Source organism: Arachis hypogaea, chromosome 13, assembly GCF_003086295.3.
Source record: "Arachis hypogaea cultivar Tifrunner chromosome 13, arahy.Tifrunner.gnm2.J5K5, whole genome shotgun sequence".
NCBI lineage: Eukaryota > Viridiplantae > Streptophyta > Magnoliopsida > Fabales > Fabaceae > Arachis > Arachis hypogaea.
In genome coordinates, this window is record NC_092048.1 from 37,515,008 (window position 1) to 37,659,186 (window position 144,179).

General features: G+C 33.7%; 4 protein-coding genes, 1 long non-coding RNA gene and 2 pseudogenes across 7 annotated transcripts; all 7 read left to right on the top strand.

The window, feature by feature from the left end:
• The first annotated feature begins 16,654 nt into the window (after positions 1–16,654).
• LOC112738118 (FRIGIDA-like protein 4a) lies at positions 16,655–19,525 on the top strand (annotated as a pseudogene).
• A 25,336-nt stretch (positions 19,526–44,861) lies between these two features.
• LOC112738119 (aldehyde dehydrogenase family 2 member C4) lies at positions 44,862–59,659 on the top strand. Of its 3 annotated transcripts, none has more exons than XM_025788414.3 (9): positions 44,862–45,103; positions 45,825–45,967; positions 57,180–57,563; positions 58,020–58,109; positions 58,200–58,373; positions 58,632–58,769; positions 58,894–59,031; positions 59,108–59,169; positions 59,264–59,659. In XM_025788414.3, exons 1-9 carry the CDS (start codon positions 45,007–45,009, stop codon positions 59,535–59,537), a joined length of 1,500 nt encoding a protein of 499 aa, XP_025644199.1. In that variant the 5' UTR covers positions 44,862–45,006; the 3' UTR covers positions 59,538–59,659. The 3 variants fall into 3 exon arrangements, with proteins under 3 accessions (XP_025644199.1, XP_072067892.1, XP_025644200.1); XM_072211791.1 differs by having other exon boundaries at positions 44,891–45,103; positions 45,212–45,967; XM_025788415.2 differs by having other exon boundaries at positions 44,891–45,103; positions 45,814–45,967.
• A 7,902-nt stretch (positions 59,660–67,561) lies between these two features.
• On the top strand, positions 67,562–81,815 carry LOC112738120 (aldehyde dehydrogenase family 2 member C4). Its single transcript, XM_072211792.1, has 8 exons — positions 67,562–67,861; positions 78,862–79,004; positions 79,643–80,023; positions 80,436–80,703; positions 80,796–80,929; positions 80,996–81,133; positions 81,217–81,278; positions 81,363–81,815. Coding segments are annotated over exons 1-5 (891 nt in total). The 5' UTR covers positions 67,562–67,764; the 3' UTR covers positions 80,798–80,929; positions 80,996–81,133; positions 81,217–81,278; positions 81,363–81,815.
• A 30,606-nt stretch (positions 81,816–112,421) lies between these two features.
• On the top strand, positions 112,422–113,014 carry LOC112735884 (uncharacterized; annotated as a pseudogene).
• Positions 113,015–115,135: 2,121 nt separating this feature from the next.
• On the top strand, positions 115,136–115,704 carry LOC140178133 (uncharacterized). The gene is made up of 3 exons (XR_011870378.1): positions 115,136–115,266; positions 115,480–115,528; positions 115,663–115,704. It is a non-coding gene; the product is annotated as an uncharacterized lncRNA (long non-coding RNA).
• Positions 115,705–119,731: 4,027 nt separating this feature from the next.
• On the top strand, positions 119,732–124,416 carry LOC112738121 (probable sulfate transporter 3.5). The gene is made up of 11 exons (XM_025788417.2): positions 119,732–119,886; positions 119,993–120,340; positions 120,584–120,791; positions 121,786–121,957; positions 122,316–122,381; positions 122,563–122,920; positions 123,019–123,305; positions 123,412–123,599; positions 123,689–123,762; positions 123,837–123,913; positions 123,995–124,416. The coding sequence occupies exons 2-11, from the start codon at positions 120,007–120,009 to the stop codon at positions 124,199–124,201; spliced, it is 1,971 nt and encodes a 656-aa protein (XP_025644202.1). The 5' UTR covers positions 119,732–119,886; positions 119,993–120,006; the 3' UTR covers positions 124,202–124,416.
• A 4,008-nt stretch (positions 124,417–128,424) lies between these two features.
• Positions 128,425–130,080, top strand: LOC140177564 (uncharacterized). Its single transcript, XM_072210687.1, has 2 exons — positions 128,425–128,895; positions 129,058–130,080. The coding sequence occupies exons 1-2, from the start codon at positions 128,425–128,427 to the stop codon at positions 130,078–130,080; spliced, it is 1,494 nt and encodes a 497-aa protein (XP_072066788.1).
• The last annotated feature ends 14,099 nt before the right edge of the window (positions 130,081–144,179 follow it).

Sequence of the window (144,179 nt, forward strand, 5' to 3'; positions counted from 1 at the left end):
AATTGATTATGCATCAATGGAGGCTGAAAGTGAAGGTGGGGTGAGGGTGGGGTTTGGGGAAGAAGAACGAAAGTGAAATGAGGGGGGTATTCTTTAGATGGTATGTATACAAGCTCTGGACCCACGGGTTGATGCATGTTTGACACGTGGCTGGAGGGTACAAATCGGATGGTCCGATTTGTGTACCTGCCTAGCCTCTAATCGAAGCGTCTGATTACTGTTTTTTAAATCGGACCGTCCGATTTTTTGATCCCAGCCGTCACACTCACATGAAGCACCTTGCATTCCCATATTCCAGTTTTACACCATCTTTCTCCCAATATCAAAAATAAAAATGTGAATTTTTGTATGACAAATTTGAACAAACTAATATATATATGAGGACAGTTGTAACAAAATAATTTAAAATTTAAAATTAAATTAAAATTCCGTAAACTAATATATATTAATAGATTTTCCACTTACGCAATGTTTGTTTCAAGGGAATTTGGGGGGAAGAAAACAAAGGAAAAGAAAATGGGTGAAAAATTAAAATTTCTTCCGTTTGGATCACCAAAGAAAACTAAGAGAAAATGTACAACCAAATATTTTCTCTTCTCCTATGAGATGAAAACAGATAAAAAAAGGAATAAAAAAGATACAATTACATATTTACCCTTTATTAAAAAAATAATTTACATACACTAGTATATTATAATTTATATATAATATAAAAAAGGATATTAATGTAATTTCACTTGGTTATGATTTTCTCTTTTTTTTTTATTTTTTCTTTCATCCAAACAAAAATTTTATTTTCTATTCATTTTCTTTTCATCCAAACAACATAAAAAAATTAACTTTTTCTTCTATTTTTTTCCTCTTATTTTCTTTTTTTCCATTTTCTTTCTTTTAATTTTCTATTTTATATCCAAACAGTCTCTTAGGCTGCGTTTGTTTTTAGAGACAGCACACTGAAACAGAGACAATAGGACGGAGACACTAAAAATTATCTTTTGTGTATTGTGTTTGGATACGATGGACAAGACACTAATGTAATGTCTAGTATTATGTTTGGATACACATGGACAAGACTAAAATATTATATGAAATGACTAAAATAGCCCTGTGATTCCAAATTTTCTACATCAATACAAATTAATTTAATAAAAAATGAGAGTACGTAGGAGTACAGACAGAACTTGAAAAAAATATTTGAAGAGGCAAAAAATTTTAATAAAAAAATATATTAGTATTTATATTAAAATAAAATTTATAAATATAATTATTTTATTTTAAAATTTATTATTAATATGTAGGAATACATATGGTTAAGATTAACAAAAAAAATAAATTTGAGTTTGATTAATAAAAAATTTTGTTTAAGTTAATAAGCCAAATTAATTTTAAATAAAAAATTAATTTTAAAAAAAATCCATTTTTACATGAAAAAACAATTAGTTTTTGCATATAAAAATTTATTTTTATTTAAAAAAAACTATTTTTTTATCTAAAAACTGATTTTTCTTTATAAAAAACTGATTTTTCTTTAAATTATATAAAATCAATTACAATTTATAAATTATTTTTTAACATTTTAAAAGATCAATTTTACTTTTGCTAATATTTATCTTTCAAAAATTTTAAGATTAATTATTTTTGTTATTATTTTTATTACAAATCAAATAATATAATATAAGGTTAAAATGGTATTGAAGTAAAACGATAAAAAAAAAAGAATTATCTACCCGCAATAAAAAGTTCTACAGAAAGGAGAGAGTACCTGGAAAAGAAAGAGATAGAGAAAGAACAGAAAAAAAAAATATCTCTGAACAACGCAATAGAAAAAATAAGAAGGGGTTATAGTGGAAAAAAAGGAAAACAAAATTTATAAAATTGTCTGTGTCCACTTTTTTAAATTCTGTGTCCATCGTTGTCCTTCGTGAAAGAGTGGACACAAAAGTATAAAAAATTGTCTCAAAAATAATATATCCACTGTCTATGTCTCTGCTTCCAAACACTTTTTAAATAAGTATTGTCCATGTCTCCGTGTTCTGTCCCTGAAAACAAACACTACCTTAGTGTTTTCATTTTGGGCTGGACATTTAGATTTTGGTAAGTGCTAGCATGATGAAGGAAACATTTTTTCTCATGTGAGGAAGTGTCGTGGAATGGCGTAGCGTCACGCGCAATCATTGTCTGCAAACACTGTCTAACATTGCAGCGGATGGTTGGTTAATTAGGGTAGTTTGGTATTGTTTTAATGAAGATGAAGTTTTGGGCTTTATGACATATTCTTGGAAGATGTTTTAATTAGGGAAGTTTGGTTAACTATGAAGATGTTTTTATGTTTTATGTTTTATTGACCGCGGAAGTTTGGGTTTTTTCTTTTTTTGGGGTGTTATATCTTTTCTGGATTGTAAGACTTTTATTGGAAGGCAAATAATTGCCAAAGAAAAAGAAAAGAAAAAATAAATAAATAAATATATTTAGGGGTTTAGAAAAGAAAAAAGTATTTAGCCATTTAGGGTTATTTGAACACTTAATTAGAAGAAAAGTTATACAAAATGTATTTATTAGTACTTTATTATATATTATATATATTAGTTAGGATTTAGGATTAAGAAATTAGTGTTTAAAGTTAATAGAATAAAGTGTAGGATTTATGATTTAGGATTTATGAATTAGTATTTATGGTTAAGAATTATTTATTTAATATTTTTTATTTAGGAGTTAGTATTTAGTGTAATGAATATTTGTTATATTTGATTTTAAATTTAACTAAAACCAGTAATATATATTAAGTACGTAAGATGAAAATAAGTGTATTCATATAATGTGCTTATATTGTTAATGCTGTGTATTTCCTTTTTGAAAAAAAATTGCTTTATAATTATTGAATAATAATGAAAAATTAAGAAAAAATTTGTATAAATTAAATAATTTGAGAAAAGTAATGTAAAAGTTTGAATTTGTAATTTAAAAATAAAATAAATTAGATTGTTTTTAGTAAATTAAAAATGTCGTAACTATGATTTAGTTTATGTTTTTCACTTTTTTGAGGGTTTAGGATTTAGCAGAGTTGATGTTAGTTTGCAATTTTTGAAATTAAGAAGATAAAAAAGTAACGGTTGACATAAATTAAAGATGAATAAAAAGTTGGGTGGGTGGGAAAAGGTATATTTGGTGGTGTCAAAAGTTTATTTGAAAAGAATTAGGAAAAATGGTGAGAAAACGTTTGAAATAATAATAATAATAATAATAATAATTATTATTATTATTATTATTATTATTATTGATGGTTTTCTTTTAACAATCTTTTTTTTTCTTTTGGTTAGGCATGGTGGAGTATAGGATGCTCAGTTAGCCCCATACATCCACAAATGAAGAAAAAAAAAAAAATCTTACATAACAAATCTAGTTCATCCTCACTTTGTTTTTCAAAAAATGACATGTGGAAGACCTAAAACCAACCCCCTCCCCCCTCCCCCTTTTTTGTTTTTTTTTTTGAGGAAATGGGAGTCAGGATCCCAAAAGCAAAACAAAGAAACTAAAAGCATCTAAATAGAGGACTTGAAGCTATATATAAGACTAAAATATAAACAATCTCATAAGGGGCAGAATCAAAAGTGTGGCTGCCAAGAGGTAGTTGTTGACCTTTCTTCACTAAAGTATTCGCGAAAAAAATTGCCTCACGAGAAATGTGATTCCATAACACCTTAGGCATACGACTAGCTTGAATCTTAATCTCCTCAATAAGAGGGGAGCAGGGATGGGTACCTGGACAACCGTGAGTTATAAAATTAAGAGTCGTAGTAGAGTCTGACTCCACAATCACATAAGGTGGTCTAAAGATGCAGCAATTTAAAGACAAAAAATTATTTCTCAGAGTTCTGCATGCATAATGGAGCAGCTTCCAAGGTTATAAGAAAAACCTTTAACAAAACTTTCGAGATAATTTTTAATGATCTCACCGTACGCTGCATTATTAGTAGAAGCCATACAAGAATCATTTACATTCAACTTGATAGCATCATCACTCGGAGATTTTCAAGTAATTAATTGATTATAATTAGTATTATGCGCATTAAGATGCACTTTGGTTCTTGAAATACGAAGGATCTTATCAACTCTCACTCTAACTTGAGCTAGTGCAGAAGCTAAGGGAGTAATTTCCCTCAAATATTAGTTTATTACGAAAGAATCAAAGAGAATATGTTATCACTCCAAAAAGGCATTGCCAATTTCTTGAATTAGAAAGATTTGATTTCATCCGGTCCTAAAGATTTGAGTCAAAGAAACTTTGTTTCCACACTGGTGGCAGCAAGGCGTCCCAAACTCTTGACGCAAAATCACAGTCTCTAAGCATATGAAGGATCGTTTCGCTATAACTATTGCATCTAGGGAAAGACGATGAGGCTGAAAGGTGGCGTCGTTCTCTCTGCACATTGGTTAATATAGCATTGTTAGCAACTAACTATAGAAAGGATCGCATACGTTTAGGCCCTCTCCAATACCGAACCAGGTTTAAAATTCTATTAGATGGTGGGAGAGCGTGACAAAGAGCTTGATAAGACTGTTTAAGATTGAATGAGCCATCCAGAGACAACATCCATGCTACATGATCAGGTTTCCTCCATGGAGATTGGAGAGTAATAGCAGCAATCTTTTTGACCACATCTTCTGGTAGCCAACTACAGAGCTTGTTTTGTTGTTCAAGTCCAGTTGCCTGAAACATCAAGAAAGTCCATCAGAGAACTAGACTTATCAATGAGAGAGTTATTTACCTGCTAAGCATATTGCTCCAATTTGTCCAAATTAGAGATCTTATTGTGATTCTAGAACTTAATCTCAAAGCCATTCCAATGCGCCAAATATAATTCTGTTGAACATTTTCCCAAGACTTGCATATACCTTTCCAAAGGTTTGAGCTATTAGGTTTTCGCTCAACATTAGGAATGATGTCCTTCTCGACTCTATATTTAGATCTGAGGATCTTAGTCAATAAAGAGTCTCTTTTTTCAACTTGTACCCAATAAGCTTTCATCATAAAGGCACGGTTCATTTTGCTTACATGTTTAAAACCTAGGCCTCCTGATTTTTTGGGTTCGCAAGCTTTATCCCAGTTGATGAGATGCACCTCTTTTGATTGATCAATATCACCCACTACAAGAAAAATGCTAAATATTATCAGATTTAGCGGCAGATGTTAGCAGCGGATTTACCGGCAGATATGGCAATAAATTCGTCAAATAAAAAGGTTACCGTCGGATTTGATATTTCAACGGTAAATTCTCCAGTAATAATTGGAGAAAAAACAAGAAAAATTGGCGCCGAGATTACCGTAGGATTTACCGTCAAATTTATCCGCTGATGAATCTCAAGTAATGGAACGCTGCAATGTATTATCCGTCGATAAATCCAACGGTAAACCTGATCTAAATTCAAAATGCGCAGCCCTCTCCCCTCACTTTCGAGAACACCATTCTCTCTCCTCTATTCTCCTTTCTCTTCTCTCTCCCCTACAACATCCTCCAGAAGCACCTCCGGCCACCCTCCGCCAGCACTATTGACCTCCATTCTCCTCCGAAGTCTACGTCAAGTTGCTTGGATTGTGTTTCATTGCCTCAAACGGAGTTGCTCCATCTGTCTTCGCCACTGGTGGAAGAGTGTTGCTGCCGCTCCCTCTGGCACCGGAGCTGTGTCTCTCCTCCATCGTCCAGGTAGGTTGCTCTTATCCCTCTCCCTATTCCATTCTGTTTTCATTTTTTTAAATAAAAACCCTAACCCCTTTTTTGCCCTAATACCCATTTTTGCCCTAATAGCATCTCGTCGCTGATTATTCTTTTTCAGCCTCTGTTAGTTATTCTTCTTATTGCTAGGGATAACAACGAGGCAGGGCGGGGCGGGGGATACCTTCTCGTTCCCCGTCCCCGCCCCTAGATTTTGCTCTCTGTCCCCGCCCCAATCCCCGTCGTGGGGGAATATTGTCCCCCATCCCCGTTCTCCGCGGATCCCCATTCTCCGCGGAGCCCTATTTTCTATCTTCCTATATTGATCATTTATATGAAATTTCTAATAAAAAATTAAAAAAATTTAAAAAATAAAAAATATTATTACAACATACAAGGACACAATCACACAGCGGTGAAAAGGAGAAAGGACACCGCGATCAGAGACAATGAGGCGGCCTGGGGGTGATGACACGATGAGCACTGAGTAGGAGTGGCAAGGGGTATGGTTGTGACGCTATGAAAGATTGGGATTTGCGAGTTCTAGCCTTTTGGGGTGACTGGGGAGTGGGACGACGCAATGTTATGGAGAAAAGAGAAGACACTTTTGAAATTAGGGTTAGATTTTTCAATATATTGTGAAATAACTAAAAAATTTATATTAGAAATAAATTATTAAGGGTATTTAAGTAAATTTAATAATTTGGATATTAGCGGAGATGGGGCAGGGATCCCCGCTCGGGTCCCCACGTCTGCCTCGAAAAAATTTTGGCCCCTATCCCCATCCCCACAGAGAAAATTTTTCGTCTTCGGGTCCCCATTTGGGGCGGTCCCTGTGGGAATCCCCACGATTTGGAGAGTTTTGCCATCCCTACTGGTCGCCGATTCTTCTTGTTAATTGTTATTTTGTTATTGCAAAGATGATCATTCTTGTAGTTATTGAATTTATTTGCTGTTATTGTCCTTGATTACTTAAATATTTTGCTAATAATTGTTCAGTTCTTGTAGTTATTGAATTTATTTGCTGTTATTGTCCTTGATTACTTAAATATTTTGCTAATAATTGTTCAGTTCTCGTAGTTATTGCTGTTATGGTTCTTGTTGATTTGTTAGTAATCGTTGCTAGTGCTGTCATTGTTCTTGTTGATTTGTTAAATTTTTTGCTAATAATTGTTCAGTTCTTCAAGATCTCTACTTTGAACCTTGTTTTCTGTGTCTCTGTTATGTTTTGGAACGTGTCGTTAAGGTACCTTCCTGTGTCGTTTAACCAAGCAATTGGTGCCGCAACGCCTTTCTTCACTGCCTTTTTCTCTTCAAGAGGCAAGCTTACAGAGTAGTTCAAGGTTTGATTTCTCTTTTCTTATTTTGTTTTCTTTGTTTATATATGTTTTTGATGCGATAGTCGTTTGAGTTGACGATAAAATAAAGTAAGATTTGTTAGTAGCTGAGAATCTTCTCTCTTAGTAGGTTATGTTGTTGATAAAAAAGAGTAGCTCATATCATTTGGGAAAAGAGGGTGTTGGCCATTTCATAAGTAGCTTGTGTTTCTTGTTAGTTGAAATGCAAGATTTTCATATCATTGATGTGGTTTATTAACTATTATGGTTGTTGTTGGTGTTTACAATGTATGGTTAAGTTATGGTTCTGTTTGTGCACTCTTTTTGTAGGTAAAAATGACATATTTCATAGTTTTCATAGTGTTTTGCGATCCTTTAATTCAAGTTGCAACTCATCCACTTGATTTCCAGCAATTACTGATAGTAGAATGGCGGAAAACGACATCATGAAGGATGATATAATATAAGTCAGGTTTTGTTTTTGTTTTACTTCATTTTTTTCTCTTTTTTCTTTTGCTTTTGTGTTTTTATTCCCTCATGGTGATTTACTTCATTGTCAAATGGTGTTTGATAACATTATGTGATATTGAATTAAGTTAAGTTACTTCACTAAATTTGGTTTACAATTTTGTAACATGTAGAATCTGAGAACAAGGAGAATAACATAGTAATAGTTTCTATTTATGTTATCAGTGTGTGCATATTTTATAAGGAAAGTAATTGATTTTTCTATTTTCATGACATTATTTGATGGTGTACTGCCTGTACAAATGAACAGTTACGCCTTTTTTTAAACTTCGTTATTTTTGGTTCTCAGCTTTCCTATGATTTTGTGATTTGTTTAAGGTGTATGGGTTTATTTAATTTGATGATATTGTGATTTATTGAATTAGAATTGTAAATTATATAGGAATTAATTTTTGGATCTTTAGCTTTCTGATTTGTCATTGTTTAGCTCCCATGTAAGTGGTAGATTCCATTCATGAATGAAGTAGTTTCAAAGTAGAAGAAAAGAGATAAAACAAAAAACTTGTTTAGTTCATCTTCTGTATTCATGATTCTTGTTTGTGAACTTTAAACTAAAAGTTATAGACAAATTATTATAAGAAATTTTAAAATTTTAAATTGTGTTAGTTTAGAAATTATTAAATTTAATATTTAAAACTATATAGTGAATTTTCAAACAAATTTTTTAAAAAAATTAAAATTTAAGTTTACTGTCAGTTAAATTCGCCGATAATTATTAATTTAATTATTAATAATAAATCATATATTACCGTCAGATTACTGGTGGAAAAATTCGACGGTAACAAGCTCCAGAATTTTGCAATTAAAAGTTTATATCTGCCCGTAAATCTGCCGGTATTTAGCGGTGGATAAAAAAATCCGTTGGTAAACAGTTACCGGCGAGGTTTATACCGCCGGATTTATTCCGCCACAAAATCTGACGGTAAACAGATTACCGGAAGATCTTTTGTTAAATCCACTAGTAAATCCGATGATATCCGACGACTTTCTTATAGTGACCCCAAAAAAAGCTCCTTCATTTACGGTCAATAGTATTACAAGTAGAGACAGGTAATAAAGCCATTTGCATAATATAAACACGAATAGACGAAAGGATATATTTCACTAGGGTAGTTCTCCCTGAAAGAGAGAAAGATGATGCTTTCCAAGAGTTGAGTCTAAAATTGAGCTTGCTAATTGTAAGAACCAGATTTTTGGTAAATAGACTTTTCTGGCTGAAAAAAAAATAAAAATTAAAAAGAAAAAGAGAGTTACGAGGTCAAATTTGGCTTTATGAGGGTAATTAATTCCTCTAAGTCAAATTTGACTAGTGAATATTAAATACTATCTTACCATTGGCTTATTTACCACACTAGAAACTTTTGAGCCGCAAAAACGTTTTTAGTGATGATTGTGCGTGCACCGAGAAAAAATTCTAATAACTGAAAACCTCAGAACTAGTGGTAAAAGTAATTTCTACTCAAGTAAACGTGTCTCTAGATTTATATTAGATATCTCTTCATGATTTACTTCTTTAAGAATAGTTATTAGCCATTAATTATTTTACTGTGGTAAAAGTTATCCGAACCGAATTTCTACCTAGTATTCCGCAAATTTCTCCTAAAGGCCCGAATTCTCTTGCTTGCTATCCAAGTAACTCGGCCTCCCTCTCTTAGCCTCTGGGTTGAGATTATCTTAGCCTCTCACCCCTCTCTACTGTGTTTTTAACCAAGAGTAATTAACTGCGGTTAATTGCAAATAAACACGTCATTAAGACGCTGACTGCGTTTTCTCGAAATCACGCCCCTTCTCTCTTGCTATCAGCCCATTTCTCTCTAATTTTTTCAGCCCTCTTTTACCACATTTAATTAGGTTAGACTTCAAATTTTATTTAAGACAATTACCAAGCAAAAATTCAATAACATTTTACAATAAAGAGAGAGATAAGAACCGTGAGAGAGGAGGAATAAAAAAAATTCTGCACATACTACTTACATTTTTAGCCTCTTATCTTACCATTCATACACTATTCTTCAAGTGTTCTTCAAGGACTCAAACCATACAAGCACAAACTCTTGTCCGTTTTCGCCAATCTTTGCGTTTATACCGAATTTCGGCTAGGTAAACTCTTGTTCTTTCCCCTTTTCTTTTTCTTTAAAAAAAAAAGTAGCCATGATGAATTCTTACTCTCCTCCATGTATAGAGAACTCCTCTTGAAGCACCCATGGAGCACGCCTAAGGAGTTAAGGAGTTTCGACCTCACAGTGGTTGAATTTTGACGTTTTGTGACACTTTAGGCCCAAAAAAGAAACTCGCCACCACCAGCTGTGTTTCTGCCATTGTATGCATGTTTTCTAGTGTGAGAAAGGTTTACTAACTTAATTATATAAGAGATAAGGGTTAGGATTAGTTAGAGTATGGTTGTGCTTGTTTTCGGTGCTTATATAAGCCACTTTGTGGTGAATTTGTGCTTGTTTTGAATTTCTAAAAATTTTATGAGTTACCATTATTTTGGCTTGCTAAATATGTGTAACATACTGTTATATTGCCTCTGGATTTTGTGTGAAAATAGCCAGAACATGAAAGCACTTGGAGTTTAAGTTTCAAGCTTTAAACGTTACAAAAAGTGAAGAAAAATATAAAAATTGCACCTCTGAAAATTTTAGTCACTAAGAGCACAAAAATTATGATAGAAAAGAGTTAAAAAAATAGTTACAAAAATAGTTTTAATCCTATGGAACAAAGGTAGAAAGGTAAAAAGAGTGTTATGGTCATTTTTGGGTAAAAAGATAGTTAAAAATATAATTTAAATAAAAAATAAGTGAAATTATGAATTTAGTGTTATTAGGAATAAAATAGTAATTATATAAATTAGTTGGGTCAATATTATAATTATAAAAAAATTTCGGGCCTAAATAAAAGCTTTAGTAAAAGTTAGAAGTAAAATGGTAAAAAGCAATAACTAGAATAAGTAAATAAATTAATAAAGGGTAAATTTGGTTTTAGGTCCCTTAAGGTGAAATTGGCATTTAATAAAAATATTAGGAATAATTTTAATCATAGACAACTATTAGGATTAATCCGGTAAAATTTTGATGTTAAATAAAGTTAAACGGTAAACCTAGAGTACTTAGGAGCATATTAGTAATTTTAGTATAAAGTCAAATAAAAAATGTATAATTTACTTAATCAAGGAGAAAAAGGTATATTAGGAAAAATATGAACATACAATGGTAAACTAATAACATTAGAGGTGAAAGCATCATTAAAAACCTAATGAAAATGGTAAAAAGAAAAGTTAAATAAAAAGGGTAAAATGGTAAAATGTGACAAGGCTGAGACATTTTCAGAAATAGCCGGGAACAAGTTTCTATAAAATAAGGGAGGAGAAGTCCCTTAGAAATAAATTTTGTTGAGATGTGCCGTGGAAGAAGAAATTGTAAATCCCAAGGTGCTAAGAAGTACCTGATAGAGCAGACTTTCATCGCGCCTGGTCAGGGACTATATGAACGTGGGGACGCCCACCATATGGATTGCTACTCACTGGGTGCACCTTGTATTTTTGGGCCATTCTTTATTAGTGTCGCAATTATATTTCGGGCATCGGTGGGTGGCCGACCCAGTGGAGTAGCCATATTCGGACTTGGGCCGGGTAACGTCGGGCTGCGGGTAGCCAACCGATGCATGAGCTCATGACCTGCGTAGGACCAGGCATGCATTATACTTGGTTGTTACATTTTCTTGCTTGTGTCTGCTCACTTGTATATGTGACTGTTATATACTTGTGATTGCATCTGTTTGTATGATTAATTACTATTGTGACCTTATAAACGATTAGACTTAGGATGTGGATCTCCTTAGGTTCTTCATGTAGTACCCTACTGGGAACCTTAGGTTCTCATCCCCTTTTTCCCATGTCCGCAGATGGGGACTGGCGTGATCTTCTTTGAGTACCTAGTGTATGGCAGATATGTGGATCCCGCGACGGGGAGCGCGGTGTTTTAGGGTAGTCCGCGTACACGCACCTACTATCTTTCCGACTGTCCTTTCGCTCACCCTCTGCTTAGCCAGGAGTTTGACCCTGACATGCCTTATGATACACTGCTATCCGAGCTTCACCCCCGCAGAGGCCATTATCGTTTTCTGCCTTACCCTTTGAACATGGCAGAGTCAATACCGGAGCCTCCGATCATTGACATACCCGAGTATCCACCATGGTTTAACCCTGAAGAGGATTAAGTAGTTCCTGATGTACCTATGCCCGACGCACCACCACTATCCCTTGTAGCCGAGCCAGGATTCGACGGGCCAGGGGTTCCTGAAAGCTCTGGTTTTGCATCTTCAACCGAGTTTAGCTCAGAGGCATGGATTGACCAGATGATGGTGGATCTGTACTCTAGCTCTTTTGAGACCGGGGAAGAGGACTCCACAGAGGATGCGAGCAGCAGCAACATCACCAGCGCGTTAGAGTGATTCCCTTGCTTCAGTATATTGTGACAACAGTTTTTGGAGATCTAGTATCAGCAGCAGCAGTAATAGTAGTAGTAGTAATGGTAGTAGTCTTAATAATAGTGGTCCTTGCCCTCGCTCTTGAATAGTCTTTTTAGAGAGCTAGCTCTTTTTATTTATTTAATAATATAGATCGAGTCCCAGTCTAGGGTGGCTCTTGTGAGCCAGGGCCTGTAAGCATTAAAGATGGAGTATGTACATATTATAGTAAGTAATTAAGTATGAACTTGGATTTTGTGATGAATTAAGCCTCTAGGCGTTTCATGTATGATATGAGTATGCTATGCTATGCCTTTTTTTTTTCCGTTTCCTGTATTAACTGCTTAATTTATAATTATTCTAATATGCGCGACTAGATACATGATTCTCGACTAGCGCTACAAGCTCATATGTATACACTTAATATATGGTCTAAAGTATCTACAGTAAGCTAAATCGTAGCACCTGGCTGCTAGCCTTGGTCATGACGGGCTAGAAGTTGGGTCGTTACACTAATGATATCATTGAAGGTGTGTTTTGACACTTTTGAGTGCAGAAGAAGAACACCTAGATATTTTCTAAGGTTGTCTGTTCTTGTAAACCAGAGAGCTTCACTAATTTCAGTTCTGACTTGGTGACCTACACTCTTAGAAAAGAAGACGCGAGTTTTTTCATTGCTAACTTTTTGACCAGAGCTATCGTAGAAGGCTTGAAGACATTTGTTGATGATTTCCACTTGACTTAGATTAGCCTCCGCAAAAAGAATTAAGTCATCCGCAAAACATAAATGGGAGAGCTCAAGACCATCCTTTTCAACTTGATAAGCTTCCAGAATCCATGATCAACTGCTGCACTAATAAGTTGGAAAAGGCGTTTAATGCACAACACAAAGATATATGGAGAAAGGGGATCATCTTGGCGAATACTTTTGGAAGGGGAGAATTCATCTAACTCCTCACCATGCCAAAGAACTCGCATCCCAACCGCGAAGATGCAAGACATGATAAGATTAATAATATGAGCTGAAAACCCAACATCTACAAGAATATCCTTAATAAAACTCCATGGTAATCTGTCATAAAGTTTTTTTCAAGTCAATCTTTATTGTCAACCACCCTTTTGAACCTTTCTTGTTTCTCCTAAAGTAAATGACTTCTTGAGATATGATAATTTTATCTGAGTTGTGTCTATTAGGGACAAAACTACACTGAGTGGGCTTAATTAAAACTCCCATGAGATTTCTGATATGGTTGGCCAAAATCTTTGTGACAACTTTGTAAGAGACGTTGCACAAGTTGATGAGTCTCATCTGTTTAAGGATAGTAACTAGTTCCACCTTGGGGATGAGAATAACGAGGGTTTTATTAATCTCTTAAACTCTTTCTGGCTCTTGGAAGACACGTTGAATAAGGGTGCAAAGATCAGGACCGACTTTATCCCGTTGGTTTTAATGGAAAATAGATTGCAAACCATCTCTCTTAAGCACTTTAAAGCTACTCATACAAAAAAAACAACCTCTTTAATCTCTAAATTAGATATATTCTCCCTAAATTAATACAATCCTCTTGATACTGGTTTGAAAAAGCATAGTGAGGACAAAAGGTCATAAGAAAGGGAATCCATATAGAGGTTTAAGTAAAAGAATAAGCCATACCCTCAAGAACATTTCTATCAGTAATCAAGTTGCCTTCATCGTCATGCAGAGAGTTAATTTTATTTTTTCTTCGCCTAACCATGGTTGAGCTGTGAAAATATTTGGTATTTCTATCACCAAATTCTATCTATTTGTACCTAGATTAATGGTACCAAAGAATCTCTTCATAGGTCAACACTTCCTCATATTCCTTCCAAAGTTACACTTGAAGGTCCTAAAGGAAAGAGTTACCGTTGTAGTTTAGGCTATTAGTAATGTCCTAGAGTCCTCTAAGTATCTTACTTTTCTTCTTCCAAATATCATCAAAGACATTAGAGTTCTAATCTTTTAGAGAAATTTAAAATTAACTAGTCACTCTGTCCAAGAATTTTCTACATGCCAAAATTGATGAACCAAATTCTTGAAGTCAAGATGAGAAATCCGAGCCGCTAGAAATTTAAACGGCTGTCTGTCTCTATTAGAAGAAGGATTCTTAGCTAGGTTGAAACATATAGGAGAATGATCCGATTTGAGAAGGGGGAGATGCTTCAGATAAGCCTTAAGAAAAGTAAGCTATGTGAATTAAGATTACTCAAGCCTCTATCAAGTCTAGCCACTAGATTACCTCTTTTTCCAGTGAACGGCGAGCCAATGAAGCCTAAATCAATAAGGCTACAATCTAATACACAGCTTTGAAACTCAGTACGAATCACCCTACCTTTCATGATCATGTAAAATAGCATTAAAGTCTCCCAAGAGACACCATAGAAAGTTAGTATTATCAGCTAAAGAGCAAATGTTGTTCCATAACAAATACCTAGAGATACGTTGAGGGCTTCCATAACAAGCTGACAGAAGCCAAGGGTTTGAGTTGTGCCCAGAGACTTTGAGATGGACAAATTGATTATTATGTACCAAAACAGCAACATTCCAAATTCTTAAATATCATAAACATCAAATACCCCCAGAATGACCATTTTCCCCCACAATAAAAGACCTATCAAAATTCATTTCATCTCTAATGTTTTTCTGTTTCATACCACTCACATGAGTTTCAAGCAAGATGAAGAAATTCAAACAATACTCTTTACGCATATCTCTAATAAGAGAAGAGAACGACTTACTTTCAATACTACGACAATTCCAATATATAATATTCATCAAAACCAAATGAAAAAATGGTCACTAAAGACCAAAAATCACCGTTGGGGTTGAGCTCCAAGAACCGATGCGATACTACTATGAGAAATCTTTCCATTCTTGTTCTAATTTTTGTTAGTCTTCTCCAAGGGTAACACGAGTGGCTTGTGCATGCTTGAACTCGTACCACTCCCTTGATTCGACAGTCTTGTGGAGGAAGAGAGATTGTAAGTTTAGGTTAAAAAGCTATTTCTCACCACATGGGTTTCAAGAATAGATTGTGATTTTTTTGAGGCTTCGAACGCTTTTCTATACTCATTTTGAAGACGTCTCATATCTATTAACATCCTTCTTCACGGTTTTCGTTTCAAGATTCTTTTCTTTAGGAGGAATAAAAGAGGAATCACCGATCTATACTTCAACTTTAAATGGAAATTGCTCAATCATTTTGGATTTAAGTTTGTTACTCTTTTCGTTGGGTTTAGGCCCACCTGCCAAAAGTTTTGGTTTTTTAATACCCTGAAATTTTTTTCAACACCTTGTTTGAGAACTTTTTTGTATATAGGTTGGGGTATTTTAATATTATTTTGGACCTTAACTACTTGAAGCCCATCTTGGTTATTAGTGGCTTGATTAGTTTCCTCATGCATAGCATGCACGTCCCCATGTTGCGAGATTTTCTCATATAAAATATTGTAGTGTGAACCTCTCCCTTCTTCAAGAATATCAACATTCTCTTCAATAATAGATTTTTCGCCCTTATTATTATCGTAGAAGATCACACCTTTTCCATGAGGATTAGTTATCCTTTTTTTTTATCTGTCTTCTCACTATCATCCAAGGCCAAAAATTTGGTGGTCTTTGATTAGCATTTATATCTTATTGAGTCTTGAATTATGCAGTCTTACTGATTTGGTCACTAGCATTTTCATGATTCTGATTATTTTCCGAATTAGCATCCTGATCGTTTTCCAGATTAGCATGCTCCCTAGCGTTTACTCCCTCTTAGCTGTCCGCCTGATCCACCACAGTCTCACTACATTGGTTTATTTGGTGCCCGTATTTGCCGCAAGTGAAAAAGATCTGATAGAGCCCTTCATATCCAATGTTCAACTCACTACCAAGAACCGAAATTTGTGGCACAAATTTTTATCTCAGGTCGATTTCAACACATATACGAACAAATCTTCCTCTAGAATGGATAGAAGTGGTGTAATCAATTTTAAGCATATGACCAATAGTCGAACCCACATGCTACAAGAAGTGAGGATTGTAGAGCTCGATCAGGAGTTTAGGAATGTGAATCCATGCAGCAATTTTCTTGACTTCATTCAGAAAATTCAAAAAAAATGGCTTTTATCTTTGCACGATGAAGTAGTGTTCAGCAATCATCCAATATCTTTTTATAAGTACGTACGAATAATCTTCTTCATCTGAAAAATAAACAAAAAAATAGTCACAATCCATATTAATTATATTGATACTGTTCTATGAAAGCCAAGTCCATGCATTAGCCTAGAACTTTAACAATCAATGCATTGAACCAAGACTTGTATCATTCATTAAACTCTTCTTTTGACACCGAAATGGTAGGACAAGGATCAAAGGATTTTTCACCAAAATCTTCCTTTTTCGTATCCATATACCAACGATCCCGAGGATTTGGAGCATTTTTTTGATATCGTCCATATTCATCTTATCTCCTTCCGAATTGAGGCCAGGTGCCGTCAACAGGAAGTCCTTAAAAGAGATCTTTGCCAAGTTCTCAACATGTTAGTCTTGCACTACGATGTCCATACTTGTTGGGTTGATTGAGGTCGACATCCTCCCCCATCTTGACTTTTGTTGTGCTTCATTTTTTCAAATCTTCTTTTTGGGTGGAACTCTAGCAGAGCTTTCTTTCATCTTTTCAAAATTAATATCTGAAAAAAAAAAAAACCCTAATAACTTGTCATCGTATTATATGAAAAAGTTAATTTCAATTAATAAACCACAATGTGACTTATATTTCATGTCAGCCGGACCAAAAAAAGTCACACTCCAAGTGTTTCCTTCTCCTGCTTCCAACACATTTCAGCAGATGGGAAGAAAATACCCTTTCTCCCAATAGCATAACCCATAGATTAGATTTTAGCATTGGGCGTATGGCATGAGTTTCTGCTCTTTTTCAGAGTTCAGACCAACTAAAAAATTTCATTATTCATTTCCTAATTTGTTATCAAACAAACATTGGCGGTGAGTGGTTTTTTGAGGGTTTTCGTTGTCGTTTTGCACATCTGAAATCAGGTTTCAACAATGGCGGAAACAAGCTCAGCAAAGGTACAGAAATTCTTCGAGGACCTGGAATCCCACAAGGCTATCCTCACCACCTGCACCAACCTCTTCGCCGCCCTCTCACACCGCTTCACCTCCCTCGACACCTCCCTCCACCAAAAATCCCAATCCCTCGATTCCAAGCTCCAATCTCTCCAATCCCGCTCCCACCAAACCCTCGAAGAACTCCGCCACCGCGACTCCTCCATCCCCGAGCGCGAGTCCGCCGCCGCTGCCCTAATCCGTGACCAGACCGACGCCGCCCTCTCCGACCTCCGCAAGCCCCTCCCCGCCAACCCCGACCTCTCCACCACCCTCAAATGCCTCTCTCGCAAGATGGACTCCTCCGCCCTCCTCCGCTTCATCGTCTCCAAGCGCAAGGAATCCGCATCCCTCAGGGCGGAGATATCCGCCTCCATATCCGAGGCCGTGGACCCCCAAGGCTGGTCCTCGACGCCGTCGAAGAATTCCTGAATTGCAAGCTGGCTAAGTCTGGCGTCACCGATAAGAGATGGGCCTGCGGGATCCTGATTCAGGCTCTCTTTCCGGAATCTGGTGCCGGAGCAAAGCGTCCGGAGTTTTCTCGGCGGATTGTGGAGAGGGCGGTGGGGCTGGTGGAGCTGTGGAAGAGGCAGATGGACGAGGAATCGGAGAATGGAACTGTTGGTGCTGCGGAGGTGGTGATGTTTCTGCAGATGGTGGTGTGTTTTGGACTGAGGTCTATGTTCGATGATGACTATTTGAGGAAGTTCGTTATGGAGTTTGCGTCCAGAAGGGACATGGCTAAGCTTGCTGCCATGTTGGAATTCGGTGACAAGATGATAGGTTCGTGTGCTGTTCTTTCTCTAATTGTGTCTTAGCATTTTGTTTGAGGATTGTTTATTTATTTGTACTTGCTAATGATACATTGTTGCTGCAGTTAGAGTGTGACTGATTTATTTATTTGGTAAGTGTATATACTTCTCATATAATGTTGGATTTGCATGTTATATAGTGGGTTGATGGAATGGAACTTGTAACATGATGACATTGATCATAATTAGATGTGACTATACAGGTCTTTATTATTATTATTATTTACTAACACGATATTTGTTATACTTTTAACCCTATAAGTAATGGAGATAGCAGAGTTTGATTAGATTTGTGAATTTTGATTAGTATATTGAAAACATTTCACAAAAGGATGCATGTTTTGGAGGACTGATGAAAGAAAGAATTATATGCAGATATAATAGATGAACTAGTAAAAAATGGCAAAGAGGTAGAAGCTGTTTATTTTGCTTCAGAATCTGGTTTGACTGAAAGGTTTCCTCCAGTCGACCTGCTCAAGTCCTGTCTTCGGAACTACAAGAAGAATGCTGCTATAACGTCGAAGAAGGGAAATAACAATCAGGCTGCTACGGTCTGGATCTTACCTATTGAATTCTGTTCTATAGGTTGTTTTAAAGTTCTCCTCTGATTATGCCTTCAGCAACTTTCTTAAGCCTGTCTCACTTTTCAGGATGATTCAACCACTTTGGAGTTGAATACAATTAAGGCCATAATCAAATGTGTAGAAGATCACAAGCTGGAATCAGAATTCAACCTCGATAATTTGAGGAAGCGGGTTACACAGTTGGAGAAAACAAAGGCTGAAAGGAAGAAGAGCGCAACAGCTGGTAAACCTAAGAAGCGCAGCATCCGTGCTGGAGGAGCGGGTTCTTCCCGTCCATCCAAATCAGCCAAATTCCATCCGCATCCATCCTCGTCTTCCAGTCGCAGGAACCTGGCACCTTCTCTGCAGCCTAGTCCCAATGCCAGATTTTCAAGCGCATTCAACTATCCCAGTCAGACTGTATATGATGCCTCAGCTACTGCTAATCCTTATGCTGCAACCTATGGAGCTGCCCACACTCAAAGCCCCGCTGGGATGACCCAACAGCATTACTCACTCCCCGTTGACAATTTGGGTCCACCCGGCTACCGATCCAGCACTGCTTATGTAGCACAGTCTAGCTACGGCATGTATGATTATGGAAATGCCACTCTATCCACTTATCAACCTCCATACACAGTGGATCAATCTAGCTACAGGGGATGAGTTTTCTTTGCTTCCTCCTGCTCTTGAATCTTGTCGTCAGTTCCTTAGAAAATGGAGAAAAAAGCAGCTGCCTTTTTTTTTGCCTCTTAATTTTTCCGTTTCCTTTTGGGAATTTAGGTTGTAATTGGTAATCACAGAGCAATTAAGTCAAGGTAGGTTCCTCACCATTCCTGTATCTTTTCTACTATTTTTATACTATCTACTGGTCCTTGCCGTTTTGAATGCATGGCGGAAGTAGCTTCTGAAAACATGAGTAAAAAGATTACTTGTGCTTTTAATCTTTAATCACAATGGCATGCCTTTTTATCTGTGATCTTTACAGCATATAGTAGTGCTAGTGCATTTATTCTTTTGGGTACAACTTACAAGGGTTGAAGGATACAGCAAAGCTCACCCTTTGAAAAAGAACAAAAACCGAGTGCCATAATTCTGTCAATAGAATTCCCATAGAATCAACACGGAACCCGCTGGTGAACCGGTAAGAGCTAGCTTTGGGGTTTTGATAAGAATGAAAAGAGTTTAACAGGTTTTGTTGGTATGTCAACTAATATGTCTGTTGAGCTTTTAGCCTAGCTCTAAGTACTGCATGCTCATGGCTTGGGATCCTAACATTTATAATATCTTACCGCACTTCTGAGTTGTAACTAAAAAGATATGGATGTGCTCTCTGAAAAGGGTCTTCCTAGTTTCTACCTCATCAATGTTGCAATATTGTTTATTCAATCGGAAGTGGTTTGTTAAGGATTGGATAACTAGGTTGGAACATAGTGCATACCTTGCGGGAAGGGAATTCTTCTGTTTACTATCCTGTCTATGATGGCTGCTACTCACTCTTTTGGTGAGTGTGGGGTTTTCCTCCTTTTTGGAATGGAGTTCTTGTCTGTAGTTTTACTTTTTTAGATGTATCCAAAAGAAGATTACGTGAGAAGTTAGCGGTATACTAATAAAAATATTAGGTGAATTGATTTCAATGACCTGAGTTTGAATTGTAGAGAAGTACTAATATTATAAAAACATCACATAACTCTCATACTGTTTGATTCAAACAGAATTGCGAGTTTCATGTGAGAGTCAGATGTACTATAGTCCTTGTTAGATGGTGCATGATTGAGGAAAAGAATTTTGTTATTGTATCATCTTGCGCATTATATGTGGAGTGTCATATATAGAGTGCTCTGCTACTGCACATATGTGTGGCTGCAATTAACCACTAACTAATAAATTCACTAATTAATCTTAATATACAATTGAGCTAAGTGTGAGCTTAACATTCCCCTTCAAATTGGAGCATACAAATTGTAAGTTTCTAACTTGGCCATAAGAAAACAAAACTAGGGTGCAGGGAGGGTCTTGGTGAGAATATCTGTCGTCTGGTACTTACCAGGAACATGCACCAATTTCACAATTCCTGCTTCCACCTTTTCTTTGATGAAGTGGCAGTCGATTTCGACATGCTTCGATCTCTCGTGCAAGGCTGGGATTTTAGCCATGTGAATGGCGGAGATATTGTCACAAAACAGCATAGCTAAAACGGCTTAAATGTTCATGAATCTGAGGAGGGCAATGACTCAGACAATTTCGCACGCAACATTCGCAAGAGTTTAATATTCTGGTTCAGTGGAGCTTCTAGAGACTACATCTTGCTTCTTACTTTTTCAAGAAATCAGTGAATCGCCAAAGAAAGTGCAGTACCCTATAGTGGAGCGTTGTGTGTTTAAACAACTGCCCCAATCTACATCTGTATAGACCGAAATGTTGAATTTAGAGTTAGAGGAGAAGAGAAGTCCTTGACCTGGTGCCCCTTCTAAGTAGCGGAGGACATGGTAGGTTGCATTGAGATAAGGAATGCATGGGTCATACATGAATTGTGCAAGCTTAATTACAGCGAAGGTGATGTTTGGCCTCGAAATCCTCAAATACATCAAGCGACCGAGCAGTCTTCGATAACTAGAAACATCAGACACAGGATCACCTTCGGCTGCACGAAGCTTCAGGTTTGCTTCCATTGGTATGGGAGCTAGTTTGCACTCCAAGAAACTGGTTTGCTTCCATTGGTATGTGAGTGAGAGAGAGAGAGAGAGATGTGTATTCTTGCTGGGTGAGTGAAATTCCTTTCTTTGAACGTGCCAACTCTAAACCCAGGAAAAATTTTGGATCATCTAAGGTCTTTCGATTGAAGATTGACTGAAGTTGTTGCTTGTCTTTGGTTACTAATTGATGAGCGAAAATTAAAGCTTACAGATATCGGCAAGTGCATTGGATCGTTTAAGTAATACCACAGTGAGTGGATATCGTTCCCACGAAAATTAAAGGATTGAGCAAGAAAATATCAGATTAAATGCCTAATTAGATTAATAAAACTTGATTTTGAAGGCGGCAAGATTGTATCTTGCTGGGAGATTGAGAACCTTGAGTGCTTGAATGCTTACAGACAGAGAGCTGGAATGTTGATTTTCAGAGAAGACAATGATGGTGAGAGTCAAGGGCTTTGGAGATGATGCGTGAGCATCTTATACCATTTTTCTAGTTATTTTTATATTGTTTTTAGTTAGATTTTAATTACTTTTACTTGATTTTAGTGCAAAAATCACCTTTGGATACTACTTTGAGTTTTTCTTGTGTTTTTATTGTTTTAGGTGAAATTCAGAGCAGTTTCAAGAATCTTGGAGCAAGAGAGGAAAATGCTAGCAGCACCCTCCTCGGGTGCTGAACGCCCACCTGGCGTTCAACGCCAGCAGGGGGCACAAACCAAGACGCAAGCTTCCCTCCTTGGGCGTTCAACACCTAAACTGGCGCTGAACGCCCGCATGCAGCCCGAATCACAATATTGAGCCTCCAAGTAGACTTAGCACTTATTAGTTTTATCTTATTTTATCTTTGTAATCTTTATTTTAAAATAATATCTTTTAGGTTTAGCATTTATGATTAGGTTAGTATTTTAAAGGAAAAGATCAATTAGGTTTAGGATCTTCTTCCTTTCACACTTTTCAAAACCCTGTTTTTCCTGTAATATATGAGCAACTAAACCTCCTGATTAAGGTTAGGAGCTCTGTTTATTTCTATGGATTAAGATTATTACTCTTCTATTTTAATATATGTCTGATTCAATTCTAAGGTGTGTTTTCGTTCTTAATCTAATGAAACTGGGTGGAACGGGAGTATGACCCTTTTTCTACATGGGTTCTTGTGATCCTCGGGAGAGTTCGCTTGAACCACAGTTTGAGAACACACTAGACAGCTAATCCATAACCTGTTGGGGACAAGCAACATCTGTTCAGCCGGGATCTGGAGTGATTATGACCTTTGTGGTATAAACTAGCTTTTTGAACTTCACCCTCCAATCTGAATTGAATGACCACGGGAGTGGCGTTTGATGAGGATCGGAGAAGATTAAATCACTAAGGAGTTAGGATTTAATCACTTACAGTTTGCTATAGAATGAATCATTCATAATTAAAATAGTTAGTAAGAAGTTTTAATCCGGAAAGATAAACATCTCCGAGACCTTAACTGTTTTCTCATCATTATTTTACACCAAACCTTTTATTGCTTTTCTTGTTTATCTGTTTATGCGTTCTCAACAACAACCCCTTTTATTGTTTGCTTGACTAAGTTCAACAGGATAACTATTGCTTGATCAGTCCGACAATCCTCGTGGGATCGACCCTCACTCACCTAAGGTATTACTTGGATGACCCGGTGCACTTGCCGGTTAAGTTGTGCGAGTTCTAATTTCGCGCAGTAGGAGATGCTTATGCTTTTAGAGAAATCAAACTTTGTTTAGTTATCTTGAAGTTGCAAAGATCTTTCACAACAAATCTTTAGTAACTGATTTTCAATTCCTTGGCTCCTCAGTTTTTTGAGCATTAATTAGTCATCAATTAATTAATCAAGAGATTAAGCACAAAAACTTATTTTAGATTCAAATAAGGTTTTAAGTAGTCTTTAAGTCGAATTATATGTCACGTATTCAAGCTAGTCCTGTCTAGTTAAATCTTAGAAGAAAACATAATTTTTAAAAGTTGTTCTAATCCGAATTATACGTCACTTATTCAAAATTAGAGTGATTGAAAATTATGCATGTCTCGCATACTAATTGAACCACTATTCCTAGCTAAATTCAAAGATTCATGTGAAAAAGTTTTCAAGTTTTAATTCAAATATCAAATTTTTCAATTATAATAAAAGAATTCAAAAAAGATTAGCATACCTCTCAATACTACTAATCCGAATGAAGAACGAATAACTCAATCATAAAATAGATCAAGGCAAAACTTCAAAATAAAATAAACGTAGATTAATAACCCATAGAAAACATAAATAGAGCTCCTAACCCTTTGACAAAGGATTAGTTACCCATAAAAAAGTGAAAGAAAAACAAGAAGAGATTACGGAGGAGCTGGATAGGATTTGGATCCGAAGATCCTCCTTCTGGATATCCCCTCTTGTGAACAAGGTTCACTTATTTTTATCCTAAATTCTAGAATTCAAATTCAAACTAAACTAATCTTATCTTTCAGAGAGGAAGATAAGAACTATCCTAATCTTATCTTTCAAAAAAAAAAGATAAGATAACTAACTACTTACCTCAAATTCAAATCAAAACAATAATTCAAATCTAATTTAGAAACAAATCCTAACAACCAAATCTTTTATGTTTCTAGAAATAATTAATAACTAATCTTCTAGAGTCTTCAATTGATTAAGGCTTCCAATAATATGGATAATTAATCTTGGGCTTTAATTGTCACTTCTTAAGAGTTGTAATTATGTTTAATTTGGTCTTGTATTAGAAAAAATTGGGAAACAAGCCAAAAATTCACCTACTAGGATATCAATCCGTTGGGCGTGGAGTAGGAGCCGTTGGGAGTGCTAAAGGAGTATAGAAGCTGCCGAGCGTGGATCAAGGCCGCTGGACGTGGAAGTCTTCCACTAGGCGCAAGGGCAATCCGCCGGGCGTGCTGCTTTGTGCACTGGCGTGCTTCATTTCCTTTTTTTCGGGTACGCTTTTTGCTTCTTTAAGTCATGCTTTTTTGTTTTTGAGTTTTTCTTTGATTCTTGCTAGTTTTTAAGCCAAAAATTTTTAAAAATATAAAAACACTATCCCAACTCTAAATATTTGATTATTTATTAAATTATATTAGAAAACATAAGAAATTTAATTAAAACCTAAGAAAATGAATAAGAAAAAGGCCTTAAAAATTGCTTCAAAAGACGTGTCATCACTAACTCATGTTGAGGGTCAACAATGATAATATCATCAACGTAGACAATGAGGAGTGTGGTAGCATCACCTTCTCCCAAGAAGAAAATTGAGTAGTCCTGTTTGCATTACTTGAATCCATGTTGAGTGAGAGTTGTGCAAAATTTTGTAAACAACTGACGCGAAGTTTGGCGAAGCCCATAGAGAGATTTAGTGAGATTGCAAACCAACCCCTACTGTCTCTGAGGGTGCCCGAGAGGAAGATCCATGTAAACCTCTTCATTTAACTCGCCATTGAGGAAGGCGTTGCTAATGTCAAGTTGAGGCAAAGGCCATTGTTTTACAACAGCTATGGTGAGTAGAATGCGAATAGTGGTGATTTTAGAAACAGGACTAAAGGTGTTGTTGAAGTCAACCCCTGATTGTTGAGTAAAATCCTTGGCCACAAGGCGAGCTTTGTAGCATTTAAGTGTGCCATCAACCCTTAGTTTCGCTTTATTAACCCATTTATATCCAATGGTATGTTTATCTTTGGGTAGAGGTACTAGCTCCGATATTTTATTTGTCTCAAGTGCCTCTAGTTCCTCATTCACGACCTTGCATCATTCCTCATGTTTGATAGCTTGATGATAGAACTGTGGTTCTGAGACAGCAGTTGCTTGAGTGATGCTGTGATAATAATTGAGGTTAAGTTTGTGGTTACTAATGTGGTGAGAGATGGGGTATGGAGATGTGGTGGTGCAAATGTAATCAATGAGATAAGAAAGAGGGTGAAGATGCCTAAAGGATCTTCGAAGGGGTTGAGGTGTAGGAACAAGGTGCAAATCGGATGCAATGGTGGTCTGAGTAGTCTCAGGGTTGATGCTTTGGGGAAGTAATGGTAAATCGAAAGCTAGTTGGGGAAGGATTGTGTCTTGGAAAAGGGCAGTTTGAGTATGAAGGTGTGGAGAGTTCTTGAAGGGTAGTATCTGCGCATGGAATATGACATCCCGTGAGATAAAGAGTTATTTGGTTTTCAAGTTGTATAGCTTATAACCTTTATAACCCACTGGATTTCCAACAAACACTGAAGGTTCAGCTCTGGGGTAGAATTTTGTCTTTGAAGGTGACGTATTTGCAACATATGCTAAGCATCCAAAGATCGAAGGGCATCACATTTTGGTGTTTTGCTGAAAAAGAGTTCATGTAATGACTTGAGCTTTAAGAGAGGGCTAGGCATTCGGTTGATTAAGAAAGCTGCAGTGTGGACACACTCACCCCAGAAGGAGATTGGCACATGAGACTGAAAGTACAACACCCTTGCAACGTTTAATAGATGCTGGTATTTTCTCTTAATAATAGCATTCTGCTGAGGTCTATAAGGGCAAGAAAATTGATGTAGTGCACCTTTGCGTTGTAGAAACTCTATCATGGCTAATTCTCTAGCATTATCTGATCTGAGACATTTGATTTTGGCACTAAATTGAGTTTTGATCAAGTTGTAAAAATTCTTAATGCAATCTGCAGCTTCAGATTTTGAGGTTAGCAAGTAAATCCAACAAAAATGAGTTGTATCATCAACTAGAGACGAGAAATAGCGTTCGCCGTTATAAGTTGGGATGTGATATGGTCCCCAAATATCACAGTGTACAAGGTAAAAAGCATGAGAGGATAAATTGTTGTGAGATTGAAAAGGTAACTTTCTGAATTTAGCAATCGGACATACTTCACAATGATCACAATCAGAATTATTTGAAAAGTGTGAGCTAAATGTTGTAAAATTTTGGAAGAAACATGACCTAAACGATTGTGCCATAAAGTTGGAGTGCACAAATTTATTTGTTTAGAAAGGAAAACAGACTTAGAGACATTTGATTGAAGGTTTGGTAATAAGATATTGGATGGGAGTTCTGCTCTCAAGATATAGAGTCTTTAATGTAATTTAGCCTTTCCAATCCTTTTCGATAAGTTGCTACAGTAAATTGTGAAGAAGTTAGACCTAATGGTAATGGTGAGTGATGTATTGGACAGAAATGATGAAACAAAAAGTTAATTGACACAAAATTCAAGCACATATAACACATTTTGCAAGGTAATATTAGAGTTGAGAGTGAGTGTTCCAATTAAGTTGGCATGAAAAACGGTACCATTTGGTAGAGAAACTGAAAATCTTTGTGTTGTGTGAATAGATGGAAAAATAGAAAGATCATATAGTATATGTATGGTAGCACCACTATCCAGGATCCAAGAATCTTTGGAGAAATTTGACCTTGAGACTAAGATGTTAAGGATTATACTTGCTAGATTGGAGACATCAGTGGCACCATTTGAGAAAACTTCATGAATTTGCTTATTATTGAGAAAGTTCAATAGGTGTTGAATTTGTGATGATGAGGTCAGGTTGAGAGAGAGAGAGAGATAACTCTTGGTTTGGTTGAGGTGATTGAGTAGTGACCACATGATGTGCTGACTATTTGGATATTCTCCGTCTTTCATAATTGGAAAAAAAATCCATGAATATTATAATACTTGTTAATTGAGTGTCCAAGAATTTCACAGTGTGGACAAAGGGGTCGATCCTTCTTCGGTGTGCCTCTACCACGACCATTAGATGCATAAGGATTCTTATTTTTTGTGAAGAAAGCAACTTGGTTCTAACTTGAGTGTGCACTTGTACCAGTAGATCTATGCTTTTTCTCTTGAGTAATGAGGGATAGTACATTGTTAATGGCTGGTAGGGATTCCATAAGCAAAATTTGGCCACGAGAAATATTTGTCTAATCCCATGAAAAAGCAATGCACATATTCATATTGGAGGAACTCTCGCATTGCCTGAGTATCTCCACAGTTGCACTGAATTGGCCTGTGGGTGTTCAGTTCTTCCCAAAGAACTTTGATTCGAGTGAAATACTGAAAAATGTTCATGGTGCCTTGATGCAGATTCATTAGCTCGTGCTTCAATTCAAATATACGAGGACCATTACCATGCTGGAAGCATTCCTTCAAGTCATTCCATAATTCAACAGTTGAATCGGTGTATACAAGAGAAGTGGCGATCCCTTTAGAGACCGAGTTCAAGATCTAAGTACTGACAACATCGTTCACACATTGCCAGTTCTCAAATTTCTCTGGCTCAGTGGTTGAATTTGGAGGAGGAAACGAACCAGTGATGAACCTAAGCTTGCACTTGGCATTCAAGGCTTTACGCATGGCATGACTCCAGGTATGATAATTGTCCTCAGCGAGTTGTTGAGTGACGAAAATCAATCCTGATTGATCCGCGAGTGAAAGATTGTAAGGATCGATCACCATAGGAGAGTTGGAAGAAATTCTCCAAGATGCAGGAGAAAATGACACGGGTTGAGCCATGGTGAAGCAAGCAAGAAAAAATAAATCTTCTTTTCTCGTTGATCGAAAATGATGCTGCTACCAATAGTAAAATATGTGGAATATATCAAATCTCATCAATCTCTTTTGGATGAGCTTAGAAAAGAGAAGGATAAAGGAGATTCAGAGAGAATAAAGGAGGAAAGAGAGAGGTAGTTGCGGAAGGTTCAAGAAGATAGAGGAAGGTTCAAGAAGATAGAGGAAAAAAAAGAAGAGAGAAATTTGCTCTGATACCATGTTAGATGGTTATATATATATATATATATATATATATATATATATATATATATATATATATATATACTAGCTAATAATTAATTCACTAATTAATCTTAATATACAATTGAGCTAAGTGTAAGCTAACAGTCCTAAAATATAATCCAGGGATAACAACATTTAATAAAATAAAATAAAATAAAAAATCAAGAAAATTTTCAACGGTAGTTTCAATTTCAATTTTGTTTTAGATTCTATAAGATGAAAAAATATTTAAGGGACTATTTTTTATAAACAATGATAGTGATTTAAAATTAAAAGTGAAAGTTGTCCCTCTAATGTTTAATCTTAATTCAATTAGAATTTTATATTATTTTTGTTACGGTCCAACCCAGCTGGCCTCATGACCGACCCGAGTTCATCGGATCGGGCACCCGATCTACGGGGCGCCCCACGCCCAGACCCAGGCCGAGGAATCTATCCTCTTCACAGCCAGCTTACCTGGCGACAGCTGGAGGGGGAGGAAACTTCGAGGAAGGTGGGTGTACCCTTGAGGGGCCCACCTCTGACAAGGTATATATGGAGAGGGTCCTACTCCTCCCCCAAGGTACGTCATCATATCTTTACTCACCGCTACCTGCATACTTCCTGACTTGGACGTCGGAGTGTCATTGCAGGTGGCTCCCCCTATATTACACGAAGAGTTCAGGAGGTCGTCCGCTCACGCATCACTCACACCAGACTCAGGTCCAAGCTCACCCCCACCAATTCCCAGGGATCTATCCCGACCCGTCCAAAACCCCGAGGTACCGAACATTGGCACCGTCTGTGGGACTTGCTGACATGGACTTCATTCTGGGTACTATGGCGGTGGACGACGGAGGCGATCCCCGCGGGTAGGAAGGCAGGGTGGCCACTGGGCTCCCACTCGTGAGCGCATCAGATCCCCCCCGCGGCAACCCGAGAGACGACCCTTTGGAGGAATGGGTAGCGATAGCGCCAGAATAATACAAGACCTGCGCTACAGGGTGCAAAACCTGGAGCGAGAGGTGGCTAGTAGGGAGCGTCATCAGCTTACTCCTAGTCAAGAGCGCTCCCGATCTCCTCAAAGAAGAGAAAGAAGTCTCCAACGAAGTCACTCTAGGCGCACTCCGAGCCCCCGGACAAAGTCAGAAAGCCAGGAAAGTAAGGAAGTGCCCCGGAGACAAACAGATCCTGTGATTTACTCCCGGTCACCGACAAGAGATACCGTAGAACGAGAAAGCAGCAGGGAGCAAAGGAGGAGAAGCTGACCATGTAAGACCCAAGAATTTTGAAAAGTTTTATTTTAAATCAATCTCAAATCATATATTTATTTATAGTTTTAATTTTAGAAATTATTTTTATTAAAGATAATAAGAATTTTATATGATTTGATTTTAGATGATTTATATTTATATCATTTAATACTTTAAGTTAAAGATAAAGAAAATTAATTATATTATATCTAATCCTTTAATTAGAATATTTCATCAAAATTAATTTGTAAATTTATGATTAAATAATATTTTCTTTAAAGATGATTTTGTTGAATTAAAATTGGTTTTCAATTACTCTACTACCCCTAATTTTAGTAAAATGACCAAACTGCCCCTAACCCTAATTCTATCCTCACCGCCTCTCTTTCCTCTTCACATGCGCAGCCCCCAACCCTCCTCTCCTTACTCTTTCTGCCTTCAAACCATTCACACACACAAAACAAAAGCATTCACATACATGGAGGAGAGATCTGGGAGGGGAGATGAGTCGCCGGTAGGGTGTGGGACGCCGTCATGCCGTCGTCGAGTTGGAGGGAGGAGCCGTCGCCGCCGCCGCTGCTGACAGAGGAGAGAGGAGATCTGAGAGAGAAGGAGAGTGTCGCGAGGAAGCCGCCGCATCGCGTTTCCGTTTGCGCCAGCTCCGAGGAGGACCGCGCGAGAAGGATCGCCGTTTTGCGCCGCCACTGTGGCTCTTGTCGCCGCCAGACCTGTCGCCGTCGCCACAAACTTCCACCACCGTCGAGGTTGTCGCGAGTCCCGTCGCCGTCATCATCACAAATGGTGTCGCTGTTGTGATCGAACCCAGCCGCCACCGTTGCAAGCTCCGTCGCCACTGTTGGAGGTGGGTTGCCAAGCCGGTGTCGCCGGAAAATGGCGTTGCCGTAGCTGAGGTCCATTGCCGTTGCCATCGCTGAGCTTCTGGCCGCCGGGAACGGTGCTGGGGCTGCTGGAACCTTGGTTTGAGTCGCTGCCGTTAGTCACCGATAGAGGTATCTCTGCTGCCTCTATTTTGCTTTAGGTCCTTCGCTTCCTTAAACTTGTTCTGCTTTTACTTTTACTCTGCTTTTATCCTATTTTCTGCTACTATTAGGTTGAGTATTGACGCTGGTGTTTTCGCGGGGTTGCTGAAGCTGCTGCTAGTTCTGATTTTGTTATCTTGGTACAAATGGTACTGGTCTGATCTTTCGCTTAGGTTTGGTCAATTCGTATGTCCTGTTTTATCACTGCCATGGTTTCCATGTTCTGGTTTTAATTCTAGTCCTTACTTGGTCTTGATTTCCCATGTTGTAATTGCTTTTAATTCCTATCCAATTTGAATCTTTCATTTTGCTGCAACCATGGCCACTGCCGTTCTAGTTGCAGTGAGAGTCGTAGCTGCTGCAGAATAAGGTGAAAAGAGGGTTTATCGCATTAAAATCGCTGCGAGTTTGATTCTTTGAGGTAAGGGGTTTTTCTTAAAATCTATTTTATATTACAGAGTTGTTATAAATAGATATTGACGCAGAAAGATATATTTTTGTGATTATATTTGTCTTGTGAATGTGATGGTTTGTTAGACTGAATTATTGGTTTCTTGATTGCTTGAGTGAAGTACGGTGGTTGATAAGAAATGGGTTTGAAAAGTTATTTACTTAATTATTATAAAAAGTGGTTTTTCTTGGTTTGGAGTTAAAGCGGTTTGATTTTGAGTCGTTCTGATTTTATAAATGATTTAATACTTGAGCTGGTTGATTTTAAAAAGAGTTTTATTTTGGAATTGGTCTAATTTGAGAATAATTTGATATTGGAATTGGTTCAACTCTGGAAAATGTTTGGAATTTGGAAATGGCTGAGAAAAGGTTTGAGAGATGTTTGGGTGGGACCCGAAAAGGGTGGCAGTGTCCGAGTTTTAGAGGAGATGCTGCCGAAATTTTATAAAATTGAAAGTTTTGCCTGAAATGATGATTTAAAAAGATTTAGTTTTTGAACGTTATATGTTTTAAGATTGATTTATTTAGAAAAGAAAGAATTATGTTTTGAATTGAGATTGTTGATTAACGGAAAGGAGGATGATGAGGGTTGATTTGAAATATGATTTTTGAATGAATTTGGAAATGGGATATGGATTGACGAATGATGATGATATTGAGAATGGCTTAGTTGTTGATGAATGATGAATGAATTATTTATATGGCTTATTAATTTGAAACATCTGAGATACGAGGTTCCCTGGATTAAGTGCCGTGGCTTGCCACCACGTGTACCAGGTTGAAAACTCGATACTCTGTTGACCCTACAACGTAAGTGTGACCGGGCACTATATAAATTCCCGGGAATGATACCCCCATTGAGTAATATTGATTATTTGAGAAAAAGCTATGCATAGACTCTTGGGGATGCACGTCGGGGGACGGTCTAAGGACAATTCAGACTTGTCGGGTTGGCTGGATAACCGACAGATGAGCCTCATCAGCCATAGGCCAGGCATGCATCATATGCATTTATATGCTTTGCTTGGGTTTGAACTTGTTTTGGTTTGCCTAATTGCTAAACTGTTCTTAACTGCTACTTGAACTATTTGCTGTAACTGCTACCTACTTGTGCTTTCCTTGTCTGTCTTGTCTGTGTTTGTTCTGGCATGCTACATTTGAGAGTGAACTTGAATGCTGAATTAATGATTGTGTTGTTTGATTGCGTGGTTGATTTCTGATTGAGATTTTCTTATAAGAAAGGAAAGATTTTGGATTTCTGAAAGATTAAACGTTTCTTTGAAAAGGTTTTGAACGATTACCTTCTGGTTTTTAAAAGATTCATAAGGCAATGATAATCACTGAGCTTGAAAACAGTTTTCTTATTAAATATCTTCTTATGATAACTTTGAAACTGCGTGGTGAGACCGTGTGGTTAGGTTCTCACCCCCTACAGCTTTACCTTTTCAGGAACCGGATGAAGAAGCATTAAGAAGAGATATACTGCGTTTGGTTTATAAGATGTTGTATTAATTAGATTATTTTCTTCCCTCGTCTTTGTTATTACGAGTTTGTAAGAGGGATAGGAATTGTATGTTTTACATGTATATTATATTATGAGTTATTATGTAAGGAGTCTTGTATATGAATCTATGCATGTTTGTATTTTTCTTAAGATAAAGTGTTTAATTTCGGTTTTTCTAAGAAATTAGCGATACAGTGTTGAGTCACAGGCTCCTATTTTAGTATTTAGTATATAAAGTAGTCGTAATACTTCTTGCTATCAGAGTAGCGCAGCCGGAAGCGTGACTTCTAATAGTGAGGGTGTTACAAACCACATCAAGAACACAACAGGGAAAGGTTAAGGAGAAGCCGACCACACAGAGAGGACAGCAGGGAAAGACCGAGGAGAACCCGGCGACCGGTGGTCATGGGGACGACCCCTTTCCACCACTCAATCCTCGGAGTCCGACTACCGAAGCACTTTGACAAGCCAACAGATATGAGGTATGATGGGACTCTAGATCCCCAGGAGCATCTAACGGCCTTTGAAGCCAGGATGAACCTGGAAGGGGTAGGCGATGAAGTAAGGTGTCGCGCTTTCCCCGTAACTTTAGCAGGACCGGCGATTTGTTGGTTCAATGCCCTCCTTTAGGGCTCCATAACCGCCTTTGCCGACATCATTCGTGCCTTCCTAGCTTAGTTCACCACGCGTATCGCTAAAGCGAAACACCTGATCAATCTGCTAGGAGTAACAAAAAGAACCAGCGAGCTGACTCAGAAGTACCTAGACATATTCAACGATGAGTGTTTGGAGATTGACAGCCTAACCGATTCGGTGGCCAGCCTTTGTCTGACCAACGGGTTGTTAAACGAGGATTTCAGGAAACACCTTACCACCAAGCCCGTTTGGACAATGCAGGAAATTCAGAACGTAGCCAGTGAGTACATCAATGATGAAGAAGTAAGCTAGGTCGTGGCAGCCAATAAACGGCAGCCTGCCTACCCCAATACTCGTCCATCCGGTGGTGGGGATAGGCCAAAAGAGCACTCCAAAGACGGAGGATCAGCTAAAACCTTCAAGCTGTTTCTCCGGGTAGGAAAGTTCACCAACTATACCCCCTATCATCTCCAATTGTCGAAGTCTATCAGCAGATCACCGACAAGGGCATCTTGTCGAAGCCCCGACAACTCAAGGACAGGACGGGAGGAAACAAAAACCTCTATTGCGATTACCACAAGGGCTATGGCCATAAGACCCAAGACTGCTTCAACCTCAAAGACGCCCTGGAGCAAGCCATCTGGGAAGGAAAGTTGGCCGAATTCTCCCATCTTATAAGGGAACCGAGGAGGCGGGACCATGACCGATGAAATGAGGACAAAATTCACGCCGTCAGACAAAGACGGGAGCCCGAGGAGGATAACGAGCGTGGACTCATTGTGGTAAATGTGGTGATCGGAAGAGACGTCCCCCTAGATCGAAATCGGCTAGCAAGAAAGACGCTAAGGTCTTAGCTATGTCCTCTGGCTCCACGCCGCCCTCTCGGAGGGTACCCTCGATATCATTCGGCCCCGAAGATCAATGGTTTGACGAGGTCGTAGAGAACCCTCCTATGGTGATCACGGCCAGGGTGGGCACCGGCCTAGTAAAACGGATCCTGTGGACACGGGAGTTGATTCCAACATCATGTTCCGCAATGTATTTGATGCTCTGGGCCTACGGGACACCGACTTGAGGGGCCACCAACACGGCGTGGTAGGCCTAGGCGATAACTTCATCAAGCCTGACGGAGTAGTTTCCCTCCCGGTCTCCATTGGTGGATGTTGGGGGAAGAGGTCACTAATGGCGGAGTTCATTGTCTTAAGGGACTCCACGGCCTACAACCTCATCTTGGAGAGGAAGACCATCAACGAGTTTGGGGCGGTAATTTGCACCAAACTACTGCTAATGAAGTTTGTTGCTGATGATGGATCAGTGGGGACCATCAGGGGAGATCTGGAGACGGCGGCCGCATGCGAAAACGCCAACCTCTCCCTGAGGAAGAAGTCTAAAGAAGCATCCGGTGTCTTCCTTGCCGACCTGGACGCCAGGGTTGATGACAAACCCAGGCCGGAACCAGAGGGGGACCTTGAAAAGTTCAGGGTCGTCGACTCGGATGAGAAGTTTACCTTTGTAAACAGAAACCTACCTCATGACTTGAAAGAATCCCTGATGGAGATGATCAAAGCTAACGGTAACTTGTTTGCCTAGACTCCGGCCAACATGCCGGGTATAGACCCCCAGTTCATGTCACACCAACTAGCTGTGAGACCAGAGGCAAAGCCAGTGGCCCAAAGGAGGAGAAAAATGTCCAAGAAAGGTCGAAAGAGGTGGCCAAGCAAATGGCCAGCCTACTAGAAGCGAGTTTCATTCGAGAACTCGGCTACTCGACTTGGTTGTCGAATGTGGTCTTGGTGAAAAAGCCCAATGGGAAATGGAGAATGAGGGTGGATTATTCTGACCTTAACAAAGCGTGTCCCAAGGATTCCTTCCCCCTTTCCAACATTGATGGTCTTGTTGACGCAGCGGTGGGTTATCGGTATCTGAGTTTCATGGATGCCTATTCTGAGTACAATCAGATACGGATGCACCGGCCAGATGAAGAGAAAACGGCGTTCATAACGCCAGGAGGGACATATTGCTACAAGGTGATGCTGTTCGGACTAAAGAATGCAGGGGCTACGTACCAAAGACTAATGAACAAGATCTTCAAAGACCTCATCGGCAAGACGGTGGAGGTATACGTAGACGACATCTTAGTCAAGACCACCAAAGCTGAGGACCTCATCGGCGACTTGGAAAACATCTTCACCTCTCTTCGACGACACGGTATGAGGCTCAATCTGCTCAAGTGTGCCTTCGCTGTCGAAGCCGGAAAATTTTTGGGATTCATGATAACCCAAAGAGGAGTGGAGGCCAACCCAGAAAAGTGTGAAGCAATCCTACAAATGAAAAGCCCAGAAAGTGTGAAAGACGTCCGATCCAGAGGTTGGCGGGCAGACTCACCGCGCTATTCCGCTTCCTCGGTGCGTCGGTGGCCAAAGCTCTACCCTTCTTTAACCTGATGAAGAAGGGGATCGCATTTGAGTGGACCCCGGCATGTGAGGAGGCTTTCAAACACTTCAAATAGATAATCTCGGCACCACCTGTCCTCGCGAGGCCTAAGAATGGAGAAGCACTGTACTTGTACTTGGCGGTAACCGATGAGGCATTGGCAGTGGTCTTGGTGCGAGAAGAGGGGAAGACCCAGCAACCAATATATTTTGTGAGTAAAGCACTACAAGGAGCAAAGCTAAGGTATAGCAAGTTGGAGAAGGTGGCATATGCACTCTTGACCTCGTCGTGCAGGTTGCGGCAGTACTTTCAAGGACACCAAATAATCGTCAGGACGTATCAGGCAATCCGACAAGTACTCCAGGAACCCGATCTAGTGGGTAGAATGATGACATGGGCTGTCGAACTATCCCAATACGACTTGCAGTATGAACCCAGACATGCGATCAAAGCTCAAGCCATGGCTGACTTCCTGGTAGAGGTTACAAGGGACCCTACCAGGACTCCGAATACATGGTGGAGGCTCCACATGGACGGAGCATCCAACCAAATGTTCAGAGGAGCATGAATCATCTTAGAAAATCCAACTGGAGTTATATACGAGCAGTCAGTCAAGTTTGAATTCTCGATGTCGAACAATCAAGAAGAATACAAGGCCCTGCTAGGCGGCCTAGCTCTGGCAAGGGAGGTCGGAGCTACGAGGCTGTAAATATGTAGTGACTCACAGGTCGTGACGTCGCAGATCAATGGGACCTACCAAGCCAAAGATTCATTATTACAGAAATATCTGGAGAAAGTCAGTGAATTGAGTAAGCAATTCGAGGAAGTCATGGTCTAACATGTCCCGAGGGAGAGGAACACACGGGCAGATCTCCTATCAAAACTGGCTATCACAAAACTAGGGACGGGGAACCGATCTCTCATCCAAGGTTTGATAAAGGAACCGGCAGTAGCTTTGCATCTGACTCAGGCAGAACCCTCTTGGATGAGCCCAATCATTGATTTCTTGGAAAGGGCCAAACTCCCCAGCGACGAGAAAGTGGTAAGGACAATAAGACGAGAAGCGGAAAAGTATGCAATCATACAAGGCCAGTTGTTTAAGAAGGGGCTTAGCCAACCCCCTGTTGAAGTGCCTGCGTCCCGACCAAACGGACTACGTGCTCAGAGAAGTCCATGAAGGATGCTGCGGTCATTACATCGGAGGGAAGGCCCTAGCCAGAAAGCTCGTCAGATCAGGTTATTACTAGCCCTCTATGATGGTGGATTCTAAGGAATTCGTTAGAAGGTGCAAAAAATGTCAAGAGAACGTCAATTTCCACATAGCACCAGCAACCGAACTAAGTCTAATAACAGCTTCCCGATCTTTCTCGCAGTGGGGAATCGATTTGTTGGGACCCTTCCCAGTGGGGCCGGGACAGGTCAAATACCTAATAGTGGCCATCGATTATTACACCAAGTGGATAGAGGCCGAGCCGCTGGCTAGCATAATGGAAGTCGTCATCTCAAATAATGGAACCCAGTTCGCTGACAAGAGATTTGGGGAATTCCTCGCCGGTCTGGGCATACAGCAAAAGTTCTCATCAATCAACGGACAAGTCGAAGCTGCGAACAAAGTCATCTTGCAGGGCCTCAAGAAACAACTTGACCAGAAAAATGGAACATGGGCAGACGAGCTAGCATCGGTCCTCCGGTCTTACCGCACGACCCAGCAGTCGTCTACCGGGGAGATCCCCTTCCGACTCACGTATGGGGTAGACGCAATAATACTCGTAGAGATCGGCGAACAGAGCTCATGGCTACTCCTAGGCGGAGTCGAAGAAGCCATGGAAAAAGACTTGGTGGATGAAGCCAGAGAGATGGCCCACTTGTCGGAAACAGCGTTGAAGCAAAGGATGACCCTGCGCTACAACGCCAAAGTACTCAAGAGAGAGTTCGAGCAGAACGACCTGGTCCTGCGACGTAACGACGTCGGGCTACCGACGCCTGGGCAAGGAAAGCTGGGGGCGAATTAGGAAGGCCCGTACCGGGTGAAGGAGGTGCTCGGCAACGGCGCCTACAGATTGGAACGGCTTGATGGCAAAGAAATACCAAAGACTTAGAACGCGGTTAACCTAAGGAGATTCTATCCCTAGCAGCCGAGGCAGCTAGGCGAGTAGGCACCCCACCGGTTCAACAGGGTGAGTAAGATCTCTATTGTTGTATGTGGGATCATTTGTCCTATGATTATTGTTTATCCTATGTCTTTTTGCACTACATTTATATTACTCGGCATTATCATGCCCACATTATCATGCCCCATTGATTTTATTTGAAACTCATCATATTCTCTTTTCACACTTAAATAATTAAAGCAAAACAAAACGGCATCCCGGGACTGATCACCCCGGGAACCGAAAATGTTAAAAGCCATAAGTTGGCTCCAACGACTACCAAGCAAAATGATTAGATACCAGTAAAACGGTAAGAAATGCAGACGGTAGACAATCAATTAGTTACATATATGCCAAAAACGGCAACCAAGTTTACCAAAACAATACTTGTTACATATACGCCAAAAAACGGCAGTCAAGTTCGCCAAAAGTATATAGAGATCTACATATTACAAAAAGCAAAGTACAAAGGCAAGACCAAATCACTTCTTCTGGATGTCGACAATCTTGTCATCCTTGATAGTCTTGAAGACGCTAACAGCGGAGGTGTTGAAGTCGGAAGCTAGCAGCTTTACTTGAGCCTTGAGGGCCTCCTCAGTCATCAAGATGGCGTTCTTCCCTTACTTCACGGTCTCCTTGTACTTCTTTTTTAATTCGGCCGCCTCATCCTTAGTCGCGGTTGCCGATGCAAGGGCCTCATTGCGCTCTTTTTCGACTTCCTTCACTTGACCTTGAGCGGCGTTGAGCTGGCCTTCCAGAGTCAACTCCCGCTCAGTAAGCCACGCCACAGCAGCATCAGAGGTCTTAACCTTCTCCTCGACACTAGCCAGCTTCTCCCGAAGTAATTGTACTTCAACCTTGTATTTGTTGTTTGCTTGGGTAGAGGACTCAAGCTTATTCTCCAATAAATGCGTTCTCGCCAGGGCAAACTCTGCCTTCCTTGCTATAACGGCTCCCCGGAGCAAGGTACGATACATCCACCTCGCCTGCGCCGGGAGATCTCCACTATGGAAGAAGTCCTCCGTGCCCGGAGAAGTTGGGAATCGATAAAGTTTCCGGCATCGAAGTTCTTCTCCATCACGGTAAGAGCTCCCTCTGGGCTAGAAGACAGTTTCCTCTTTCTCGGGTTGTCCACTATCATCACGTCTGGGTTCTCCACCTCGATCTCCGGCTGAGGTCCCGGGCCACCACTAGTCCTGATCACCTCACCCTGGAAGGGTTGTATTGAGCTCCGGCCTCAAGGGTGTTTTGAGAAGGCTCCTCCTGGTTATCAGTGGCCTTGTTCTCGGTGGCCAGTTCCTCGTCGCTATCGCCAGCAAGGAAGGTGTTAAATAAAGCTTCAAGGCCAATTTGCTCGCCAGCCATTGACGCTGGTGCAGAACACGGAAACTCGTTAGTCGTTGGGCCAGATAATCAAACAAGCATAAAAAAAACACACTACTCATGTATATAATTCCTAGCTACATCCTAATCACCCATAAGAAGATGGGGATTAACATGATTTTTTTCCAAATACAGCCAACAAGACGTCGGCAACCCTTTTATTCTTCGAGGACAATCCCTTATATGTAACTTTGGTAAAGGCGTTGGCTCCCGTCCCGAAACTCCAATAGGTCAGGATGCGGCACTCTCCCTCCAACGTCAACCAAAATGGGTGATGGCCCTCCATTGGATGAACTTTGAAATATTTATCTTTAAACCCATGGTAAGAGTCCTCAAACAGACCAAAAATCCTCAGACCCTAGGCAGACCAGAAAGACATAAAGCCTTTCTTCGCCTTCCCCTCTTTAGAGGGATTTGTCAAAGTAAAAAGAAACAAAAAAACTTCGACGGAAACCGGCAACTCCAAATATTCACAGACCATCTCGAAACAGCGGATCGAAGCCCAACTGTTCGGATACAATTGAGACGGTGCTACGTCACACCGGTTGAGTAGCGCCATCTGGAAGGGAAAAAAGGGGATGCGAACTCCCAGTTGGGTGAACATTGCCTTATAGAACCAGATCCAATCGACAACTCGGGGGGCGTGCAGATTTAGTTGATAGATCCGCTCATTTGGGGCAGGGACGAAGGCCTCGTAACGGGATTCCTCGTCGATCCCACCGCAAAGATACTCGACTTGCCGGAACTTAGTGAGCTCCGCTAGATCCATCTGGTTGGGAGAATCCTTTACGTCTGAAGTTACCCAAGCATACCGGTCGTAAGGTACTCTCGCAACAGGAGCTCGTGCAACGGGAGCCCGTGCAACGGGGCGTGAGGCCATAGGACGCTGGGCCATACCTACAGTGGGGGCACCACTCAGTTAGTCTAAGAGACCAGGAGGTTGGCACTAATACCAGAAAGCTACAGTTTTCCTACCAGAAACTTACGGTCAAGCTAAGCCTAAATCTAGTCAAAACAAGGCCTAAAAATACCAACATTTTGGAATGGTAACCCCCCTAATGCATCTACCTAATACTAACGTCATTTAACATGCAATTCAACCCAAAGAAACACCACGCATACAGAAATGGCACGAAATAGCAAAACGAAGTTATGCAAGTGGAAGAATGAGAAATAGGGCATACCAGGATAGTAGCGTTGATTTGAAGGAGTCGAGAGGATTAGGGAGACCTGAGCAAAGCAACAAGTTACAACAGGAAATTTGGAACGAAGAAGGAGAATATGAAAGGAATGTGGTGATAATAGTAGAAGTTGAAAGATGAATGGAAAACTGAAAAAAAACTGACGCATGAAGAAGCGCGAAACACAGGGGTAGGATAGTCATTACACGCGGGATTTTAAATACCCATTATGAGCATTAAATGATCAGCGCGAAAGACGAGGTGAGAAGCGGCACACAACTACAACGAAGAAGGCCGCGCGCCCAAGATGCGCGTCCCGACCACGGAGCGACCGTTTAAACGACAACGCGAAGAAAGGAAATTGAACGCGCCCACCACGGTGTTCACGACCTCGGCTGGCGCATTAGGGACACTGTTACGGTCCAGCCCAGCTGGCCTCATGGCCGACCCGAGTTCATCGGATCCGGGCACCTGGTCTACGGGGCGCCCCACGCCCAGGCCCAGGCCGAGGAATCTATCCTCTTCACAGCCAACTTACCTGGCGACAGCTGGAGGGGGAGGAAACTCCGAGGAAGGTGGGTTTACCCTCGAGGGGCCCACCTCTGACAAGGTATATATGGGGAGGGTCCTATCCCTCCCCCAAGGTACGTCATCATATCTTTACTCACCGCTACCTGCATACATCCTGACTTGGGCGTCGGAGTGTCATTGCAGGTGGCTCCCCCCATATTACACGAAGGGCTCGGGAAGTCGTCCGCTCACGCATCACTCACACCAAACTCAGGTCCAAGCTCACCCCCACCAATTCCTAGGAATCTATCCCAACCTGTCCGGAACCCCGAGGTACCGAACAATTTTTAATTATTTCATCGACGTAATTATAGGAGTGGCAAAATTTTATTGGTTCTTTATCCAGATAATATCATATCTTTAAAGTGTTACCAGTTTCATTTTATCAATTAACTCCAATGTAAGTCACCAAAATTAAAAAAATTAACTCTAATACAAATTTTAATTTTAAATCAATTTATTTATTAAAGATATTAAAAGTGATAATCTAAGAGAATTTGACCAAATAAATTTTACTCATGAAACTTTTCTAGGTTTTAGTCTTAAACTTCATAAATAGTGGAATTATCAAGTGTTTTACTCTATTTCGTTTAAAACCACCTTTTGCAAAATATATAAATATGAATCGTTATATATATCATATATACTAGGTTTTACATTTAAAAAAAATATAAAAATAACTATTTATATAAAATGTAAGAGAACAGGAATGCCGTCCTTTATTATTTAGGACAATCTAATATTTTTTATTTTTATTTGATTTCTTTAAATAATTTACCCTACTTTTATCATGATAATTCACACGTTCAATGCGTGATGATCCATTCTTCATCTATATAGTATATATTAATAAAAAGGGCCAAAAAAATTGTTGAGTGAACGAATAATAATCTTATCCGATAGGCAGAGTTTGACTAGGAAATCCATAAGAGCTTATTTCACTGATCCTGCGAGATAACCCGATCGAGATAGTTGCTGTATTTTAGTATTGTGATGCTTTGTTTGTCGTGGAATTGCAGTTATTGAGTGTTGAGAAATAGTATAAGAAAATAACCATTGACTTAATAATACAGATTTAATTAAGCAGAAAAAGAAGAAGTTGAATTCTTTACAAGAAGTTAAGCCTTTAATTGATATTTTATTTGTGAATTCAATCAACTGTGTCATTCTCTTTAATTACTATCCATGTGGAAGGATTCAACACCAAAATGTATTATTCTAATCTACCCCTCTGGGAGGTACGTGTACGTAATCCTATCCTAACTAGTTACTCAGATTATATCATTAAAGTAATCTTCTGATCAATCTTATGAAAAAAGAATTTGTGAACAAGTGTACTTTGTTAAAAGAACGTTTTAAATTAGTCGAAATATGCTTAAGAAATATATATTCCATTTTTTATAGGGTTGAATAAAATTTTTGTCAATGTAAATAATGTCCTAAATTTTTATGTTTTGACACCCATATATAATAAAACTTTTGTTTTTATTTACGCCAAATATTTCCTAAAACATATTTATTGAAGTCACATTGTTTTATTTGATTTTAATATTGAAGTATTATGTTTATTTTAAGCCTTTTTTTTAAACAATATGATAATTTAGTTTGAACTAGGGTGGTCTAATTCTAATATAATAGTTAAACGACGAATGCAAGTTCTCCAAATCAGGACTATGTTTTCAGTGTTAGATTAAAATCTTTTAAGGTCAATTATATGGTACAGATGTTATTTGGTATATATAAAATTATAGATTTTTTTTGTTTATAAACTAATTGATATGTATAGAGACCAATGAATTATAATTTAAATGGAATATAATCTTTCCATACTTATCTAAGAAGTCGCGAGTTCGAGTCTTCCTATTTTCAATAAAAAAAAATTGACATGTATAGAGGGATGTAAGATGAAAAGGCTTATCATAGCCAAAGTCAAGAGTAATTAACTAACTCATGTTTGTGACTTTAATAACTCCGTTACCATTTATTAATGGATTAAACTTGAGTATGAGTGCATGACAGCAAAATATCCAATTAAATTGTATTCGATTAAGTGTGGGAAAAATAATGTTAAAGATATTTTTTTGTTTTTTTTAAAGGAGTAATATAGATAAAAAAAAATAAAATAGTTGAAAATTTAGTTGACTAAATTGAAACTGACCATATTTTCATATAGAAATTTAATTAAAAATAAATTAAAATAATACATAAAATTTTATATATGTGTATATGTAGATGACATTGTTGTGCAGAGAGATTTTATTTCCTCATCTAATTGCTTCTTAGTTATTTTGTGATTTATATCATGTTATTAATTAAACGAAATAAATAATGTTATTGTAATATTATAAAATTGAATAATCTTTATTAGAATAATTATTAGATTAAATTTTTATTGTTAATTATATTTATTTTGCATTCAAATAAAATAAAATATGTGACAAAAATTTAGCTATTATATTTTTGTGTATGTTATATACAAAATATTTCATAAAGATAAATAATTAGTTACTATATATTTACGTATAAATACATATGTTATTGTAGTCAATTTTCTAATAAAATTGTTATCACCTGATTTAGTATAGAAAAAGAATCAAATTTGTTATAACTGGATAATTAAACTTTTTTCAGGAATACCAAATATAGTGGTAGATTTTTGTGTTTATGTAATATAATTGAAAATTATTTGACATATTTTTTTATATATATCAAAATTAATATTAGTATAAAAGTTTATAATTTATATGAATTTAAGCCAATATATTATTGTTTTAATTGGAAGTTAAATTTTAACAAAATTTGATAGAAATAAGTTCAATCGCTGTATGTTGATAAGTTTTATGAAAAAACTTTTAAAAAAAAAAGGAGATAATTATGTAGTGTAATTTCATTTTAGGATAACTGAGTAAAATTATTTTAGTATGGTTTTTATTCCTAATGTTTGGGGTAAGTTTCAAAATTGTCCTTAACGTTTGAATCGTTCTATTTAAGTTTTTAACGTTTCAAAATTGACTCATTCTGCCGTTAGAAATCTGTTAACGGAATTGACGGCGGGATAAAATTGAGACAATTTTAAAGCGTTAGGGACTTAAATAGGATGAACACCTTGGGACAAAAACGATACATAAAAATAAATTTAAATTTTATTCTTTAATAATATCAATTTTTTACTGTACATAGTTATTCAATTATTTTTTAATCACATCTAAGTAAATTACACTTAATCACATTAATTTTATTCTAAATAAATTTATTTTTTATAATTTTATTCTTAAAAATTTTTACTCATCATAAAATGTTGGTAGAATGACTAGTTTGTGAAGAAAAAATGATAAATATACAATAAAGTAATGTGATTCTACTCATTTTACAAACATTTTATGATAAGTAAAAATTTTTAAGAGTAAAGTTATAAAAAAAATAAATTTATTTAGAATCAAAATAATGTGATTAAGTATAATTTACTTAAATGTGATTAAAAATAATTAAATAATTATGTACCATAAAAGATTGATATTAGTGAAGGATAAAATTAAAATTTATTTTTATGTATCATTTTCGTCCCAACGTTTTCGTCATATTTAAGTCTCTAACGTTTCAAAATCGTCTCAATTTTGTCCTGCCGTCAATTCCGTTAACAGATTCCTAATAGCAGGACAACATTGAGTCAATTTTGAAACGCTAGGGACTTAAATAGGACGATTCAAAGGTTAGGGACAATTTTAAAACTTATCCCAAACGTTAGGGACAAAAACGATACTTTACTCTTTATTTATGTATATTATTTTTTAGTGTACTATTTTATTTTATTTTTTTGTTTTTGGTAAATATTCTCTAAAAAATGAATAATATTAATAATTTAAAATTATACCAATTTTATTTAAATATTCTCTTAACAATTCAATACTATAATTTATATAAGAAAAATTATTAAATTTAATTTATAAAATTGTATAATTACATATTTTTTATTTTTTATTTAAATAAAAAATTCATTGAAATATAATTTCAATAACACTTTAGAATTTATATATTTTGTAAGCATGAAGTCATAATTCATAAGGACAGAAATAAATAAAGTTAAAAAAATTTGATAAACATTATTATCATATCAATGATTTACTGAAATAAAGACGATGGAACAAAAAGGTGCTTCACAGCTTCACCGTTTTCTAACACTAGCCACACAAAAAAAAAAAAAATCTATATATATCGCTGTCCAACTTGTTTTAATAGTAATATATAGAGTAGAGTATAGTAGCTGGAGCTGGTTCCAATTTCACAAGACACGTCACAAAATATATAGACATAGAATTACAATAGAAGAAGTGTCTTACTCCTCCATACAATCTCACCTGTTTGCTAATCCCACATACAAATTAAGGATGACTGAACTCACTAATAATGGCCGTGACTGCTCTTCCGTCACCGTCAAGTTCACCAAGCTATTCATTAATGGGCAGTTTCTTGATTCAGTTTCAGGTTAATCATTAATTTAATATTATGTATTATATATATTCTTTATATATTTAATTTATATATCTCTTTTTCTATATATTTTCCATTTATTTATTTGCCCTTTCATTGCAGGTTATTCTAGTTTAGTTTCCTAGTCCCTCGTTTCTATCCTCTAGGAGTAATTGTATCAAACGTCTTATCCAACAACTTAGCTCGATTCAAAATTTTACGTTGTCACTATTATTGTTTTTGAATTTAGATCCTTCCTTTCTTGTCGATACATATGTTAACTAACAATGAAAAATAATGAATTTAGATCTTTTAAATTTAAATTTTTTATTTTAAAGGATAAAGTGTAATCTTTTATTTTGAAATTTTTTTATATTTTTTTTTATCCTATCTATGAAATAAATAGTAAAAGATCATATTTTATTCTTTAAAATAAAATTCAAAATTTAAAAAATTTAAATTCATTATTTTTCATCATTATTAGTTAACATATGTATCGACAAGAAAGGAAGGAAGTTCCAAGAGCATAAAATTATTGGTGAATTTGATAGTTCCAAATATTAACAATTTAGTGAAATATATCAAATTATCTCAGATTTTTCATTAACAATTTTATACCAAAGCAATTACATATAAATTTTTACCAAAATTATTAAATCTTGCGTCTGGTTATTACGTTGCGGCTTTTGTTGTTATTATGTTTAATTTGTATCGTTAAAAAATAGAAAATAAACAGGGAAGACATTTGAGACAATAGATCCAAGAACAGGAGAGGTGATAACAAGAATTAGCGAGGGAACCAGAGAAGACATAGATATTGCTGTTAAGGCTGCACGCCACGCATTTGACTTTGGTCCATGGCCTCGCATGCCTCCCTCTGTAAGTTTTTTTTTTTATTTTTATTTTTCGGATATAGAGCGAAAGAATTTGAGAGTTTAACGAATAACGAAAAATGTTTGGGGGAAAAAATTCAGCCAAAAGAGTGTATAAATAAATAAACAATTCAACTAAGAAGTGCTTGTTTGGGCCATTATTTTGATAAAAGAAGATTTTTTTTAATGAAAAAAATTTTATTTTTTAATGTGTTTGGCAAATTTTAGTAGTAAAAGTAAAAGTACTAAAAAAAAGATCTTTTTTTGAGAAGCTGTAATTTACATCTTTTTTTAAAAGATTTTTTTTTTTAAAAAGATGTTTTTCATCTAATAAATAAACAAAAAAGTATTTTTATATCGTCATACACAAACATAATTAATAGATAAAAAGATCTTTTTGCATGAGATACCCAAACATAAAATTACTTTTACTTTTCTATAAGATCTTTTAAAAAAAGATAACTCTAAAAAAAGATCTTTTCTTAGAAGCTCACCCAAACAAACTCGAAGTCAGCAATTATTAGCTAATTTCAATCAATAATAAACATATAAATTTAAGTATCACACCTTTTTTGACGATGATTATTTTACTTTTTATTTCTCACAAAAATTTTGGATATTAAATTAGTTATTTTAATTAATAATTACTGATTTATTAATTTAAAAATTTAACTAAAATAGTTGAATTATAATAGAATAATATATATAAAATTATAAATAAAAACGCAAAAAATATAAGAGAAAATTTAAAGAATCAATTCTATATGTACCTAAGCAATTAACTTTTTTTTTTCATTTTTTTTTCTTTCGCGTCTCCCTCCACGCCCCTGTTCCTCCGATTGCCTCTCCCTCCGCGCATCTCTCCGTGTGACTTCTTCCTCCACTTTTTTTTATTACTTTTGGAAGTTTTTGTATAATAATTTTTAGATTTTTTTTGTTATATTTTAAATTTTTTTTGTTAGATTTTGAATATTCTTTTTATAATAATTTTAAATGTTTCTTTTCATTTAGTTTTAGATATTTCTTTTATTATATTTTAGATGTTTCTTTTTTTTTACATATTTTTTTTTTTAGATTTTAGATATTTTTTTTAATTGATTTTAACTAATTTTTTGTTTGTTTGTTTGCAGCTCAACTAATAATTAGTTGATATTCCAATTAATTACCTAGCATGATTAAAAAAATATAAATATATTTTAGTTTAAATATTAAAAGTACACAAATTTAAAAATCAACAAAGCTAACTAAAGTCTTATAGTTCTATATAAATACAACATAAAAGTCAAATATAAAAAATAGCATATATATAAGATTTTTTGTTTAAACACCTAAAAAATTTTAGCACGAAAAACTGATGCAGAATATTCTTAAAGTAGAATGGATTCTTAAAAATGTAGTAGAAGAAGCAAAAATAAAAAACACAGAAATAACTTAAGAAAAATCATTAGAGAATGTCAAAACAATATATTAAGAATGAATAGATCACAATTTATTAGAATATTAGATTACCGAAATAGAAAAGAAATTACTTCTAGACATTCTGTAAATAATTCTGTTATAGTCAAAGAAGTTATAGGAATAAACGATATTAGATCAAATATAGTAACTTTTGATGGGACAGAAATTAGCTACTCGCTAACTTCCTCTCAAATCTTAGGAGTTATAATAAAAGAAGAACCTTTTGAAATTGATAAGAGTTGGATTAATAAAAATTTTTATGCATAATATAATAAGAAATTAAGAAAATTGTATTTTATTAAATATTTTGGAAAAGCAACCATAAAAATAAGAAAAGAATTTTATGATTATTTAATAAAAATAAAATCAATCTATACTTCTTTAACTGGTTCAATAATTACTTTTAAGATTTTAAAAAAAATTTCGTCATTTAACAAAAATAACTACTATTTAAAAAACTAGCACAGGACAATTAGTAGAATCTCAATATCTACCTAGAGAAATTATAAAACTAAAAGTGGCCCAAGATTTAGAACTAAAAACCGCCCCTTATAAGGACAATGGGAGAAAAAAAATATAGACAAAAGAGACATTAAAAAAATTTATCAGCAGCTTAACTATACTAATATATACAGTCTTAGATGTTTTGAAAAATCAATTAGAAAGGATTGAACATAAACATGAACAAAACAAACCCATAAAAAATCCTATATATATTCCAAAGTCTTGTAATCAAACAAAGAACAAATGTGAAAGTCGACATAGATGAACTAAAAGAAAAACTTAAATCTATAAGCTAAGAAAAGACAATTGTTAATACAATAGAAGTTAACAAGATGACACATAAAAGTCAATACTATTCGAAATTGAGGAATTATTATCCAAGACCAACCTCTACTGATATAAGTCTTGAAGAAAGAATACAGTTAGTACAAAACAGTTTTACGAGATTCGATTTAGTAGAACGGAATCTAAACGGATTAAGTAAGCAAGCTATCTTAGACCTAATGTGGAGTATGACTATGGCAACAATTGCCTATAAGGCAAAACGAGTTAGTGATAGAGAAGTCGCAGTAATGATTACCCAAAGATTTACAGGACAATTAAAAGGATGGTGGGATAACTTTCTCACCATACCAGAGAAAGATTTAATCCTAAATAGTGTAAAACCAGAAGACCAGACACAAGATGCTACGACAACCTTAATTTTGATGATCATAAAATTTTTTTTAGGAGACCCAATAACTTTTAAAGATGGAATAGGAACCCAATTAATAAATTTAAGATGTCCTACTATGTCTCACTACAGATGGTATAAAGATGTCTTCATCTCTAAAGTAATGATGAGAGATGTATTTTTGAAAAGAAAGATTCATAGCAGTTTTACCCAAATTTTTTGCCGAAAAAATTTTACAAAAACTACAATCCTTATTTGGTGCACAAATATCATATGAGGGACTAACCTTTGATCAAATATATAATATAGTAGTGCAAACTAGAGTAGAAATATGTACTGACACTACTAGTAAGCGAGAATTAAAAATTTTTTGTCAATAATATAGTTTTACCTCTCGAAAAGCACTTAGTAACCAAAATAGAATCATTAAAAAAATAAATATAAAGAAATATACAAATAGGTACTAATCTAAAGAATCATATACAATGAAAAATAGATCAAAGAAAAATCACAAAAAAATGTAAAAATGGAGCAATAAAAAGAAAGTTGACAAAAAATACATAGTCTGTTGAAAATGCCTCATCACGTTAACAACTGCAAAACAGAAGAAAAATAAACAAAATTAGTAATAAAGAGGTAAGGCAAACTTTAGTTTCTATATTAATTGATAGTGAATTAGAAGTAGAATAAAAAAAAAAATACTCTTTCGATGATTCAAAAAACTTTATATAACAGTTAGACATAACCTCTTCTTCAAGTTTTTTAGAATTAGAAGAAGACTCATGTTTAGGGCCAGAAATATGTAATTGTGATAGTTGTCTAAAATCTTTAAATATAATTACAAGGACTCAAGAAAAGTCCGTCAATACATTAATCAGAGAAGAAACAATTACTCTAATATCTATAATAAATAAATTAGAAGATTCTCCTTTAAAAGACGAATTTATATTTCAATTAAATGATTTGCTTAGAAAAGAAGAACAAGTTTAAAAAAAAATAAGGGCAGTAGAGATTAAAGAGATATACAATAGATTTAGAACTCCTAAGAAAGAAACCTCTTTAAAGTATCTGCAAGAAGAAATAAAAATGTTAAAATTTAAAATTTTTGAGTTAAAACAGCAGGATATTTTTCTTGACCATAGAATACTAAAATTAGGAGAAAACATAATAAATTTATAAAAAAAAAGAATGATTAGAATTAATAGAAGAAAAAGAGAAAGTCATAACTCCCTATAACTATATTAATGAATTAATATTACTTATTAATCAAAAGTGGTATACTCCTATAATAATAATAGTCGAAGAAAAAAATTTGAATTTATAGCCATAATAGACTCAGGAGCAGATATAAACTGTATATAAGAAAGATTAATACCTACCAAATATTATGAAAAAATAACTAAAACTATTGTCAAAGCAGAAAATAATAAAATGACTATAAATTACAAGATTTTCAGAACAAAGGTTTGTAAAGACAAAGTATGTTTTTCAACTATTTTTTTCTAGCCAAAAGAATATTTCAACAGATTATATTAGATAACCTTTTTACTATATCCTTTTATAGTAGATAAAGATGGAATAATATCAAACTAACCTATTTTATTTGAGTTTATACAAAAATTTAAGAAAAGAGAACTTAACTTACTACAACAAGCTACTATCTCTCAATTTAATATAATAAAAAAACTAATTTCTTAAATCAAGAGATTGAATATAAAAGAATATCACAACAACTAAAAATTCAAAAAATTCAAACTTTAATGAAAGAATTAGAAGAGAGGATTAAAGAAGATCTGTGTAGTCTAAATCTAAAAACTTTCCATTATAAAAAATTATATGAAATATTATTACCATAAGAGGATAATTTTCATGAAAAGGATATCTCTATTAAGGTAAAATCTATTCAAATAAATAAAAAATTTTTAGAATAATATAAGAAAGAAATCCAAAAATACTTAGACAAAGGGTTAATTAGACCATTAAAATCTCCTTGAAGCTATACAAGGTTTTATGTAGTGAAGGCTTCATAAATAGAAAGAATTTTCAGGTTAGTAATTAATTACAAGTCTCTAAATAAAGCCTTAAAATGAATAAGATATCCCCTGCCAAATAAGAATGACTTAATTAAAAGATTAAGTAATGTTACTATTTTTTCTAAATTTGATTTAAAATCTAGATATTATCAGATATCCGCAGAAGAGAAGGATAGATATAAGATGGCCTTTTTTGTACCTTTTGGACATTATGAATGGAATGTAATGCCCCAAAGATTAAAAAATACACCTAGTGAGTTTTAAAAAATTATGAATAATATTTTTTACTCATATGTAGATTTTACTATAATTTACTTAGACGATGTACTTGTGTACTCTAAAAGAATTAACCAACACATCCAGTACTTAGAAAAATTCATCAAAATTATAAAAGAGAACGATCTTGTCTTATCTGAAAAGAAAATAAAAATATTTGTAACAAAAGTAAGATTTTAGGATATGAAATTTTTTAAGGGACGATCACTCCGATTAAAAGATCTGTCGAATTTATAGGTAAGTTCCCAAATGAGATTACCGACAAAAAGCAAATACAAAAATTTTTAGGATGTTTTAATTATGTAGCAGAATTTTTACCAAGAATAAGAACTTTATGCGAACATTTATATAGGAGATTAAGAAAACAACCTCTTTCTTGGACAGGGAACATGTCCAAGATAGTTCAAAAAGTTAAAACTTTAATTAAAAAAATTCCTTGTTTAAGCATACCAGACCCGAAGGCAAGCTTAATAGTTGAGACAAATGTTTCAGAATTAAGGTATGGGGTTAAATAGGTCTCCCAAACTCATCAAAAGAACAAATAATTAAATATCATTCTGGGGTATGAAATTCGGCTTAGAAGAATTATGCAACCATTAAAAAAGAAATATTACCCATTGTCTTTTGTGTTTCAGGATTTCAAAAATTTTTTAATAAGCCTTTTTAATCCTAACTGATTGTAAAGCTACTCCTAGTGTGCTAAAAAATGATGTAAAAAATATAGTTTTCAGACAAATGTTTGCCAGGTAGAAGGCTATATTATCATGTTTTGATTTTACTATTAAACATATTGAAGGTGCGTGAATCAAATGCATTGCCTGATTTCCTAACAAGAGAATTTTTACAAGGTAGAAATGAGCACACAGCAAATAAGTAGTGAAGATCATGATCAACCACTTGACAAATCAATGACGTCATTACCAACTAAACAATTATCCATTAAACCTTTGACGATGTCACAGGTTGTTAAAAACGAAAAATTATCTAGATCAACTAAAAGCTTATATGAAGTATCTACAGTTAATAGATATGCATTATTACAACCATCCGATCTTTTTAAAACCAAACCACTATCCGAAGAGCATCTTTGTCATGAAAAGCCTATGCCTATGAAAATAATGGCCTTAGAAAAAGAATGGTTCAAAATTGATCGAAAAACCCTTTATAAAATAATATTCTCAAATACCTTCCATTATCCATCAGTGAGTATTCAATAAACCTGAACTTTCTATGAGTTCATTCTAGTTGATATAGGATCAATTGAACTAACCCACAATAAAAACCAACCACCAAAGACGTAATATACTCCAAAATCAAAATCATTAAAATAATAATTCTGTCAGAATAGGAAAAATCTCCCTTTTACTGTAAAAGTTTTACCAAAAAATTTGAGTCTCAAAATTATTCTTATTATGATTATATAAATGCCTGGTAGTTTACCCTACACCTATCTTCAAACCCACATTCATGGTTCATATGGTTTAACAAGAATTTTTTTTTACAATTTTTTAAATGGTTCAAGGTATGATTCCAAGAACTCGGACTGATAGAAGCCATTTTTTTAAAGGAGACTAGCCTGACCTACGAATATTTTAAAAATAAAACCTCATTTTTAGACAGCTACAAACTGATTTTCTTCATATCTACTATAGGAATATGCTGGATAATGACATAAGAATATGACTCAACAGGATATGAAGACACTCCTAGTGTGCAATATTTAATTTGAAACGTAAAAGTAAAATGGTAGAATAAATTTGATCTCAATCTAATCAGTAAAAGGGTCATTGATAACTGGATGATCATGTCTCAAAAAAGACCAAATCAACTGAACCATAGTTCAGGATTTGATAAAATATCATACGAAAAAGAGACTCATTTCCTAGCACGCAAAAAACAGATGATGGCTGCCCTTGTAGCGACTAACTTGGAAGAAGAAATTCAAAATTCTTTAAAAGCAATAAAATCAGACCCATCAAAAAAAGATGAAGAAGTTCAGTACAGCCCATGACTGTACATATTAGATACCCAAGACCCATTTGAACGTAAAAAAAAAAAATACCGAATGAAAAAATAATACACATGTTTAACCATAAAAAGAAGAGGTATCAAAGAAATTACAAAATCAAAGAGACATCATATGCAGAAGACAACAACCTCTACAACAAAATACTAGCAGAATATTAACAGGATTATAAGACTAACTACCAAATTTACAAAACTATAGCTGAATTAAAAATAGAAGCTATTAAAATCAGGACAGAGCCCCTGAATTAATCTACATAAAAAATAAGCATATTTGTAAAAATCAAAAATAAAATTGTAAAATAATTATCATAATAAAAGGGATAGTCCCCTATAAATAGGGAGGGAGAGAAGGTGTTGAAGCATCTGTTTTTACACATACAATCTCCTATACTCTGTATTATCTAAAGCTTTTGTTGTTATCATTATATTTTTAACAATCATCTTTGTATTTTTCTCAGGCTTCTATATTATAATATAATAAATCCGTATTTCGTTCATATTGTGAGTATTATTAGATAATAATTATTTTTATTAATTCATTAGATATTACTCTATTGTTGATTATTTTTAGCTTTCTCTTATACTCTTGGTATTTTATAATTATTTAATAAAAATAAAATTAATTTATACTTATACTTCTTTGACTGATTCAATAAGTACTTTTAAGATTTTAGAAAAGAATTTTTTTTAACAAAAACAACCACCGTTTAAAAAATTAGTATAGAATAATTGATAGAATCTCAATATTTGTCAATTTAATTATTTCTTAATTTGTAAGTTCTTTTTTTTTTAAAAAGCAAATATAGTTTATATATTTTATTTTTAATATATATTTAATTTTAAATTTAATTTTTTTAATAAAAATATTTTGCTTTTTTTTTTCGTCATCAAGTTATCCTTTTTTTGGGATAAAATTTTTTAAAATAGTGGTTTAACATCTTTATTTGAATTCACTTATTTTCCTTCTTTCTAATACTACAATTTCACTCACAACAACTAACTGTCACTACCAACAATACTATCCCTCCGTTGCTGTCGCCTTCATCCACTCTAAATTCTAAATCTTAATTAAATTTTAAATATTAAATTTTAAACTTTAAATCATAAATTTTATGCTCGAAATTTTTTTTTTAACAAGCGAATTCAATACAATAAAGTAGAGCGATAGAATCTCAAACAAAGTCCGAAACACCAAATTCAACGAAATAAAATATGAAAACAATCCCTAGCGTTATCTCCGGCATTGCCATCAACAACAAAAGGGATTTATACTACTCCGTTCTCTGTAACTGGTCAAAGATTTGTGAAATACCTCTTCCACTCCGGCCTCCTTGTTATTAAAGATCCGCCCGTTTCTCTCTAACCAAACATTCCAAATAGCTGCAAAGAAACATATGAGTCACTTATCTCGCTCCTCTTTTCTGTTGACGACCTCTGTCTAACTCTCAAAATGCTCAGTGAATCCAGAATAGACCACAGCCTCCCAAAGTCGAATAGCCATTTACATCACACCTACCAAGTAAACTCACAACCAAGAAACAAGTGGAAGATATGTTCAATTTTTTTTTTTTTACACAATACACATATTTTATCACCATGGCTAATAATTCCTAACCTATGCAATCTTTCTTTGGTATTCACTTTTCCTATCAAAACAAACCAGCCAATAACTCCACCCGTGGCGGAACCAAACATTTCCATAATGTTTTGGTGAAACTATAGCTGGTAGTATCCTCTGGAAGTGTTTCTGACTACATCACCTGCAAAAAAGAGTTAGTTGAAAAAATACATTCTTTGTCACCATATAACTCTATCTTGCATATCATATGCTATCTTTATAAGCCTTAAAGTTTCATGTAATTGATCGACTAATTCCAACTCCCATTGAAATAAATCTCGCCTCCACTGGATTTCCAAATCCATTCTAACCCGTCTCAAAACCTACAATTCCCTATTGATAGATCCTCTTTGGTTTGAAATAGAGAAGAACCTCGAAAAATTCATTTTTAGCGAACTACTCTGTAGCCAAATATCTTCCCAAAACCTGGTCCTCCTTCCATCACCCACCTCCATAGACAATGCAGCATTTATCTTATCTCTCACGTTATGATCTTTAAACTACAACTGGCATATATCCTTCTATAGATCCTCTCTACTAAACAATGTCTGAAATGATAGCATAACATTGGGATTCAAGTTATGACGAGAGCATACCACCTTCTTTTATAGTGGACACTTCCAACATTTATTTTATGTTATTTCACCTTCACATTTTTTTTAATTTCAAATGTTTTGTTTTTTTTTAGTTTTAGATATTTTTTATGTTAATTTCTTTCTTTTGTTGGTAAATTTTTAAATTAGTTGACTGAATTAATGGTGATTCTTTAAACTTTTTCATATATAAATGACAACATAAAATTATAAATAAATGCCAACATCTTTTTTATTATCTAGTTATTTCATATTTCTCTTGATCACAACTTTTACTTGCCCGTTAAAAATTAAATTAGTCATACACTAATATACCATTAAATATGGATTGGCAATTAACTCTTATATTGATTTTTATTTTAAATATTTTTAATTCCAGATTTATGAAATTGAACGTAATTTGATTTTGAAAAATCAGCCTCCTTCTCGTAAGCAACTATAACTGATAATAATCATAACTTATGATAATTTTTCTCATTAATTTTTTCATATTTACCTTGAATCATTTTATCTTACTCCAGGTGAGTTTGGATTGATTTTTTTTTTTAAAAATCTTATTAATTTTAATCTTTTATATAAACATCTTTTTTATTAGACACAATAATTTGGTGTTTTAAAAAAGCAACATATTGCATGTTTAAAATGAAAAGAGACACTTAATATGAGACGGATCGAGGGAGTATAACTTTACTTGTCGCATAAACTGAATCATGATGGGTACTGCATGCAGATGCAGTAACATAATTTTCCCTGGATGTGTTATTTTGAAAGGGAGTTTTTTGGTGACCAAGATAATGGTATTTAAAAATGGTCAAAGATTGACTCACAAATTAGAGATTGACATGTAAAATGGTTGAATACAATGAGAATTATCTTAGGAGTATACTTTTGTGAATTATGTTAAAAATGGAAAAAACTAAGTTATAGAAAAAATATATATATAAATACACGAAAGGAAACAAAAAAAATAAAAAATAGCTGTGAAATTAATAAAAATAAAATTTTATATTTAAATCAATTAAATAAATATTTTATTTATTAAAATAAATAATTATAAAAATTATTACAAAAATACGTCTCCCAATCTTATCTCGTTTACATTGTAAACGATATAATTATGAATATATTTCGTTTACACTGTAAACGAGATATATAAAATTTGAAAAAATATACCTATTTCGTTTACAGTATAAACAAGATACATTTATAATTATCTCGTTTACACTAGATATGTGTATTTGTAAATATAAAAATATAATTTTTAAAAATAATAAAAAAATGTTAATAATTTAAATTAGACCAAACTCTTAAAATGAAAATTTTTAAATAATAGAAAAAATAGACAATTTCAAATAATAGAAAAGATAAACCGTTTCAAAATAACAAAGAAGATAGGTGGGTTTGAAAGTTAAAACAGTCTATTTTCCTTCTTATTTAAAAGTTCTATTTTAAGAATTTGGTCTAATTTAAATTATTAATATTTTTAATTATTTTCAAAAATTATATTTTTATATTTATAAATACACATATCTCGTTTACACGATAAACGAGATTATAAATGTATCTTTTTTACATGGTAAACAAGATATGTGTATTTTTTTAAAGTTCATATATCTCGTAACGAAATATATTCATAACTATATCATTTACGGTATAAATAAACGAGATAAGATTGAAAAATGTATTTTTATAATAATTTTTATAATTATTTATTTTAATAATAAAATATTTATTTAATTTATTTAAATAAAAAATCTCATTTTTATTAACTTCACAGTTTTTTATCCCTCTTTTTCCTTCCATATGCATTTATATTTTTTTTTCTATAACTTCGTTTTTTCCATTTTTAATGTAATTCACAAAAGCATATTCTTAAAATGTTTCTCATGATATTCAACCATTCCACGTGTCAACCTCTAATTTATAGGTCAATCTTTCGACATCCTTGGGTACCATTATTTTGTTCACCAGAAAACTCCCCTACTTTGAATCCACATGAATGTTTTCAAGCATATATATATGTATGTGATGATCAGGAGAGAGCAAAGATTATGATGAAATGGGCAGAACTAATTGATGAAAACGTGGAAGAACTTGCGGCACTAGATACTATTGATGCTGGAAAATTGTATCATATGTGCAAGGCTGTGGACATTCCTACAGCATCAAACACTCTACGCTACTATGCTGGTGCTGCTGACAAAATCCATGGGGAGGTGTTAAAGATGTCTGGGAAGTTCCATGCATACACATTGATGGAACCAATTGGTGTTGTTGGACACATCATTCCATGGAATTTCCCAACCACCATGTTCTTCCTTAAAGTTAGCCCTTCCTTGGCTGCAGGCTGCACCATGGTACTCAAGCCTGCAGAGCAGACACCACTCTCTGCTCTGTTTTATGCTCATCTAGCCAAACTGGTACCTACCATTATTATTCTACACATTATTTTAGAGTCCAGGCAGCCAGGCATAATTAGATTTTTGAGGATTTCGACGTTAGACTAATTAGTATCTAAAGGAAAAAAAAAAAAACTAATTAGATCCTCTATGATAGTAAACAGAGAGCAGTTGATAGTATCGTCTCATGCTCATATCGTAGCAACAAGACATATTACGTAAATAACAAAACACATGAGCAACTCTATTTCGTTTTGAATTATCCATAAACAAAAGGACATAACGTGTGCATTGTTTAATATTATGGAGGATCTAATTAGTATTTTTCTTCTTCAAAACTTAAGTAGTATGAGGTCGAATTTCTCATGAATCTAATTGTCATTTTACTCTGTTTTTTTTATTAAAACTACTAGCTAGAGCTAACATCCTTTTTCATATTCATTTGTCTAATTGTTACCAAAATTTCCAATTCTGAAGGCTGGAGTTCCGGATGGAGTGCTTAATGTAGTTCCCGGATTCGGTCCAACTGCTGGTGCTGCAATAAGCTCACACATGGACATTGATAAAGTAATTACTAGTTTAGTTACATGTTACACATTATTTGCAATGTTTTGAGTATGTAACATTTAATGAATAAATAAATATACATATTTTCAGGTTAGCTTCACAGGTTCAACAGAAGTAGGGCGTGAAATAATGCAAGCTGCAGCAAAGAGCAACTTGAAACAAGTGTCACTTGAATTAGGAGGAAAATCACCTCTCATTATCTTTGATGATGCTGATATTGACAAAGCTGCTGACCTTGCTCTCTTGGGCATCCTATTTAACAAGGTCAACAACATACATTTGCTTTCAATTAAAAATTACAAAAATGTTATGCGGATATTAAAAATCAGTTACTATAAATTTGTATATAAATATGTGTAATTTAATTTATTTTTTATATATATTTTATATTTTTAATGTATATTTTATATGATGACTTATTTTAATGGTTGATTTTGATGTACACCTAGCATAGTCATAAGAATTATATCTCTGCCTAATAATTCTTTTATCTGTTTCTTACTGCGTGTCACACACCATCAGGGAGAAGTCTGTGTTGCAAGTTCGCGTGTGTTTGTTCAGGAAGGTATCTACAATGAATTTGAAAAGAAGCTGGTAGAGAAGGCAAAAGCATGGGTTGTTGGGGATCCTTTTGACCCTAAATCTCAGCAAGGACCGCAGGTAATTAATTAGTTGGTTAGTTAGTTAAGACTTACGATCAATATATATATGACACATTGACACACTAACTCATTATGATTCTTAATTCTCTGGTGGCTAATTATTTTCGATATAATTGATGTAGGTTGACAAGAACCAATTTGAAAAAGTCCTTTCCTACATTGAACATGGAAAGAGACAAGGTGCTACCCTGTTGACTGGGGGTAAAACACTGGGCAACAAGGGCTATTACATTCAACCAACAATTTTTTCTGATGTGAAGGTGAGTAATTCTAAGTCATCAAGAGTTTAAATTAGGTAGATAATTAATTATTTTAACAACTGTACCGTTTAATTAGGAGGATATGCTTATAGCACAAGATGAAATATTTGGCCCTGTCATGGCACTCAAGAAGTTCAGGTAAGTGAGATAGATAATTCTATCGTTATCATTAAGGAAAAAGTGCAATAAGTAGTTAACTAGAAAGTATATATTTGATGATCTGAAAAAACAGGACGATTGAGGAAGCAATTAAGAGTGCAAACAACACAAGATATGGGTTAGCAGCGGGGATAGTGACAAAGAACATAGACACAGCAAACACAATGTCACGGTCCATTCGTGCAGGGACTATTTGGATCAATTGCTACTTTGCGTTTGGGGATGATGTTCCTTTTGGAGGGTATAAGATGAGTGGATTTGGAAAAGATTCCGGATTGGATGCACTTCACAAATACCTACAAGTTAAATCTGTTGTCACACCTATTTACGATTCTCCTTGGCTTTGAATATGACATAAACTATATATAAATTCTCCTCCTGCATTTATATATGTTTATGTATATCAAAAATAATTAGGCAGGAGGATCACGTTAGTAGGTAATCAATAATTCAATATGTTATTTCCTGCTTTCCGAGTTTTCGTATCGCACAGCAATTCTCTTCGTATAAAATATAGTTTCATAAAGTGCCTTTAATCAGAATATCAATGATTTTCTAAATTGATAAAGCGATGCAGAACCTCACGCGGGAAACATGTCGGATTACTAAAATCTCATCATATACAATAATAACATTAAAAGCCACCACTCACATAAACATCACAAAAACAACTTTTTCTAAAGACGCCTACGTGGCAAAACCTAAGCCATATATTCTAAAACCACACTTTTCACTACAAAATACTTAAAACCGTAGCTTTTTACAAGAAAAAACGTTACCTAATGAAAAAAAATAAATTAAAAGATTTAAGAGAAGAAATTATTAAACTATAAAAATTAATAGATCAAAAACTAATGATTTTAACTAATGTTAATTGTAATGACACCGAATTCCTAAAATCAATACAAAATGATTTTTCTCAAAATCTTTATTTTACTATAAGTTTTATTGAAGGACTTCAAAAATATGAAAAAACTTATATTTCACACGGAATTTCTAAAAAATGCTACCATGGAAATGATTCCTCATGTCTTTATCATACTTTTAACCCACAATTAAATTCTATAGTAGATATGCTTGAAGAAATTTTAGTATCTATAAAATTTCAAAGAAATAAGGAAAAAGAGAACCTAATATAACGAAATCAAACAGATATTAAATAAATATTTTCAGAAAGAAAATCCCAAAGAAGAAAATTTTCAAAATATAATCAACATAGCAGATTTAAAAGTAAAACCGCTATTGAAATTATGAATATTAAAGAAAAATTAGAAGAAGTTACAATGCTTTTTAAACAATTAAAAATGACTCAGGAAAATAATATTATGGAACAGGGATTTCAAATAGAAGAAGAATTAGTAAATTCTGAAAATATAGAAAATGAAGAACACATCCTAGATTATTCAAGTGACGAAGAACCAGCAATTCCAATACAAGTAAAAAAACGAAGCTGGAACATCTAAGGATAGTCAATCTCAATTTAAATGGGAAACTGGTTTTGATAATTATGCTTTTAAAAAGGGGTTTATAAATAAAGATTCAAAATATACAAAAATACCATCAAAATACATTCCTAAAACCCAGGAAATGGAAGGAGAAAGAATACCAGATTTAGACTGTAAAAAGAATGAAAAAGAAATTTTCGAAAATTGGTTGAATTCCTTCTTATTAGAAGCCTTTACTAATCCAAAACTTAGTGAATTATCTGGAAGAGATATTTGGAATTACATAGGGTTTCATACTAAAGGAACTATAAGAGATTATATGACATCAATAGAAAACCAAATAATAGAAGAATTAGCAACAAAAACAACAGCTTATGACAAGATATTACATATAATGATGATTCTATATAAAGAATTTTTTGGAAAAAATATTATAGATCATAGACAAGAAGTCTATAATAAGGAATATTAAGAAGCAAAAAATCATTTAGCTAATATTCAGATATATGATTTATGTAATGTGGAGTCTTATATATGTGAATATAGAATACATTATTATAAATTAAAAGAAGAAGATAAAAATCATTATCTTAGTATGTATATAACAAAATTTCTATATCCTGCTAATGAATTTATAATGGGAAGATTTATAAGAGAAATAAATAGGGGAACAATTGAAAATAATTTTGGTGGAGCAACCTCTGCAATAAGAGAGGAAATAAAAGAACGTTGTATGTAAGAAGCGACTTAAAAAAGATTTGCAAATATAATTAGAATTTACTGTCAAGATAATGAAGAGATACCCCAAAAATATGGTCTTAATAAAAATTTTCAAAGAAAAAGAAAATATCAATTTAGAAAAAGAAAATACTATCCAAACTGGAGAAAAAAGAGGTATTTTAGAAAAACAAATAACAATAAAAACAAAAGACAAAAAAGTGACTATTGCCCAAATAAAAAAGAAAATTGTAAGTGTTGGTATTGCCAAGAAGGACACTATGCAAATGAATGTCCAAAAAAGAAAGATAAAAAGAATCTTACCAAACAAATAGAAATTGCTAAGTCTTGTTTCATGGAACCATTAGAAGAATCTGATGATAACCTAGACTATATTTTTGAATATGTCTCAGAAACAGACTCAGAGACTGAGTAATAATGCCACATTTATTACTATAAAAATAACAGAAAAATTTATAAATTCTTTCATAGATACTGGAGCAACACAATGTTTTGCTAGTACAAATATAAAACTTGATTGGAAAAAATTAAAGAAACCATTAAGAGTTAGAATAGCTGACAAATCAATACATAAAATTGACCAAAAAGCAGAGATGGCTGAAATTTTTATTCAAAATTATAGGTTCATTGTTCCATCTATATATATGTTAGATTCTGGAATAGATTTTATCATAGGAAATAACTTTTTAAAGCTATATCATCCATTCATTCAAGAATTAACATATATAGTTTTAAAAGCTCCACACAATTCTTCAATAAATCAAAAATTAAAACATATAAAAATACCAACTACTACTATAGATAAGATCTTAAAATTTAAAATATTTTCTATATTAGAGACATGTTATTTAAATTTATACCTTCAGATAAATATTCCAAAAAATAATCTTGAAATAAAGATAGAAGAACTATTGGATGAAATTTGTGCTGAAAATCCTTTAGATATTAAAAACACAAATAACGAATTAGTAAGCATTAAATTAAAAGATACTACAAAAGAAATAAATGTTCCAAATAAAATTCCTTATTCCGCAAGAGATAGAGAAGAGTTCTCATTAGAATGTAGAGATCTTTTGGAAAAAGGAATTATAAGATTAAGTAAAAGTCCTCATGCGGCTCCAGCTTTTTATGTCGAAAATAATAATGAAGTTAAAAGGGGAAAACGAAAAATGGTTATTAACTATAAGAAGATGAATGAAGCAACTATTGGTGATGCTTATAAACTTCCAAGAAAAGATTCTATTTTAGAAAAAATCAAAGGAGTAACTTGGTTTTCATCTCTTGATGCAAAATCAGGATATTGGCAACTTCGTTTAGACGAAGAAACAAAGAAATTAACTGCTTTTACTTGTCCAACAAAAGAATCAACAAGTGTGTTGCTCTATGAATGGAATGTATTACCATTCGGATTAAAACAAGCCCCAGGTATTTATCAAAGATTTATGAAAAAAAATCTAAAATAGTTAAATGAATTTGTTTTAGTGTACATTGATGATATACTAATTTTTACAAAACAGGATAAAGAAGATCATCTTCAAAAATTATTAATAGTTTTAGAAAGATGTAAAGAAAAAGGATTAGTTCTTAGTAAAAAGAAAGCAAGAATAGCAAAACAAGAAATAGAGTTTCTTGGATTAATTTTATCCACTCAAGGAAAGCTAAAACTCCAACCAAATGTTCTAGAAAAGGTAAATTTATTTTCTAATAAAATAGAAGATAGAAAACAATTACAAAGATTTTTAGGGTGTATAAATTATATTTCTGATCAAGGATTTTTAAAGAATATAACAGAATACACTAAAAGCTTATTTCCAAAAATAAGTACTAAAAAAGAATGGAAATGGGATGAAAAAGATAGTATGCAAATTCAAAGAGTTAAAGAATTATGTGAAAAACTTCCAGAACTTTATATTCCAGAAGAAAACGACTACTTAATAGTAGAAACAGATGCTTCAGACATAACCTGGTCAGGATGTCTAAAAGCTAAGAAAGCTATAAAAAGTTTGGAATAAGAAAAAGAATCACTAGATTCTAAATATTTCCCAAAGAAATTATTTTGCAGGTATATTTCAGGGACTTTTACTCCAACAGAACAGAGATATACCACTCATGAAAAGGAAACTCTAGCAGCAATTAAATCTCTTAAGAAATGGAAAATTGATTTACTACCCAGAGAATTTACATTAAGGACAGATTCAAGTTACCTAACAGGTTTCATACGATATAATTTAAAAGTTGATTATAATCATGGACGATTGGTAAGATGGCAATTATTTTTGTTACAATATCCAATAAAAATTGAATATATTAAGGGTGATAAAAATGTTATTGCAGATACATTAACAAGAGAATGGAGTTCGTCTACAACGCATTAGATCAAGAAATTCAAAAATATGAGCAAGAACTCGAAAAATGCAAGCATTGTCAGCAAATAAGGACACAGATCCAATCCCTCAAGAAGGCCATTGAAACAATGAAATCAACACAACAAGCAAAACCATCAGAGTTCAGCCAGCTAAGCATGGTGGACAAATCAGGTGAAGAAAAAATTTCAGAAAATAAAACAATTGCTGAAATTATTAAAAAATCCACCCAAGATAAAAAATATTATGTAATTTATAATGGCCCTATGAAAGGTGTATATGATGCCTGGGAAAAAGCGGCACCATTCACACATCAATCAAGGATAATTCATAAAGGAGGATTTTTAACACTGGAAGAAGCAAAGGAATCCTTCAGGGAATATGAAGCTCTCCATCCAGAGCAAACCCTAAAAAGAGCAGATAAAGCTCCAATTCAAATTTAGAGAATAGGGATAATTAGAAACATTCCTACAAGGGCTGAAATCAAGGAAAAGAAAAGGGTCTGTAGATCAAATCTCAGAGAAACCCTTAACATAGTCCTGAATTGGACTGAAGAAAAAAGGACAATTTTGGGATATTATCCTATTGCCAAAGAACAGCTAACAAAGCTGGTTATATTTCCATATGCTTCCCCATCTGACACCTATCAGTTTTTCCAGTATGGATTAATTGATACAATTTTAATTTTTAATAATCTAAAAATTATTAGTGAGTTTCCTGCAGGATTCGTTGATGCAGTAAAGAGATTTAAAAATATGATTGACAATGTAAATCCAAGGGATATATCCCTAAAATTTACAAACAGTCAACCTATTTTTAATGAAGAAGAAGAATGCTTGGTTCCAGCACACCAAGTAATATTCATGTCCGTCTTCCCAGAAAATTTTCAACCAATTGATCAGATTCAAGATTTAACAATTTACAGTCATGAACGAAGGCTAGCCAGCACATTAGCAAGGGTCTTTGAAAGAACTCAAAAAATAACAAAGGAATCTCACACAAGGATTAATTATAAAAGTAGAAATACCCTACTTGTGTCCAGTAAAAGAAATGAAATTGAAGAAAGAGAGATGAGACTCTTAGTGGAATTTGAATCAGCATTCTACAACTTATCTGGACTTTTAGAAAAGCTCCCTGAAGGGATAAAGAAGAATCTCTGCTATTTGATAAAAGACAGAGAATACCACAAGTGCCAGCTATGTGCCTCAGAGATATCTGAAGAAAACAATAATGAAACGGAATCAACCCACATGATGAAGGAAGAAGACAATGCATCTGAAGGTCACATGATAAAAGAGGAGGACAGTGCATCTGAAGCATCTCTCAACATTATTGCATAGTGACGTAAGCACTTAGGTCATAAAGCACCAATAATGTAGCTGGTGCAAGATAACAAAACAATGACGTAAGCAATGACGTCATAAGAAGGGTAAGGATGGGAATTGTCCATCAAACCAAACTATTATAAATAGGTTGCTTAGGCAATTGTAGAAGGCATCAGACAATAGAAAGCAGAAGGCTAAGAGTATTCATATGCTAGGTGAGCAAGGAGGAAGCTGCCGAGGTGATTCTATAGTCTGAGGAAGAATTCCCTTAGGGAAAAATAATTCTAAACTCCCCTCTGGAGTTAGTATCTACAATCTCCCCTCTGGAGATAAAAACACCTTATGTAAAATATACTAAATAAAGGAAGTTTTTCTCCAGAAAGGTACATCTTCATCCTAGTCTTTAAATTATGAATTATTTAGAAAGTTTAGAATTAACAGAAGAATCTGATTATTATAGATTAACTGCTTTATTAGATAATGAAAAACAGGCTGTTCTAAAAACAGAATTAAATTTCAAATCAAATGAAAACTTTAATAAACAAAATCTTTTAAAAGAAGTTTTTAATAGAAAAAATATAATATACTATGGAAAAATTCAACTAGAAGCCCCTATAAAGATAAAATTCGCCAATGGAGAACTTGAAATAGCTTTGATAAATGATGAAGAATTGAGTAAATAGATTGAGAAAATTAAGGATCAACAAAAAAGATCTAAAATTGGATGGATTCATATTAGTACTATACAAGTCTTAATCTAATCTACATATATGAAAGGAATTAATTCACCAATAAGCTTAGCAATCTGTGACAAAAGAATTACTGATGACCCAATAGATCAAATAATCGGAATTGTTCATGGAAACTTGGCAAACGTAAATGTTAAATTCAATGCCCATCTTGAATATGCTATACCTTTATCAACTGAAAATCTTGGAAGATCTATAAGTTTGGCTTATAAATTTCACAGAAAGAATCTAATGGAACAAGATGATGAACCATTTTCAATTACATATGCAATAAATTATGCTTTAACAAATAGCCATCATAGTATAATATTTAAAAATAGAGAAAGAATTTATGTCAATGAATTATTTCAGAAAATTGTAAAAACAGAATTACCAAAATATAAAGCTATTGAAAACCCGGTTCTATTATTAAAAGAACCATTAGGAAAATTAGTTTCATCAAATTTTCAAATAAGAGAATCTAAAATTAATAGCCCTTTAAGTTTATCTAAGTTAAAGATTAAAGAAGAAAATTCTGAAATAAAAGAATTAACAAAAAAGGTTGAAAAATTAAATGAAACCCTAAACACTAAATTATGACAATAAATAAAGAAGAAATATATGTAACTTATCAAGACAAGAAACAAGAGCTCTTTGAAAGAGAAAATCGTTTGAATTATTTACAGTTCTCTGAAATAAATCAAAGAGCATTTGAAGCTCTAAAGATAATCTATGACAAGTTGAAAAAAGAAGTTGAAGAGTTACAAAAATTAATAGAATCTCTAGAAAATAGTGATGAATCAATGATAGAGTTTGCGAAAATTCTAAAATAAATAATGAAGCATAAAAAGATTGAAAAACCAGAAAATAAAATAAAAAGAAAAAGGGCAGAAAAATTAAAAAGTAAAATAAAGGAGTATAAAAGGGAATTAAGTAATCTTCAGATCGAAATTTATGGCCTTTTAATAAAAATGATAGAAATAAGAATAAATATAAATAAGTTAGAATTAAACTTAAAAATTTTATAAATGCCTGGAAAACCATATTATGACTTAAAAGAATTAAAGCTGTTGAAAGAAAAAATGGAGAATGAAGTCGAAAAATTAAAAAGATATTTAGAAACAACAGAAAGTGTAGAAATAAAAGAAGTTTTTGAGGATTTGAGAAATTATATTAAAGAAAAAGACAAACAGATAAAAGATTTTATATATAATAATCCATGCAAAAAAGAATATTATAAACTAAAACAAGATTAAAAAATTATAAAAATAAAATCAGAATTATAAATATACATCAAGGACTAGTAATAAATGATCATATAACAAATACGAGAGAAATAGTAGAAATGGTCAATACTTTAGATTATGAATTTGCAAATTATTTTTATCAAAATCCTTTAAATAAAGCACCACTAATTGAATCTATACAAATTATAAATTTATTCGAAGTAAAATATGAAGAGTTAATAGAAATTTCGAAAAAGAAATTAAAAGAAAAGTCGACTATAAAAAATTGGTATCAGAGCCAAGTTAACGATTAAGGGTAACACTTTCTCTTTAAGCAACACTTTTAGTGACACACTTTTAAACCAATAACAACCACAAAATAAAAAATATCTTTAGAAAAAGTTGAAATTGACAATTTATCATAGTGGCCCAACATTAAAACTTACTAAATAAAGAATATCAATGATTTTCTTTTCAACCAAACCACGAATTCATGATTAGTCAATAGTAGTTTAAATTTGATAAAATAAAATAAAATAAAGTAGTAGGTGAAAATCGAGAATCGCGCATTATTATATAAAGCTTTAATTTCCAATTTTCCATCCACAAGCATAGCAATAATTTATAAGACCTCTTGTCTATAACCCCTCAAAACGATCCTATATTCTTTTTATTTCTTTCGTTGCTTCTAATAATTAAGGAAAACACTCACGCGGGCGCACACACAGGGGCGAGTCCTTACAATAGAGATGGTTGATAATGGTGTCTCTGATTCCTTATTCAAGATGCCCACCATCAAGTTTACTAAGCTCTTCATCAATGGACACTTTGTTGATTCCATATCAGGTTCCATCTCTATTTTTCTTCCTTTTTATTGATCCTTCATTTCATTTTACTACCAAGTTTGTTCCTTTCTCCTTTTTCCTTCAGTCTTTTCAATTCGCTGTATTTCATCCAATGTATATACATCTTTATGCTTCATTCCTTTAAAGAATAAAAAATAAAAAAGACAAAGTATTATATGTACCTCAGTTTTAGGGTGGTGGCTTCCAAATTAACGATACTTTATTTAATTGCACTAAAATGTTATTTTTTCCATTTTTTCCCCTCTCTATAATATAATATAATATATTTATATAAAGCACATAATATATAATCAACTGGTGTATTAAGTTAATAGTAAAGAATTTAAATGACATATATAAATGATGGTTTTAGTGGCTAAGAGAAGGGGGTTGAATCTTAGCCCCCTTTTTTGTTGCTAACACTTGCTGAATTCAGAGGAGACTTTTCTGTTTTGGCTCGTCTCTGGACACGAGACTTTTTCTTTTATCTCGTCCCTAGTCACGAGACTTTTTGTATTGTCTCGTCACTTTGCACGAGACATTTTTAGTTTTTGCTCCTGTGCAGTATAAAACAAAAATGGAGAGGGAGAGAAGAAAGATTACACCCAGATATATCCTGGTTCAGCTGCTAAGTGCAGTGCAGCCTACATCCAGTCTCCATCACAACAATGATGGAATTTCACTATAATCAACCTGATTACAAACTGTAAAGTGCTAACCCAACTTACAAGGGGATTCCCACAGAATCATGAAACATAACATAGATGAACAAAGGAACTCTAAGACATCTATCGCTTTTTGTTTTAATTTTGCACTCTCTGCCTTTTTCCGCTCTATGGCTTTTTCATACAAACCTCACTGTTTGCCTTTTTTCCATGAGACTCAAGACATGACAAAATTAAACAGAAAAATACAAAACAGAATACATTGAAGGAGAAGAGAAAACTGTTAGCTCAGGTAGCTCTAAGAATTCTGTGCCTTGCCCTCTCAAATTTTTCTCCTTGCTTCAAACAGTGGCTGTTCTCTCTTTTTAAAGAAGAGGGGAGCCTCCACACTTGAAGCCAACACCCAAACCAACTTCTTCCTCCTTCAACAAACAGAACCGGTTCGGCCACATAGAGAGAGAAGAGATAACCATGCAAACCCAACATGCAATTACCTCTAGTCCTTTCTTGATCATCACCCTTCATCAATCTGAGCTCTCCATCCTTGGCTTGCTCTCCAAGATGGATTTCTGGCCCTTGATGCTTCATGATGATAATGACTTCATCTGCTTCAATCTCTGCCTCAACCATCACTTCGCCACTCTAGCTACTTCCTGTGGTGGTTAAACAGAGTCAAAGACAAGCCATGCTTCAAGAATCTCCCTTGCTGGCTGAATCTTCATCTTCCATTTTTGAGCATGAAGAGCTCAAGATTGCTTCACCAAATCTAACCATATTTGGTGAAAATCTCAGCCACAGCTCATTTTTATTTTAGTATGTTTTCTTGCCATCATTAGCTTGATGGTCTTGATGCATGCAACTTCTTCTTTTTCTTGGTAGATGAACATAGCGTCCATAGCTTCCTGGACAAGGACCGAAGAAAAGAAGAAAGAGATGAGAGAGAATAAACAACTTAGAAGAAAAGCAATTCAATGTGATAAACCACTTTGTTGGTAAAAGTTGCTTTTACTCCCCTAGCTTAGAGTGGCGTGTATCATTATAGCCATCAATCAATTCAGCTGAAACTTTTCTCTCTCATAGTTCCCATGCATTAATTGGCAATGTAATAGATTTTGAAATCCATCACATGGTGAAATGCTTGGATCCGTTGGAAGCATTTTGCTTTCATTTTATCTTGGTTTCGGACCAAGCTTGGAAACATTCATCATCAATAAGATTTGGGCTTTGTAGCATTGAAATTAAAACTGGCCCAATCTAGTTAACATTTGCTTTCCTGATGAATTTTGTTTCGGATCAAGCAGGGAACAAATAGGAAAGCTTTCTTTGGGCTTATAGTAACAAAATTTATCTTGGCTCAACTGGTAAAAAAAACCTTTTCAGCCAACAATCACAAAACAAGAATTACATAGGGCTGAATTTTAATTTATTGGGCTTGGGATCTTTCTTTTTATTTCGGCCCAATTATAAAACCTGCAACACAAATTTATTAATTAACATATGTTAGATGAAAATCAAATTAATAATTTTGTAATTAAATGTTTAATAATGTTTAGTCATCACAAATATTAATTTAGAGTTTTCCAAACTCATCAATCTCCCCCTTGATGACAAACATTATTAAAATTGAAATGGAAAGAAATTTAAAAATTGAGTAAAGAATACTCCCTTTGAAGATTGAATTTCTCCCCCTTTCTAAATGTCACATGGCTCCCCCTTGATGTATGCTTATTTTACCAAGGGAAGCACTACCTGTAACATTTTAATCAAGCTTAAAGAACAATGTTATTTAGCATATTATATGATGCTAAATGCTTGATTTATGAGCAGTTTTAATTGATAATCAAAACTCATTTGATATCATAAACTGATTTTCTGCTCAAAGTTTTTCATACATTAAAATAGTATCTAAATATTTTTCAAACATTTTTCTGTGAGGATATCAGAGTAAACAAAATGATGGAAAAATATTTAAAGTACACATGATCAAAACAAGGCAGTTTTTATACTTTATATAATTTAAAGGAACTGCCAAAATAAGTTTTCAATCCAACAAGTTTATCAATTATAAATCAACAGCCAGGCATCAAAATAAATCAAACATCATTATAAACCAAATGCCATATGCAGTTCAAGCAGCAGTGACCATGGTAAAACAAATGCAATAACACATGCATTCTTTGAACAAGGGTGATCATGAATTTTCAAATTGAAAATTTCATCCCCTGTTCTTATCCCCTGTTCCAGTTTCAATTTTAGAAACTTAATTTCCTCCCCCTTTTGTCATCACGGGGGCACCTGCACAAAATATGATTAACACAACAAAATATTCAAGATAAAGTAGCAGAAGTATATCACAGTATCCTAGAGATTATCCTAGAGCAGTGAGTATCAAGTCATGCTCCTACAAAAAAAAAAAAACAGATTGAGCCTAATGGAGCCAATATCAAATAACATTAAAACAATAGTCATCAATCATCTGATAGATGAAAAGCAAAGTCCTCAGCGCCTTCTTCACTATTATCTCCCAGATCCTCCTTAAGGGTTGCTAACATCAGGCCAACCCTTTCTTTGCAATTTTTCCAAGCTTTCTCGCTCTCAGAGGCTTTCTTGCGAGCCTCTTTGTGAGATTGAATCATCATGTCTGCCATGTTTGAGAATTCACCCAAAATTTCTTTGATGGATTTGACTGTTTTGGAAGACTCTGGCCGAGTCTCATTGTCACTATCCGATCCCACATATTTGCCCCCTTTGGTTCCTTAGTCGCTCCTCCTCCTCTAATTGAGGATACTTTATTTTCCACTGCCTCATTCAACAGATCAACTTTAAAGTATTCAAAAATTCTTGTTAAAAACATACCATAAGGCAGATTAGCCTTTTTGGTGCTTCTAACAGAATCCCACATATGCCTAATCATAATATAGCCAAAAGATATAGGAGTAGAGGTAACCAAAGCAAATAATATGAGACAGTCAGAAAATGTTACTCGGTTGTGTGAGCCGCTTTGGGGAGTCAAAATATGGGTGATGATTCGGTGAAGCAGAGAGTTGACTGGTCCTAGAGCTTTGCGGGTTGGAATCGTTCCATGCAAGCCAGAAAGATTCTCGCAAATGTGCTGAAGAACTGCTTTGTATGAAACGCCAACTTGTGTATCCCATTTATCTACCATATACGCTCGCGGTCCTTCATCCTTGAAGCCCAGGGCCGCTCCAATGGTCTCAGAATCAAGGGCTATTTGAACCATTTTGACATAGGAATGAAGAGTGCCGTCAATGAGTCGCATATTGGCGTAGAACTCTCGGATGAGGCCAGGATAGACTAGTTTCTGGATGAGAAGAAGGGGCTTCCAGTTGAGGAGTTCAAACAGAGAGGAGATGTTGATGTCCTTGTTAGTGAGAGTGTCGAGATTCACAAGGTAGGTTGTACATAGATGACGTTTTTCCATAACCTCATTGTGAAACTCAAAAGAAGTACAAGAGTTGAATCTGCTAGGATCAAAGTGGGAGTGAGTCTTGCCATACTTGTTTCTGAATTCCAGGGATTTCAAGTTTGGAGGTTCGGTGGTGTCGTGAAGAGCAAAACCCTTCGTCTTTTGAGCACTCTTCCCGGATGCATGGGGAGTTGATCTCTTTGGTGGTGATTGTGGAGGGGAAGGAATGGGAGAAGTATGAGACTCCTCTTCTTCTGTCACGGGAACACTTTTCTTCTTCCTTGAGGAAGTTTTTGTGGCAATAACCTTTCTTCTCATTGTGTCTGTGCGTTTTGATGGGGGTGAGGGTGATGAAGATGATATAGAATGGATGTGAATGTGTGTGTGTGATTGTGGAGTAGACTGTTTTTGAGAGAATAGAAGCCTTTCACTTTTTCTTGGCGCGGTTTTCTTTTTCATGGTGATGGAAGAATGAAATATGAAAGGTTAGGGAGATAACCGAATTGAGTGGGAGAGAGAACCAAGGTGAGTGACGAATTAAATGAGGTTTGGAGAGAGAATATGAAGAGAGTAATGACCATTAGTGGGCGGTTAATGACCATTATGGGTGGTTATTACCCAAAAAAAATGATTTCCCTCTTAACTTTTGAAATCTAAAACTGAAAAGTTGTTGCCTTAAATCAAGGGATTAGATGGAGAGAAGGATTTTGATTTGACAATAACCACTTCCAAAAAGATTTGATGACACAAGAAGGAGATTCTTATTTGTAGAGAGATAACTGCCATAACTGTTAAGGTGGGGTCAAGAGGTTTTGGTGGGGCCCATAAAATTTGAACTTCAGCGTTGCCTCCCCCTTGATCATAGCTCCTCCAACAAGCTTGCATTTTTATCTCGTCCAAACCTACGAGACAAAACTGGACAGTGTTAAAAAAATTCACAAATTTTCAATGAAACTTAAATCAAACATTCCCAAACTTTTTCTTAAGCTACAAAATCTGTCTTCACAGAGGGGTTTTGTAAAAATATTAGCAATTTGGTCTTCAGATTTTACAAATTGAATATCAATAGTTCCCTTTTGTACATGTTTCCTAATAAAGTGATATTTTATCTCAATATGCTTTGTTCTTGAGTGCAAAACAGGATTTTTTGAAATGTTTATAGCACTCATATTATCACAAAATAAGGGTATACTATTGATTTTCAATTTGTAATCTTCTAATTGTGTTTTTAACCAAATTAATTGAGTGCAACATGCAGATGCGGAAATGTATTCTGCTTCAGCGGTGGATAAAGCCACTGTGGCTTGTTTCTTGCTTGACCACATGTTGAGTGAGCTTCCAAGGAAGCAACACATGCCGGACATGCTTCTTCTATCCACTCTATCTCCCGCATAATCTGCATCACAAAACTCTACTGCACAAAAGTCATCAGATTTAGGATACCATAATCCATAATCACAAGTTCCCTTAATATATCTAATGATGCGCTTAACAGCCGTGAGATGGGATTCTTTTGGGTGAGATTGGAACCTTGAACATACACCCACACTTTGGACAATATCTGGTCTAGAGGAGGTAAGATACATGAGTGAACCTATCATTCCCCTATACCTTGTTTCATCCACATCTTGACCATCATCATCCTTTTCAAGTTTTGTGTTAGGATGCATTGGAGTCCCCATTGATTTGGAATTTTCTAGGCCAAACTTTTTGATGAGCTCTTTTGCATACTTTCCTTGGTAAATAAAAGTACCACTAGGAGTTGTTTAATTTGGAGGCCAAGAAAGAAAGTAAGTTCTCCCATTAAACTCATTTCAAACTCACTAGTCATGAGTTTTCCAAACTCTTCACACAAGGAAATGTTGGCCGATCCAAATACAATGTCATCAACATAAACTTGAACAAGGAGTATATCATCATTAGATGCTTTAATAAATAAAGTAGTGTCGGTGGTACCCCTTTGAAATTGATTTTCCAATAAGAAGGCACTAAGCCTTTCATACCAAGCTCTTGGAGCTTGTCTAAGACCATAAAGAGCCTTAGTTAGTTTGAAAACGTGATTTGGAAACTCTTTATGTTCAAAACCAGGGGGTTGTGCCACATACACTTCTCTATCAATAAAGCCATTAAGGAAAGCACACTTAACATCCATTTGAAACATTTTGAAACCTTTATGGGCGGCATAGGCAAGAAGCAATCTAATTGCTTCCATTCTAGCTACCGGAGCAAAAGACTCATCAAAATCTATACCCTCTTCTTGATCATAACCTTGGGCCACTAATCTAGCCTTGTTACGAACAACTTGTCCATCCTCACCAAGTTTATTTTTAAATACCCACTTAGTACTCGTTACCTTCTTACCATCCGGATGAGGTACTAATGTCCAAACCTCATTCTTGTCAAATTGAGCTAGCTCCTCTTGCATGGCCTTGACCCATGATGGATCTTCAAGAGCTTTTTTGACATTGTTGGGCTCCATTTGTGACAAGAAAGCAAAGTTGCTAGGTTCGGTTTGCCTTTTGGTGGAGGATCTTGTTGTTACACCATGAGAGGGATCACCAATGATGAAGTCATGAGAATAACCCCTCATAGACTTCCATTCTCTAGGCTTTCGGACAGGTGTAGAGCTTTGATGAACTTCTGGTGGTCTCACTGTTTCAGTTGCTCGTGCCTGCTCAGGAGACAAAATGGAAATGTCTCCTCCAATCTGACGAGACAAAATTGGGCTGACAGATTCTTCATTTTGCACAGATTTGAGATTTTCTTTATTTGTTCCAGCCTCTTCATAATCTGAATCAATATCCTTCACAATATTTCCCAACAGCCACAATTTTTCCTTTTGCATCATCACCGAAAGTGACAAGCCCTCCATCATATTCATCAAGCTTTATGAAGAAGGTTGTCTTTCCGGTGATATGCCTAGAATATCCGCTATCTATATACCACATATTTTCATTCTTTTTGGATGCTAGGCACACTTACAAAAACAAGCTTAAGTAACCTTAGGTATCCAAATCTTTTTGGATCCTTTTACGTTAAACCATCTTCTATGTCCTAAGCCATTGTAATCAAAAACAATTTTATAAACCTTATCACCGACCATTCTTTCACCAAAGAAGCATTGAATGGGAAAATGTCCATTCCGATTGCATAGTCTACAAAATCTTGGAGTTGCTGTTTTGTTAAAGTAGGTGGGATCTTGAAATCTTGTATCATTAGAAGATGAAGCAATATTTTCAAAGTGAGATTTTTCAGATTTATAGAACCCCAACCCAACCTTATCATAAAGAGATTTTTGACTAGCCAAGATGTGATTCAGATTTTCAGAACTTTGGGTGAACTTGGCTAAGTCTTCCTTAAGTCTTTTAACCTCTTTAAGCAACTCTTCATTTTGCTTAAAACAATCTACATATGCAAGAACAGAATGGTTACTTTCACAGCTTCTAACTTGGGCTCTTAACTGTTTATTCTCTTCAACAAGGTCACAAGCAGTTTCGGCCTCTCTTATTTTTTCTTTTAAAAAACTGTTTTCAGCCTTGAGAATGGTGATTTGTTGTTCAAGTTCTTGATTTTCCAGCAGAAAACATCTTATTTTTTCAGAAAGGTGGTCTATCATAAGATAAAGATCTTCAGTATTAGGGTTATGAAAGACTACCTGGTCTATGTGGTCTGCTATGAGACATGTTTGTGACTTGGTCTCGGTTTCATCATCATCATCAGAGTCATTCTCCAAGTCTTCCCATGAGGCCATTAGTCCTTTCTTCTTTCCTTTTTTTGGCTTTTCTTCCTTCTTTAACTTGGGACAATCAGATTTGAAATGCCCCATTTCCTTGCAGTTGTAGCAAGTCACTTTGCTAAGGTCTTTCTTCACTCTCCTTGAGCTGCTGCCTTTGCTTTTGAGCTTAGCCATTTTCTTGAATTTTTTGCAAACAATACAAACTCATTTTCAGAAGAGTTATCACTGGATTCTTCGTCCAGAGGGTTAGTCATAGAAGAAAAATCAATTCCTTTCTTTTTTGAATCCTTTTTTAAATAGGTGTTTTCAAAAGCAAGAAGATTTCCTCTCAAATCATCAAGTGTCATGGAATCTAAGCTACTGCTCTCAGAAATAATTAAAGCTTTAGTTTCCCACTCTTTTGTGAGACATCTCAACACTCTTCTCACTAGCATAGATTCAGAGTGTGTAATTCTCAGAGCATCTAAGCCAACAATGATGGCATTGAACCGTTCGAACAGTTCATCAATGGACTTTCCTTCCTTCATTGCAAACATTTCATACTCTCTATTCAACATGTCTGTCCGAGTCTTCTTTACAATGGTGGTTCCTTCATGGGTGATTTGCAATTTGTCCCAGATTTCCTTTGCTATTGTGCATCTTGATACCCGTCGGTACTCCTCGAAGCTGATAGCACAGTTGAGCAGATTAACTGCCTTGGCATTTAATTCTATCTTCTTTCTATCTTCCTCAGTCCATCTTGCTTCTGGTTTGAGAGAGACTACTCCTTCAGCACTTGTAACAGTTGGATATTGAGGTCCTTCCAAGATGATTTTCCAAAGTCTGTAATCCACTGCTTGTACAAATATCTTCATCCTCTCCTTCCAATAGGTATAATTTTTCCCATTGAAAAGAGGTGGTCTGTTGCTTGATTGACCTTCAGTCAGATTATAGGACACCACATTTGCGCCACTGTTTTCTGCCATGAGGATCTTTACTCCAAGCTGCAAAGCTTGATCTCTTTGAGACCAAGCTCTGATACCAATTGATGGTTTCAGTGGCTAAGAGAAGGGGGGTTGAATCTTAGCCCCCTTTTTTGTTGCTAACACTTGCTGAATTCAGAGAAGACTTTTCTGTTTTGGCTCGTCTCTAGACACGAGACTTTTTCTTTTATCTCGTCCCTAGTCACGAGACTTTTTGTATTGTCTCGTCACTTTGCACGAGACATTTTTAGTTTTTGCTCCTGTGCAGTATAAAACAGAAATAGAGAGGGAGAAAAGAAAGATTACACCCAGATATATCCTGGTTCAGCTGCTAAGTGCAGTGCAGCCTACATCCAGTCTCCATCACAACAATGATGGAATTTCACTATAATCAACCTGATTACAAACTGTAAAGTGCTAACCCAACTTACAAGGGGATTCCCACAGAATCATGAAACACAACATAGATGAACAAAGGAACTCTAAGACATCTATGGCTTTTTCTTTTAATTTTGCACTCTCTGCCTTTTTTCGCTCTATGGCTTTTTCATACAAACCTCACTGTTTGCCTTTTTTCCATGAGACTCAAGACATGACAAAATTAAACAGAAAAATACAAAACAGAATACATTGAAGGAGAAGAGAAAACTGTTAGCTCAGGTAGCTCTAAGAATTCTGTGCCTTGCCCTCTCAAATTTTTCTCCTTGCTTCAAACAGTGGCTGTTCTCTCTTTTTAAAGAAGAGGGGAGCCTCCACACTTGAAGCCAACACCCAAACCAACTTCTTCCTCCTTCAACAAACAGAACCGGTTCGGCCACATAGAGAGAGAAGAGATAACCATGCAAACCCAACATGCAATTACCTCTAGTCCTTTCTTGATCATCACCCTTCATCAATCTGAGCTCTCCATCCTTGGCTTGCTCTCCAAGATGGATTTCTGGCCCTTGATGCTTCATGATGATAATGACTTCATCTGCTTCAATCTCTGCCTCAACCATCACTTCGCCACTCTAGCTACTTCCTGTGGTGGTTAAACAGAGTCAAAGACAAGCCATGCTTCAAGAATCTCCCTTGCTGGCTGAATCTTCATCTTCCATTTTTGAGCATGAAGAGCTCAAGATTGCTTCACCAAATCTAACCATATTTGGTGAAAATCTCAGCCACAGCTCATTTTTATTTTAGTATGTTTTCTTGCCATCATTAGCTTGATGGTCTTGATGCATGCAACTTCTTCTTTTTCTTGGTAGATGAACATAGCGTCCATAGCTTCCTGGACAAGGACCGAAGAAAAGAAGAAAGAGATGAGAGAGAATAAACAACTTAGAAGAAAAGCAATTCAATGTGATAAACCACTTTGTTGGTAAAAGTTGCTTTTACTCCCCTAGCTTAGAGTGGCGTGTATCATTATAGCCATCAATCAATTCAGCTGAAACTTTTCTCTCTCATAGTTCCCATGCATTAATTGGCAATGTAATAGATTTTGAAATCCATCACATGGTGAAATGCTTGGATCCGTTGGAAGCATTTTGCTTTCATTTTATCTTGGTTTCGGACCAAGCTTGGAAACATTCATCATCAATAAGATTTGGGCTTTGTAGCATTGAAATTAAAACTGGCCCAATCTAGTTAACATTTGCTTTCCTGATGAATTTTGTTTCGGATCAAGCAGGGAACAAATAGGAAAGCTTTCTTTGGGCTTATAGTAACAAAATTTATCTTGGCCCAACTGATAAAAAAAAAACCTTTTCAGCCAACAATCACAAAACAAGAATTACATAGGGCTGAATTTTAATTTATTGGGCTTGGGATCTTTCTTTTTATTTCGGCCCAATTATAAAACCTGCAACACAAATTTATTAATTAACATATGTTAGATGAAAATCAAATTAATAATTTTGTAATTAAATATTTAATAATGTTTAGTCATCACAAATATTAATTTAGAGTTTTTCAAACTCATCAATAAAGATAATCAAAATTTAGCTAGACTTCATTGTCATAACTCATAAGTAATATAAAATAGATCCAATGCTGTGTTAAATAAAGTAGAATTTAGATGTAGATGTCTTTATGTAAAGTTGCTAATTAAGACATAACAATTTAGTCAAATGTATTAAATTATTTAATACTTTTGGACTAATAATTTCATATGAAAATAACTCTTTACCCTTAAATAATAATTTTGTATTTTGCTATACACAAAACAAACAGGGAAGACATTTGAGACAATAGATCCGAGAACAGGAGAGGTAATAGTGAAGATCAGTGAGGGAACTAAAGAAGACATTGATGCTGCTGTTGCAGCGGCGCGTGAGGCATTTGACACTGGTCCATGGCCCCGCATGACCGGAGTTGTACGGACTTTTATCCCTCTTTAATTTCTTCTGTTATTTTTTCTAGAACTACTACTGTATAGAAAGCCAACACGTAATTGTAAATTCAGGTGGTTAACAAAATTTGTTATTTTTTATTAATATTTAACTAATAAATCTATTTTTATATTAAATTTTAAAAGTAAAATATTAATTTAAAATATTAGTTAATATTAATAAAAAATATTAGTATCTAATATTTTTTAATTAAAATAAAAAATTTAATTTTTATATATTATGTACAAAAATAATTTTATACGTACATTACATTTAATTATATAATATTATGTTAGTAAAAATAATTTTTTTATATTAATTGTCTGAAAATTCATTAAAAACGGACTTGATTATTGTAGAAATGTGTAAAAATTAAGTTGGCCACAATTATCTAACATCTATTCACAATAATGTCAGATCAACGTTTTTTCTATATTGTTTTAGGGTTAGTTATGTTGCATTTCGTTGACTAAGGGAGAATATTTTGCCAACCCCCTCCCCCCCCCCCCTTTTTTTTTCCCTCTTTTTCTCTTTCTGAATAATAAAAGAGAGTAAATGAATAAAATATAAGCATAGGTTTGGGTGTTAATGATATTGGCTGGTGTGGAAATGAAAATGAACAGGAAAGAGCAAAAATTATGGTGAAATGGGCAGAGCTTATTGAAGAAAATGGAGAAGAATTAGCGGCATTGGACACCATTGAAGCTGGTTTGCTATACCAATTAACCAAGTTTGGGATTCCCGCAGCAGCGGATATGTTGCGGTACTATGCTGGTGCTGCTGACAAGATTCATGGGGAGGTATTGAAGAGTTCTGGACAGTTCCATGCATACACATTAATGGAACCAATTGGTGTTGTTGGACACATCATCCCTTGGAATGTTCCTCTTATGATGTTCTTCACCAAGGTTGCACCTTCCATTGCAGCTGGCTGCACCATGGTCCTCAAACCCGCTGAACAGACCCCTCTCTCTGCTTTATTTGTTGCTCATCTAGCTAAGCTGGCATGTCTCTATTAATTAATTCATTCATTCATTTCCTTAACTAACTTATTTTTGAGTATATATTCAAATAAGTTTCTAAAGAGTTTCTAGGTTTTTAACTTATTTTTGTCACAAGAAAATTTTATTATGTTAGGATTTTTTACTTAATAAAAATAAGACATATAAGTCTTTTCATTATACTTTTAATAATTTATTTATCCAAATAAAAATAATAGATATGACTAAGTTAATAATTTATATATCTTATTTTTATAAAATTTAAAAACTTAAATATAATAAAAAAAAAATTTTGAATGCAAACGTTCGAGTTAAATTTTTTAGGACCTATTTGGGTATATAGACTTTATTTTTTGTTTTTTTGTTTTTTTTGTAAGAGTAACATAAATAATTATATTATTCCAATAAATTGAAGGCTGGAGTTCCGGATGGAGTGCTTAATGTAGTACCGGGATTCGGTCCGACTGCAGGTGCTGCAATAAGCTCACACATGGAGATTGATAAGGTTAGCTTTACCGGTTCAGTTGAAACAGGGCGTGAAGTGATGCATGCGGCAGCTAGTAGCAATTTGAAGGCGGTTTCACTTGAATTAGGTGGCAAGTCTCCCCTCATTATTTTTGATGATGCTGATCTTGACAAAGCCGCTGACCTTGCATTCTTCGGCATGTTCTTGAACAAGGCATGTGGAATTGTGCTGTGCTTGCTTTCGTTACATCGAATAAACAAGCTAAGGCTAAGGCTAAGTCTAAGCAACATTTTTTGTAATTTCAGGGAGAAATATGTGCTGCTGGTTCTCGTGTGTACGTTCAGGAAGGGATCTATGATGAGCTTGAGAAGAAGTTGGTGGAGAAGGCAAAAGCTTGGGTTGTTGGAGATCCTTTTGATCCTAAAACCAACCAAGGACCTCAGGTATATATATGTAATTATTAATTGGCTGGATGGTCTAATATATAACATAAAAAAATTGAATTGCAGGCTGACAAGAACCAATTTGATAAAATTCTTTCCTACATTGAGCATGGAAAGAAAGAGGGAGCTACTCTTTTGACCGGGGGTAAATCCATCGGCACCAAGGGCTACTTCATTGAACCTACAATTTTCTCTCATGTAAAGGTAAATTCCAAGTCCACAATGTATCAAATTGGATAATTAGATAATAAATCATCACCATGCAATATTTTGTTTTTATTCATTAGGAGGACATGCGTATAACTCAGGATGAAATATTTGGCCCCGTGATGACGTTAATGAAGTTTAAGTAAGCTAAATCAATCACTTCAATATATTATTTAGGTAATTATGATTGATGAGTTAATTATATATGAGAATGTACATTCAACAGGACAATTGAGGAAGCCATTAAGAGGGCAAACAATACAAGATACGGGTTAGCAGCGGGGATAGTGACAAAGAACATAGACACAGCAAACACAATGTCAAGGTCCATTCGCGCAGGCATTGTTTGGATCAATTGCTATTTGATTCTTGAGAGTGACATTCCTTTTGGAGGGTACAAGATAAGTGGATTTGGTGGAAAAGATCTCGGTTTGAATGCACTTCACAAGTACTTGCAACTTAAATCTGTTGTAACTCCCATTTACAATTCTCCTTGGCATTGAATATTATATGTAACGTAATGTATCCCACTCCCTCCCATTTACACTTTAAATATCTATCTCCATCATCTCGTTAATAAAAATGGGAGGTTGCATGCGGTCAATTTTCCATGTCTATGCAAGCACACTCTTGGATCTTATATATGTATTCTATATTTAGGGTACTCTTCTATTTATTATCATTATATTGCCCCTATATATTTGTTAGATGAACTCAAAGTAACGGAGAAATGAGATGATTCTGTTCTTGATTTCACTGATTGTGCTATATATACATGTTATGAATGTGACTAACTAACTCTGATACACCTAACTACTATCTTAAGTAACTGATAATGCTTGTTTTCATTAATTAATTAATTAAATTGAACAGAGCACACCAGAACAAGTTAACAAATACCTCTTCCGCCCTATAAGAATTTAGTGCAATTTAATGGAAATATATAATAATAATAATAATAATAATAATAATAATAATAATAATAATAATAATAATAATAATAATAATAATATATGTATTTTCTTTAGTTTGGTCGCCGTGTATATATGCTCCTCTTCTTTCAGGAGAGTTTTGAGCCATTATTTGAATTACCCCGAGAAAAGACATTAGTTGAAATTTATTAAATTGGATCATTCTAGTATATTTATATTATGATGATTATGATGACTATGGTATTTTAGAAAAGTATTGGCAAAATTAAAATAATATTTTTTTATAATTAAATAACATTTTTTTAAAATATTACTTAAAAAATATATTACCAAAATATAAAAAAATAACACTTGTGTAATTCTTAACAAAAAGACATGTCCGATTAATAAATTAAATTTTATGACTCTATTCTTTAATGAAGTGTGGGTCTACATACATGATATATGAACTAATTTTTTTTAGTGTCACTTAAATGTAGCAGCGCGGCATGTATTTTACTCTTTTGATATATAAACGAAGCAATTTTATTATGACTGTATGAACTATTTTATTTATAAATTTCACTACACATTTAATTATTTTTGTCGATTAAATTCAATAAAATTGACCTAAATTTAACAAAAATTACTCATATAAAATATACATGAATCATGTATTTCTCTCTTTCGCATTTCTCTTTTTTCTTTGTATGTTTTTTTCTCCTCATCATTTTTCTATTGTTGTCGTTGTTTCTTTGTCTGATGCTATAGCTGCTTATGCGGCTGTTCTGCTATGATTGCAGTTTACACAATAACTTATAATTCATATACAATTAATCATAAGTGACAGTAAAATTGGAGAGAAAAAAACTAACAACACGAACAAAAACACAAGAATAAACAGACTTTTAATTTCCTTTTAGCTTTAAAAACGAGGAATGCTTCATACATAGCACATGCCCATATATATTATAGGAAATATTTCAAGTGCACCGGAGAGTATCCGTACACTAGTTGTTTTAACCGTTGATTTTAATTAATATATATTATATATATTTTTTATAATTCAGATCAACGGTTAAAATAATTGGAGTATCGATACTCCCAGTGTACTTGAAATGTTTCCTATATTATAAGTATACATAAATTTCACATCACTAATAATTAATAATAATAATAATACGTAAATCAAGATTTTTTTCGTTTCTGAGAGCTTTACCATGATTCATACGGTAAGCTTATGGATTATGAAAAAAAAAAAAAAACGAGAAGAAGAAAATGAAAAAGGAAAAGAAGAATAAGATGATGACAATAAGGGATAAGTATTATTTTGGTTTCTAATATTGAGGGTCAGAATCGAAATTGTCTCTGATGTAATTTTTTATTTAAAATCGTCCTTAATGTTTCATTTCATTTTAAAATCGTTCTTTTTAATAAATTTTTTATAAACGGCGAAACTACCCTTTTTATAAATCGTTCTTTTAAATAAAAAAAATTATAAAATTAAAAAAAAAAAAGAAAAGACACAAGAAGGAGGGGAGAAAGGGACAGGGGAAAGGACACCGGGGGAGGGGGGAGGAAAAGGGGAAAGGGAGAGGGGGGAGGGGGACGGTGCCGGCGAAACTTGGAGCTGCCGTCGCCGTCGCGAGCCAGGGAGAGAGCTTCTGCTTCTGCACCGCTGGTCCTCACTGCTGTGTTCTCGCCACTGCTCCTCGCCGCCTCGTCGCTGCTCCTCGCCATCTCGCCGCTTCTGCTTCTTGCTTTGGCCTCTGTTTCTGCTTTGTCTTCTGCTTCTTCTGGCTCTGCTTGAGTGCTTCTACTTCTGCTTCTTCTGCTTTTGCATCTTTTGCTCGTCTTCTGCTTTCTGTTTCTACTTGAGTGCTTCTGCTTCTGCATCTTCTGGATCTGGTTCTGCTTCTACTTTTAATCTGATTTTGATTTGTTATTTTCTGATTTCATCGTTGTTGTGTATTGATTTGGTTGTTGAATTTGATGTTGTTATTTCTGGATTTGAATAATGTTTTAGTTGTTGGTGTTGTTGAATATGATTATTAGTATTTATTAAATCTGGATTTGAATAATGGATTTGTTCATCATAATCCTAATTCCTTAATTTTTATTGTTGGTTTCTTGTTCTGATTTCTGGATTGCTGTTGCTTTTTTTTTAGATTTCTTGTTTTTTCCTAATTTTTGGTCTTGTTCTTGTATTTAATTTCTTGGTAATTAAATTTATAGATTTTTTATTTTTGTAATTGAAGATGAATTTGGGTATTTTTAATTCTTGTAATTAGATTTTGCTAACTGTATTTAAAAATTTAAAATTTTGAGTTTTGTTAATGGAAGAAGAATTTGTTCTTCTGAAAGAAGAAGAAGAAGAAGAATGAAATGGTGGAAAAAAGGGAATTTTTGTCATTTAGAAAAAAAATTATTAGAAAGGACGATTTTAAAATGAAATGCAACATTAAGGATGATTCTAAATCAAAAATTATATCAGGGACGGTTTCGATTCTGACCCTCAACATTAGGGACCAAAACAATACTTATCTCATGACAATAGTAAATAAGAGAAAAAAAATTTAATTAGGTAGAATTTATTAAAAAAGTAATATAAAATTTTTAAATTTGGCACAAAAAAATTTTGTATTTTAAAATTAAAATTTTTTAAACGTGACTTTAAAAATTTCTTAACTAATTAGAAGTTATGAAAAACAAAAAATAACACCAAACTTTTTAAAAAATAGCATCGAAATTTCTCAACCATGATACTGAAATTTTTTCTAACATATCTTCTTCTATTTTTTTTTCTTCATATTTTATACAACAAATTTTGATGTCAGTTTTATTTTATTTCTGTGTTTTATATAAATAATTTTGGTATCATTCTTCTTCATCATTATCATCCTCTGATCTTTTTTGTATTATTCTTTTCTTTCATAAATTATTTAAAAATACAAATAAATAAATAAAATAAAGAAGAGAATTAAGAAAAAAATGTATAAGAAGAAGAAAATGAAGCCGAAGATGATAACAACGACGATGATCATTACAAAAAAAAAAGCTCAGTGCCGTTAGATTTATCGGTGAATTTTCTGTCGGAACCAATCCGACAATATAACCCTCACCGGTAATTAATTACTGTCGGATTTTTCAATTCGCTGGTAGTTACCGTCGGATTTTGCGACAGATTCTTTGCCTAAAATTTATTTAATTACCGACGAAAAATTTTCGTCGGTAATTTTGGCGCTCTACTATTTTCTTTTTCGCCTAATTGCTGTCGGATTTTTTTTAGTAAATCCAACGATAAATTCAAAATTTTTTATTTTAAACACAATAGGTGGTCAAATTTTTATTAATTTTTTTATTTAAATTTATTTTTTGCACAATTAGTAGTTAAATTCTAAATAATAGAAACCAAATATGGTAAGTTAAATATCAAGTGTACAAAAAAAATTAAAAATCAAATAAATAAAATACAATGAAACAATCTAAAACAAAACTCTAATCATTAAAGATCCTGATAGTCTTCGTCGTCATTCTCATCCCCTGGTCCTGCTGAGGTAGCGGACTAGGCGGTGATGTCGGTGCCCCTCTAGCAATGCTGTTGTCACCAGCAGTGCCGCTGCTACTTGCCTGCATCTGATCTTGGTACACCGCCATCTGTTGCTCCATCTGCTGAAACCGGTCCAGCTCCTGCCTCCACTCCAGTAGCCTGAGAAAATATGTGTCTAACACGCATATGAGGATCTTCTGATACCTCTCCTCAAACTGCTATAGCTGCTGAACCTGTTGGTGAAAGCTCTGGGTGAGCTTCATCACCTGCTCCCTCAAATTGACGTCGTCGATCCTCGAGATTGACGGGTCGACTGGTGGCAGAGGCGGATGAAGGTCTTAGTGTGGAGGTACAGAGATTGTCGGCGAAGAACGATCCCAACCCGTAAACGTGATTCTTGTACGGCTCAGATGCAGTCTCGCATCAAACCGTGTCAAAATCAACTTTTGATGCAACGGAGTTATTGCCGTCGTCTCCAGTCTGTTGAGATCCCTGGATTGTGGCCTCCAATCTCTGCATGTAGGACTCCTGTGTAACACATGTTATAATTAGGACTGCAGTTAATTGAAAACTTTATACCACATAATGATTCGCAAACCCCTGATAAGCAAATATCTCCTTATTCTCCTTCAAGGTGTGAGTATACTTGAAGGTCTTCGCCATTGTCGCATCATGATCAATCGACTTAGACTACGCAGATTGAAACAATTAACACGTTAAATTAAGTAATAATGACATTATATTTCAAAGACAAAACGAACTTAATAACAAAATGAAACAAGTTATATACCAGTCTGGGCTTTGTCTTCTAAAATCATCGCTCTCTGATCTCAGCAGGGATCTTTTTGTAGCTTGGCCATAAGTGGTCGTACATCAGATGATGACATTAGTACACTCCTGTGTACATGCATTGTTATTTGATGCAAACCTATCAATGAAAAATTTAATATTAGTATTTTACTAAATAATTATTTGAGGTAATCTATAAACTTCAATTATATTTATATTTTTTAAAAATTTCGATAGAGTTTCATCTATAACTAGAAAGTACCAAAAAACTCTATCCATCAATAATTCACTAAACTAATTTACCAAAAAAACTAATATGAAATTACATGACTTAAGCAGCAACATCCATCAACAATCAAGAATTCTCAAACACTTTCAGTAGTTCAAACCTACTAAACCTAAATCGAACATATCTTAACAATCTAAATCCACTAAAACCAGAAAATTGAGTGTAACTAATTAGACTAACTAACTAAAATAAAAAACTTAATATTAGCAACCACATACATATGTTGAATAAGAATGTCAAAATAGTTTGCATATAAAAGACTTAAAATAATACTCACGCTGTCAAACCATTAGGCCAAATCGTCATCCATATGGTGGGAGGTGGTGGAGGGGCATCTGGTTGGGATCCATGAAAGGATTCTGGCACCACATGTCTGTCACTGGAAGAGGTGTCATCGTTGAAATAGTGGGCTACTAAGTGGATGGAGGTGCACTACAAGAATATGGCCGATTAGCTATCACAAAAAGAGTCGTAAAATCGTCGCTAATCCGACGCAAAATATAATTTGTGACAGATTAGCTACCGCTTAGCAACTAATGGTTTCCTCGCTGATTACAAGTCGCAGATCAGTGACGCAAACACAACAGTCGCTAATTCATCGGAAAATTTTTTAGCTACCGAATAAATAGTCGCAAATCAATCACTAAAGTACAAACTAATTCCGTAGAAGAAATGGACTAAACGGTAGTCGCTAATTAGCGATAAACTCTACTGCAGCAGACTCATCGCTAAATGCAAGCTAACTGCGTAGACAAAATGGAATGGTTGGTTGACGCTAATTAGCGAGGAATTTTTTCGAACCTAACTCGTCGCAAGTTGTCCGCTAATATGGTCGCAAATCTGTCACATTGTGTAGCAAATCTATAGCTAATCTTTGAAAATCCTTAATCAAATTTGTAGGAATTTTGTCGCTAAACCAAAGCTATTCGAAAATGATAAAGTAGAGTTATGAAATAGTCGCTAATTTGCTAAGAAATAATATGTAGTCAATTAGTTGCAATATTATCGCAAAATGTCATCGCAAATTCCTTTTAAAATAGTAACAAATCGATAGGTATCTCACAATTGTTTCAATCGCAATAGAGTCTTTAATTTGTCACCATCATCAACAGCGAGTATGTCGCTAATTTTACTAGAATATCAGTTAGAATTCCAATTTTTTTGTTATACTAAAATAAACATCATATTATTTTTTTATTTTATTGATTGAAATGAAAGATTATGCATAAATATAAAATTAGTTCATAAAAATTATACATGTTTAAAAAAAAATCAAACCCAACATATTTATTAAAATAAAAGTCTAATGCAACATCTCCAACATAGATACTTCACAAATAAAATACCAAAACAAGCTAAATCTAACAATATCAATAACTATAAAAACCAATCCAAATAATTATTTATCAACCAAGTAAACTACCAATAAAAGTAAGCCAACTTCTATAAAAACTGAAAATGAAACAAATTGCCTAATCAACATTGTTCTGAAAACCGAACCGGACCGGCCGGTTCGACCGGATTAACTGGGAACCGGTCTTTTGGCCAGTTCGGTTGATGTATAAAACCGTTTGACAAAAAACTGGTATAAAAACCGGTCAAACCGGCAGTAAACCGGCAAACCGGTAGAACCGACCGGTTTTTTAACGGTTTTTAGAATTAAAAAAAAAAGAAAATAGATAATATAAATAGTATACTGCTTGCAGCCCTAACCCCCAAAAATCCCTAACCTCTACGGCGCTACTCCTCTCACTCTCTCAGCCAGCAGCCCCTCTCTCTCTCAGCCAGCGGCAACAGCAGTCACCGCCTCCCCCGTCACCGAACTCTTCTAGTCAGCCAGAGGGTGCCTCGCCGTCGGCAGTGACAGATAGAGGGTGCTTCGAGCTCTTGGCCGTCCATCCTCGTCTCCTCCACGTCGCCGCCTTTGGCCGTCCATCCTCGTCTTTTCTTCATCGTCTTCGTCTTCGTCGTGTGGACTTGCAGATCGAAACGTGGTCGGCTGGCTTCCTCCATTGTTGGTCAGTTTGCTCGATCCCGTCTGTCTCGCCGTTCCTCCCTTGCTGCCTGTTTCGTTACTCCCTTGCTGCCTGTTTCGTTCCTCCATGACGTCAGTTTGGTTCCTCTGTCGATAGCTTTGCTTTAGTTTTTTTTTTCTTTTGTTAATTTCTATGATTTTGACTTTCTATTTTTTAAAGATTCAACTCTGTTTGCTTCAATTTATGGTTCTGTATTTTGTTAATTTTACTGAGTTACTGAAATCTAAGATCTGATTCTTGAGTTGCTATTTCTGTTTCTATTTGTTGTGTTCTGAATCTGAATTGGGGTGAGTTGATATTTTTTTCTGTTGCTGTTTCTGTTTCTATTTGTTGTGATTCTGAATCTGAATTGGGGTGAGTTGATATTTTTTTTCTGTTTGTTATGTTCTGACTTCTGAATTAGAGTTGGTGGTGGTATGATTAATTTTGTCATGGTGTTTTACATGATCTGCATATGAGGACATACATGTTAAGGTAACAAAAAAAAAAGTCATGCTACATGTTTCATTGTATGTTTAATTTTTAATAATTTTATTTAATATTTAATTAAACCGGTTGAACCCCGGTCGAACCTTTGAACCAGTGAACCAGTCACTTTACCGGTTCATTGACCGGTCCGGTTCTCGCAACCTTGCTAATCAATTATCTATCAAAGAAATAAACTACGATAATAAGCTAAGCCTAACAAAATGCATTAACATAAGCCACCTAACCAAATATTATTCCCAACAAAATTACTCTAATGGTTCTTCTCTTGGGGGAATCCTGGAATCTTAGAAAGGAGAGACAGTAAATTATTCTGTATAGCTTCATTCACAACACTAGGCAACACTGCATTTATAGCACTAGGCAATGCTTCTTTAATAGCCTCAGTGATGTCTGTTTGTGAGACTGACTTGACTGTAGAAACACCTGTATCTTCAGGTAATGGCACATCTCTATGATCATGAATACCAATATCCAGACTGCGGCCTAACCCATGAACTCGTCCTTTCTTGTTGGTTCCTGCAACTTCTGTCCACACGTCAGGATCAACTTCAGGTTGATCTATTAAATCTTCTCCATATTTTTGTGATATTGCCTCTCCATATGAGTCCTACAGCAAAAAAATAAGGACATATTATTAAGAAAACTAAAACTAAATTATGCTACAAAATTAAAGACACTTACAATAATTTTCTTGGATACTTCAGAAACATATTCTCCACTTTTTTTCTTATGAACATCATCATATACTTCAAGGAAAGATACACGACGCTTCAACTTAACTTCCTGTAACACTTTATTAGAATATACTATCATAAGTCATTTGTTATAGACAATATTTTTTTTATACCTTTCTTCTCTTGTGTTCGCCAAAACTGATAGACCCTGCAGTGTGTAGTTTATGAGTAGGCATAGCAGCCCTATTTTTTTGACCGGCCACAGACTTGTTTTGCCACTTTGAATCTAACCAATGATCAACTAAGCCATTCCAAACATCAACTTTCATTGCTTTAGGTCCATGACCCTTAATATCAGCAATACTAGTAGAGTTTGCCTCCTTAAAAGCTCTATCCCTTGCTCTTTTCAAAATATCAGGATAGCGGTCATGCATTGTCTTATTCCAAACAGTTCTTGCCATAGCCTTATCATAATTCGATGCAAATTCATGTTTTTCCTAAATTTAAAGAGTGAAAGAATTAGCAAATACTCAATCCAATTATTTGTAAAAAATTGCAGTGAAACAACATTATAATTACTAACCAGAAAACCTTTAAACAATTCGTCCTTCATGTTTGGACAATAATCTTGCCATCTTGGCGCTGGAGAAGGCATCCTACTTAATAAATCTTTCGTGATGTCACGAGTTACCGTATGATATGTAAATCTCTTCATACATTAAAAAATACACAACTATCAAAAACAGTTTAACACACAATAACATAGATCATTAAAATAACAAAAAATTCTAGGCTTAGCTATACTACTCATAACTTTAAAATAATTCAAGAAAATAAAATAGATTAAAAGAATATAAAGCTCCCAATAGTGCAAGACTAAAGCAGCAACCATTGTTATCTTCATGCAAGCAATCCCAACAAACAGTTTTTCAAATAAAAATCAAATTTATAAAATACACTATAAAAGTATCATCATAAAACCAAAGGCAAATTACACACATGACTCACCCCTTTTGAGGTGTGATAAAATATAAACCTGATCCCATTTCTCTAAAATCATGCATTGATTAAATAAAATTCAAGTAATAATAATGTTGTACTCTTATATTTTCTAAAATATAATGGTAAACTGTAAACACTCCTAATGCACCATTTAAAGAGAGATGAATGTCACTTGGACAAATAGAGAGAAGTTATCACAAATTTACCAAACCTCGGGAGGTTAGTGTCTTTTGCATTAAAGACAAATATATTTTAGCTCAAATTGTAAAAGCCATAGGAAATGAAGAGGCAGATCAAAAAAAACAAGTAATAATCAGAACAAATATTTATTTTACTCAAGAGGCATGTATTAACTGCTGGTTACATACCATTTTCATGGAGCTGCTGTTATCCATATTTATGTTTGCTGTTTTGACAAATTTCAGATGAAAGGAATACAAGAAATATGCACATATTTATATTTATTTTTTTTAATTGAGCAGAAGTGATAATACTGGATCAGAGGATATAAAATAAAAGAGATGCTTTATTTCTTTGAAACTATTTACTAATATATTTTTCCATAGTGATATAAAATGGCCATATGTTTTGGACTTTAGTGAAATGGATTCCCTGTGTCGTGAACTTAAGCTTAGATTAATATCAATGTTTTGCAAAGAAGAAAAATGTCCACATATTTATATTTATTTTTTATTTATTTCATAAAAATAAATATAATAATAATTAATAAATAATATAACATAAATGAGACATATATAAGACTCTAACAGCAAATACACCTTTGTGATAATTTGTGATTGCATGAAAAAAACTAGGTACAAATTAGGTCAATTTTAATAAATCTAGTAATAAACTAGTAAATTAAAGATCCTGCACCTAGTGATACTCTTCTTTTTCATTTTAAGTAGAAAGTATGATGATATAGGAAGGTCAACATAATAGTATAACTACTTATGGTTTATCGCCTTTCTCTACAGCTATTACCAGCTTTCCGTTACTCCTAGTTTCAGCATGCACACTTGATTGTCCAACATTAGGTAGCTCATTATCTTCTGCATCTAAAGCAGATGCGTCAGACGAATTCACACCTACAATGAATAAGAGAATTTTCAATTAGATGTGTAGTTATTTGTGAATACATAAACATTTATCTGAAGTAAATCATACCATCTAATTGAGGTGATGATTGTGATAAAACTTGTGGGGATTGGTTTGATGCTGATCCCACATTCAAATGTGTAAGATGAGGTTCATCATTATTAGAGTTCTGTTGACCTAAATAAAAAACAGCCAAAAAAAATAGATAAAATAAAACCACTTCCTCACCAGGATTAATTAAATCACAATAAAGACATACAACTCGAACGTATAGTACAACTACATACCTAACACATGTATCGGTGGTTGAGAAGAATCAATGTCAACAGTTTGCTCACCTAAACTCAATAAAATAAGCATACATCATATTTTCTAAATTAAGAGTTGTTAATGGTAAAATAAATTAAACGGCGAATGTATACCTGACCTACGTGAGGAAAGCTGAGATTGATCGAGACGAGTGTTTCGTACTATTCGTCCACCTCTACCTTTTGGTGCCATGATTATCTATCAAATAAGAAATAAATTAAAAAGAAAGTGTTATTAAATTATTTAAAATACAAGCAGTTAATATATTTAGAAGCGATAGTTACCAATAAAAAAGAATAATAAAACATTATTCAACAGTTTAGATCACAAAAGTTGAATTACCATATTCCAGTAAAATTAATTTAAAAGATATTCCATACAACATAATGAAAAGATTGCACCGAGAAAAGGATTTACCGTAAACAACTAATCTATAATGATATTACCACAAACTAGAAGAAGAAATAGTCATCAAATTTTGTCTATTAACATGATATAGCACTGCGAGCCCCTGGTTCAAGGAGCAAAAAAATAAATAAAACACTCAATATGAATGTAGGAAGAGTAGTAGGTTTTCACGTGCTGCATCCATCTATCGTAGATTAACAAGGTACATTTAATTATTAGAACCTAAAAGATGTCTATGCAATAGTGTATAATGTAATTATTAATAATTGGCATGATTAAAATTTGAATATGCAGGAAACTTAATTGATATGTGAAGTATTAAAATATAAAGAATTAATGTTATTCTCTTTTGCCTGTCCCAAACTGTGTTAAGGCTTTCTCTTATCCAAATATCAATGTGTTATTAGAGAGTTCATTATTCTATTTTAAAATATGAATTCAGGCATCTTCAAACATAATAGATGGCAAGCTCGGATTGGAAGAGTTGGAGGCAACAAAAATCTCTATCTTAGCGCTTTTAGTAAGTGAATCTAAGCATCTAGCTACTCTATTCCACTTCTATTTTCATTTCTCAATGGTAATTCACTAGCGCATGCCAACCAAATTTTTTAATTATGGGCAAAGAAACCTCCAAGTAACTAGACCAAGAAAAAGAACCATGCATGATTACTAATTTTGGGTCCCTCACTTTTACTTGCGTTGAATTAAAACACTTCCTAAAATATCATAGGTACACGTATATATAGAATTAATGAAAGCAATAATTGATGGATACACTAAAATTGGATGAACTTATAATAAACTGTGTAAAAAAAGTCATTACCAAAAATAACAGCACAAAAATAAAATAATATCTCTATTTATTTTATTTAATCAAGAGTATTTAATTATGGAATATAACTGTACCTTTAAAGGATTTGAGAAAAAATGATTTGAGTTTGGGAAGATGTGATTTTAAAAGTTTAAAAATATGTTTCAATCTCAACATATAGGGCCTCCATGAACAATAAAATTCACAGCAATAGCATAATCTAATTCAATGAAGATGCCATAATCCAATAAAACTTTGAATGCAAGTAGTATCATCTGTCATATTAAATTAATGATAAGAACAAGCATGAGAAGAGATTAAGATAACCTGCAACTAGATAGAAAGGAGCAGCGGACCTGCTACAGCAACGTCGTGGATCAGACCTCCTTCAGCGGTGTTATGGGCTGGACCTCCTTCAACGGACCTCCTTCCTTAAACAAACGGCACCAACAGTCCTTCCTTTTCCACCACCAGAAATCCTTGTTTTACTTGTTCTACGATGGCTAAATGGCAGAAAGGGAGATAGTGGGGATAGTGGGGTTTTTAATTTTTGATTTCAAGTATTACAAACTGCAAATTAAAAGTGCGCGCGGTTGTTATTTTTTGCTTTTAGCGCTTTTTTTAATTATATATTCTATAACTTTTTTAAATTTTTGTATTTCTATTTTTAAATTTGAAAATTATTTTTTTAAAAAAGAATTAAATTTGTAATTAAATTTTAACACAATTAACACCAAGCAACAAAAAAAGGCAACTCAAAAACCAACTATCTTCACTGACAGAAAACCACAATGGCTAGAACAAGATGAATTGAAACAGTAACTCACCAATTAAAACAAAGACCAACTAAATCAATAACTGAAAAATTAAAACAATAAAGAAGAAGAAAAAGAAATTACCTTAGTTTTCACATGTTTTGAAAAAATCAGCAGCAGAACGGAGAGGAAGCTGAAGCTTTCATACTTGATGGATATGGCTGAACGAAGGGTTGCACAACCGCAGATGAGAGACTTCACAGCCGGAAAATGACGACTGCGTGGAGGCCCGAAAATGCATGGGAACAAAGGCATTTGGATGACGCTTGAGCAGCGCGTACCGCAGCGGAGCAGACGCGGTGGCGGCAGTGGCTGGGCAGGTTGAAGAATGGCGAAGAGATGGAGGTTGCATGTTCAAATTTCTGCTGCGTTCGAAGCTTCTAAGAAAAGGGGCTCTTTTGGAGGTTTGGGAATGAGGTCACAGAGAGCTGAGGACAACGAGATTTAAGGGTGTTTTGGTTTTGTTTTTGTTTCTCTTTTTTTCTTTGTTATGGTGCCAAAAAGGGCACCCTTTTATTATATTATTACTTGTGGGAATTTTTTTTGTTTTAATAAAAATGAACATAATTTAAATTAACCATTTAATTAATTTAATACAAATAGACATATTTAGTTATTACTAGTATGATTAATTATGTTTATATATTTGATTAAAAAAAATTTATAAAGTTTTGAAATTAAAAAATTAACAATTAAATCTTTTTAAATATATCCAAGATATATGTAAAATAATACAAAATAAATATATACTCGTAGTATTATATATTTCGGATATATTGGTCCCAATACTAAATTGAATTTAATTTCAAATTCATAATCCAAATTAAATTGAAGTCAAAATTACCTCAACATTCAACAAGTTAAATAAATAATGTCTATCAAAATTTTATAATTATATTTTTTATCATTATATATTTTTTAATTCTTTTGAATCAAAAAATAAGAATAAATATTTCTTTTTTTAATTTATTTTAATTTAGGGTAAAGTATACTTTTTGTCCCTAAAATTTAATAAAAGTTTCAAAAATACCCCTAAGTTTTATTTTGTTTCAATTTTGTCCCAAAAGTTTTCGATTTGCATCAAATATACCCTTGACGGCTAAATTTTTAAAAAAATTTAAGACCAATCTAATAATAATACAAGAAAATTATGCTTGATTTGCTTGTATTGAAGGTTGTTCTTATGAAATTATTGTTAAATTGGTCTTAAATTTTTTGAAAAATTAGCCGTCAGGGGTATATTTGATGCAAATCGAAAACTTTTGGGACAAAATTGAAACAAAATAAAACTTAGGGGTATTTTTGAAACTTTTGTAAAACTTTAGGGACAAAAAATATACTTTACCCTTTAATTTATCAGTAAATCAAATATAAGAGCATTAATTTTTGTATCTTTGTCTTCTGTTTATTCTTTTTAATTAATGTCATTTTTTAATTTCTTTTCTGGAAACTACACGTAGCCTAAGTGTTGAAATTTAAATCCTCCTGCGAGCCAAAAATCAGATTATTGAGATGTCATGGGCTGCAATTCCAACAAACTAAGAAAACATCATTAGACTATCCTATAATATATAATTTTTATTTTAAAGAGAAGGAATTAGATTGTCTCTAAATAATATAGCTTTGAAAACTTAATAAATTTATGTGACTTTCAATAGAAAAATTTGCCTAGATGATACATAACCAAAAACATTGCCTATTGCTTACTGTTACAGATTTGCAGCCAAGCCAAGCATAAAAGAGAGCTTCATCCCTTCCATTTCCAAGAAATGTATACTGTACTATATAGCTATCACCACTGTAAAGCCTTGTCAGTTCTGCAACTGAAAGAAGAGAAAATTTATCACCATCCACCAGCCACACTTGAATTTGCGGTATTCAGTTAACAGTCAACACTGGCTAAAAAAACAAGCATGATTATCTGCCAACAACTAAATTGTATAAGGTACTAAACCTGCTACTTTTTCTTATCCTTCCTCATGAAGCCTAGGCTCTGCTGATTTAGGCCAATTAGTAAAATATGACCGAAATATCGGACTTTTCAATACCTCTGACAAAAATGTCAAATGAATCTTGTTTGATCTGCCTTCAATTCTGACAAAATCCTGGTATTTGGAGATAGTAGTGAGAACAGGCCATGACATTAACACTTTAAGAAAAATTTTCTGGTCTTACTTATCTGTCATTTGCACACTTCAACAAAGAATTCTGTAGGATTACCATGTGTTCATAACACGCAGCGGAAGAAAAGAAGGTAATCCTAAAGATCTATTTTGTACTTAAATTTTATTCCAATAATGTAATATATGTATAGATCAGATCTAAATACCTTTAGACGCTTTAGTAAAAATCATTTTCACCTTCGATGGTACGAAGGCGCTATGCGTATCCACACCAAGACCAACCTTTGCTGTCAACTCTTTGACCAATGGATGTCTGATCTAAATTGAGAACCTCTTTGCAACTTTTGCGCACCATAAAATTCTTCTCCAAGAATTAGGCTCACATACACTTATGTGTGTAGAGGTAAAGGAATAAAACCCTTGTGTTTTATATTCTCTCGTTTTTCGCCTTCCTCTACTCTTGGCATACATATATATAGTATGAGATTTGTTACTGATTTTAAATTTGATTCTCAATTCAAATTTAAATCATATCTTGTTATTTTAAACTTGAATCTTTCAGATTTATGAATCATATCATAACTCAATTTGAAACAGAATCAATTAGGATCTCATCCAAATTTAGAATTCAAGTTTAGAAATAGAATAACTAATTATTCTCAAATCTCATATAATATTCTCAATTATCATACTATTATTATATTCTTGGTGCTAGCAAAAAATATAATAATATTCCATTTGAATTAATATAATTATTTATTTGATCAAATCAAAATAATAATTAAATAATTCTACAGCAAAGATTAAAACACTCGTTAGTGTGTGACCCATAGGTTCAATACTAAACGGGTAGTAAATTAGTCATACTAAATTTACTAATCAAGGTTGGCGTCTAACAACACTCCTCAACGACCCGATAGTATGAAGTAATATAATTTTTACTAAGAACCTCAGAAGAACAAAGTATAATTCCTTCCATCTTTCCAGCTCTTGGTTAACCCTTAGAGTATGGTTTAATTGTCAAACTCTAACTTTGTTACCATTATTATAATGAACTGTGAATGACTTAAGAAACTCATTTCTTCATTCATTCAATCCCTTGGCCAAGGTTTTATTCATCTCAGTCATTATAATCATAGAGCTCAAACTCTTTACCGAGAGTTGACGGATTCCTTATTGACTAATCATTAATTCTACAAGTATTTAAATTATACCCAATATCCATTCAACTAGCACCCTAGGGTATTAGGTGTCCGGAATCAAAGTATAATAAATACATTGTTAATTACTATGACAGTCGCAGGTCAAAGGAAACTCTATTACTATGTTCATCTTGAGAATATCCTATTGACAAATATACGGTAATTATAACCATTAGAAATTCTCAAAGTGAGTCAGTTCAATGGTCATATCTCTATATGTACCATCTATATATATAATTTAATAAATGAGATCTATTAATCTTCATCCAATGAAGACCATTATATATATATATTGATCTTTCCGGATTATTAATGTCCTTTTTAATAATCCTATGACCAAGAACAATTTAGATTAAATTATAAAAGATTTATCTCTCAATATTGTGATCACTATCACAATGATAAATCTCTAAATTTAATCAAGGACGTTATTATATTAACATCTTAATATAATAACAATAACAAATTATTTGACACGTGATTGATTGGATTATGGTCATACTACTTATTCCCAACAATCTCCCACTTGCACGAGAGCCAATCATGATGGATTGGATCTTGGGCATACTATTATCACAATAATCTCCCACCTGCACTAGAGCCAATCAATCATGTGTATAATTTTTCAATGCACATCTGTGTTTATCAAAACTCTTTTGACCTTAAACACCTTTGCTCTTGAGCATGTTTGCTTGACCTTTTGTAAAATATATCTAGTGCATAATAAATATCACGTTTTCTCAAAATATGAAATCTCCCACTACAATAGTGCATAATTGTATTTTAAGGACAATCCTTATTGAACATGATTATAAAAAAAATCTAAGTAACCATTAGATCTATCTTTATAGAATTGTATCATTATACAAATAGGCTACTTTTTCAAAAAGTTAGTTTGACGTTCAAACCTTTTATATTTTTAGGAGAAAGTATATCCTCTATTGAGTGGTATACAATTCTAATAAAAGTAATTGTACTCCCACTCTTTCTTTAAGATGGAATCCCTTTTCTAAAAAGGAGTTTAACTTCTTATCACAGACACTTTGTCATAAGAAGAGTGATAAAAATAATCTCATTATTTCTTTAGGGTAACCAATAAATCTCATTTATCAGACCTAATATCAATTCTATTGTTGTGCAATCTCTTAACACATATAAGACATCTCCAAACTCTAATGTTCTTGAGTTTCAGCTTATGCCTTTTCCATATCTCATATGGATAAACAAATTGATTTATTGAGAAATTTGTTAATTTAGCAACATTTCTAAAAACGTAGTCCAAATATTTAACAAACAGTGATCCTCAACTAAATCAAATTCTATGTTTCTTTAAACATGACGGAGTATATAGATTACTAGTATTTATGCACGGAGAGAATCTCATTCTCTATTTAATAGAATATCAATTAGATATTAGAGATTTTACGTTACAACTCTTATAATAAAAATACTCAATATTTTTATTATTGGTCAAACCAACCCTTAAGAACAATTTTGATTTGCATCCTCAATACTCATGTTGAATTTTTCTAAAAAGATCACAAACCTTAATCATATTAAGGAAAATTTTGTTTGTAACAAAATAAATATCCAAAAATGCTTGCAAGAACAATTCTCGCTAAAGCCATTTGCCTAATGGCATTCCAACTTCTAAAGTTGTTTAATTCAAAATATATTGCCCAATACTCCCACTAGTTTAAATAAAATCTTTGATAGTCATACTATTTTACTTTGGGCACCATACATCTTCTCAAGATTTTCAGTAATAAATAGTGGGGAGGTGCCTTTGAAATTAGAACTTATAGTTATCAAAACAACCCATGTAAAATAATATTATAAATACATTAAAAGTTTTAACCATTCCAAAGTCAATTTTATTGGACAATATTATTTTAATAGGATTATCATATTCATGATAACCTTTTTATACATAAGAACAATTCTCAATGTATAGCCAATTTATTACTTTCAAGTATGCCATACGAAAGATTGACATATTTAAAAATTTAAAATATGAAAGTAAATCAAGAAATCCATATTTCTGGCAAAATTATTTAGAATCGTGTATGAGTACCTTGGTTGTCAAGTTGTTACTCATACCTATTCCAAATAAATATGATTAAATTATATCCCATATAATTATAATCCCAAATAATTATCTGGTTGTCAGACAATTATTTAACTGAATTATATTTTATACCCCTAGGTTATCTAGGTTCAAGTATAAAATTAATTCTCCTTATACATCATCATATGCATAAATAAATTCTATCTTTGAGTACAAGTCTCCTGGTTATCAGGTTGTTCCTTGTAAACAAGAGATAAATTTATTTTTGGCAAACTCCTAACTTTTAAGATTTATCTCAATTGTTAGAGAATTTCTACCAGTATTCATGGATTAAATTTAATACTCCTAGGTTGTCTAGGTAAATATAAAATTAAATCCCTAATACATCAAATGTATATACTGATTAGTATCTTGAAAATAAAACTCCTGGTTGTCAGGCCGCTCTTTATAATCAAGAATATTAGAAAAACTAATCTCTAATATTATAGTGTTCAAAACACATAAATCAAATCAAAATTTGATTTTTCATTTACTAACATTTAGCCTTAAAAAATTATCAAATCAAATTTGACCTTTATATATACACTTATATATATAAGAAACAAATAAAAGATATTTTGCATCTTATTTCTTTTATTGTAATCAAAATCACAATAAAATTTAATATATAAATAAAATCAAACAAAATATTTGATTATAAATATAACTTTTATATTAAAAGAATGATAATTTAATCACAATTAAATAATTAAAATAAATTAACTATTAATTTATTAGAAAACCATCTCAATGGAAATAAATACATCACATGCTTAAAAAACAATTTAAATTAATCCTATTAATTTACAAACTTTAAGAAAATAGGAATAAAAATTTAAACACAAAAAAGCCAAAGCTCTGATACCACTGTAGGATTACCATGTGTTCATAACACGCAGCGGAAGAAAAGAAGGTAATCCTAAAGATCTATTTTGTACTTAAATTTTATTCCAATAATGTAATATATGTATAGATCAGATCTAAATACCTTTAGACGCTTTAGTAAAAATCATTTTCTCCTTCGATGGTACGAAGGCGCTATGCGTATCCACACCGAAACCAACCTTTGCTGTCAACTCTTTGACCAATGGATGTCTGATCTAAATTGAGAACCTCTTTGCAACTTTTGCGCACCATAAAATTCTTCTCCAAGAATTAGGCTCACATACACTTATGTGTGTAGAGGTAAAGGAATAAAACCCTTGTGTTTTATATTCTCTCGTTTTTCGCCTTCCTCTACTCTTGGCATACATATATATAGTATGAGATTTGTTACTGATTTTAAATTTGATTCTCAATTCAAATTTAAATCATATCTTATTATTTTAAACTTGAATCTTTCAGATTTATGAATCATATCATAACTCAATTTGAAACAGAATCAATTAGGATCTCATCCAAATTTAGAATTCAAGTTTAGAAATAGAATAACTAATTATTCTCAAATCTCATATAATATTCTCAATTATCATACTATTATTATATTCTTGGTGCTAGCAAAAAATATAATAATATTCCATTTGAATTAATATAATTATTTATTTGATCAAATCAAAATAATAATTAAATAATTCTACAGCAAAGATTAAAACACTCGTTAGTGTGTGACCCATAGGTTCAATACTAAGCGGGTAGTAAATTAGTCATACTAAATTTACTAATCAAGGTTGGCGTCTAGCAACACTCCTCAACGACCCGATAGTATGAAGTAATATAATTTTTACTAAGAACCTCAGAAGAACAAAGTATAATTTCTTCCATCTTTCCAGCTCTTGGTTAACCCTTAGAGTATGGTTTAATTGTCAAACTCTAACTTTGTTACCATTATTATAATGAACTGTGAATGACTTAAGAAACTCATTTCTTCATTCATTCAATCCCTTGGCCAAGGTTTTATTCATCTCAGTCATTATAATCATAGAGCTCAAACTCTTTACCGAGAGTTGACGGATTCTTTATTGACTAATCATTAATTCTACAAGTATTTAAATTATACCCAATATCCATTCAACTAGCACCCTAGGGTATTAGGTGTCCGGAATCAAAGTATAATAAATAGATTGTTAATTACTATGACAGTCGCAGGTCAAAGGAAACTCTATTACTATGTTCATCTTGAGAATATCCTATTGACAAATATACGGTAATTATAACCATTAGAAATTCTCAAAGTGAGTCAGTTCAATGGTCATATCTCTATATGTACCATCTATATATATAATTTAATAAATGAGATCTATTAATCTTCATCCAATGAAGACCATTATATATATATTGATCTTTCCGGATTATTAATGTCCTTTTTAATAATCCTATGACCAAGAACAATTTAGATTAAATTATAAAAGATTTATCTCTCAATATTGTGATCACTATCACAATGATAAATCTCTAAATTTAATTAAGGACGTTATTATATTAACATCTTAATATAATAACAATAACAAATTATTTGACACGTGATTGATTGGATTATGGTCATACTATTTATTCCCAACAAATTCATTACTAAATTTCCAATTTTACTGCCTCCTACAAGAAATCTGAGCACAGGACTAATCAAGAAATGTAGTTTGAGATTGATAGAATGGATCAATTAGATTTTGAAAATTAAACAAGAGCATTTCAACAAATGAACATGAACCAATTCAAAATGAAGCTGTAGAGTAGTAGACATATACAATTAAATAACCCCAGTTTCTTGATAAAAAAAGGTAAAGAAATCAAAGAAACAAAATTTTTTTTACTCATAGCTTACCGTGATTTTGTAGGGTGGCTGAGGCATTTCATCGAACATATGAGATACATAAAGACACAAAACTTGTAAATCTACATCACATAGTCTTCATTCTCGTCTTCGGAACAAGCACTTTCACTATCTTCACCGTCAAAATCTTCGTTATCGTTGATGAACTCATCATTCAGCAAAGTGTCCATTGGACAATTTATATCTTCTGCATTTACCTCTTCTATTGGAGCATTTGCATCAAACAATGAAATAACTTCATCCTCTGAAATGACATTTTGCGCTCTTAATTCAGAAACACTATCTTGATAAAAGTCATTACTGTCATCTTGCCCATTGAGTTCTTCATCTGGATCATGCAAAGTTTCATTTATATATAGCTTGGCTCTAACTTTACAAGCCGCCCACCATTCCCCGTTGGACTTATTCCCACTATGTGGGTATTTTGTATAATATACCTGTTGTGCTTGTTCAGCCAAAACAAACGGCTCATTTGATTGTAGTCTTGATTTATACTTTATGTCAACTAACCCATATCTCTCATCAACTTTGACACCGTTAATTGGGTCAAACCAGCAGCATCGAAAGATAAATACAGAATTTCCATCACCCAAGTATGACAGTTCCAATATCTCCTCAAGAATGCCGTAGTAGTCTAAGTCATTTTCTCCATAAATATTTTCTTTAACACATACCCCACTATTCATAGTAGCTCTATTTTTGTCGTGATCCTTAGTATGAAATCTATATCCATTAACTTTTAAGCCGTTGTACGAAGTGACAGATTTAGAAGGACCATAAGCTATCTGTTGAATCATTCTACTTCTAATATGACCTGTATCTACCTACAAATGAATATGATAACAATTTAAAGTTATACATTCTTGCAATACAAATAATTTTAATGTTATAAATATTTAATTTCAAAAATCACTTAGTTGATTCTTTATCCATCTTCTGAAGTCCTTATCGTGGACAATTAGTATTTCATCCTCGGAGATATTTGGATCTAACTCTTTCAGTGAATCCTCAAATTGTCTAATAAATAAAGTAATGAATATAACATTCAATTTATTTCTTTAAAACTAGTGTATATATAATATGAATACAAAAACTAGTTCTAACTTACTGGAGATAAGGTTCTATTTCTTCGCAGTTGACAAGAATGTATGTGTGGACGATATGAAGTTCTTCATCAGTTAAGTATTTTTTTGAACCTCGCCCAATGGAAAGACATGGGTATCTAAAAATAGACAAGTGATTCTCGTCCATATTTGAGCCACCATCATCGTTCCTGGGAACTTGAGTCCGCCTTGTTTGTATTGTTGATTCAAAATACATAGAAGTAAAGTTTGAAATTTCTTCCAAAATATATGCTTCACAAATAGATCCTTCAACTCTTGCCTTATTTCGAACTTTTTGTTTTAAGAATAGCATACACCTTTCAAATGGATACATCCATCGATACTGCACAGGTCCTCCAACCTTAGCTTCATAGGGGATGTGGATAACTAAATGCTCCATCACATCAAAGAAAGCTGGCGAAAAATTTTTTTCTAGCTTACAATCCGTTTCAATAATGGAAATCTCTGCCTGCTCCACAGCATTAGGGCGTATTTCAATAGCACAAATTTCTTTAAAGAACAAGCTGAGTTCTGTTAGCACTCCCCATATGAATTTTGGCAACACGTCTCGAAATGCCAACGGTATTAGTCTTTCCATGAAAACATGACTGTCATGACTCTTCATTCCATATATCTTCCCATCCGCTAGATTAACACATCGTGAAATATTTGATGCATAACCATCAGGAAATTTTAATTGCTTTATCCAGTCACATACTATCCTCCTTTGTTGAGAATCTAAGACATATGTGGATTTTGGTTTTTTGTACTTTCCATTCTTGAATACCAACTCCAAGTTAGGGCGCTTGCATATTAGCTTCAAATCTTCTCTTGCATTCGCGTTGTCTTTTGTCTTGCCCTTTACGTCCATAACAGTGTTAAAGATGTTGTCAAAAACATTTTTTTCAATATGCATAATGTCTAAATTGTGTCTTATCAAATTAGTTGACCAATAAGGCAACTCCCAAAATATACTTTTTCTCACCCAATTATGAATGGTACCAAAGTCACCCTTTTTTCCTCTCGAATTAGCCCCAAAGTTAGCTTCCTCGAGTCTGTCCAACTCATTTAAGATCATTCGTTTCGGTGGAAAAGAACTTTCCACGGTTAACTTTTTAAAAGAGTACCGATCACGACGAAAGGCATGACCAGCAGGCAAGTACTGTCGATGACAATCAAACCAGCAGGGTTCAGCGCCGTGTTGTAGTCGAAACGATTTAGTGTTCTTCATGCAAATCGGACAAGAAAGTCGGCCGTGAGTGCTCCAACCAGACAACATTCCATAAGCCGGAAAATCGCTTATAGTCCACAATAATACTGCCTTCATGTTAAAATTTTTCTTTTGCCATGCATCATAAGTAGTAACACCATTGTCCCACAAAACCTTTAACTCGTCAATCAGCGGTCTAAGATAAACATCTAATCTTTTTCCGGGAGACTTCGGTCCAGGGATCAAAAGACTAAGGAATATGTACTCTCTTCTCATGCACATACTTGGAGGAAGATTGTAAGGTGTGACAAACACAGGCCAACATGAGTATGGAGTCTTCGAGCCAGAAAATGGATTAAAACCATCAGTGCAAAGTCCAAGCCTAACATTTCTAGATTCTTGGGCAAATGGTTCATGGGTGGCATCAAATTGTTTCCAAGCATCAGCATCAGCCGGATGTGTGATAACCGATTCATCGTGGCGTACTTCATCCACATGCCACTTCATATATTGCGCAGTAGTTTTAGACATAAACAAACGTTGAAGCCTTGGAGTAATAGGAAAATATCTCAATATTGAGTATGGCACACACCTACTACTATTAATTGTATCCCCTGCCTTTGGCTTAAATCGTGGGTGTCCACACATTGTGCAAGCTGCATAACTAGTCTTGTCACTTGTTTCTTTATAATATAGCATACAGTGATTAGGACAAGTATCAATTTTCTCATATCCTAATCCTAATTCTTGAATCATTGTCTTTGACCGGTAAAAATCTTCTGGCAACTTCTCTGATTCTGGGAGCATGCTCTTGATTATGGCAACCATTCGATTATAACAGCTCTCACTCATGTTGAATTCTGATTTCAAGTTTACTAGCTGGGTTACAGCTGATAATATTGTATGCTTGGTGCAGCCATCCCACAAAGGTTCGTTAGCACTCCTCAGCAACTTATAAAACTTCGACGCTGATGGATTTGGATCCTCTTCTAAACCTTCCATTACATTTAAGTTATCACCTGCAGCATCAATAACCATGTCTACATATGGATTTGTATTCTCTTCCTCATGTTCTTGGGTAACATTTGTTGCATCCTGTTCAACCCATCTTTCCTTACCATGAGCAGTCCAGTTTGTATAACCCTCCATAAACCCACGATCACACAAATGCTTTTCGACCCAAAATATTTCATCCCTAATCCTGTTCTTACATTTTGTGCATGGACAAAGAATGCGACCTAAACTATCAATGACTGTCGGGTTTCTTTCTACAAAATCTACGAATTCCACAACACCTTTCTTAAATTCCTCGCTTAGATGACCAGTGCAATCTTGCCTTCGTGACATCCAACTCCTATCAGGCGTCATGATTATCTGGACTAAGGTTTCATTTTAGTTGTAATACCAATGTTTAACGTGTATATAAATGACATAGTCTCGTGTATTTTTTTCCTAAATTTCATTCATATATTTTTATTCACAATCACATTAAATAACCCCTTCTACAAGTCATAAAGTAACAAACTTAATACATTCAATTTGAAAATAAAGATATAAATCATAAAAATATAATATACAAAGCATGAAGGAAACTGTAATAAACGATTTGAAGCATTAGAAACACCAAAAATAATTGGGTATCATTAATCTCATGTCAAGAACTTCAAATCATGAGGTTAAAAAATATGGAGATATACCGGGTTCAATAAACTAAATATCAATTATATCTTTTAATACAATAAAAACCCAACAGATTGATAGAACTACCATAACAACAAGAAAAGAGGAACTTAAGATTCATGACAATATGAAGCAAGACAACAAAACACTCAAGTTCAATCAGTAAAGAATTCAGTTACAGAGAAAGTAAATTTAAGTGATCATTTCATTTCAAAACACCTACAAATTCAAGGTTCCAGCAACAAATTTCAGCAGCACATTCAACCTTAAACAAAACTTCAACCTTCAATAACAAAATCAAATTGCATTCAAGTTCAATCCGTGACAAATTCTTTCAATAATGAACAAATTTAAGTAATCATTTTGGAACAGCAACCAATTCAAAGTTCTAATTACAAATTTCAGCAACATATTCGACTTTCAACAACAAAATCAAAGTCATTCAAGTTCAATCAGTAACAAATTATTTCATCCATGAACACATTTGAGTGATCATTTCAGAACAGCAACAAATTCAAAGGTTTCAAAAACAAATATCAGCAACAACTTCATTTTTCAACGACATCATCAAAGTACATTGATGAATTACAGCAACACAACTAAAACAAAAAGAAAGGGGAAATTAATTGGAACTGACCAAATCGGGGTGCGCCGCAGGAAGCTGACGGCGAGGCTCAAAGTAAGACGACGAATGAAGACCCGCCCACCGGGACCTGCTATCTCTACTGCCGGCGACGACTTGCACAGGGACGGCGTGCTTCTGAGTACGAGGGGATGACGAGGCAGAGAGTCCCGGGACCTGCTGCTTTTTCCGCGGCTGGGTGTGAGATGGTGACAATGAAGAAAGCTGACCAACTGGCGGCGGCACTATGCTTGAGGGAGAGAGTGGTGTGAGCGAGATGAGAGAGCTTGAGGGAGAGGAGGCGTGAGCAACGTAAGCGAGCTTGAGGGAGAGAGACGTTTGAGTTCTTTCAGATGGATGGGGTAGGAATAAAAAATTAATTTTTATGCTTTTTTTAATCATAAATTTAAAATAAAGAATAACAATTTTATAAATAATAAATTATTAATAAATAAAAAATAAAAATAAAAATAAGAATTTTATGAGTTATTTAATTTTTTGGGCAAAATACCTCAATAAACTAAATATACATTAATGTTATCTGAATGTCTCAAATCATAAAATACAATGTCAAAGTTCCAAAGCATATTTCTATATAAATTGAATCCAATATATTCGAATAAAGTGGATTCGAATTAAGTGCATAGTTAAAATGCTAATAAATCGAATGGATTTGGCTTCGATTTACATGTTTGATTCGTCTCCCATAATTCGAATATAATAAATGCATGAAATTTTGGCTATAAAGTTTATGTTTTGAAAAATAATTTATTAAATTAGTTTTTAGAAGATAATTTTTAAATAAATTTTTAGTATTTATTTTTGATAAATTAAACTAAAAATAATTTTCAATAAGCACAACTAATAATATTTATATTTAATAATAGTATTTTAATTTTAAAAATATTATAATAAATATAAATATATAAAAATTAAATAAATTTATATATTTATTAATATATAAAGTTATATTAAATTTTTGTTAATTTTAATAAGAATAAATTAATAACTTGCAGAAATATTTCTATAAAAAAGAGAAATAAAAATATATTATATCCACTTTATTATAGACTTATTCACTCAACATATTCTTTTAGTATTCTTTTCAAGTATTCTCAATATTTTTATTATTATTATTATTATTATTATTATTATTATTATTATTATTATTATTATTATTATTATTAATGGATTGGCTTCAATTTACATGTTTGATTCGTCTCCCATAATTCGAATATAATAAATGCATGAAATTTTGGCTATAAAGTTTATGTTTTGAAAAATAGTTTATTAAATTAGTTTTTAGAAGATAATTTTTAAATAAATTTTTAGTATTTATTTTTGATAAATTAAAATAAGAATAATTTTCAATAAGCACAACTAATAATATTTATATTTAATAATAGTATTTTAATTTTAAAAATATTATAATAAATATAAATATATAAAAATTAAATAAATTTATATATTTATTAATATATAAAGTTATATTAAATTTTTTTAATTTTAATAAGAACAAATTAATAACTTGCAGAAATATTTCTATAAGAAAGAGAAATAAAAATATATTATATCCACTTTATTATAGACTTATTCACTCAATATACTCTTTTAGTACTCTTTTTAAGTATTCTCAATAATTTTATTATTATTATTATTATTATTATTATTATTATTATTATTATTATATGATCAATTTTTTATTTACTTTGTCCAAAAAAATCAACAATTCATACATAATAATCTTATTATTGAGAGTACCTAAAAAGAGTACTAAAATATGTTATTTTATATGTTATAAATATATTTATGAGACCTTTTTTTTAGTACTCTTTTTAGGTACTCTCAATAATAAAATTATTATGCATGAATTGTTGATCTTTTTGGATAAAATAAATAAAAAATTGATCATATAATAATAATAATAATAATAATAATAATAATAATAATAATAATAATAATAATAATAATAATAATAATAACTTTTTAAATGCTAAAAGTTTATTTAAAAATTATTTTTTAAAAACTAATTTAATAAATTATTTTTCAAAATAAAAAATTTATAGCCAAAGTCCACGCAAATCGAATCTATTAGATTCGAATTATGGGAGACGAATCAAATATGTAAATCAAGCCAATCCATCCGATTTATTAGTATTTTAACCATGCACTTCATTCGAATTCATTGGATTCGATTTACTACGTATTTTATTAAATCGAATTTAATCAAATGTGCTTTGGGACTTTGACGTTGCATTTTCTGGCCTGGAACATTCAGGTAATATTGATGTGCATTTGGTTTATTGAGGTGTTTTACCCTAATTTTTTTAATGTATAAGATAATAAAATTTGAATTAATTTAAGTATAATACTAAAATTATTACGATGTTATTATAAGTAACAATTGCGACCAATTACTTCTAACATTTTCTCAGTTAGCTTTGGATTTATTACGACTCTGCGACAGATTTCCAACAAGGTTAGCGAGTAATTTGCTACAAAATAGGTAGGATATAGCTTTTGCTTTGTGACAAGATTGCAGTTGCCAAGTCACTCGCTAAATTAAACTTGCGACAACTTAGCGACAAATATATTTCGCCCGCTAATCAGCGACTTGAAATCAGCGAACGAAGTGTGTCAGTTGTTAAACGGTCGCAAATTTCTCGCTACTTAGGTCATAGGCGCTCAATATCCGTATTTTCACTTTAGCGACTAATTAGCAAGGAACACTTTCCTAGCTGAATGATATATCCATTGCGACGAATTAGCGACGACTATTTTCTGTCTCTACCCTAATTTTGAATTTTTACAATATTATGCGACAAATTAGCGAGGAACGAATTGCTCGCTAAAAATAAAAACTTTGGCGACAAATTAGCTAGGAATTTGTCCATCGCAGAAGGCATTTCAAGTCTTTGTGACGGATTAGCTAGGGACATTGTTCCTCACTAATTAGCCTTTTCACACAAAGTTTATTTAGCGACGAACTAGTGTGTAAATTGTTTCTCGCTAATTGTATATCAAACACTTGCGACGAATAGTGACAATAATATCCCTCGCTACTTTACTTTTATTCGATTGAACCCCTAAGTGACTGATTTGCTAGAACATTGTCACTCGCTAATTAATTTGTGAGAAATTAGCGAGGAAATTTTCCTCGCTCTTTGTTTAGCAACAAAAGTCAATCTGCGAGAAACAAACTTACTCGTGAATCTCTCGCTAATCAGTCGTTTTTCTCAAGTTCGGGTATTTTGTGACCGCTCATTAATTTTGTCGTTAGTACGTCACTAATTCTTCGCAAGTTAGTGATGGATTAGTGACAAAAAATATTTCTCGCAAAAATTCGTCGCTAATTTGTGAAATTCTTGTAGTGGTGGTGGAGGAGTCCACTTTGGTGAAGCAGTCGGACGACTTCCTGGTGGCGGGGGTGGCACAGCAGAAGGAGCCATGGGGTTAGGAACCATGATGAATGGCTGATCCTGTGAACCCGTTGCTTGTCCTAGGGGTAGTCAGAGTAGAGGACGATGACCTAGATGTCCCAAGAGTACTAGTAGACATCCTCCCTCTATTACGACCACAAGGCCAATTCGTGACACATCTGCTTGTCGTCATGTCTGCAAAGAGAATACCAATTAAATTCAAATTTGCATCCATTAAAATTCACTAAAACTTTCCAAAACATAATTCTTTACTTAGAGTTAATCAAATTAAATTCCAAGACAAAGTTTTTGGTCTTTACGAAAACAACAACAATTTATCATTATTATTTTTCGTCTTTACGAAAGCAACAACAATTTATCATTATTATTTTTCAATTTCATTTAAAATCTTATAAAAATTTTGACATAAAATTTGGATTTCTCCACCTTTCAAGAATTCCATCCAAACCAAATATTTCTCAGCCCTTCTCAACTTTTCAAATATCAAACAATTTACTCATCAACATAAATTTTCTTGGTTTGTTATCTTTAATTGTCTAAGTTATTAATTTTTTCAATCATTAAGACAACAAAAAAAAGTTCAAATCCGAATCCACCCACCAATAAGCTTCATACATTATTACTAATAAATTTTATTATTAGAGTTATTAATCCCTTTATAATCTTTAATTAATTTCAACTCAATCGTTTAAACAAATTTTAATATTCAAAATTAGATTAATGAAATTTTTATAAAAAGATAGTCAAGTCATAAAATGTTAATCAAATCAAATGCATGCATTTGCTAAACTTATAAAGCATTCCAAATTTGTGAAACAAACATCCCCTAAATCATAATGCTAATTAACAACTAAAATTTAAATTAATCCTAAATTTAACTAAAATAAAAAAGGAAATTAATTAGAAAACAATGTTGTTACCAGAGAAGGGAAACGGGTGGCTGGAGGTGGTTATCGGTGGTCGCCGGAATGTCAAGAACTATTGTTTGAGGCAGAGGGAGCAACGGCGGCAACAGCAACGACAGAATGCGGGTGGTGGGCGGCGCTATACGAGAGCGGCTGGTAGAGGCAGTTGGCGGCGGCAGCGGAGAGAGAGAGAGAGAGAGAGAGAGAGAGAGAGAGAGAGAGAGAGAGAGAGAGAGAGAGAGAGAGAGAGAGAGAGACGAACTGGCAAACGATGATAAGGGGCCGTCAGAGAGGCTGCCGGAGAGGACGTTGAGGGATAGATGAGATGAGAGGGTTAGAGAAAGAGTGGGAGACGAGAGGGTATGAGAGAGAGTGTAGTTCGAAATGGGAGGAAGAGGATTCACGATTTGAATTTATGGCACATTTACCGTCAGATTTACCGGTAAAGCTTCGCGGATGCTCCAAAACGCAATGTTTCGCTATCCAAGGTTACCGTCGGATAAATTCGACGATAAATCTGATAATAAACGATCACTACTAGAAAACTAGTTATTACAGACAGATATTTTCGACGAATTTTATCCCACAGAAATACAAACAGAATTTCAGAGAGATTTTTTGTCGGAAAATAAAAAAATGAATTAGCATAAATTACAGACGGAAAAAATAATCCGTCGATAATTCTGTCGGAAAAATTAATTTTTTTGTGTGAAAAATAGTTACAGACGGAAAATCCGTCTGTAATAAAATAGACAAAATACTGTATTTTATGAAATTATTACAGACGAAAAATCCGTCTGTAATTTAAATTTTTCTGTCGGAAATAATAAACTAAACCTACCATTGCCCCGAGCCCCATTTCCAGCACACAAATCAAAAGAAATAAACATTGAACTTCTAACATGTGTCTGATAACAAACCCTAATTTCGATCCCAAATAGATCGATCGAATTCCATGGCAAACCCTTCCTCATCTTTCTCCTCCTCGTCTCAATTCACCTACTCCTCCGATCCCTCTTACTTCCCCACCCCCTTCCACCTTCAACAACCGCCTTACGCCCCACCCCTTCGTCCCCCTCCTCCCACCGTCGCTGCTGCCCCCGCTGCTGCCGCATACAGCTATCCTCCTCCACCGTCACACTACCACCAATTCCAGCGCGACGCCCAGACCATCGCCCCGGAGGCTCTCGAGAGCGTGAAGGCCGCCATAGCCAGCAGCGATGTCGACCACAAGACCGACGCGAAGTGAAAGGCAGTTCCCCACCGTGCCGCCGGGCAGACGTGGGAGGATCCCTCACTGGCCGAGTGGCCGGAGAACGACCATCGCTTGTTTTGCGGTGACCTAGGGAACGAGGTGAACAACGACGTTTTATCGAAGGCCTTCACAAGATTCCCTTCGTTTAACATGGCGAGAGTTGTGAGGGACAAGCGATCTGGTTAGATTTGTTTTCTGATTAGTGGATTTTTAGGTTGTTAAAATAGGATTAGATTAGGTTTTGAAAATTGATTAGGCCTCAATCTGGCTTTGATTTTGCTTCTTTTGTGGTGTTTAGGCATTAGTGACTAGCTTCTGCTCATAGTAATTATACTAGTATCTTCAATTGAGTCTCCATTTTTTAATTCAGATTCAATCTTTGTTTTCTTCACTACTGTGCTTTTCTTTTATGCGTACATAAGTAGTAATATGTATCTTTATTCTTGCTATTTCACTCTTAATTAATTATTTTTATGTTGCAAGTTCTGTCAAGGGGAGGGGAGGCTGTACAGATGACTACTGACCATGAACCTAATACTGAGCGGGGCAGCATTGAGAACAGAGGTGGCTTTGTCTCAAACATGCTAGGTTCTTCAACTAACCCTGAATTCTATGCTTTGTTGCTATTGATATTCAGTGCTAATTTTTGTGTTTTCATTCATCATTCCTTTTACTATAGGAACTTGAGTTTCATTTGCTGTGATATTAGTTTGCTCAATTTCTTTTACTATAGGGCAATATTTCTTCTCTGAGACTGATATTCTCTTTCCCAGAAAAAAGAAACTTCTTTTGGAACAGAATGGACCACATGTTGCAAGAATCTCAGTTTACGAGGTATGCTATAAGAACCGTTTACTCAATTAAAACCTCCTTGTCTTTTTATTGTTCCTTTGCTGCTTTTTATAACTCGAGTTTTTGTGCAGGGGTGTGAGAGAGAGGTTGTTGAGGCTGGGAAGCAATCCAATGAGTTCTTGCAATAGTTATCTGCAGAAAGTTCCGGCTATTGTTCATGGAAACTTGAAGCTCTCCGAGAGGTAATTCTTGATAAGGAACCATACTTTTTAACCCCCCTTTTCTTATTTTAATGCTTATGGTGGTGCTCCATTGCACCTGTTGGTTATCACTGGGTTGTCAAGATTATTGTCAAGGTTATTTATGTACATTATGGCTATCAAAATGAAGGAAACATGTTGGGATATCCTAATTTAAATCTGAAACATGACATGTATTTTATTTAAGTATCCTCCATTCTGTTCACTTTTTGGTTCTGTTAGTCTAATTTGTGTAATTCATTTTATAAATATGTGAATTTGTGTTTTTTTTACAATGCTTATGTAAGTGGTGGAATTAATCTTGTTTTCTTTTGGCAGCCATGCAATCCTATTATATCTTGCTTCTGCTTTTACTGGAATTGCTGACCATTGGTTAGTAGAACCATCTCATCTGCTTCTTGTGACCTGATGAACTGCTATTGTTCCAATCTTGTTTTTTCACAAGTTTCCTTCTTCAAATTGAACTCAAGGTTTAGTTTTATTGGTGTTTCGCTGACAATTTTCCAGATCTAACTTGCCAACTTTTTCTATTTCTTTCAGCCTATGATGCCACCTTATGCAGCACTTTATTCACCTGGAGGGGTTTATACTCATCCTGCCATTCTTATTGTAAGTCTAGCTACTTTCATGCTCCTTCTAATGATGTTTCATTTATATGTATTATTTGGAAGCTCACCTTACTCCTACGTACCTACATGTTTAATTCAAACACTTAGTCTTGATGGAAGTAGAACAGAAGCATAAACTTTCATGTTTGGTATGCACACTTTTAACTAAAAAATAAAAAGGGTATGCACTTGCTTACCCTCTCAATCCTTTCATCTTGATGTGACCTCCATTGCTCTTTGGTGAATGATTGTAAGGAAACACTATCAATCCATATTTCCACCTTTGAGTTCTTGGTTTGCATAGTTGAATCAGTTTCACTTCACAAAATTCGAAAGATATCTAAATAAAAGAAAACCAGAACCATTTGAGCATTTGACTATTTCTTTCATGTTCTTAAAGCTGAGAAACATGCAGGTGTTAAGTCTAGAAAGTAATTCACTTCACCTGAAAAAGAATCTCAACAGGGCTTGAGTTGTTGGCCACTATGCCACCTTTTAGCAGAGTCCAAGATCCATGCTTTGCTATCGCCTGACCTCCTTGAATTAGCTCAGTTGCATTCGTTTTAAATGTAACTGACACAGTGTCCTTCTTTAACTGAGCTGAAACCAAGCTGAATATGGAAACAAGGTCACAAATTTCTGGTTGAAACAGAACTCATGAGATAATAACAAGTCTAAAACACAGATGGTATGTATTAGAATGCTGTCTTCAAAGTTCAAAGTATAAGTTATCAGTAAAGCTGCATAGCATTCCTTTCTTAAGTCGGACCTTGTGGGAGAAACTATCTGAAAGGGTTTGAGGGGCTTGCAATGTCAATTGGGAATGGCCATACTGATAGTACAGAGCTTAGAACTGAAAACAAGCTGTCACAGAAGTTTGTTAGTCTGTTTTCTTTCTATATAAATTTCTGCAGATTCTTTTTTATTTTTATTTTTTGAATTCTTACATTGTGGGGTCATGGAGGGAAATCAGATACTCTTTAGTGGGATTAAACTCAAATTTTATCCCTCTATTTAGAAGACTAGTCCATGAGTTAGTTATTCTATTAGGTGCTTGTGGATAACTACGTTTTTGATGATATGAACAGTGTGGATACTGGGGGTTCTAGTGATGGAAGTGATGGCAACACTGTGGGGGTGAGAACTTGCTTGCAATTAGCAATTTTTTTTCATGCATTTGGTTGACCATGTTGCCAATGGTTTATTTTTCTTTTTAAATTGATTTCACAAAATTAAAGATTAAATTATGATATTTTCCGTCTTATGTTCAGGCTAATCAAACACCAAGAAAAAGAAGCTGTGAGAGAACACCAACCACTAGTATGACTCTGTTCTTCACCAAGTGTCATATCTTGATGAACAATAGAGTTGTCCTGGGATCATAATTATCTTTCTGATACCATCACTGCACTAATTTTCTCGACCAGTTAATTGAGTAGAGTCTTTATTAGTCTGATGTTAGATTATTTTAATCTTTAAGTTAAGATGAAAATTTACCCAAAAGTTTGTGATTAGTTCAATAAATGCAGTTCACTTTAACATGAAATTTTGCCAGATCAAATTGAACTCAAGTTTCCTTCGCTAACAAGGTTTGTATTTCGCTGTGCCGGATTCTAGCTTCAACAAAGATGATTTGTATCCTTCTCCAATTTTTGGCTGCTGAACAATTTTTAACATAGAACTGAAAAAAGTGAAAATAAAAAAAATTCTATAGATGAAATAGTGAAATTATGTTGATCTGTCACCCTGAATGATACCAAAATCAATTCACATATGATTGTGTTTTACATTTTTCATCCATTTGATTTATTTCTGTACTTTGTTTTCAGAAATTCTATATTGAAGCTATGAAAACTGAAAAGATTAGATGATGATTTTGACTTTTTGTTTACTTTAGTCTACACCACATGAATGTGATCTCAGAATGAGTACATTTTAATGTAGCATGATGTAGCCTCCATTGTATTAGGGTGTAGTTGTATTTTTTCTTGGTATATGATAGTGCATCTCTTGGTTGAGCTTCATTTCTTCATTGCTAATTGCTAGTTGCTCAGCCAGCTAATCTTGATATGGTTTGTTATTTTGCATATTATTAATTTAAAGATATCAATTTTCATTTTGTTGATCACTTATCTGAATTTATTAATGATAGGGTCTATGTTCTCACTCTGGGCATTTTTATTGAGGAACAAAAAGGCAAAGTTTTTTTGTGAGAAAAGCAGTGATGAAGAAGAAAAAGCAGCAGCAAAAAGAGCAAGTGAAGTGAATTTTGCAGATAAGATAAGTGGAATTAACACAGGACCTCCTTCACCAACTTCATCTATTAATTATTAGAGCAGCGAAAATTGTTCAAATAAGTTAGGAAATTGAATAGGAGTTGCTTGCAATATAGGTCTTTTAATTTACAAGTATGAGAAAAATCATTTAGAGCCCTGTGGATACCCATTAATAACTTTTAATTTACTCAATAGACTTTGTTGATGTATGTTTGTTACTTATTATTATAGTTGATGTATCAATACACTTTGTTTATATTTTGAATTATATTGACTTGCTTGTTTAAAGTACTTTTCTTTTAGTTTGATAATACGATGAATTTGTTTATTTTTTGAAATATTATAAATATTTGAATATAAATTAGATAAAAATTTGTATTAAATTTATATTTATTTTGTATGAAAACAAATTTATTTTATAATTGAAAAAATAAAAAAATTTTCTATTTTACCTTACTGACAGATTTACAGACAGATTTTCTGTCTGTACTCAGAGTGTGAGATGATTTTCCAAAGTTCAAATTACAAACAGAAAATCTGTCTGAAAATCCGTCTGTAATTACAGACGGAAAATCCGTCTGAAAATCCTTCTGTAATTACAGACGGAAAATCCGTCGAAAAATCCGTCTGTAATTATAGACAGAAAATCCGTCAAAAAGTTTTTCGTCTTTGGAAAATAGATGGAGAATTTACAGAAGAAAAATCCGTCGGTAACTGGTAAAAATTCGTCTGTAATTTTTCGACGGAAAAAAATCCGTCGGTAAATAATTTCCGACGGAACTTTTATAGAGGGACAAAATTCGTCGGTAACTAAAAATCCGTCTGTAATAAAGACTAAATCTGTCTGTAAATCTGTCTGTATTAATCAATTTTCTAGTTGTGGATGTGCCAATTTTTGTTTTTTCCTCCACTTATTATTGGTAGAATTTACTGTCGAAAACAGAACCCACTAGTAACTTTTTTACCTGACGAATTAATTATCAAATTCGCCGGTAAATTTGTTGCTAATATCCAATGTTATTTAGCATTTTTTTGTAGTGGATGATGATGATGCATGATAATGATGAAGAAGAAGAAAAAAACAAAAAGAAGAAAGAGAAAAAATCAACTGAAAAAGAAAGAAAGAATGAGTAGGATGAGACAAAAAAAAGAAGGAAAAAATGAACGAAAGAAAAAACGCATGTATCATAAATTAGTTGGATTTAGTTACGCAAAATACATAATTGTCTAAAATTATTGTTCATTTATTGTTTGATATGACCATAAATTTATTTATTTTTAAATTAAAATTTTAAAATTAATTATAATAAACAGATTCTCTAACTACCACTAAATTAAGAAAAAAAAACTCTTTCTATGATTTATATGTAATATAATTAATTCTATCTAATATGTGAAACAATGAATATAATATATTATAAGAATTTTTTATATTTTTTACCTAAAAAAAATAAATAGATTAATTCAGAGATTTAAAATTAATTTTACATGAAGATTGCATTACCACTTGATATATATTTTATTAACTGAAGTACAATTTCATGTGACGTTTTGAATCACATAAGAAATCACGAGTTTCATATTAAGAGTCGTTTTACATACATATAAATCACTAGCAATATAATAAAATTTATTAAAAATCATTCAATTATTGTCGGATGATTTACGTTATGAAAAATGATTATTTGAGAATCTTAATTTATTTTTCTAATTATCGAAAGTTTTAAATAATATTTTAAAAATATTTTATCAGTTTTATCCTTTCAAAAAATAATATATATTTTAATTTTTAAAATTGTTATGTACATATAAAAAATTATTTATTAAATTAATTATTATGTATTGTATATAAATATATGTATTATTTAATTTTTTAATGTATATTTATATATTTTAATATATATTTTATATCGAAATAATTATTTAATAATTAATATTTTATAAACACATATTATAATTGTTAAATTTTTTACTCATTTAAGTATTAGAAAAGTAATTAGAAAATGATTTAGCTAGGACTCTTAATATTACTCTTATGCTATTAATGTTTTTAAACTGGTGGTTTTGTGTTTAGAGGAATATTAGAAGATCAACAAATTTTTTTTTTTTTGTTCAATAATTAGTTAATAATGTTTGAAAATATGTTGTTAGATTGCTACACTAAAAGAATTGAACTTATAACTAAGAGTTTATAAAACATGAACACTTCTGTGATTTGTATGTCCGCATGTTAAATATATTTTGGACACGACATTTATCGACATTCATCCGATACGCATGTCTTTTATGTCTAACAGTATTTTAATAAAAAATAAAAATTTTTTTTCTAGACTCGTTTAGACACACTTAAATATCACTACATGTCAGCATGTCTAGCCTCATTCTTAACATGTATTCTTGAAATGGGTTTAGAAATAGTATGTATTATTAATTATTAAAATAAAAAATATTTTAAATACTCTATATAATTAAAAAATATTAAAATAATTAAAAATTAATTTATATTTTAATATGAATAAATATCAAAATATTATTACAATTTATGTAAAAAATATTTTATATTATATATATATATCATGTTCTTGTATCTTATAAAAAATTTAAATTTATGTATATACGTGTATCACATATTATGTCGTATTCCGTATTTCTGCCAGTATCCATACATTATAGCTAAAAGTGTTAGTAAAGAACAATAAACTCTTATAGTGGCTAAATTTACTACATAATTTTCAAGTTGCATGGAGCATTTATTAGTATATGCATATTGATTGAAGAAATGATATTTGCATACAATTCTTTTATACATCTTTCTATTATTAATACATATAAAATTCTTATGTTGATTGCACTTTGCCTATGTACTAATAACGATCTTTTGTTGTATGTAAAACAACTCTCTTAGTTTCTTGATACGAATTAATTATTTAATTAAACATGCATAGTGGCCCTATAATAATCAAAAGGAACAGAATCTATATTAGATTATTATACCATAATATATCAATGTGAGATCAAGAAAGTGAAATTGGTGTTGCGGCGCGGCTTTACGATGAAGTATTGAACTCTACTTTGATTGATCTGAACGGTTGGAGGCAACTTTTTTCAAGTTTATTCTAAGACTCAAAACGATTACTAAAGGCCAAATTCTTATATATAAAGAGCCTAAACTGCTTACCATTCTCCATTTCACTTCAACGGTCGAATTGAATGCCGAGGGTACTAATAAAACAAATTAAAACTTTCAAGTTCATTATTAATTTAAGGTTACTTTGGCGTGTACGTTTTCACTTAATATAATTTACCTTGTTTGGTTATTTTTTAGGGCTAATTATAATCATGAGGATGATGGATTATAGCAATTGCTACCCGGAAGATCCACATGCAGTGAACTTTGCTGGTCAGAGAGGATTTCTGAAAGTATTGAAATCAGGATTCAAAGAAACATTGTTCCCTGACGATCCCTTCAGGGAGATTAAGAAAGAGGAGAAGCCATTGTTTAGAGCTATAAAATGGCTTCAGTACTTGGTTCCAATCTTCCAGTGGCTCCCGACATACACTTGGCGCTTGTTCATCTCCGACTTCTTCGCCGGCATCACCGCCACCAGTATCGCCGTTCCCCAAGCCATCAGCTATGCAAAACTTGCTGATCTTCATCCCATTATTGGCCTATGTAATAATCAACTTGTTCTCACTGGTTAACTTAATCTATCTTAGCGTATAAACAAAAAATTATTTATTAAATCAGTAATTTATATAGAATATATATTAAAATACAAAATAAATATTAAAAATAAATTAAATACATGTTTTCGGATATGTAATAAATACCTAATGATTGATTTTGTTATTTAATTTATGTGGTTTCATATCAACTTATTCACATGAAGCTGATTGTGTTCTTTTGTGAGGTTAGATACATGTTTTGTGCCACCTATTGTGTATGCTATATTTGGGAGCTCAAGGCATTTATCAGTGGGGCCAATTGCATCAGCATCATTGCTTATATCTCAAACTATTTCAACCGTGGTAAGGCCAGAAGAAGACCCCATATTGTATCTTCACTTGGTTTTGACAACTACGTTTGTTGCTGGCCTCTTCCAAACTTGTTTGGGTTTCCTCAGGTAACCAACCTTTTTTATTTCCACTACTACATATGGAATACGTTTTAGTATAAAAAATTCCACAAGTTTAATTAAACTCTCCTTTGTGAGAGTAATCGAGTACGAGATGTATACTAAAATCAGTTATTATTAAAATTAGTCATTAAAATAGAATTCATATTAAAATATAAAATACATATTAAAAGGGTTAAATACGATTTTAGTCTCTAAAATATAAGTTGAAATTTTTTTCGTTTTCAACCTTTTTTTGCATAAAAAATCGTCTCTAAAGTTTAAAACCAAAATCGTACTTAACCATACATATTAAAATGAGTTAAACTATACATATATTCATAGAAAAATACCAAAAAATATCTGAATTTATTATTTTGGTCATTATTTAACCGTCAATTTAATTCCTTTAGTCTAGTTATTTTAATCTAGTAATCTAACAACATACTTTATGTTATATTTTTAAATATTAATAATTAATTGATAATAAAAAATAATAAAATCTGATACATGAACTTCTAACATTCTTTATATTTATACATAAATATATAATAACTAATTTTAATGTATAAATAACAATTTTGTTTATGAACTTAAATTTAACAACTTTAAAATAGGATGGAGTAAACAGTTGGAGAAAAAACTATGGCACTTGTCTAAAGGCATGTAACTAATCAAGAGAATAATATTGTGTGAAATTTTCTGTAAAAATTAATACAACATATTTAAAGAGGAACAATAAAAATTAATAAATATATTTAAAGGATTTAATTTTGATACAGTATATATAGTTATCCAATTGAATTTGTATGTTTAGTTATTTTTGTTTGTGTAATAATATACCATTGATTGTTTTTATTTTATCAATGCATAACATAATTTTTTTAATGAGATAAATTAAATAGAAATACCTAAATAAATAGAAATTTCAATATAAAATAGCTGTTTTCACTCTACTATTGTGGTGTGGTTTGCACGACATTTAACAGTGAAATCATTGCAGGTTGGGTATATTAGTAGATTTATTATCGCATTCAACCATCACAGGTTTCATGGGAGGGGCAGCAGTAATGCTTACCCTCCAACAGCTGAAGGGCATTTTCGGCTTGAAACATTTTGCACATAAAACTGGCGTCACAACTGTGCTCAAGTCCATATGGACCTATAGACATGAGGCACGTATGAATCATATCATTTTATATAACCTTAGTTTAGCGGAAATAATCTGCGCCATTATTTATGTATATATTTTTTTAATAAAAAATAAAAAATAAAAAAATTGTATAATTTAAATTCTAAAATTGAAAATAAATAAAATAATTTTAGAAAAATTAACTAATAATTTTAATTGAAAAAAATAATTATCTAGTATTACTTATTTTTTATACACATTTTTTATTTCGTATTAATTATTTTTAATATATATATATATATATATATATATATATATATATATATATATATATATATATATAATTTTTTTAAATAATTTGTCTAAGCAAATAATTGGGGTTTTTTTTTCTCTATTGACAGATAAGGTGGGAAACCACAGTTATGGGTTTGTTCTTCCTTGCTTACCTGCAGTTTACCAAACACCAGGTCTCTGCTGCACCTATTTAATTCTTAATTTACATAAGAAAGAAATTAAATAAACGATACTGTGATTTATCAAAATATGGTACCTACTTGTTTCACCATGCTGTCTTAAATTATTAAGTAAATACACCAATGACTAATGAGTATGATATATCTCTTTCCGATATTGAACATAATCTTTCAGAGAAATAGAAACCGGAAACTCTTTTGGCTATCAGCCATGGCTCCCATGACAACTGTAATAGTCGGTGGCGTCTTTACTTACCTGGTCAATGGAAAACGACATGGAATTCAAACTGTGGGTCACCTGAGTAGAGGAATAAATCCTCTTACCATCAAATACTTGAAATTTGACAGCAAATATTTAGCACCGGTGCTGAGAGCAGGTTTTATCACGGGTATTTTGTCCATGGCGGAGGGCATAGCAATAGGAAGAAGCTTTGCTGTGGTTGAAAACACGCCTCATGACGGGAACAAAGAGATGATAGCTTTTGGTCTTATGAACATGTGTGGTTCTGTTACTTCATGTTACTTGACTACTGGTAATTAATCAATTAGTTTAAGCATGCATAATGCTTTAAACTTTTTAGCCTAATATTATCCTTATTGCTAATATTGTTTTGGCCCTTTTTTAATGTAGGACCATTTTCGAAAACGGCAGTGAATTACATTGCAGGGTGTAAGACTGCGATGTCAAACTTAGTACAAGCATTCCTAGTAGCACTCACTCTTGAGTTTTTGGCTCCTCTTTTTGGTTATACACCTCTTGTTGTTCTATCAGCTATCATCATCTCTGCAGTGCTGGGCTTCCTTAATTATGCTGAAGTTGTTCATCTTTATAAAGTTGACAAGTTTGATTTCATTATTTGCATGGCTGGTTTCGTTGGAGTAATCTTCGTAGCCTTGGACATTGGTCTCATGATCTCTGTAAGTACTACTCTAATTATATCTATTATATTTACAACTTGTCAAACTCTTAGACATTGGAACATAAGACCTGATATATATAGATTATGTGAAATAATTAATGAAGGTGGGTCTTAGCATTCTTAGAGCACTATTATATGTGGCAAGGCCCGATTCATGTAAGCTTGGAAAGTTACCTGACTTGGGTTGCTATCGAGATACTGATCAATATACAGTTTCAACACTCCCAGGAATTCTAATTGTTCAACTTGGTTCTCCCATGTATTTTGCGAATTCTAATTATGTCAAAGAAAGGTAAAATTGTTTCTTCAGAATTATATTTTGATATGTATGTCCCTACTTCTGGCCTATTGAAATATATTATTATATTATATTTGTATCAGAATTATGAGGTACATTCGATGTGAAGAAGACTCTACTGGAATTACTGTTGAGCAGATCATACTGGATTTGTCAGGTTGGAGATAATAAAATCTTTCTTTAATTTGGAAATATATAATTAATCATAGTAGCTACTACTGGATATTACAGGAGTGACATCCATTGACACCACTTCTCTTGAAGGATTATGGGAAACAAATAAAACCATTGAAAATAATGGAATGCAGGTACACTACAATATACACACTGAATACATAACGAATTGATATAAAAAATAAATAAATAATGTATGTTATTACATATTGTAGTTGTCATTTGTGAACCCAAGGATAGAGGTATTAGAGAAAATGGTGGCAGCCAAATTTGTTTCGAGGGTTGGAAAAGAATCATTTTTCCTTACAGTAGAGGATGCAGTGAAGGCAAGTCAAATAGCACTTCGCAAATCGAGGGCAAGTAATTCTGAAGATGGAGTTAGAGGAACAACAATTCATCAATCTGCAGTTGATTCTTGCTAGTCAGCCACAAAATTCCTTTCCGAATTTTGACTGAACAACTCGTGGGGATTTAATTATGCACTCTCTCTAGTTAATAACTTTTAAATAAATTCTAAGAGTTCAACACAAAATTCATCAGCATATAATTTAGAATCAGTTAAATGCCTTTCTTTTATTATATGCAACATGCATCACTTGAAAGAGGGCAGCAATAAAGGAACAACTCTTTGCCTCTATCAGTCCGCGTCAGAAATGGGAGTGTTTCATTTTATCTGTTACTTTAATTTTTAGAATTTAATTTTGATGGATTTTTAGTCTAAAATAGTTGCATCTAATGATGTGATATTACATTAATAAAAATAATTATTTTTTATATTAATAATATAATATAAATGATTATAAAAAAATAGATATAATTATACAATAATATAAAATACTATATAATCAGTAAATTAAAATTAAACTTTAATTTTATGCACACATTAAATGTTATAACGAATAGAAATTATTTTTTTTATTTATTATTATTCTATTTTTGAATTGTGACAAGCATGAAAGTTGAACGAGATTTTTAAAGATTTTCTCAATATTTGTGATGTAAACAACTGTTTTTTTTTTATAATAAAATAAAAATTTAAGTGCAATTAATTTTATATAAAATTAATAGTTAAAAATAATTAAATAATAATTTAATTAAATTTATTAAATCATTTAATGATTCTTAATTTCACGTCAAATTAACTACACCAAAATTTTTACCTTGTAATAACGGTGTTTCTTCAATGACGGGATGTGGCGCCAAAGGCACTATCTCACATCTTATTACATCAAAACAATTCTTTTCCAACTTTTTTTGGCGTTTTAGTTTCGTTTCAATATACCTTAAAAGTTTAAAATTTTAATGCATTTTTTATTTATATATTAAAATAAAAAATTTATAAACTTTTACTAATCACAACCTTAATATATATTTGAGAAATAATAATTTTATTCTTATTTTTAAACACACTCCAAATATAATTTTTTTATATTATATATTTTATGAATTTGAAAAAAAAAAATGACATTGTCAAAATAAGAGAGACAGTATTTTTTTATATATATTCTTAGATGCAAATTAACTTTTTTTTTTTAAATATTGTTTGGTCTGAGATAATCCAGCACCACAATTACTAAACATTAAATTCTTGGGTTGTGCTAGGATGCCGAAGATTAGTTTTCTTTTTTTTTTTTTTTTTTTTTTTTTTGCACCTGCTGAAATGGGTTGGCTGTAGACTCAAAGAGGGACGTGTGGTACTGTTGTTGCCAGACACATAGACATAAACTGAGGTGAAATAGGTGTGCCAGGAATCTGTTAGATTGATGGGATCTGTTTATGCGTTCTACATGGAGCGGCATAATTAATATGGATTAATATGTTGTTAATTATGCATAAAATTGGGTTGGTCAGTTTTTGGGGTTGGGCTTTTTTATTTGTTTTAGATGTGGGTTAAATATGTGTATGGTTGAACCAAGCAATCCTGGCATAAGGCCTTTGATCTAGGCAATCTTAGCATAAGGCCTTTTAATAATAATAATAATAATAATAATAATAATAAAATATTCTGTTAGTTATTATAATTTTATTAAATTTAAAATTAGATTTTTATATTTTTTAATTGAATTATTATACTGTTTTTAATTTTGTAATGAGATCTCTCATAGTGTAAATATTATTAGAATTAACTGAATATTTTTTCACAAATTGAAGGTATCCACAATTAAGAATCTAATTAGATATTTGACCATATATTTTTTAAAAATAATATTCTATTAATTTTAATATTTTTGACATGAAAAAGATATAATTACAAAATTATAATTAAGTCATTTTTATATCAAAAAAATATTAAAATTTTAGTTAACTTTAATAATTTTTACACTATAAAAAATTTCATTACAAAATTTAAAATAATATAAAAATTTAATTAAAAAATATAAAATCTAATTACAAATTTAATAAAATTATAAAGACAAACAGAATAATTAAACTTTATTATTATTAAAAGGCGTTATGCCAAGATTGCATGCCTGAATCAAAGGCCTTGTGCCAAAATTGTCTGGATCAACTATACACATATTTAGCCCACATCTAAAACAAAAATGCCCAACCCAAAATTTGACTACCCCAATTCTATGCATAACTAATATCATATTACAAATTCTCCAAGAGTGGAGCCTCACGCTCTCCAGAAGTGGAGCTACACTGCTTCGACAAGCAAAGTCTTTAAATCACAATAATTATTCAAGTCCAGCTCAAATACAAGTTCGAAGATAGTGCCAAAACAACTAATAGAGACGGAAAAAAGGAACACAACTCAACAAGGCAAGTCATGGAAGGGATAGAAAATGTAGCCATGGAAGGGGATGTTCTAGACCTAGAAGATTCTCCAGCTCAACATGGAGATACAGATCAGAAGCTAGTTGGCAGGGTGTTGACAGATAAGGTGCTAAATACAGTCACAGTGCGTAAAATGATCCTCAATATGTGGGGAGATTCACAGGGTCTGGTGATCACTAATGCAGGACCAAACTCCTTTATCTTGAACTTCAAAAGTCAGGAGGAAACTAGAAGAGCGTATGAAGGTGGACCATAGAAAATAGAAGGGCATATACTGAGTCTGCAATGGTGAAGACCAAACCTGTCAATTGATGAGGTAAACTACAATCAGCTTCCTATTTGGGTTCAAATACATGGTTTACCTTATGATAAAATTAACATAAAAAATGCTGAGAAAATAGGAGTCATAGTAGGGAGAGTGATAAGTGCTGAAGATCCCTTTGTTGAAGGAAACATGCTTAGATCCTTTCTGAAGGTCAAAATGGAGATAAACGTTCAAGCACCACTGAAAACTGGATTTTGGTTTAAAAGAAATGATAGAAGCCATTCATGGACTGAATTGAAATATGAAAAATTATATAATTATTGTTATAAGTATGGTAGAATTGGGCATGACAAAAGAGCATGTGAGGAGGAGCTAGTAAGGTCATTAGTAAACCCAGAAATCCCTAGATATGGGCCTGAACTCACAACTCCAGGGTTGAGATTGATAGAGAATGAGGCAAAAAAGTCAGGAATCAGAAGAAGAAAGGAGGAACAAAACAATTGGGTGGAGGAGCTGTGAGAGGCGCGTGAAAGAAGCTTGCAAGGGAAGGAGTGGCTGAAAAGACAAGCACAGAAGGACAGAGGGAAGTCAGATCTAGCGGGTGTGAAAAGCTCTCAAACTAGTGCCTCTGGCAAATCTTGGGACAGATCAGCAAATCCATAAGAACAAATGGGAAAGAGACAGGTGGCAATACAAGAAGTGCAAGATCAATACGAAGGGGCTGATGATGATGGAATGAACAGAGAGAAGCACAACAATATCTTCAGTTTAAATGATGATGGGACAGCAAATCACAAAAAAGGGAAGAAAGAAGGAGCCATCCCACAAAATCAGCAAGCCAGTGAGTCAGTAACAATGGAAAACGTGAATGAGGCCAAGGAAAAAGAAAAGACAAAAGAGAATGTGGAGGACAGTAGCAAGATTCCTAGGAAGCATGAAGAGGAAGGTGGACCAAGTATGAGAAAAATAAACAATACAAAAAGAGGGGCATGGGCTTTCATTAACCAAAGGCCCGATAGAAATAGACAAACTAGAAGTAGGCCATTTGAAGAAGAAAAGAATCTTACCATTAGAGAGATACTGGAGCAGTTCAACAAAAACATGGCTGAAGAGAAAATGAAGAAAAGCATAGAAAAAGAAGCAGAAGAGGAGGTCCAAAAAAGAAATAACATAGACATTGATGGATTAATTAGACACTATAAAACAAATGAGAGAGAATCTGAACAGAGAGACAAGCAAATAGTCACAGAGAGTGAAGGAGGCTTCTATTATGTAGAACTAGCAGAAGAAGAAGAGGAAACAGTGCAGAAAAATAGCAAAGTAATAGTAGTGGCCAGAGAATACAAAACAGAACTTGTCCAAAGAATGGAGGAAAAGTTAAAGCTTAAAAGAAGAAGGGAAGAGGACCAACAGGAGCAGATTGCAAAACTCTGGAAGGAAGAAGAGGAAGCTATGCAGATGTGGAGGGCCAACAAAAAAAAATAGATGGAGCAGAAGCTTAATAGAAGGAGGAGCTCATGAGGAAGGATCACAGATCAGAGACGACTTGGAAGACCCAATGGCTGAGGAGGTGGGCCTACACATGCCCCCAATTCAACCATGAGCATCATAAGCTGGAACTGCCGCGGGGTGGCGGCTCCCGTGACAGTTTCTGAACTGCACAGCATGTGCAAACAATTGAAGCCTGCAATAGTATTTCTAATGGAGACTAGAGCTAGAGATAGTACCATTAAGAAGTTGAAAAGAAGGTTACATTTTGAAAATGTATTTCACATAGAACCCCGGGGACTGTCCGGAGGGCTATGCCTTTTGTGGAATGAAATATATAATATTGATATTTATTTTTGGTGTGAAAATCATATAAAAGCCCGTATTGATGATAGAAAAGGAAAAATATGGGAGTGCAACTTCATATATGGAAACCCATATTTTGGAAGAAGAAAAGAGCAATGGAGAGCTATCACAGCCAACAACAACAACAGGGGAGAGCCACAACTATTCATAGGAAATTTCAATGACATTTTAAGCCAAGAAGAGAAAATTGGCCTACATCCAAAGCCACAAAGTCAGGTAAGAGAATTTAGGCAGTTTGTATATAAGAATTACCTTATGGACTTAGATATAAAAGGAGGAAGATTCACATGGTTCGAAAATCCGAGGAATGGATTCATCACCAGGGAAAGGATAGATAGGGCATTAGTCAATTGGGAATGGAGAGTCTTGTATCAGTAGGCATCACTCAAAGCTCTGCCGCCTATTAGTTCTGATCATTGCCCATTAGTTTTGGATATAAATCAAGTTCAAAGGACAGAGAAGAGTTTCAAATTCGAGGCCTTTTGGACCGATCATAAGGAGTGCGAGTACACAGTAAGAAAGGGATGGGAAAAGGAAGACGTCCAAGGATGCGTCTGGAAAGGAATAACAACAAGAATGGAAAATTGTAAAGAGGAGCTTAAAAAGTGGAGCAAGAAGACACTTAAACGAGCAGATAAAGAAATACACAAGCTGAAGGAGGAATTAAAGAAGCTACAAGATTCGGAATTAACACAAGAGAAGCAGGAGAAAATACAGCAGATAAAAGAGAATATAGCTGCATTATGGAAACAGGAAGAAAAATATTGGCGACAAAGAGCCAGGTTGAAGTGGCTAAAATGGGGAGACAAGAACACATCATTTTTCCATGCCACAACTATTCAAAGAAGGGGAAGGAACCGAATCGACAAGCTTAGAAATAAGGCAGGCTCATGGATAGAGGATAGAAAAGATATCATAAAGCACATAGAGGAACGATTCGACGCGCTTTTTACTTCCAATAACAAAAGGAATTATGAATCAGTCCAAAGCAATATTCCAGTGAGAGTCACGGAAGACATGAACAGGGAGCTTATCTCAGAGGTCACAGAAGAGGAAATCAGCAAAGCAGTTTTTAGCATGGGTAGCCTCAAGGCTTCTGGACCAGATGGCCTGAATGGACTATTCTATCAAAAATACTGGGAGATAATCAAGAAGGAGGTATGTGCAGTAGTCAGAGAATTCTTTCGGAGTGGGTTCTTACCGGAAGAAATTAGCGAAACCATAGTTGTTTTAATTCCAAAGGTCAAGGATCCGGAAGAACTTAATCAGTTAAGACCAATTAGTTGTTGTAACTTCATTTACAAAATTATAACCAGGGTCATAGTTTTGAGGCTAAAAGGGCTCCTCGAGGATATAGTGTCCCCAACCCAAAGTGCATTTGTGGGAGGAAGGCTCATTTAAGATAATGTAGTAATTGTTTAAGAAATTTATCATAGTCTAAATAAGAAAGGAATAGAGGGATCACAAAATATAGTAATCAAGTTAGACATGAACAAGGCATATGACAGGCTTGAATGGGATTTTCTCGAAAAAGGTGCTCATGAAATTCGGCTTCGCCGAAAAGTGGGTCGACTTGGTAATGAAGTGTGTAAGAAGTGCAAGTTATAGGGTAAAGGTCAATGGAGAGCTTTCGAGGAAGATCAAGCCTCAAAGGGATCTTCGACAAGGGGATCCATTATCCCCATACTTGTTCATTTTAGCAGCTGAGGTATTGACGATTCTAATGGAGGCGGCTAAAGCGAAAGGCAATATAACAGGTCTAAAGATAGCCCCAACAGCTCCGGCGCTCACTCACTTGCTGTTCGCAGACGATTGCATTATATTTGCGAAGGCGAAGGAGGAGGAGATATTTCAGATTATAACCGTGCTAAACGAATACACAGAGGCATCCGGACAAATGATCAACATGAACAAGTCAGGCATTTCCTTTGGAAGCCAAGTGCCGATACAAACAAGAGTTGACATTGAAGAAATTTTAGGAATGGCAACATGGGACACGCCAGGAAAATACTTGGGGTTACCAGCCATATGGGGAAGATCTCATAACAAGGCTCTAGCATGGATTGAAGAAAAGATCATGAATAAACTAGAAGGATGGAAAGAAAGATTGCTGAACCAAGCAGGCAAAGAAACACTAATAAAGTTAGTAATTCAGGCAATGCCATCATATATTATGAATGTCATAAAGTTTCCTAAGAGTTTTTGCAGGAGAATTTGCGCAAAGGTTGCAAAATTCTGGTGGGCAGCATCGGAGAAGGAACGGGGCATCTATTGGAAGAAGTGGGACAGCATTACTGAAAGTAAGAGTGATGGGGGACTGGGGTTTAAAGACCTTGAAAAACAAAATACCGCCTATCTTGCAAAACAAGCATGGAGAGCATTGAAGAACCCAAATGCAATCTGGGTACAAGTCTTGAAATCGATATATTTCCCGGACGGCAATTTCTGGACAGCGACGGGTAAAAAGGGCGCATCATGGGTCTGGAGAAGCATCTTACATGGAAAAGAGCTATTAAGGGAAGGCGCAAAGTGGAGCATAGGAGATGGATCCAAAGTTAGCATCTGGAAAGATAATTGGATTGCAGGTAGGAGCAAGCCTCTTAATACAAATAGCACGGATGACTCGAAGGTCAAGGATCTCATTGTAAATGGGGAAGGTCGGAACAGAAGGAAGATTGAAAGCAAGTTTTTCCAAGAAATTTGCAAAGAGATTCTCAGAACCCCTGTTAGTGTAATGAACAAAGAGGACAATCTATATTGGCCATGGAGGGAAGATGGAAATTACTCAATTAGAACCAGATATTATGCTGCAAGAAGAGCAGAACAGAACATGAAACATGGAGATCCATCAACAAGTGAAAATAAAAGGGAGATATGGAAGGAGGTGTGGAGGATGGAAGTCCCACAGAAGATCAAAATGTTCTTATGGAGAGCATGTCATGATATATTACCAGTAGGTTCTAACTTATATAAAAGGAAGATGGCACCAGATCCAGTTTGCCAAATATGCTTAAAAAGTTCAGAGACAGTAGAACATGCATTACTATTATGCGATTGGGCTAGGGCGACATGGATCGGAACGGAATGTCAATGTACTCCAACAGCTGATATAGTTAGCTCAATCGGGAATTGAATAGTTGAACGCATAAAGAAGTTGAGAGCAGGAGGTGGAGAGGACCAGGAAAAGAGAATTAGCAAGCTAGGATTTCTCATGTGGGAGATATGGAAAACGAGGAACAAAAATTTGTTTCAACAACCGGATGTAAATCCTAGATGGATCATTTGCAGGGCAACAGCACTAGAGGTAACATACTGAAAACTAGCAGAAAAGCAGCGGACACATAAAACAGAAGCAAATAGGAGCAAAACTAACCTGGTGAAATGGAGACCTCCCCCTGCAAACTGGTTGAAAGCAAATGTTGATGCAGCCTTCAGGAAGGATACTGGAACAGGGGCAATAGCTGTGGTTATCAGAGATTACAAAGGAAAAATTATATTAGGTTTCTCAGGAAAGATTCAAGCCAAATCAAGTACTGTGGCAGAAGCTCAGGCGATAAGGCAAGCATTAATCATAGTGAACAACCTACAAATAGGCAGAACTCTAGTAGAATCTAATAATTTAAAGCTAGTTCAAGCAATTAAATCCAAGACAGTTTTAGGGGAGGCTTTGGCCATAATCTAAGATATTCAAATTTTGATGGAGAGTTTACCTGAAAAGGGAATAACTTGGACCCCCAGAAACGGAAATTGTCTAGCCCATGCAGTGGCTAAAGCAGCAGAAGCAGAAACATTACGAGCGAGTTGGAGCACCAAACCACCTGCTGACATACAAAGCATCATTAGAAAAGAGTTTCAAATGTGAAGCAACAATAAAAAAAGTTTAATAGGAAAATTGAGTTTAGGCAAATAGGGGATGCTCAAACCAGTTAATGAAACAGGAAAGTCAGGTTTTATCCAGATCGTCAACGATCTGAGACAGAAGATCTACATGCAACCCAAGGCGATGCCGTTACGGAGCAGGTGCTGCGGGATCGTGAGACAGAGGAGGACCACGGCGGATTCTGCGGCGGCAACCTATGGAGGCCACGGAATCCAAGTTCTGGGCAAGGGAAGGCAGCAACGCTGAGATCCTGGTTGACGCTCCAAAAGGAATTTGACGTGGGGTTCTCTCACTGCTCTGAATTGCTGAAGGGAAGAAGTGTATTCGACCTTGACGGAAGGTGCTGGAGGACGCTGTCATGAGGCCCGGTTGCTGCTACGGTGACAAGGCAGAGCGTATGTGGCTCTGATTGGAAAATCCTCCGCGTCCTCACTTCGGTGGTGTCAGCAACCATGCAGCGGTCAGATCAGTTCGCCGGCTAGCTGAGGAAGCTGAACCACGATGCAGCGCGGGCAGCATTCAGCTTCTCACTCTCGCGGCAGGGGGAGATACACACATGGATAATGGGGGCGTTGTTGGTGAGGCCTGGTTGCTGCAGTGGAGACAAGGCGGTGCGATGGCGGTTTGGATGGAAAACCCTCGTCGTCCTCAATCCGACGGCGTCAGCAACATGCAGGAGTCTCGCCGGCTAGTTGAAGAGGAGGAACCTTGAAGTAGCTCGCGGCAAGGGTGGGATTCAGGAAGGGACTATGGGTCGGGTCGGGGGCATAACGGGTCGGTTCGGGGGGCATGGATCTCTGTTCTGGACCTGGGCTGGTCTGCTGGCCCGGGTCCCGGTCCAAAAAAAAAAAAAACTAATATCATATTAAAAATTTGACTACCCCAGTTCTATGCATAACTGATATCATATTAATCCATCAGAAACGGTTTACGTATACCGTTGTACTTTAATAGAACATTGTTGTTCCATCATTTCAACCAATAAGATTTGTAATAAAATATAACGAAGGATGAGATGAAAGGGAGAATTTTATAGGTGAAATTGTTTGTTTGAAGAGCATAGTAGAAAAGTAACTTGCACTTTCCTTCACCCACATAATGAGAGATAAAGTTACTGTCTTGTCCTTTAATGCTTTAACCAATTTGTGTTGGAAAGAGCTGAACGTTGTGATGAATTAATATGAGTGAGTCTCTTTTCCACTAGAATTTTTGTTACAAAATAATTATTATTTTATTTAGATTTTTAATATAATTGAAATAGTATTTAATGAAATATTTTTATTTAATAAAATGTTACACACACATTATTTAAGCTTTTTTAATATATATACAATTTTTTTACAGTAAATAAATATTTAATTTAAATATTTATTATATCTTTATATTTTAAAATATTATCTTTATAAATTTATTTTATAACATTCATTTTAATATAAATTTTTATATTTATCATAATCTAATAATCTCAATAAATAATATTCACCGAAAGACCAATATTCAAATTTTATTTTTACCGAAATATTTTAGATGCAACCATAAAAATATATTTTTTTTGTGTTTGAAAAAGATAATGAATTATGACAAAATGTTTTAGTAAAAATAATCTTTATATCACTTTTTATATACATGTATAAGGAAATAATTTTTTTGTGATAAAATTTCTGTGTTAGTTGCAAAAGAAATTTTACAAAATTTTAATATTATTAAAAAATTTAACACTTTTATGTTTGTAGGAGTGGATTATTTAATTTAATTCTTTTTAAAAAATATTAATTATATATATTTTAAAAATTAACTACTATGTATTTGTATAAAAAATAAAAATACATAGTATTTTTTTATATATTTTTATTCCATATTTTATATTTTAATATGTATTTTATATGAGTTATTTAATTTTCTTGTGTTTTAAAAACACATTTAATAGTATAATAATTAAAATATATGTTAATAAGATTAAAATTATATTATCATTAAAAAATTTGAATAGGAAATTAATATTGTGTAAATATTATAAATGACACAAATATATATGAATGAAAATAGATAAAAATAACTGAGTAATAATTTCATACGTACTTGAATTTAGTTTGTGATGTATATCTATTAGATTATTTTTTTGAAAAAAAATATTTAGAATATTCTAAAATAATATTATTGTACTCTGAAAAAAATAAATAAATAGTGCAACGCTCTTTAAATGCTATAAACTATAAATCTTAATTTTTGAATTCTAAATCCTAAACTTTCAATCCTAAGTTTTAAACTCTAAATCTTAGTAAAGTTTAAACTCTAAATTTAAAGCATTAATATAAAATATAATAATAAAAAACTAAAATTTATTTAATTGACAAAAAATATAACATTCCTTACTTAATAAAAAAATATTTAAGAATTATCTTTAAAATTATAATGTTAGTCTAATTTGATGAAAATTCAATAACAATGTATTTTACATTAAAAGTAATATACTTATATATATGAATTTGAAAGAGATATTATCAATTTTTTTTAAAAGAGAGACATTATCAATTTAAAATTATCAAAATTAACTAACTATTTATTTATGTACTATTTGTACAAAAATAAAAAATTACAATATAGTAACTAAAATTTGATCATCACCGTATATAAATCTTGAATTGTAGGTAAAATTACTTTTATATAAATTGAAATTGTGAAAATATATAAAATGACAAAAATACTTTGTTTGAATTATTTTTATTAAGTAAGTTATCTTAAAAATTAATTACTAAAGTGTATTTTTTGTGTGTCTTGATTAGACTCTTATTTATAAAATTTAACAGATAATTATACAATAAAATAAATTATAAAATTTAACATCATTCATACAAGAGCATAATATATAAGAGCATAATATATAAATTCAGAAAATGTGTCCCATTACAATTTTAAACTAATAACACTTGAATAATATTTGTGCATCATCGTATGAATTAATATTTGTAAACAAATATTTTCACCATATAGCAACAATATATACCTCCTAATGAATTATTATTTCTCGGTAATGTATCAAAACTATATTAATAACATTCAAAACTAAAATGTATACTTATACTATATGTATATTAAAAATTATTTACTAAATTAACTATTTATATAAAATATATATTAAAATACAAAATATATAATAAAAATAATATAATAAATATATTATGTACAAGAGAAATACATAAAAAAATAAGAGGTTTTCTTGCCGATATTACTATGATATTGTTAAAAATGTAAAATTTTTTATATTAATTGATATATATGTATATATATATTAAAACATTAAAAATTAATATTCAAACCGTCATATATATTTTTTCTTTTTTTGCACATACCGAAAAATAAAAAATAATATTCCAACGAATAAGAGTTTTTTTTTTAATCTTTTAAATATATAATAAAAAATATTTTGCACCTAGTCCACCCACTAAAAAAATTTTGATCCATTAATACCTTATAAAAGAGAAAAATATTAGATAATATTAATTTAAAAATTAGACAAAAAATAAAAAAATATTAACTCCTAAAATTTTTTATACGGTATTTTTTTTAACCATCTTAAAAAAAACTACATATCAAATGGTCTCTTAAATTCACCGTGGCCTTTCATTTCAACATTTATTCGTAGAGTCATTTTTAAAGTTACTGTTTTTGTCTTTTTTTTTTCTTTATTAAAGAATTATATTTGTCATTTTATGAAAAACTACAAAACAAATAAATTTACCTACAATTTGATCTACAAAAAATATTGAAGTTCCATAAAAATACTATGGCATACGTGATAATTTTCCTAATCCATATTAATTATGCCACTCCATATAGCATAAACAGACCCATCAGTCCCACAGGTTCCTGCCACACCTATTTTACCTCACTTCATGGCTTCGCGTCTGGCAGCAGCAGTACCATGCGTCCGTCTCTGTCTACAGCCAACTCATTTCAGCAGGAGCTGAAAAAAAAAAAAAAAATATATATATATATATATATATATATATTCGACATTTAGTGCAACCCTAAATTCTTCGGTTTCCGTCATTTTCGGGTTAACCCAAAGTCACACGTATCAGGTTAAACTAAATACACATCATGTTCAAAAAAAAAAAAAAAAACTAAATGCCCATCCTACTAGGGGTGCACATGGGGCCGGGTTCGTCATGACCCGAACCCGACCCTAAATAATGACCGGGTCTATTTATGAGATCCTTATCCGATCCTAGATCTGATAAAATTGTGTTATTTTCGGGCCACATTTAAGCCGGGTCTAGACCGGGTGAAGTCCGGATCTTGATCAACTTTATCACGACATCACCAAAAATTAAATTCGACATTTTTTGAACCTCTAAATTTTTAAAAATAATTATTCCATAACAATGCAACATTTACATAATAATAATTTAGAATCTAATAATAATAATTTAAAGTTTCATAATAATAATTATATCAATTACACGTTAAACATTCAAAGTTCCAAAGACAATTAAAACAAAGTTAACAACTAATACAAGATTAACATAATAATAATAATTTATAGTGTCATACCAACCAATAACAACAAAATATTAAGTAGCAAACAATTACACGGGTCCAACGGGCCGAGACCGGGTGACCCGAGACTTGGCCCGAACCCGATTTAATAAATAACCGGGGCTATCTATTGAAACCTTGAGTCTGACCGGATCATAACAAAGTCGGACCAAATTAGCCCCGAAGTCATCGGATCCGGTGGGTTTTGTGCACCCCTACATCCTACTATGATCTCCAATTTGGGCCTCAACTATAGGAATACGATTAGGATAGCTCCAAAAAAAAAATGTATCTACGTATATGCTAATATATTATTGTCGCGACTTCTTGATATAGGATTGTTTATGCTCATGTTATGATTTGTACCAGCCAAAAGTCTAAAACAAAAAGTTGAAGTTATAAAGATAAAAGTAAATATTTTTCAGAAAGTTTTTCAATTTTAGATAAATAGAGATTTGAATGGAAATTATGATGAGTGATGAGAATGGAAGAATCCATGCTTGGGATATTGGTGACTATGCTGTTAGGTAGACACTTACATAAAAATGTCATGTGTGCAGATACACAGTATCATTTCAAGGCTTCACTCTTCATCATATATGATATGATAGTACACATACAAATAGATCCTTGTGGTTCTTACAGTGATGTATACCGTATTATATAGTACTTTTATTGGCTTCTATATACAATAGTGCTAACTCTAACTGGTACGCTTGATAGAGCAGTTAGTCCTCTACATTCTACATACATGTTATCTAGAAAATTAATTAAAATTCATGTTATATTTTCTTTATTCGGATCTTGCTGCCTAATCAAACAAGAAATCTCGTATAAATTTTGTTTAGCAAATCCAAGTTTTCATATATATTCGAAAAGAAAAATCGTTAGACTATGTTACGTGTACACCAAAACCAGCCACTAAAATTAGTCATCCGTATAAAATATATGTTAAAATATAAATACACATTGAAAATAAATTAAACCATACATGTATTTATACACAAATACATTGGTGGCTAATTTTAGTGACTGATTTTGGTGTACGAATAGCATTTTTAAAAATGGTTATATGTATTAACATTCAATCACTGTATATTTATGTATATAATTATAATATATATGTTCATATCTTGACTCACAACTCAGTCAGATCCAAAAGCAGATAAAGCTCAACTCGTAGAGTCCAAACACAAACTACTAACCAAGGTTCTGAAAATCAGATCGGACCGACCGGTTCGATCGGGTTAATCAAAAATTAATCTTCTAACCGGTCCGGTTGATAGTTAAAATCGACCTGCAAAAAATCGATAAAAAATCGGTCAAACCAACAATTAATCGGTAAATTAGATGAATCGGTCCAGTTTTTTAAAACACCGGTTTGCTCTCCTCACATAAAAACGGCGTCGTTTTGATCCCTAAATAAATAAATAAAAGATACACGGACAGAAGGCCTCTCCCTCTCCCTTCTCTCTCAGTCTCACCAAAATCATCCTAATTTTTTAAACCCTATCAGAGCAAACAAGGAAGCCACGCCCCCACCATTAACCACACCACTATCGCCTCCATCTTCTCCGTCATCATCATCATCCTCATCATCACCTCCATCTTCTTCTATGAGAGCCTCTTCTTCCTCTCATTCTAATTCTTTACCGTGAGCTTCTTCATCATACTCTTCTCAACAAAATTTTTAATACTCAAAATCTACCAACAAAATTCTCCCTTAATTTTTTCTTGCTCTTCGCTTTGTTCCCTCCCTCGGCACCGTGCTACAGCATCGGCGTTTCTGCTTCTAGGGTTCTGTTAAAATAATTTTGTTAACAGGCTAGTACCACTAACAACCACGCTTTCCTCGATCGAAGAATTCTAGAATCGTTGGATTTGAATGGTAAGAACTATCTTGATGAGATCTTTGGTGGCGAGCCATACCCGTTAAATCCACTCTCTGCACTTGAAGTTGTACCTGTGTATCACTAGCCATTCTGCAGGAGCAGTTTTATATGGCTACGGAACCTGAAATAACCCAATAATATTTATGATTATGAGTATGTTTGCTTCAGTTTATGTTTGTTTATTTTATTAATTTTACTGATTTTGAGTGACTGAAATCTAAATATGAGTTGCTGTTTTTTTGTTACTGATTAGTCACAATTAATTCGTTTTTAATTTTTTTTCAAGTACTCTCAAGTACTCTTCTTTTCTTTGTTTTCTGAAACTCTAGAAACTTATTTCTGCATAATTAGTTTGTTGGGTTTGGATTCTGAGTATTTGTTTTGAGAATTGTTGCTGATTATCTCGTAAGAACTTATTAGAAGTTAATTAAAAAATTTTTATTTTAAATTTTATTTAGAAATAATTAAATTTTTAAAGATTTTATTGAATATTTAATTAAACTGGTTCAACTACGGTTCAACCGAGATTGAACCATTAAACCATTGAACCGGTTCAATGACCGGTTCGGTTCTCGCAACCTTGCTACTAACGCACCCAACCTCATAAGTCCGACCTGGTATCCAGAGCCTAACAACTCCTACAAACATGCTCATATATTCAAATATGAGATCTCAACAACCCCTAGATAAAAGAGGAGAATAACCACCCATCAAGATAGGTGGATAAGTTATAGAAAGATATCTTATCATTCTACTATATAAATACTCATCAAACATAGGTATGATTCAACCTTAATCTAAACAAAACATGCATAAAACTTTTGCTAACTTAAGTATCGGAGTCCTTTGCAGGTATCACTCTCAGCCTCTCCGAAGAGTTCAGAGGGCTTTACCACATCGGAGGGGACAAAGGAGTATCTCACCCATAAGGAGTTTGGACCTCACGTTTGTAACACCCTTGCTATTAGAATGTCACGCTTCCGGCTGCGTCGCTCTAATAGCTTGGATATTACGACAACTATAACATATCATATACTAAGATAGGAGCTGGTTAAAACTTAAAACCGTATAACCTTTTAAAAAGACTTTTTAGGTGAAAAATATAAATACATACTTACAACCCAGATACAATACTTACAAATCATATATATATACATAGTATTAACTTACAAACATTGCATATCATAAATCTTATCTCTCTTACAAAATCATAAGAATAGAGACGAAGGAAAAATAATAATAACTAACTTTATACAAAGATATCGAATAAATAGAAAACAAGATAAACTCTTCCGAACTTCGTTGTTCATATTCTGAAAAGGAAAAACCTATAGGGGAGTGAGAACATCGTCCTCGCTGTTTCCAAAGTATAGTGATCATTGCTCGTCTTATATATCTTTTCGAAAACCAAAGATTCACATTCAAAAATCCAAAATTCTTTTTTTTAAAGAGAAATTAGTTAATTCTTCAAAATCCAAAACATTTTCCTTTCTGGTAAAATGTTAAAAGTTTTCCTAAAAAATATGAATCACCAACTTGTCCCAAGCAAAGGTTCATCAAGTCTATGCTAAAACAGTTTGATTTTTTATACTTTACTAAACCGTAAACATAAAAGAAGTTACCTAAACTGTATGAATGACCATTCTGTTTTAAGCATAGGTTCATTAAGTTTATGCTGAACTAGTTAGATTTTTCATCCAGAACTAGACCTCAAACATAAACCAATCATGCCCTTCCGGCCAATCCCATAATCAAACACGGCCTCAGGTCCAAACAACTAAATCAACATCCAATCCACCACAATCTAACCAATTTTAGTCACAAACACAAGTAAAGAGGTTCAAACACAATCAAAGCAGTTACTTCAAGTATAGCAATTAGCAGTTAAACATAATTATTCACATAGACAAACCAATTACAATATGCACACCCAAATAATATCACATAGATGCGTATTATGAATGTCTGTCTTACTGGCTGTGATATCACATTGTCGGCTCGACTGCCAACCCGACACATTCCCATGGGAATGTCGCCTTTCGGTCAAGAATATAAATGGAAACTCCCGACGAATATAATGTCGAGCACACTACCCACGGGTATAGTGCCGGATACACTCTTGTGATACAAAACGATGTGAGGGGGACACTCTGCCTCCGACCTCACATTACCCGCAAATATAGTGACGGGCACACTGTTGCGACTCACAGATCGTGTCTCAATTAAAACCAAACTCATCTTTATCTCGATTTCAAAATCATTCTTGACTCATTTACTTTCAAAACCAAAACGTATCCAGTTCACATCTCGCCAAAAACTACTTTTCTCAAATCAATTTCCTTTAAAACCAAAACCCATTTTTGGTAACATTCTCCGAAAACTCCAAACAACTTCAAAATCATACTAAATTGGAAATCTCTTTGAAAGGACTCAAAAATCATTCAATCTTAAAATCAGTCATGTAACTATTGTAAATCAGGGTTTATAAATTAACCACCACGGCAAAGTCTCAAGATTTTAAGGGGAACCCACCAAATTTCAATTTCTTAAACTCATTACAGATCCTTAAAAATCATTGCTTCCTAAATCAAATCAACCGAAGCCAATCTCAGTTTCATTGTTAAAACCAATCCTTTAACTTTTTTCAAAATGTCACAAACGGAGTTAGTCAATCAAAATCCAATTTCCTTTAAAATCACTAAAAACTCCTCTGAACGAAATTCTTAAATCCAACTCAAAACATAAGCCCTTTTATATTTAAAATCGATATTAGAACATAATGTTTTTCTTAAGTGATTTAAAATCGTAAAGTAATTATTTTCTAAACAAATCGAACTCAGAACATATATTTTTCTTAAATAAATTAAACTCGAAACATAACTATTTTCTTAATAGATCAAATAATACAATTTCTCAAATCCAAACTTTTCTAAATAACCTTTCAAACAAAGTCTCAGATTTTTATAAAAATTTTGGCAACACCTCCCCTAAAACTTAGACTTTGCCACCTTTTTCAAGGCACATCCAAACCATTCCACAACCTTTTTTAACGGGTTCAAAACTAAATCAGTTCAAAAGCAAGTTGAATCCAACAATTCATATCATTTTCACATCTCAAGGAAACAGATTCAAAATCAAATCTTTTTTTTTAACAAATCAAACTCATTTCCAAAACTTAAAGAAATCATTCGTTAACCTTCCGTTTAACCAAACCAAACAATATCCAATCAAATAAATAATCATATTCATCCAAAACAGCCAGACAATACATAAGACTTATACAATCACTAAAAAATGTATTTCTCACATTAATATCCATTTATAACAATTCCAAATTATAAAATTGAGTTTTTAGAAAAGTCCCTACCTCGATAAGCGAACCCGTAAACTAAACGCATCACAGAAAATCTTTTCTCTTGAACCGCGGTCAACGGAAGCCGCAACCTCAGTTCCAAACCATTTTCGTAGCAGCCACAGCAACATAAAAGCGACATATAACCACCAGAACCTGACCCTACGTTACCAAGCATCAGATTCTTTAACCAAACAGAACAGAATACTAACGTGAGGGTTTTTGAAAAATAACTACTTACTGAAATAACAAAACGAAGTAACTGCAAACTCCGAGCATGACATGCAAGCACCGATACTCAACCCTATGATAGACAACACCGCAACACCTCAGCATAAGATAACAAAACAACGACTAAAAGGGCTTTTCGGAATGAAAACGCTTACCAAAGTAAAGGATTCAGCGACGGTTTCTGGCGGCGGAGGCAAGGCGCGGCGACAACCAGCAGCTCTTCCTCTTTCCACGCGACCTAGACGGCGGCACGGGTAGCCGCAGCCGCAGCGAGCTTTAGCTGCAACGGGAAATAGCAAAACAGCACCGTTCTTCCCCTCTTGAACCCTACATGTTCCTCTCTTTCCAGGTGACAATGGCAACGAAGGCGATCTTGGTGGTGATGGTGGTAGCACGCGACGGTGGAAGTCCGCGATGAGGACGATGGCGGCACTGCCTTCGCATTGAACTGACGCAGTCTTCCTCACTCCTCGAAGTTCTGCTTCGACAACGGCTCCAAGGCGGACCAGTGGCGACGGCGAGCTGGGTGGTGGCACGGACAGCTCCTCCTCTCTTCCTTTCCTTCTTCTCCGCGGCCCCCTTCACCTTTCCCTTTCTTCTTTCTTTCCTTCTTTCTTTTTCTTTTTTTCTTTCTTTCTGCTGACTGTGGGTATGGGGCTAGGCTTTGGGTTAGGGAGTGTGTGTGAGAGAGTGTTGTATTGTGTTAGGGTTAGGGTTTCAATTTGGAAATTCTGGGTTTAATTAGAGTGGGATAATTTTAATAAAATTAGGGTATAGAGAGTATTAATTTAAAATCTAATGTAATCCTTAAAATTACTTTAAAAAATATTATTTGTTGTATCAAAATACTAATTGATTCTCAATCAAATACTCAATCTGAAATTATAAGATAATAAGATTAATTTTCTTTATTCCTAAAACTTAAGGTATTAAATCATAAAAATATCAATTATTTGAATTAAATTATATAAAAATTCTTATTATTTCATAACTACTAACTATATAATTTAAATATAGAAAATAATTCAATAATTATAAAATTAAATAAAATTCTAATTTAAATAGTCAAATCTCATTATTTTCGAATTTCTAAAACTTTAAGTTGTAAATAGGAAAATACTCAATAATTATAGAGTTTGGATAAAAAGATTAATTTATTTCAAATTCAACTAATCAAAACTGTCTCTAATTATCTTTAATAAAATAATTTCTAAAATTAAAACCGTAAATAAATAAATGATTTGAAATTAGTTCATAATAAGACTTTTCAAAAGTTCTTGGCCTTACAACGTTCAGGATCAAATCACATTGGTTTCAGGTAACCCCAGAAACATTGGCGCCTTTACTGGGGACTTGGAGTCTAACACCCAACCATGGCAGATAATTACCCACAAGACGGACACATAGCATCTGAATCAGAACACCTAGATGAAGAACATATCAATGACGATCAGGCACTTGTTATCCCTTTACAAAAAAATAGTAAGACTGACAAAGGGCAAGATGGGAACAACTAGGGAGGACAAAGAGTGGGGTCCAAAGTCCATAGACTAAATGTTTAGGGGATAGAGACGTGATGGAGCTAATAAGATTTGTTCATGGACAT

Coding starts and splice junctions, on each gene's coding strand:
- LOC112738120 (XM_072211792.1), top strand. CDS start 67,765: ATGGTTGATAATGGTGTCTCTGATTCCTTATTCAAGATGCCCACCATC. Junction 67,862..78,861: donor CTTTGTTGATTCCATATCAG/GTTCCATCTCTA, acceptor CAAAACAAACAG/GGAAGACATTTGAGACAATA. Junction 80,024..80,435: donor TTGCTCATCTAGCTAAGCTG/GCATGTCTCTAT, acceptor AATAAATTGAAG/GCTGGAGTTCCGGATGGAGT.
- LOC112738121 (XM_025788417.2), top strand. CDS start 120,007: ATGAGGATGATGGATTATAGCAATTGCTACCCGGAAGATCCACATGCA. Junction 120,341..120,583: donor TCATCCCATTATTGGCCTAT/GTAATAATCAAC, acceptor TTGTGAGGTTAG/ATACATGTTTTGTGCCACCT. Junction 120,792..121,785: donor ACTTGTTTGGGTTTCCTCAG/GTAACCAACCTT, acceptor AAATCATTGCAG/GTTGGGTATATTAGTAGATT.
- LOC140177564 (XM_072210687.1), top strand. CDS start 128,425: ATGAGCATCATAAGCTGGAACTGCCGCGGGGTGGCGGCTCCCGTGACA. Junction 128,896..129,057: donor ATCCAAAGCCACAAAGTCAG/GTAAGAGAATTT, acceptor TTGTATCAGTAG/GCATCACTCAAAGCTCTGCC.
- LOC112738119 (XM_025788414.3), top strand. CDS start 45,007: ATGACTGAACTCACTAATAATGGCCGTGACTGCTCTTCCGTCACCGTC. Junction 45,104..45,824: donor GTTTCTTGATTCAGTTTCAG/GTTAATCATTAA, acceptor GAAAATAAACAG/GGAAGACATTTGAGACAATA. Junction 59,032..59,107: donor CAATTTTTTCTGATGTGAAG/GTGAGTAATTCT, acceptor CCGTTTAATTAG/GAGGATATGCTTATAGCACA.